At 43.1% G+C, this 144179-nt stretch overlaps 1 protein-coding gene across 2 annotated transcripts; it reads left to right on the forward strand.

Annotated features, from left to right (window-relative positions):
• The first annotated feature begins 5779 nt into the window (after positions 1-5779).
• sae1 (SUMO1 activating enzyme subunit 1) lies at positions 5780-116323 on the forward strand. 2 transcript variants are annotated; one of them, XM_060855931.1, is made up of 9 exons: positions 5781-5937; positions 11514-11625; positions 13272-13445; positions 31157-31299; positions 32266-32365; positions 62409-62514; positions 112596-112740; positions 113930-113999; positions 115976-116323. In XM_060855931.1, exons 1-9 carry the CDS (start codon positions 5846-5848, stop codon positions 116066-116068), a joined length of 1035 nt encoding a protein of 344 aa, XP_060711914.1. In that variant the 5' UTR covers positions 5781-5845; the 3' UTR covers positions 116069-116323. The 2 variants fall into 2 exon arrangements, with proteins under 2 accessions (XP_060711915.1, XP_060711914.1); XM_060855932.1 differs by lacking the exon at positions 113930-113999 and having other exon boundaries at positions 5780-5937.
• Positions 116324-144179: the final 27856 nt, after the last annotated feature.

A 144179-nucleotide genomic window follows, 5' to 3' on the forward strand; every position in this document is an offset into this window, starting at 1 on the left:
CAGGTTGGACCGAAGGGTCTGTTTCCATGCTGTACATCTCTATGACTCTATCCCTCCCTGATGTTTTCTAATCAACCTGTTCTAAGATGTTATGACACACCTCTGGAGCAGGTGGGACTTGAACCCGGGCCTCCTGACCCAGAGATATGGATGCTACCACTGCAACCAAAAGACAGTCGTTGTTAGATTTCTGACTCCTTCCAGCTGCCTCAATTCCACGTCCCTTCATACTCGCTCAAACAAACACCTGGCTATCTCATATTTCAATTATGAATTGACCCTCAAGCAGACACTTTTTCTATTAGGAGAGGGATTTTCCCACATCCATCACACTTTGTGTGGTAAAGTGTTTCCTTAATATCTCCCCCGAATAGGTCTGATTTTATACTAATGCCCCCTTGCCCTGGATTCCCTGTCGACTCTGTCAATTCCCTTCAAAATCAAACCCTCCCTTGACCGATTGTAGGGAATCCAAGCCTAGTCTTTGTAATCCATCCTCTTAATCTGAATTTTGTAGGCCTGGGATCATTCCCATCAAACTGGGCTGTGCTTTCTACAGACCATCTGTCTTTTCAAAATGTCAAAAATAACGCAATGGTTAGACATGATCAATCCCCGGGGCCTTGTACAGCTAGAGTATAGTTCCTTGCTCTTTGTAATATCGCTGTCCAGCTGTAAAGATTCCAGTGTAGTCTTATTGTTTTTTTTCTCATTGTTCCCGATCATGTTATTTTCATAGATTGTGGACACAGTTTGCTAAATCTGTTGCAGATTTACAGGACATTGGTGAGGCCACTTTTCTAATGCTGCGTTCAATTCTGCTCTCCCTGCTGTTGGAAGGATGTTGTGAAACTTGAAAGGGTTCAGAAAAGATCTACAAGGATGTTGCCAGGGTTGGAGGATTTGAGCTACAGGGAGAGGCTGAACAGGCTGGGGATGTTTTCCCTGGAGCGTCAGAGGCTGAGGGGTGACCTTACAGAGGTTTATAAAATCATGAGGGGCAGGAATAGGGGGTAAATAGTGAAGGTATTTTCCCCAGGGTAGGGAAGTCCAAAACTAGCTTAGGATGAGAGGGAAAAGATTTAAAAATGAACTGGGGGGGCAACATTTTCATGCAGAGGGTGGTACGTGTGTGGAATGAGCTGCCAGAGGAAGTGGTGCAGGCTGGTACAATTACAACATTTAAGAGGCATCTGGATGGGTATATGAACAGGAAGGGTTTCGAGGGATATGGACCAGGTGCTGGCAGGTGGGACTAGATTAGGTTAGAATATCTGGTCGGCATGGACAGGTTGGACTGAAGGGTCTGTTTCTGTGCTGTACATCTCTATGTCTCTATGCCTCAAGCAGTAATACTCTTCTAATCTTCTCTAGATCAGTAGTGATGCCAGAAGATTGGAAAATTGCAAATTTAACACCATTGTTCAAAAATGGTTGCACAGGTTGGCCCAGTAATTACAATCTAACAGGTCAGCAGCAACATCGATCCAAAATTGGCTGAGTGATCGGAAAGAGAGAGAAATGGTTCATGGATATTCTCAGGGAAGAGGAGTATTTGTGGTGAGGTTCCCCAGGAAGGATCCCCACTTTTCATGATACTGTATATGTTAATGATCTAGATCACAGTGTGCAGGAGACAATTCACAGGATGCTACAAAACCGGGAAACACAGCCTCCTGCGAGGAGAACAGTATAAACCTACAAAAGGCCATAAACAAGTTGGTGGAGTGGGCAGATAGGTGACAGACGAAATTCAACGCTGAGAGGTGTGAGGTGGAAAAAGCATGGAGACACAGTATAAACTAAAAGCACCTAAATAACATGCAGAAGCTGGGACACCTGGATGTATGTGTGAATTGAAGGTGGAGTGAGTAGCTTTTGTTTTCATTTACTCATGGGACGTAGGCATCGCTGGCTGGGCCAGCTTTTATTACTAGCCCCAGTTGCCCCTGACAAGGTGGTGACGAGCTGTATTCTTAAACCATTGTAATCTATGTGCCCTACTAGACCCACAATGTTCTTAGGGAGGGAGTTCCATGATTTAGACCCAGCGACAGTGAAGAAACGGTGATCTATTTCCAAGTCTGAATGGTGAGTGCCTTGGGGGGGAGCTTGCAGGGGGTGGTGTTCTCATCTATCTGTTGCCCTTGTCCTTCTGTGTGGAAATTGTGGGTTTGGAAGGTGCTGTCTGAGGATGTTTGATTAGATTAGATTCCCTACAGTATTGAAACAGTCCATTCGGCCCAACAAGTCCCCGCCATTCCTTCGAAGAGTAACCCACCCAGACCCATTCCCCTACCCTATATTTACCCCTGACTAATGCACCTTTCCTATGGGCAATCTAGCACAGCCAATTCACCTGACCTGCACATCTTTGGATTGTGGGAGGAAACCGGAGCACCCGGAGGAAACCCACGCAGACACGGGGAGAATGTGCAAACTCCACACAGACAGTCACCCGAGGCTGGAATCGAACCCAGGTCCCTGGTGTTGTGGGGCAGCAGTGCTAACCACTGAGCCACCGTGCTGCCCATGCCGGATGGATGAAGGGAGTGGATGCCTGCAGATGTGGTGCCAATCAAGTGGGTTGCTTTGGCCTGGATGGTGTCAAGTTTCTTGAGTGCTGTTGGAGCTGCAGTTATCATACAGTATCTGAACATTTATTAGTTGGGGTACTGAGTACTGGAACAAGGAGATTATACTGAACTTGTACAAAACATCCAAAAAGAAGGTTGTCATGATTTGGAGGAGCTGGTGTTGGACTGGGGTGGACAAAGTTAAAACTCACAGGACACGAGAATATAATCCAACAGGTTTATTTGGAAGCACTAGCTTTCGAAGCGCTGCTCCTTCATCAGGTGGTTGTGGAGGTTAAGATCATAAGACACAGAATTTACAGCAGAAGTTTACAGTGAGATGCCACTGAAGTTATAGACTGAAAAAGACCTGGATTGATAGTTAAGTCTTTCATCTTTTAGAATGACCATGTCGGTTTCAGTTCTTTCATGTGTAAATCCTAGAACATTTTTTAGAAGTTACATTCTCAACTGAACTTTAACAGTAGCTGCCATGTCAGCCCAAATTGAAGGTGTGAGGTGCCCTGTGTGAGGCTGTCTGTCCCCAATGTTCAGAGTGATTCTATTTCTAAAAAAGAGATTTACAGAATCTTATGTGGATTTAAGCAGCTTTTGAGCAAAATAAAAATGGAGGTCTTCAAAATCACCCCACAAAGTTATCTGTTTCTGTGTGGGGGTGATGGGGGGTATGAGTATCTGTGAGGTAGTTTGTGTATGAGTATATCTGTGAGTGTGAGTGTCAAGGGATATAAGTCTGTGAGAGGGTGTATGTGTGAGCGTATGAGAGAGAGCTTGTGTATGAGAGAGGGTCTGCATGAGTGTATAGGTCTGTAGGAGTCTGTGTGCGTGCATGTGCGTGCACTTGTGTGTGTGAGAAAGAGAGAGAGAGAGTGTGTATCACACAGTGGGGTCAGCTGTAATGTGACATGAACTCAACATCCTGAATGAGGCCATCCCCATGAGCCTCTGCTTGGCCACTTTGGTTGTTGCCTGTCCCACAGTCCACCTTGGAGGATGGACATCGAAGGTCAGAGGTCAAATGTCCCGGACTACTGAAGCGTTCCCCGACTGGGAGCAAACACTCCTGTTTGGTGATTGTTGTGCAGTGTCCATTCATCTGTTGCCATAGCCTCTGCTTGGTCTCGCCAATGTACCATGCCTCAGGGCATTCTTGCTTACAGTGTATGAGATAGACAACATTGGCTGAGTCACATACATGGTGGGTGGTGTCTCCACGTGTAATGGTGGTATCTATGTCTACACTCTGACACATCTTGTAGCATCCACCATGACAGGTCAGATGGTGTTCCCCTAAAGGCTGGGCAGTTTGCTGCGAACAATGATCTGTTTGAGGTTTGGTGGTTGTTTAAAGGTGAGAAGTGGAGGCAAAGGCAAGGTCTTGGCGAGGTCCTCATCCTTATCAATAATGTGTTGCAGGTCACGAAGAACATATTGTAGTTTTTCAGCTCCTGGGAAGGACTGGGCAATGAAGGGTACCCTGTCGGTTACATCTCCTGTCTGTCTCTTCGAGAGGTCATTACGGTTTCTCACTGTGGCACATCGGAACTGGCGGTTGATGAGTTAAGCATCGTATCCCGTTCTTATGAGGACATCCTTGAGTATTTCCAAGTGCCTGTTGCGTTCCTCCTCATCTGAACAGTGAGGTGCTGAGGTGTGCCTCCTTGATGGTGATGCATGTGTCCAAGACTAGAGAGTAGTCTATGGTGGGATGAAACTTGCTGCTATCACTGTGTAGTTCTTTCAGTGACTCCATGCCATGGGTCCAGACGAAGAAACTTTCGTCAATATACCTGGTCTATAGTGTTGTTTGGAGATCCTGTGTAGAGAAGAAGTCTTGTTCAAACCTGTGCATGAAAATGTTAGCATATTGTGGTGCAGATTTTGTCCCCATGGCTGTTCTGTGTGTCTGGATGAAGAACTGGTTGTCAAAGGTGAAAATGTTGTGGTCGAGGATGAAGCAGATGAATTGTAGAATGGTGCTCGGAAATTGGCAGTAGTTGGTATTGAGTAGAGGCTGTTGCCACAATACCATTGTCGTGGGGGATGCTGGCGTAAAGTATTGAAACGTCCATTGTGACAAGGAATGTTCCCGGTTCAACTTGTCTGTGGGTGCTGAGTTTCTGTAAGAAATCTGTAGCGTCACGACAGAAGCTGGGGGTCCCTTGTATAGTGTGTTTCAAGATCCCCTTGACATAGCCAGAGAGGTTCTCACACAGGTGAGAACCCTGGTGTATTGGGTTTGTGTATCTTTGGAAGGCGGTACATATGAAATTTACATATGAAAGAACTGAAACCAAAATCGCCATTCTAAAAGATGAGAGACTTAACAAATAATCCAGATCTTTTTCAATATATAATTTCAGTTGCATCACACTGTAATATTTTGCTATAAATTGTCTTACAATCTCATACTCCACAACCACCTGATGAAGCAGCAGCGCTCTGAAAGCTAGTGCTTCCAAATAACTTTTTGGATTATAACCTGATGTTGTGTGATTTTTAACCAAAAAGAATTAGTGGACTTGAAGCGTTAACTCTGTTTCTCTTGTCACAGATGTAACCAGATCGCCTGAGAATTTCTAGCACTTTGTTTTTATCTCAGCTCTGCAACATCTGCAGTAATTTGCTTTTATTTAAGACACTTAAATAGACCTCAATTGGAATATTGCATACAGTTCTAGGCATCACATTTTAGGAACAAAGCAAACTTATTGGAGGTAGCGCAGGCGAAGTTTATAAGAATTTTAAAATTAATCAATGAGATGTGGGCATTGCTAGCTACTTCAAATTTATTGCTCATCCCTAATGACCCAGGAAGCAGTTAAGAGCCAATCACATTGCTGTGGGTCTGGAGTCACATGTAACTCAGACCAGGTAAGAATTTCCTTCCCTCTAAAACATTTTGGTAAATCTGATGAGTTCTTAGGGCAATTTTGCAGCTGCTGGAATGTGAACAGAAAGCAAAAAATGCTGGAGATCACAGCAGGTCAGTGAGCATCTATGAAGTGTGTGCCCACCCAGATGGGCTGAGTGGCCTGTGTGTGAGGAATCAGGGAGCCCTCCCTGCCAGGGAGAAGGAGGAGAGGCACGTGATCTCGATGCTGTGTCCTCACCGCGCAGGGAGCGCGCGTTGCGATGACGTCACCGCGCAGGGAGCGCATGTTCCCAAACGTCAGCTCGCAAGGTGCGCAGGTTCCGGCGACGTGTTCGGGGGGAGTGCGCGCGTTCAAAGCCGGAGGGTGAGCGCCATGGTGGAGAAGGAAGAAGCGGTGATCAGTGAGGAGGAGGCCGCTCAGTATGACCGCCAGATCCGCCTCTGGGGCCTCGACGCCCAGAAACGGTAACCGCTGAGGCCGTCCCCACCCCCACCCTCCACTCCGAAGGGAGGCCGGGCAGAGGATCAGTGTCCCCGGGTAACAGCTATCAACAGACAGGGCAATTAAAGGGGCAGGCACCTTGGGGGAAGTGTGTCTGACTCTATATTGGAAATTAAAGGGGCAGGCACCTTGGGGGGTGGGAGTGTGCCAGACTCTATATTGGAAATTAAAGGGGCAGGCACCTTGGGGGGTGGGAGTGTGCCAGACTCTATATTGGAAATTAAAGGGGCAGGCACCTTGAGGGGAAGTGTGCCTGACTCTATATTGGAAATTAAAGGGGCAGGGACCTTGAGGGGATGTGTGCCAGACTCTATATTGGAAATTAAAGGGGCAGGGACCTTGGGGGGTGGGAGTGTGCCAGACTCTATATTGGAAATTAAAGGGGCAGGGACCTTGAGGGGAAGTGTGCCAGACTCTATATTGGAAATTAAAGGGGCAGGCACCTTGGGGGGTGGGAGTGTGCCAGACTCTATATTGGAAATTAAAGGGGCAGGCACCTTGAGGGGAAGTGTGCCTGACTCTATATTGGAAATTAAAGGGGCAGGGACCTTGAGGGGATGTGTGCCAGACTCTATATTGGAAATTAAAGGGGCAGGGACCTTGGGGGGGGAGTGTGCCTGACTTTATTTTTAAAAAACTTGTGGATGCTGGATATCAGAAACATAGGAGGAGAAAGTGAGGACTGCAGATGCTGGAGATCAGAGCTGAAGGTGTGTTGCTGGAAAAGCGCAGCAGGTCAGGCAGCATCCAAGGAGCAGGAGAATCGACATTTCGGGCCGAAGGGCTCATGCCCAAAATGTCAATTCTCCTGTTCTTTGGATGCTGCCTGACCTGCTGCGCTTTTCCAGCAACACATTTTCAGCTCGTATAACAAACATAGCCAAACTTTTCAGAAGGGTCACTGGACTTGAACCGTTGGTGGGTCAGTGGTTAGCACTGCTGCTGCAAAGTGCCAGGGACCTGGGTTTGATCCCACACTTGGGTGACTGTCTGTCTGTGTGGAGTTTGCACATTCTCCCCGTGTCTGTGGTTTCCTCCGGGATGTGTGAGTTAGGTAGATTGGCCATGCTAAGTTGTCCATTCTGTCCAGGGACGTGTAGGTTAGGTGCATTACCATGGGAAATGCAGGGTTACAGCGATAGGATAGGATTAATGGCTCTGGGTGGAATGCTGTATGGAGGGTCAGTGTGGGCTTGTTGGGTCAAATGGCCGCACTGTAGGGATTCTATGGTTAAATCTGCTTTTTCTTCACAAATGCTCCCTGACCTGCTGAGTTTTTCCAGCAATCTCTGTTGTCAGACTTTATATTGGAAATTAAAGGGACAGGCACTGGGACCCTTTTTTTCTTATTTTATTCATTGATCATTGCAGGACACCTTTTGATGGTTTACAGGGAATTAAGGGACAGGCAAAGGAACCTTGTCTGAACATTCATATTTTGAAATTAGAGGCCATTGCAGGAGCCTCTCAAGTTGCTGATATATGCATTGATAGTTGTCCTTTCTGCTTTATGATCAAGAAAGTTTCATTTTAAGGACATTAGACAATAGGTGCAGGAGTAGGCCATTCTGCCCTTCGAGCCTGCACCACCATTCATTATGATCATGGCTGATCATCCTCCAATCAGTATCCTGTTCCTGCCTTATCTCCATAACCCTTGATTCCACTATCCTTGAGAGCTCTATCCAACTCTTTCTTAAACGAATGCAGAGACTGGGCCTCCACTGCCCTCTGGGGCAGAGCATTCCACACAGCCACCACTCTCTGGGTGAAGAAGTTTCTCCTCATCCCTGTCTTAAATGGCCTACCCCTTATTTTTAAGCTGTGTCCTCTAGTGCAGGACTCACCCATCAGCAGAAACATGTTTCCTGCCTCCAGAGTGTCCAATGCTTTAATAATCTTATACGACTCAATCAGATCCCCTCTCAGTCTTCTAAACTCAAGGGTATACAAGCCCAGTCACTCCAATCTTTCAACATAGATAGTCCTGCCATTCCAGGAGTTGACCTCGTGAACCTATGCTGCACTCCCTCAATAACCAGAATGTCTTTCCTCAAATTTGGAGACCAGACCTGCACACAGTACTCCAGGTGTGGTCTCACGAGGGCTCTGTAGAGCTGCAGAAGAACCTCTTTGCTTCTATTCTCAATCCCTCTTGTTATGAAGGCCAGCATGCTATTAGCTTTCTTCACTACCTGCTGTACCTGCATGCTTGCCTTCATTGATTGGTGTACAAGAACACCCAGATCTCTCTGTACTGCCCCTTTACCTAACTTGACTCCATTTAGGTATAATCTGCCTTCCTGTTCTTGCCACCAAAGTGGATAACCAAACATTTATCCACATTAAACTGCATCTGCCATGCATCTGTCCATTAGAATTTATTGGGTTTTTGTTTTATCACATATTTTGGGATATTGGTGTTCACAAAATGACTCTTGATTCCTTCCACTTCAAATGTACTTTGAGATGCAAGTCTTTGTTGATCTTGAAGCATTTGCACGTGCACATGTAGACTGCCCATTAACCTTGTCCCATTATAAATGTTCCGGTTTATAAACCTAACTCGTCATCTTTGAAATATTGGTGTGGGATCTTTTCATGAGCCTGTGGAGGAGGGATAAGGCCTTGACTTTGTCGTGTGAAAGAAGTCCCCTCTAATAGTGCAGCTATGCTTGATCTTTTGTTCTGGTTTCTTTGAGTGTGATTTAAAATGGTGGGTCTGTTAATTTAGGTCAGTCTAAAATAAAAACATGATGGAATTTTTTAAAATCAAAAGTTGAGATAAAGAATGTATCTCTTGAAAGGGTAATGGAAGCAGAAAACATTTTCAGCCAAAATTTTAAATGTTTTGAAAGCCGAATGTTTGCATGGAAGGCTGGGGGGAGAGTGGGACTTGCTAAATGGTCTTTGATTGAGCTGGCACAGGCATAATGGGCTGAATAGTCTGTGATGTGTTCTGTAAAATTGCAACTTTCACCCAGGTTAATTATTTTAGAGCATACTTAGTCCAGTGAAGTTAATTCTATGATTTGTTCTTCCTTTGATCTGCACTTCAATATTTAAAAACAATCTTCTTGATTTTTCAGGATCTACAGTAGTCTTTTTGTGTTTTGTTTAAGGTTGAGAAATTAAATTTAGGAGGTGAAAATTTTATTTTATCCAGAGTTTTTAAAAATCTTACGATAGCGAGTTTTTAAAGTATGCAGCAAGTAAGTAATGGAGACCAGCAGATCCCTAAGGCGAGGGAAAATGTTTTCACATTGCTTTTCATGCAGTATTTAGAACATGGAAATTGGCCCCTCAGTCATAGAGTCAAAGAGATGTACAGCACAGAAGCTGACCCTTTAGTCCAACTCATCCATGTCAGCCAGATATCCGAAATTAATCTATTCCCATTTGCCAGCACTTAGCCCATATCTTATAGAGGTTTACAAAATTATGGGAGGCGTGGATAGGATAAATAGACAAAATCTTTTCCCTGGGGTTGGGGAATCCAGAACTGAAGCGTATAGGTTTAGAGTAAGAGGGGAAATATATAAAAGAGACCTGCGGGGTAACTTTTTCACACAGAGGGTGGTACGTGTATGGAATGAGCTGCCAGAGGAAGTGGTGGAGGCTGGTACAATTTGCAACATTTAAAAGGCATCTGGATGGGTATATGCATAGGAAGGATTTGGCGGGATATGGGCCGGGTGCTAACAAGTGGGACTAGATTGGGTTGGACTGAAGGGTCTGTTTCCATGCTGTACATCTCTGACTCTATTCATTTACCATCCAGATGCCTTTTTAAATGTTGTAATTGTACCCACCCCCACTACCTCCGGCAGCTCTCTCCAAATGCGCCCCACACACTGCATGAAAAGGTTGCCCCTTAGCCACTTTAATCTATTTCATCTAGATGTTACTTATACTCCACATAAATTTCCTCCCATATGTCCTATACACTGAGCTTTTTATTCCTTTCATTCTTCAGCTTCCCCTTAAATGCATCAATATTAATCCCTTCAGTTCCTGTAGTGGCACGTTCCACTTTGTCACCATGTTTTGGGTAGAAATGTTTTTCCTCAATTCCACGCTAGTCTTGTTAGTGAGTGAATTTTTTTATCATCCCTGGTTTTCATTTGGTCTGAAATTGGCAACATCTTCTCAACGTTGTTATGCCCCGATGCTGGTCAGGTTCCCCAGTTTGTTTATAGTTATTAGCATTCAGCTCCTGAGCAAGGAATGAATAATCTAAACTCTCCTTCACTTACCCTCTTGGTTGCAACAAAGTGAATTAAAAATGATCCCTTCCCTTGCAGCTGCCTTTGTCCACATCCAAATGAACTTTTAAGAGTAGTTCCAGGTAAGTTGGGTTTGTGGAAATAATTAAGAGTAAGTTTTTAAATTGCTAAATGCAAGATGAATGAGTAAAGCAACACATGCGTGCACATACACATGAAATGAGAGATGAGTCCAAAGAGGAGAACGTTTTAAAAACCTATGGTTCCGTCTCTGAATTCCTGTGGTTGTTGGAGTGGAGGTTGTTGATAGCATTGATATTGGTAGTTGAACTGTCATTTTCACAATCCTTAGTTTTGCAGATTGGCTGAGATTCAGTAGTTTTGATTCCTTTCAACCATGACTGAATTCCAGCATTTGGGGTGAGAATTTGTTGTTTTCTTTCCTTTTTTAACTGGTTTTCAGCACTGAGCGAGAGAAAGAATTACCTGCAAAACACACATAACTAGGAGGTTGACTGTGACATTCACATCAAGGTATGAGCTAACATTCAAACCCAGGCTTGGGTACACCAGTGTTCAGTCCCACTTATCCACTTCAGTAGCATTGAAACTCTACTTGTCCTTGTGTATTCTTCAAATGAAAAAGTACACCATGTCTGTGACTGGGGGCATAATCTGCAGGGGGTGATGTACGATAGCAAGTCTGATAGTAAGTCTGGTTTTAACATAGATTCCTATGTGTAAGACCCTACTTCTTGTAAAGAAAACGTATAATACCTTGTAAATTGAAACACTACATCGTAATTTAGAAAATTAGCAAAATAATTTTTAAAGTGTCAAACAGAAATCTAATTTTCTACTTGCACAGACTTTGCCATGACCCCATTTCTCCCCAGTACCATTCTGAATCTGCTTCTGTCTCTTACCAGCACCGCTCATATCCAACCCCCTGGCAAGGGTTGGGAAAGGCTTAAGTTGCAGGGCACATGCTCAGAAGGGCTATGTTTGGTAGAGTTAGAGAGCAGAGGAGATGATGGGGAAATGGCTTTTGTGATTCTCACTGCACCCAGATGAGATTCCAGCCCCAATTAATCACGCAACACTAAATAGAAATATCAAGTGGGGTGGCGTTAAATGAACACTTGCTGTATGCAGTTTTCACAGCATGATCTAAGCATTTTGATGGAACTGTTAAACTAGGTCAGAGGTCTGAAAAAAGCAATTGGCTTCATTTAGGTTTGTTGCTATGTGAGATGCTCTTGTTTGACTGCTGCTGCTGCTACAAGTAGTGAATGAATTACTGATGTTTGCAGGTTACGTGGCTCCCGAGTGCTGTTGGTGGGAATGAAGGGACTGGGAGCTGAAGTGGCGAAAAACCTTATTCTGGCTGGTGTCAAGGCCCTGACACTACTGGACCATCAGCAGGTATTCCAGTGACCTTCTGAAGCACAGTAATGGTGGTGCTTTTGGTTTTAGATTTTCTGTATATTAGATGCTGATCTCAAAACACTTTGAGTTTTTGACTGTACCTGTTGATTTTCCAAAATTCTCAAATTAATTCTGAGAAGTATTCAACAATTAATTCTGGCTGTCTTGGATTTTTCCTTTGTGGAAATCTACCATAAATGTGCAAGTCTCTTGCAACCATTTGATTTACTATGTATTATAACATGTAGCTTTGGTTCCAGTGTTTGAGTAAAAAATGAGGTCTGCAGATGCTGGAGATCACAGCTGAAAATGTGTTGCTTGTCAAAGCACAGCAGGCCAGGCAGCATCTCAGGAATAGGGAATTCGACGTTTCGAGCATAAGCCCTTCATCAGGAATGTTTTCTGATGAAGGGCTTATGCTCGAAACGTCGAATTCCCTATTCCTGAGATGCTGCCTGGCCTGCTGTGCTTTGACCAGCAACACATTTTCAGTTGGTTCCAGTGTTTGTTTGGATAGTACTGTCATAGTAACAACAGCAAATGGCATTTATGCAGCCTCTTTTAATATAGTGAAGCTTGCATTTGTGACCCATTATATTAAATTTCAACAGTCAGAATATGACATCTGTGCTGTGTACAAAAATGTTAATGGGCTGACAGCCTTTATAATTGAGAGTAAGAGGAGGGATTTTGCTGCAGATCAAAGGACAGTTGATGCTCAGTCAATTGTTAATTTTAATCCTTTTTTTTATGTTGACCAAAGTTAAAGTTAAGGAATAATGGGCAAAGCCGGATTTATTGATTAGATTAAATTTTAGCAAGTTTTGAGAAGATTTGTAGCTCGGCTTGAGGTTTTTGATGTAGGTTTGCTCGCTGAGCTGGAAGGTTCATTTCTAGATGTTTTGTCGCCTTACGAGGTAACATCTTCAGTGGGCCTCAGGCAAAGCATTACTGATGATTCCTAATGCACCTAACATTATGGGCAATTTAGCATGGCCAATTCACCTGACCTGCACATCTTTGGATTGTGGGAGGAAACCCATGCAGACACGGAAAGAATGTGCAAACCCAAGGGTGGAATTGAACCTGTGTTTTCTGGTGCTGTGAGGCAGCAGTGCTAACTGCTGACCCGTGCCACCCATACAAGGTTAGTATAACCTCGATCATGTTGAATGGCAGAACAGGCTTGAGTTGAGCCATCTACTCCTGCTCCTAGATAACAACAAAATAATCAGAAAGTTGGGCTGGCAGCATCTTGTGGAAAGCGAAACATATTGACGGTCTTCATCTCATGGATGAACATTAACACTACTCTCTCTCTCCCCAGATGCTGTCAGACCTGCTGAGTATTTCTGGTATTTTTCTGTTTTCATTTTAGATTTTAAGTATCCAATCTTGTATCCTCTTCCCTACATTAAGTACAAGTTTTCCAATAGTTTTGTTTGGACTCTGAAACAGTACTGTACTCATGGTATCCCAACCATTCAAACACAAAATCAGTATTTCCAGCATTTTCTGTTTTTATTTTGGCAAACATCATTTCATAGGATTTGAACAAGTTTTAATGAATTTCTGCAATTTTAGCTGTGACCTTTTTGTTTTAAATTCCTCTCTTTCTCTACTATTCCTGGATGCAATGTTAGGCAACACCAGAGGATTCGAGATCTCAGTTCCTCATTCCTACCAGCTCTTTGGGAAAAAATCGAGCGGAGGCATCTCTGGAGCGTGCACAGAACCTGAACCCCATGGTGGAAGTGAAAGTCGATACTGAGAACATTTCAAACAAGTCACAGGAGTTCCTTGCCCAATTTGATGCGGTGAGTATTCCACACCCCTTTGTGTGTAGCAGCATTATTCTTCAGCCAACGCTCTTGCAGAATTTTTTAACTCTTTTTTTAAGAATAGAATACAAGCCCTACAGTGTGGAAGCAATCATTCGATCCATTGAGTCCATACTGAATTTCTGAAGAACCTCCCAGCCAGACCCACACCCTTACCCTCTCCCCGTAACCCTGCATTTCCCACGTATAATCCACCTAGACCTGCACACTCCTGGACACTATGGGCAATTTAGCATGGCCAGTGCACCCTAACCTGAATATATTTCGACTGTGGGAGGAAACTGGAGCACCTGGAGGAAATCCACGCAGACATTGGGAGAATGTGCAAACTCCAAGCACCCGTAGGTAGAATCAAACCTGAGTCCCTGGCACTATGAGGCAACAGTGCTAATCACTGAGCTACTGCGCCTATTTAGATCTGTGATGAGAATCTAGCAGGTATCCCACATTTGGTTGCCATTTTGGCATTGTATTTCTTAACCGTCGAGACATATACTTTTCTCCCCGCACTTTACCTTTTATTGATCTTATTCTTTGCCACTCTTTCCCTGACTTCATTAAAATCTTGTTTGAACAGAGCTGCAAATCCCACCCTCGTGTCTTACCACCACTGGCGTTTCTTAATTCACAAACCTCCTCGGTGACTGGTGCTGTCTAATTCATCTACAGAAGCGTTGTACCTACGTCTGACCCAACCCTCATCACAAACTGTGTTCCCCCCTGAGGATCATTGTATAAAAATTGAGACTTGGCAGAGAGGGTGTTGGACTAAATAGTTTACCCTTTCAAAGCACCAGTACAGGCGCGATAGGGCAAATGGTTTCTTTTTGGGCTGTACCTGGAAAATCTGAGACCCATTGTAAAGCTTTACTACTGGTGTGTTAAACCAGCATATTTGAGGATGATAGGCTTTGGATTCAAAAATATTCAAACCTATCAGTCAGCTCAGTAATCAGTTTGTGTAAAACAAAATAATTATTTGGATTGAATGTGAGAAGAACAATATGAACCTGTTTCTCTTTTGTTGCCTCTTCGTTTTTTTTTCATAAAACAAGCAATGTTGCTTAAGTGCTGTGAATGCAAAATATTAAATGTTTGATTCCTGTGGTTGGAGCTTATGGGCAGCCTGAGGGTCCCAGTGGCATCACGCACCCAGAGTGCTTGAGATACTTGTCATACTGTCAGATGGTTTAACGGAGAGCAAGATGACACTCTCGTGCTGTCCCACCAAGAATCTATGAATGCAACATCTTTCTAACCTGCTGCTTCGTGTGTTTGCTGGCCATGCCAGTCATTCAGCCCCTCAAACCAACTCTATTCTGTCCTTCATTGAGATCATGAGTTGTATAGTCTACAAAACCAAGAGTTAAAATTGATTGGATCAAAATGTTGCAAGATGAGAATTTACAAGGTAGATGTCGATAAATTAGTAGGACTTAGAGCTGGTGCCCAAAAATTAGGAAATGAATATACTGAAGATGTCCAATTCTGGTTGCCCAGTTATAGGAAGGACATTATCCAGCTGGAGAGGGTTCAGAAGAGATTTGCCAGGATGTTGCCTGGTATGGAAGGTTTGAGTTATAAAGAAAGGCTGGAACTTTATTCACTGGAGCGTAGAAGGTTGAGAGGTGGCCTTATGGAAGTTTATAAAATAATGAGGGATTATAGATAGAGTTAATGGTGGTTGTCTTTTCTCTGGGATGGGGGATTTCAAGAGTAGGGGGCACATTTTTAAGGTGAGAGGAAAGAAATTTTAAAAAGACATGGGGGGGGGGATCTCTTTACACAGAGGAGTGAACTTCCTGAGGAAGTGGTGGATGTGGACATAATTTCAACATTTAAAAAATATTTCTATAAGTCCATGAACAGGAAAAGTTTGGAGGAATATGGACCAGGGGCAGGCAGGTGGGAGTAATTTAGTTTGGGATTGAGGTTAACATGGACTGGTTGGACCGAAGAGTTTGTTTCCGTTCTGTGTGGCTGTGAGAGAGGGATACTTTCTTTTTTAGATTTTAAGACCATTGAGAGGTATGGGATAAAGTGACAATAAGGCATGAAGATAGACCGAGGCTGTGATCATATTGAATGATGGAGCATGTTTGAAGGGCATACTCTTGTAGCTGGTTTCAGTGGCAGAGTCCTATGTGCATGATCATGTATAATTTTTTTTATTTTTACTTGTATGAAGTGATTCTTGATGAATGTTAAATGCTGCCCTGGCCATGTTTGTGAAACTTTCATGCAGAATTCACCTTTGTTCTGATGAAAATGAGTGGTTTACCATTTGTTAACTTGTGTTTTGCGGTATTTTGCATAAGTATTTGTATACCTCCAGTATGCACATCCTAATTGGGAAGAAGGGTAGTAGAATGCATCGTCTGTTTGGTGTCAGCATTGAAAAGAGTGGGTTTATGGATTCTGCTGCAGTCAAACTGTTGAAGGGTTTAGGACTTACACTAGATGGTGCAATTGCACCTTAGCTCAGTGGCATTCGGTGCCACAAAACATGTACTGTACGACATGGGAGTTATAGTAACACTAGTCATAGAGATGTACAGCACAGGCACAGACCCTTTGGTCCAACTCGTCCATGCTGACCAAATATCCCAACCCAATCTGGTTTCACCTGCCAGCACCCAGCCCATATCCCTCCAAACTCTTCCCATACATATACCCATCCAAATGCCTTTTAAATACTGTAATTGTACCAGCCTCCTCCACTTCCTCTGGCAGCTCATTCCATAAACGTACCACCCTCTGTGTGAAAAGGTTGCCCCTTAGGTCTTTTTTATTTCTTTCCCCGTTCACCTTAAACCTAGGTGAATTGGCCATGCTAAATTGCCCATAGTGTTATGTGAAGGGGTAAATATCGGGGAATGGGTCTGGGTGGGTTGCTCTTCAGAGGGTCAGTGTGAGCTTGTTTCTACACTAAGTAATCTATGCCCTCTAGTTCTGGACTCCCCCACCCCAGGGAAGAGACTTTATCTATTTATCCAATCCATGCATCTCATGATTTTATAAACCTCTATAAGGTCACCCCTCAGCCTCCACTCCAGGGAAAACAGCCCCAACCTGTTCAGCCTCTCCCTGTAGCTCAAATCCTCCAACCCTTGCAACATCCTTGTAAATCTTTTCTGAATCCTTTCAAGTTTCACAACATGCTTCTGAAAGGAAGGAGATCAGAATTGCACACAATATTCCAACAGTGGCCTAACCAATCCCCTGTACAGCCGCAACATGACCTTCCCACTCCTGTACCCACTACTCTGACCATTAGAGGAAAGCATACCAAACACCTTCATTATCCTATCTACCTACAACTGTACTTTCAAGGAGCTATGAGCCTGCATTCCAAAGTCTCTTTCTTCAGTAGCACTCCATCATTAGAAGCAGAGATTGGAATGTAACATCTATTTCTATCTGTTTTATTGCAGAGAGATAAAAACTAAATAAATTTTAATGTCATTCTCAAATCCTATTTGAAACTGTGGACAGGTTTGTTAAAATCTGAACAACATGCATGTATTGGCCATTAGGAAACAACATATTTATGACCTGATGTATCCAATAGAAAGACAAACCTAGCTCATTGTCTTAACTTTTCGTCAAATTGAAAACTTGCATTTTTGTCTAACCTTCAGTAACTGGATTACCTATTCTTAATGAAAGTGCTCCCTGCTAAACGCGTATGGACCTTTTGAAGTTGCAATGATTTGAGGGAATCTGTGTTTGCTGTGTTCTTCTTTTGACTTGCTCTGTAACGTATCCTTGTTAAACGTTCCAGTTGGATGTTATGATTCAAATGCTGGTGTTGTTTCTGTCCTGCAGCTCCCACAGCACACACCTGACTGCACCCTTGAAACTTCCAGCAGGGATGTTTAAGAGCAGGGAAACTCTCTGCTGGTGCAAATTTGTGCTTGGGTCAGAGATTTCTTTTTAGAAGTGGATTTTCTAGAAATATCATGACTTTGGTTGTGAAACTAATGTAGAAGATAGGGGTAGGCCATTCGACCCCTCAAGCCTGCTCTGCCATTCGATATCAATCCAGCTCAATACCCTAATCCCGTGCACCCTCCCCCATATGCCTTGATCCCTTCAGGCAGAAGAGTTATATCTATCACCTCCTTGAAAATGCACAATGTTTTGGCCTCACCCACTCTTTTTGGCCGTGAATTCCGCAGATTTGCCACTCTCTGGGTGAAGTTGTCCTCAACTCAGTTCTAAAAGCTTCACCCGTTTATTCTTTTCTGGGCTCCATGCCCATCAGGCGCATCTTTCTTACATCTAACCTGTCTGGATTTAGTAGTATTTTATAGGTTTCTCAAATCTCTTCCCGCTGCCACCACCAGCACCACATCAGTCCTACCATCCCTGCAATTAATTTAATTAACCTTTGCTGCGTTCCCTCTATAGCAAGAGTGGAGATCAAAACTGCGCACAATACTCCAGGTCTGGTGCCATCAGAGCTCTGTATGATTGCACCAGGACATCCTTGTTCCTGTACTCGCGTCCTCTCACAACAAAGGCCATCCTACAGTTTGCCTCCTTTACTGCCTGCTGCACCTGCACGCTTCCTCTCAGTGATTTGCTGCACAAGTACACCAGGTCTTGTTGAACATTCCTCTTTCTCAGATTATTGCCTTTTAAACAATAATCTGCCTTGCCGTTTTCTGCCAAAGAGAGTAACCTCATAACTATCCACATTACATTGCACCTGTCATGCACTTACCCACTCCCTCAGCCTGTCCAAATCACACCATAATATCTCTGGATCTTCCTCACAGCTCACCCTTCCACCCAGCTTTGTCTTCTGCAGATTTTGAGATATTACATTTAGTCCCCTTTCTAAATCGTTAACATAGCTACTGTGAATAGCTGGGGTGCTAATATTGATCCTTGTGGTAGCCCACTAGTCACTGTCTAACTTTGTTTCCTGTCTCCAAACAATTTTCTACAACTCCCAATCCCATACAATTCAATTTTACACATTAATCTCTTATCTGGGACTTTGTTGAAAGCCTTCTGAAATTCCAGATTAACCATGCCCCCTGATTCTCCCTGATCAAGCCTTCAAAGAATTCCAGTAGATTTGTCAGGCATGATTCCCCTCTTGTTAATCCAGACTGACTGTGTGTGATTTTACTTCATTTAATAGCACAACTCTTAGAAAACACTAGGGAGGAATGTGAGCACTGCAGATGCTGGAGATCAGAGTTGAAGAGTGTGGTGCTGGAAAAGCACAGCAGGCCAGGCAGCATCCCAGGTGCAGGAGAATCAATGTTTTGAGCATAAGCTCTTCATGAAGAACTTATGATCAAAACGTCGATCCCCCTGCTTCTCAGATGCTGTCAGACTGGCTGTGCTTTTCCAGCACCATACTCTTCAACTATTAAATTATCAGCCTTCCAACTCATCAACTTCTCCAACAGCATTTCTGTACTGGTACAGACTTGGTTTAGTTGCTCCCTTTCACAAAACCCTGTGTTCCCCATCATTTCTAGTGTTATTCATGTCCTTCTTTGAAGATAAATTTAGGAGTTAGTGTTTTAGTTGCTAGAATTTGAAAGATTGAGATGGATGGTGAGGAGACAAGATAATAAAGCTATATACAATAGCTATGTTAATGATTTAGAAAGGGAACTAAATGTAATCTCTCAAAATCTGCAGAAGACACAAAGCTGGGTGGAAGGGTGAGCTGTGAGAAGGATCCCGAGATTTAATATATTGACTCATCCAAACTTGTAAATTGAGGATCCTTTCTGAACAGCTGGTATTAGAAAAGTGATTCAGAACATCATCCTGAATGTAAATACAGACTTAATTACTGCATGACCTTTTGTAGCATTCAACTGAATTTGTTTTGTTTACGTCAGAATGAAAAATTAGTCATAGCTTGCTCTGGCATTTTTCAATCCTAATTATATTTGTACTCCAGCACTCTGTGCTGTATCTGAGGAAACACATTGGACAGTATAGCAAAGTTCTTTACTCTGATATCTTGGTTTTGAGGCACTTCTGGTTCGTTGCTGGAACTGGCTGTTGCTGTGAACCATTGACAGCTGAAAATGTGTTGCTGGTTAAAGCACAGCAGGTCAGGCAGCATCCAAGGAACAGGAAATTAGACGTTTCGGGCCAGAGCCCTTCATCAGGAATGAGGAGAGGGTGCCAGGCAGGCTAAGATAAAAGGTAGGGAGGAGGGACTTGGGGGAGGGGCGATGGAGATGTGATAGGTGGAAGGAGGTCAAGGTGAGGGTGATAGGCCGGAGTGGGGTGGGGGCGGAGAGGTCAGGAAGAGGATTGCAGGTTAGGAGGGCGGTGCTGAGTTCAAGAGTCCCTTGGATGCTGCCTGACCTGCTGTGCTTTAACCAGCAACACATTTTCAGCATTGGCCCATTGAGTCCACTAGAGGAAGTGATGGAGGCTGGTATAATTACAACATTTTAAAAGGCATCTGGATGGGTATATGAACAGGAAGGTTTCAGAGGAATATGGTTGAAGTGCTGGCAAGTGGGACTAAAATCAATTTAGGATACTGGTCAGCATGATGAGTTGGACCGTAGGGCCTGTTTTTGTACCAAATGACTCTGAAGAGCATCCTACCCAGACCCCCTCTCATCTCTGTAATCTTGTTGTTCAAATGGCTAATCCATCTTGCCTGCACATCCCTGGATACTATGGTCAATTTTCCATGGCCATGCCATCTAACCTGCAGATCTTTGGACTGTGGAAGAAACTGGAGTGCCCACACAGGGACAGGGAGAAAGGTGACTCTGTGTGGGCGCTCCAATGGGTGGTATTGAACCTGGGTCCCTGACGCTGTGAGGCAGCAGTGCTAACCACTGAGCTAGGTTAAAAACAAGGACTGCAGATGCTGGAAACCAGAGACTAGATTAGAGTGGTGCTGGGAAAGTACATCAGGTCAGCTGAGCTGCAATGCTGGCCCATTTTGGTGAAGGTTATAACATATTTGAAAACTTGTATTGTAAAGTAATGATGAATTTGTTTTGTGGAAGTGACCTTTTTTGAAAAGGTGTCATTTTGAATAGTGAATTTCTAACAGCACTTCCAAGAAAGCATATGATTTAAACTAAACAAGTTGATAATCGCCCAGCTGAGATGAAGAATTTACTACTTTCAGGAGGAGGGTCTAGAGGCCGCATGCAAGTTCAGCTCAGACAAGGGATCCAAACCTGCCACAGGGCGGTTAGGTTTTGGCAATCCCTTGGTCATTAGAGATGGAAAGAAGTGTTATGTTGTTATAGCAGTCCAAGTAGTGGCTGTTGGGAAAAGTACAGTGATTATCTAGAGTTCAATGAGTCAACCCGTGTCTGTGTGCAACTGGAAGAGACTGAGGGAATCCTATATAGTGGATGTATAGAAGGTTCCTGAAAGCAACACTTGCAACCTCGTCATTTGAATAAGAAATGTTAGAATAAACGTAGGAACAGTGCTTCACTGCGGTTTGCTCACTATAAAGGGTATTGCTGGGAAAAAGGCAATCTTTCTTTTTTTTACTGGATAGATGAGATCTTCTAAATTGTCTTATTTATATTTTTTAAATCTTTTTTTCCCTCTGTTCTCCTTTTTATCTAATTAAATTTATCCTTTTGTTAAAAGTACTTTGGCAGCCTAATGAGTGGTGGACAGGCAGGTAGTTGGGGAGATGGGAGGCTGCAGAAAGATTTAGACAGTTTAGGAGAGTGGTCCAAGAAATGGCTGACGTGGACTTGTTGGGCCGAAGGGCCTGTTTCCGCACTGTAAGGAAACTAATATAGTCTTAAAAAAAAATTCAATGTGAGCAAATGTGAGATCTTGCACTTTTGGAAAAAAGAATACAAGGGCGGACTATTTTCTAAATGGTAAGAAAATTCCTAAAGCTGAAGTACAAAGGGATCTGGGAGTGCTAGTCCAGGATTCTCTAAAGGTTGACTTGGAGGTTGAGTCCGTGATTATAAAAACAAATGTAATGTTGTCATTTATCTCAAGAAGGTTGGATTATAAAAACAGTGATGTGCTACTGAGACTTTATAAAGCTCTGGTTCGGCCCCATTTAGAATATGGTGTCCAGTTTTGGGCCCCACACCACAGGAAGGACATATCGCACTGGAGTGTGTCCAGTGGAAATTCACACGGATGATCCCTGGAATGGTAGGCCTAACATATGATGAATAGCTGAGGATCCTGGGATTGTATTCAATAGGGTTTAGAAGGTTGAGGGAAGATCTAATAGAAACTTACAAGGTAATGCATGGCTTAGAAAGGGTGGATGCTAGGAATTTGTTTCTGTCAGGCAGGAATACTAGGACCAGAATTAGAGACGGTCAACTTAAAACTGAAATGAGGCAACATTTCTTCAGCCAAAGAGTGGTGGGCCTCTGGAATTCACTACCACGGAGCTCAGTGGAGGCCGGGACGTTAAATGTCTTCAAGGCAGAGATTGATAAATTCTTGATCTCGCAAGGAATTAAGGGACACGGGGAGAGTGTGGGTAAGTGGCTTTGAAATGCCCATCAGCCATGATTAAATGGCAGAGTGGACTCAATGGGCCGAATCTCCTTCCTTCCACTCCTGTATCTTATGGTCTAGATTGTCTACTGCCATCTCCTGCGAAGCCACTGACTCCCGTAGCTACCTTCATTACAGGGCAGAGTGGGAACTTGTCGAAAGGTTGTGTGTGTGTGTGCTATTTTGAGAACCTCCTCTCCTCCTTTTTTTATATATATATACACACACACACACACACACACACACACCTGCAGCAGTCTTGCTGTTTGTGTCCAGTCTGGCTGCTGTCTCCATTGCGGGGGCAGGGAGTATTGCCCAGGATGCGGAGTGCAGCGGGGTGGGGGCGTGTTGCCCAGGATGTGTAGTGCGGGGTGGGGGGAGGGCGGTTGTTGCCCAGGATGTGTAGTGCAGCGGGCTGGGGGGTGTTGCAAAGTGTGCTGCTGTCTAGTCTCCTGGGCAGGGATCGGACATGGCAAGTGTCCATTCTGTCAATCCCATTGAAGTGAAGCAGCAGCAGGGTAAGGCTAGAGTAATGCTGCAGGTCTCTCGCACACAAGGGGGTGTCCGCCCAGAAACAAACCCGGAGACGGAAAGAGGGAGGAAGGGCAGTACAGCGAGGAAAAAGGAAACTTCAGAAAACTCAGAGTCCCAGAGGAGAGGCTTTGAATCAGTTAACCAAATAATCAATTATCTGAACAAAATACTGCCCACTCACCTCCTTCGGATAATCAAGGTTCCTCTGTACACATGTCTGTGTGTGTGTGTACACACCCCCCACATCTCTCCAGTGGGGCTGTCTGTTCCTTCACACGGGCAGTTAAACACGCCATTCCCACATTCTGGTCACTTAACCTGAACTATCAACCATCAATGTCCTTCTTTCCCCCCCCCCCCCCCCCCACTGCCACCACCACATACCACACCCCCTCCCCACTATTGCATAAATACTGTCCCCTCCACATTTCACATCAGCTCTCATGAAGAGTCATCTTTACTCAAACTGTTAGCTTGCTCTCTGTCCATGGATGCTGTCTGAGTCCCTGTGACCTCTAGCATTTGTTATTTTCTGTATTCTTGGAGCTGGCTAGAAGCGGTGACAACCCAGGTTGAAGGACAATCTGGTGATATCGTAGACCTCCCATGGACATAATTCCAAAACTTTCCCGTTACAGAAGAGTAATGAATAATATTGTCAGGTTAAGCTGCTTTGTAAAAATAAGTTATCATTTTATAAGTGAAACTAAAACTGCTCTGATTAAATATAAGGTTACAATTCTGTAGATATCACATCTCGCCAGCTGTTTTGGTAATGGATCTGGTATTAAACTGCTGGCCCCAATCTGTGCCCCTTGCTTGGCCAGCTGTCTGACCATTGTGGCCCTGGTGAAACTATTCCTATTTGTATTTGTTTTTAACTCTGCCGGTTTTGTGACCAGACTTAAAGGTCAATTTTCACTTTGCCTCACAAACCTGGTGAAAATGCACAATCTGTCTGCAATTTAAATTAGGAGCTAGTCTCTCCTGGAGAGTTTAATTGCTTTTCTGACCATATGAGCTAAATTTGAAACTAAAATATCTTGGGGGGGAGGCGGCAGCAGAGGTTAGGATTTGAAGTTATAATTGGCATTCTAAGCCAAAGTCAGTCTAATCTTTTATACCTCCTCATACTCTTAGATTTGCGTGTGTCGAACAGGGGATGTGACTGTTTACTGTTTCACTATTGTTTGGCATTTGAGCAGCCAGAGTGTTATAACCAACAATGTGTGACTAATTCCTTTGATCAAATTGAAACCTGACAAACCTGGAATGTGGAACAATGGTACTTTAACAGACACAAGTCTGAGAGCCACAGGTGATTCAAAAGCTCTAGTTTAGGAATGGTCTCTGTAGCTCTTGGCCTGCATTGCTTTTGGTAGCAGACTGCAACATGACAGTCATGCAGTTATTCCACTCACATCTACCTTGTTGAGAGATGCAGTTGTGTAATGTGGTCTTCCCTTTGCCTTGTGAGACTGTCTTCTCAGAGTTCTTTAGGTAAATGGTGCAAAAATAGGCTAAGTCTCTTTCCTGGGGTGGGGGAGTCCAGAACTAGAGGGCATTGGTTGAGAGTGAAAGGGGAAAGATAAAGACCTGAGGGGCAGTTTTTTCATGCAGAGGGTGGTACGTATATGGAACGAGCTGCCAGAGGGTGTGGTGGAGGCTGGTACAATTGCAACATTTAAAATGTATCTGGATGGATATATGAATAGGAAGGGTTCAGAGGATATGGGCCGGGTGCTGGCAGGTGGGACTAGATTGCTTTGGGATATCTGGTTGGCATGGACGAGTTGGACCGAAGGGTCTGTTTCTGTGCTGTACATCTGTGACCCTATGACTCTAAGCTGCATTTTAATGACATTTCAGTAATTAAGACAAGTAGAGGGGCATTATCTTTGGTTTTGCATTCAAGTAACATTGTTCTCCAGTCTGTCTTCTGTCAGTCTTCCTCAAGACTCTGTAATTGATTTTTCAAGTCTGCTTTTAACCTGAAATATTTTTAACTGACTGGAAATTGGTTCTCGTGCAGTTTACCCATCTTCAATTGAGTGGTATTGCAGTCTGTGATTCTGCATTGGAACTAAGGGAGTAGGTATGTCAGTCTGCATACCTTCACTTATCTTGTGGTTATCTATCCAGCCTAAAGGAGCACTTGCAGTGTTGACTTTGGGGAGATGGGAGATGGGTTCCCCTGCCAAAGAAATATCATTCCAATGTTATTCCGAACCAATGTGCTGTATACCACTAGGTGAATGTTGAGTACCTTTTTTACATCGTAAAGAACAATGAGAGCTATCTGTTGGCTAGGCCAACCTTTTGAAAAGGATCAGCATGCAATTTCCTTTTTTTTTATTTAGATGAAATGAACTGTCCTGAGAAAAAGGAGGAATGATGTTGCACCAGCTGACCACCCAGGTTTGTTGTGGAATGGGGAGAGGTTAATGAGGTTTCTAATTAACTTTGGAAACCAGGATTGAGAAGGTTGGCATGACCAACTAACCGCGGACATCTACAACAAGCCCACTGACACCCACAGCTACCTAGACTACACCACCTCCCACCCTACCACCTGTAAAAACGCCATCCCTTATTCCCAATTCCTCTGCCTCTGCCACATCTGTTCCCAGGATTACCAATTCCACTTTAGAAAATCCCAGATGGTGTCCTTCTTCCAAGATTGCAATTTCCCTTCCCATGTGTTTGAAGATGCCCTCCAGTGCATCTCCTCCACTTTCTCTCTGTCTCTCTCTGTCTCTCTCTCTCTGTCTGTCTCTCTCTCTGTGTCTGTCTCTCTCTCTGTGTCTGTCTGTCTCTCTCTCTCTCTCTGTCTGTCTCTGTCTGTCTCTCTCTCTGTGTCTCTCTTTCTTTCATTGAATTTTTTATTTTTGAATGTGATTTGAGGTCAGCAGGTGTCAGAATCTAATGAAGAACGGATTCAAGTTAGAGCTTTGTTTTCCCCAAGGGTAAATCAAAGAATTGATTGTTTTTAATCCTTGCATTGTGGCACTCCACTGCCTGAAGTCGCTGTCTGCCAGGAAATTTCTTTTCACTCATAACAGGAACTTTGAAATGCATTGACTAAAACAAAATCTGTTGGGCTTTTGATTGGGGGAAAGGAGAGAGAACTGCAATTTAGAGGTATCTCTCATCTGAGAACAATGCAGCTGAGGTGCTGGACATAAATGTTCAGCTTAATGACAGGATTGTTAACTGTCTGAGGGCATTGTCTCCGTGTGAATGGTGGGTCACCGTTCCATAACCTCTCGGGTTGTGCAGTACACAGATAAGACGTCAGTGGATCAGAGATGAAAAATAACAGCACTGGGTTTGTGCTGGTAAACTGATGCATTCATTCAGATCAAAAATAGCATGGCAGCTCCCAAACTGCAGAGTGAGTTCAGTGGAGCAGAGTTTGATTTTGTGCCTGATTCAGGGAATGGAGAAAAAAGCCAACTGCATCACTGGCATTAAGTCCCTATCTCAGAGTGTCTGGAGACTATGAATCTGAGTTATCTTGCAGTTCATAGCGGCAAAGGTGTTGAGTAAAGAGTTTCAATCCATGCTCCAGGCAAGTGTAGTGATATAAATTCCATTAAGAATGCTATGGTGTTGTAAAGTGATTTGGTTTTTAGAGATGCCCTCCTCAATGGGAGAGATTGAGGGATGGACTGTGGTGTGACAGTAAGTTCAGCAAGGTGTTCCAATTCATGTGACAGATGCCATTAGTAGAACCAGGAAAGAGGTTGTGCTCCACAGGGCAAATAAGATTATAGAGAACTTGGTGCATAGCTCAAACACTGAGGGAGAACTGGGTTCCAGTGTATTGGTCTTGGCCTCAATACTGAAAAAGTGAAATCTGCACCATTAGACTCGCCAACTTGAAGGGCATTTAAATGGTCATTGGATAAATGTATGGATGCTAATGGAATAGTGTAGGTTAGCTGAGCTTCAGATTGGTTCCATCAACATCAAGGGCTGAAGGGCCTGTACTCTGCTGTTATGTTCTAGTTGAAGTTGGTATGGTCCTGAACCATGCTGGAACTGTTGCTGTAGCCAGCTGGGTAACTAGGAGAGTCAGTCATTCTGCATGGAAACAGACCCAATGGTCCAACCAGTCCATGCCAACCATAATCCCAAACTTAACTTCAACATGACTTTCCAACTCCTTTACACAAAGGTTTGATAATGAGGGTAAGCGTGCCAACCTCCTTTTACCCCTATGTATATGACACAAACTTCAAGCAATTTTATACCTGAACCCCCAAGTCCCTCTCTTCTATAATACTACCCAAGGCCTACCATTAATTGTTACAAGACCTGCCCTTGTCTGTTTTACTTCATTGCAATACCTTGCATTTATCCAAATTGCACTCCATCTGCCATTTTTTCAACCCGTTGACTCATTTGATCAAGATCCCTTTGTAACCTTAGAAAACCCTCTTCATTGTTTACTATGTCACTAATTTTGGTGTCTTCCACAAACCTACTCACCATGTCTTCTATATTCTCATCCAAATCATTTTTATAAAATGACAAACAAAAGAGAACCCAGAATGAATCCCTGTGGAAGACTGCTGATGACAGGCAACTGTACACCACCACACTGTCTCTTGTCGTTAAGCTAATTTTGTATCCAATTGGCAAGATCGCCCTAAATCCCATGTGACCTAACTTAACTAATTATTATACTATGCAGAACCTTGTCAAAGGAATACTAAAATCTGAATAAACAATGTCTGTTGCTCTGCCTTCATCAATCATCAAATATCTCAATCAGGTTTGAGAGAAATATTTCCCTCGCGGGCTTTAAGCTAAAGTTTGGGTAGACGTAACCAATCAAAGGGAGAGGTGAGGTGGTAGGACGAAATAGTAATATGGGCAATAATAGAAAGAGGCAGATAAGGAAAAAGATAGTAAAAAAGAGGGGAGGGCATGGACATTCAATACATGTGTGGAGGAAAGGGAAGGGGTCTAGATAGGGAGTGAATAAATGGGAGGGAGTGGTTGTGTGTTGGGAAGGGAGGGACCACGTGAAAGTGGTGGGTAAGGAAAGGGCTGCACCAGAGGGGTTTATAGGAGAGTGGGCTGTGTGAGGGTGACAGGAACACACAGGAGAGGGGACACATGGGAGAGAAGGATGCAGGAGGAACTTGGAGTGGATTAAAAAGGGAGGGGCACGGATGGCAGGCGTGCGATTTTACAAAAAGGGGCGCAGGGAGGGAATGAAAATTTCTGTGACCAATCGGGTGACTGCTGCACCATTTAGTACTTCCATGTTTTAGCATAAAGGTGGACTGTAGTAATAATGGGATTGTCCACCCGGTCTGTACAGGCACTGGTTAGAATCCATCATTTTCATCACTATAAAAACACTCATTGAAAGCTTCATTGTGACTATTTTAACAAGGATTTCATGCTGCTCTCTATGAACACAATCTGAATGTGTCTGGTCTGATCCTTATCTGCACCGTGACAACATTTTGAGCTGCAGTTTAATCGATTGACTGCTGAGTTCATCAGAAGTTGGATGCTTTCCGATGTTCCGTCGCTGTGCTCCATCTGTTTCCTCTATGGTCTCAAATTCTCTTTATTTCACTCTAAGTTACAGACCTCGACAGACAGCATTTATTTCCCTTTTTTGCCTCCACCCCCTCAACCAACAAATAAGAGTTGAAATAAAAATAAACTGCGTCCCCAAAATTCTGTCAACAGTAAATGCATAAAAACATCCGTCAATTCTAAACTGAAGGACTTACACAAGTGTAAAACAGTTGTAATTTATCTATTTCTTTGTGTTTTTTGTGAGATTCTTAACTTTGACAAACTGATATAAAAAGAATTCCTGGACAAAGTAAAGCATAGGAAAGCAAACAGGACAAAATCCATTCACTGAAGGTGATCGCAATATTCAGATAAGAATGTTGATGCATTGAAAAGCCCCTGAATTCTTCTTCCCTTCTAGCACAGCATGTGTTTTTGGACATAATCAGTTTCATGCTATGTGCGCGCATAATGTGGGGGGTTAACGGAGGTTTGGGAAAGCAGAAGGTGGGGAGAGATGGATAACTAATACATACTTGTATACAAAGGCTGCTACGATTGGATAGAATGAGAAAATATATTTGCAGAAAATGCTGATTTGAAGCTCCATAGTTGCTTGCAATAGAAACACATTTCATTTAGTTGGATTACCTTGCACAATTTCATTCTCTGTTGGCCTTCCCCTTCCCTTCCCTTCCCCCTCCCCCACTCCCCGACAAGGAATGATTCTCCAGTTGACTGATTCTTAGAGAACTAAAGCAATATTTCACACTGTCAAGCTTCCTTTGTTTCTGAAGGTCCTGCAGAGTCCTGGAAATCCCCCTCTCTCTGAAATAGATGCAGCCTGTACTAAAACAGATGTTGGAGACTCAAACTTATTAAGTTTGAGACAGTTGGTCATCCAGGTTTTAATGTCATCCAGGAGGTGATATACGACTTTCCGATACCAGTTATATTCAGTAAGGTTTGACAGAAGGCAACATTTGACTGTCTGGAACGAGAACACACATTCCCACATTTACTGAAATCTGTTTGACAAGTGTCCAGTTATCTACCTTCAAAATCACCAGCTTTCCACATCATTGATCAAGCTAGACATGCATTATGCAAGGAGCTCCCTCCAAAAAATTCTCCCTCTCTCTCTTCCACCCCCCCCCGCCACTGCACCCCACCAAAAAAATCTAAAAATTTATAATTATAAATGTCAAACAAAGAATTATAGATGCTGCAAACCAGAAACGAAAACAGAAATTGCTGGAGATACTTGGTTGGTCTGGCAGCATCTGTGGAGGGAAAGCAGAGGTAATGCTGAGTCCAGTGCCCCCACCAGCTGAATATCTTGAGCAGTTTTTCTTTCTATGTATAATTATTAACTTTGGAAAGATTAAACTAAGTCTGATTCCATGTGTTATATTACCTTTTCATTCAGGTCAAGCATGTGACAACATTACCATTTTTTTCCTGCAATCCATTAGCCATGAAATTACTGAAAGGCATTATTCTCCCAGTTTTGTACATTAAAAATAATCACGCAACAGACGCTTGTATCTAAAAATGGGGATATTGAAGTGTGGAGTTATTTGGTGTGCATGGTTTTGAGTGGAAGCAGGTCATTGGGTCCAGGCAGGCCCTCCGAAGAGCATCCCATCCAGACCCATCCCTGTAACCGTGCATTTCCCATGGCTAACCCACCAAACCTACTCGTCCCTGAGCCTATGGATGTTTTAGCATGGCCAGTCCAACTGACCTGCACTACTTTGTACTGAGAAGCGAAACTGGAGCACCCAGAGGAAGCCCCCGCATCCTACAAACTCCACACACAGTTACCCCAGGGTGGAATCAAACCTAGGGTCTGTGAGGCAGCAGCGGTAACCATTGAACCACTGTGCCGTCCCAAACCGAGTTCTCTATTCTTTTCTAGAATCATAGAATCCTTAGTATGAAATTAGACCATTCGGCCAATTGAGTCTGTACCAACCTTCCAAAGATCATCCCATCCAAATCCAGCACTTTCACAACCCTACATTTTCCATGGCTAATTGGCCAAACCTGCACATCTTCGGACTGTGGTAGGAAACCAGAGCACTTGGTGGAAACGGAGAACGTGCAGACTCCACACAGCTAGTTGGCCAAGGTTGGAATCAAACCTGGATCCCTGGTGCTGTGAGACATCGGTGTTAACCACCGCGGCCCAAAAGGGTGGGTTCAGCACCGATTTGTTTTGGAAACAATTTCCTAATTGTTCTGCTGTTTAAAATCCCCACCATTCTACCTGGTGAGCTTCGTGCATTTTGGAAATTGGGAGTTTTGTGTGATTTCCCCTTTATTTGTGGAGTTATTGTAAATGTATTGGCCCATCTGAAATGGTGTAAAAACCAGCAAAGCGCACAGTACTTGCTGTAAGCATTAAATTAGTTGTAAGGAAGAAGTGGAGATAAGAGAAGAAAATCAACAGTTTAATCATGGTGAAAGACACATGGGTGAGATTTATTTTTCTTCAGACTGATAACTGGCCCATGCATCTCTGCAGCGTTTCCTCTTTGTCTTTCTAAATGACAGTGCAGCTTTTTTTTAATGAATGAAAATTAGTGCAGTGAGGGTGAAAGACAGCTTAGGTACATGGGTTTGTAGCTGTTTGAAGTCCTTGCATCTTAGCCTGTGCTGTGAGAAAGAGGTGCCTATACATGTACTGTAGTTGGATTTCTAGAATGTATTTGATAAGGTGCCACATCAAAGCAGAAAGTAGAGAAGCTATTGCAGTAATTGGTATTTTATTAGCATGGGTAGAAAGTTTGCTGCCTGACAGAAAATATATTTGCATAAGTGGATCTTTATCCGATTTGGAGCATCTGTGCTGGGGCTGCAACTTTTTACAATTGCTGCTGCTTTGCAAGTGATTGATAGACTGTCATTTATATGTTGAGATCTTTATTTAGTGTGATCTGTTGAGATATTGCACCATCATTTGCCTTTTCACTTCCACTGTTGCACATTTCTAATGTTCTTCTAGAGATACCAAACTTGGATCCTAAATTAGCATCCTAAATATATTGATCCATACTGATGCCTGTATGCTAATTAGTTTATAATATTCACTTTTACAGATCTGCCTGACTTGTTGCCCACGGGATGTGATGGTCCGAATCGATCAGTTCTGCCGATCGCACGGCATTAAATTCTTTGCTGGCGATGTCTTTGGTTACCACGGTTACATGTTTTCTGATTTGGGAGAGCACACGTTTGTAGAGTAAGTGTAAATAATTTAGTTTTTTTCCACAAACGCACCTTAACATAGTCTCAGAGGATTTTCTTGGTTTTAATACTTCCAGTGAAGTATTCTTTTCCTCTTCTCCATCTCCTGTACTCTGTGCAGCTAAGCTGATGGTGGGGAACTGTGTAACTGCTGTGGATTGCCACCCTGCTTTCTCTTCAATTCCACTGTGTGTGCTCTGACATGAAGGATAACCCCGCCATCCTCTAAAACCTCTCCTCCGTTGCCCAACTTCAGCTTTTCTGAGGAAGGGTCACTGGACCTGAAATGTTTGCTCTGATTTCTTTCCACCGATGCTGCCAGATATACTGAACTTTCCAACAATTTCGTTTTTTGTCACTGCAGCTGTCCTCTTGGTTCCACTCTACTCTTCCTGATCATCGTCAGAATATATTCAGCAATGACTTCCTTTTTTTTTTGTGATTTGGAGATGCCGGTGTTGGACTGGGGTGTACAAGGTTTAAAAATCTCACAACACCAGGTTATAGTCCAACAGGTTTAATTGGAAGTGTGCTTCCAGAAGAAGGGCTCATGCCCGAAACGTCAACTCTCCTGCTCCTTGGATGCTGCCTGACCTGCTGCGCTTTTCCAGCAACACATTTTCAGCTCGTGCTTCCAATTAAACCTGTTGGACTATAACCTGGTGTTGTGTGATTTTTTTTAACTTCCTTTTTTTTTGGTTCTTCTCCCACTCTTATCACCCTGACTAGAGCACTTAGGATGAATTTCAGTTGAGCTTGATTTTTGAAGTAGCTTCCATCAAGCATTATTCTCAAACTGCTGGCACGCCTGAGTCCAGCCTTTCTGTTATGGACGATATTTAATTGGTTTTGCACAGTGAAGCATCAGAGTGTCTTACAGAAGAAGTAAATATGTTACTGCAGGGAAGCATTGAAAATGTAACCAGCATCTGAATTTAATCTCCATTTGAATATTCTTCAGGGAAAAGCAGAAGGTGGTGAAAGTTGGATCAGGTGAAGAAGATGGACCAAAAGCTAAAAAAGTGAAGATTGATCCAAACGAAACTACGTTGATCAAAAAGGTAGGCAAATCAAGAGCATTTGTTGCTAAAGCAATGCTGTACTAAAAACTAAGAATGGGCCATTCAGCCCTTCGAGCCTGCTCTACCATTCAGTATGGTCATGACTAACCCACTATCTTAACCCCATATTCTCATTTTCTCTCCGTATAATTTGACACCTTTTTAATACCTAAAATGTTATCCATCTCTTGAATATACTCTGGTCTTAGCCTCCCAAATCTGCTATGGTAACGAATGGATGATGATATTTATTTTAACCCTTTGGATGTCCCTCCTGTCCTTTTATTCCAATTGTCTGCTTGATTTGAGTGGAATAGTGTTGAGGTGGTTCTGATTGTGTTGCTGGAAAAGCGCAGCAGGTCAGGCAGCATCCAAGGAGCAGGAAATTTGACATTTCGGGCATAAGCCCTTTTTCAGGAACAGGAAATAAGCCCTTCTTCAGACTTATGCCCGAAACGTCGATTCTCCTGCTCCTTGGATGCTGCCTGACCTGCTGCGCTTTTCCAGCAACACATTTTCAGCTCTGATCTCCACCATCTGCAGGCCTCACTTTCTCCTCGTGGTTCAGATTATGTTGTTTTATTCAGTTAAAATCTGGAGATGAATCTGTCACTTCAGAAATGTCACTCAAATTCTGTGCTGCACTCATTTGAAACATTAATTTCCAGCCTAAAGATAAACTCTCTAGGAGTTTTTCCCCCAATAGATTGGTTATTTCTATTGATGCAGTTCAGCTACAGAGCAGTTAAGTGACCTCTGAGGCACCACAGTTTAATTGTGACACCGCCTGTGGAGGCATAAGTCTGTGTACTGCTGCACTTTACCAGCAGAATAGATCGTTTTCTCTCTTCCTGACACTGAATATATGTAATTTTTTTTTAAGTTATTCTCTTAACCTGAGTGAAATACCAAACTGTTTGCCCATTGTCTAATTTGTCACCAGTATACACATGAGTTTGAAACAGACAAATTTGTAATGTAAAAGGAGAATGAATCCTTTTGAAAGTAGCTTGAGATGATGAATAAACATCTCTCATCACCCCTTTATCTGTTACTGCCTTGTTATAACAAGCCTCATGCAGCAACTTGCTGATCTCTCGATCAGTTAACATGACAGGAAGGACTGCTGATGTGCTTTGTTTCCTATGAGGTGACTTGTGACCAGTGCTGTCCCTGGTCTAATGTGAAGGAGGCTTCCTGTGAAGATTTGAAGACTAAAACGTTAGGTGTCCGTGGGAGTGCATTACAATATCTCCCACTGGGAAGGAGCTTGGGTGGAGTCTTCCTAAATGCCAGAAATATTGTACATTTTAAAACTAACCCATAGCCAAGCTGACAAATACGTGCATGTGCTTGCCTTCAGCTTTAGGGTCTGAGTACTTGTTGTGAGATTAAAATTTGCTAAAACTCGGAACAGTTAAGATGTTTTCACATAACATTCAATTTGCCTGTCCTGGAAATCACTGTACCTTTTACTTAAACCGGCTTACTGTTGTTGTTGCATCACCAAGTCTGTACCACTGTTAGGTTCTTATAGTCTCAGCTCCCACGTCTTTTTCAAACCAATACACTGTTTTCCATCCATAAGATAATTTACGTTGGAAAAGGGCAATGTTAGTGAGAGTATGGAGATGCAGGCTGCAAGATTAGATGCGATTGAGGTTAACAAAGAGGAGGTTTTAGCAATTTTGGAAGATCTGAAAATAGATACAACCCCTGGGCCAGATGGGAGTTATCCTCGGATTCTCTAGGAAGCCAGGGAGGAGAGAGCAGAGCCTTTGGCTTCAATATTTATGTCATCATTGTTGAGAGGCTTAGTGTCAGAAGACTGGAGGATAGCAAGTGTTGTTCCTTTGTTTAAGAGGAGGAGTTGTGACAACCCCAGTAATTATAGGCCAGTGAGCCTTACTTCAGTTGTGGGTAAGGTGTTGGAAAAGGTTGTAAGAGAGGATTTATAATCATCTGGAAAGGAATAATATGATTAGGGATAGTTAACACTGTTTTGTGATGGGTAGGTCATGCCTCATTAACCTTTTATTGAGTTCTTCAAGAAGATGATAAAACAAATGGAGGTAGGTAAGGCATGTGGATGTGGTGTATATGGACTTTAGTAAGGCATTTGATAAGGTTCTAGATGGTAGGCTATTGCACAAAATAAGGGGTTTTGGAATTGAAGGTGATTTAGCAGTTTGGATCAGAAATTGGCTAGCTGAAAGAAGACAGAGGATGGTGGTTGATGGGAAATGTTCATTCTGGAGCTCAGTTACTAGTGGTGTACCACAAAGATGTGTTTTGGGGTCAGTGCTATCTGTCACTTTTATAAATGATGCGGAGGTGGGCGTAGAAGGATGGGTTAGTAAATTTGCTGATGATACTAAAGTAGGCAGAGTTGTGGATAGTGCCGAAGGATGTTGTAGGTTACGAGGGACGTAGATACGATGCAGAGCTGGACTGAGAAGTGGCAAATGGAGTTTAATGTGGAAAAGTGTGAGGTAGTTCACTTTGGAAGAAGTAAAAGGAATGTAGAGTACTGGGCTAATGGTAAAATTCTTGGCAGTGTAGGTGAACAGACATCTTTTCTGTTCAGGTGCGTAAATCCCTAAAAATTGCCACCCAGGTTGATAGGGTTGTTAAGAAGGCATATGGTGTGTTGCCGTTTATTGGTAGAGGGATTGAGTTTCGGAACCACAAGGTCATGCTTCAGCTGTACAAGGCAGTGGTAAGACTGGACCTGGAGTGTCGCGTGCAGTTCTGGTCACCGTATCATAGGAAAGATATGGAAGCTTTAGAAAGGGTTCAGAGGACATTTACGAGGATGTTGCCTAGTATGGAAGGAAGGACTTACAAGGAAAGGCTAAGGGAACTGAAGCTGTTCTTGTTGGAGAGAAGAGGGTTGAGAGGTGACTTAATCGAGATGTATAAGATAAATAGAGGATTAGATAGGGTTGACAATGAGAACCTTTTTCCTCAGATGGTGAAGGCTAACACAAGGGGGCATAGCTTTAAATTGTAAATTCAATGGGCCAAATGGTTTCCTTCCACATTGTAGGGATTCTATGGTTTAAAATGGATATGAAGCATTGTGCATCCTTTTCTTTGACTGATCACTGAAATTAATCAAGCAGGATTTCATACCTGACATTGCATTTACTGATCACATTAGGACGAAAAGCGAGTCGGTTTGTCCAAAATTCTCTGTATGCGCTTACTGTATGCAGTTTTCATTATACAATCTCAACATGCTCTTTGAAATATTTATCAATGGTTATGACAAGTTATCAGATTGACTCTTTATTTGAGAACATTGTGTAGCTTTATTACTCATCAGGGTCATCACAGCATACTGCAGTCCTTGAATTTCTAAACCCTTACTTGATTATTGTAGTGGTGATGTAGCTTTATGGGTTTAGAGTTGGTCAGCATTTCTGCTAATTATTGTGCAATAGATTTCTAGGAAAGTAAGACTGCAACAACCCGATGCAGTTTCCACTGAAAAGAAACTGGAGGGCTGGAGTTAAACCACACCAACAGAGGGCAGCTTTGTTTTAACATTGATGTCTGGGTCAATATGTGTGCGATCTTCTGGGAGATCCTCTCCACTTTAAGCCGGCAGTTAGGGGTGTCGATAGTAGTCATGATTTGGAGATGCCGATGCTGGACTGGGGTATACAAAGTTAAACCTGGTGTTGTGATTTATTTTTTACTTTGTACACCTCAGTCCAATACCACATTTCCAAATCTTACTTTAACATTGTCTTTGATAGCATCAAGGGGCTGAGCTGATATGCTGCATCATTTTAGGAACCATTCTCCTGAATGTAGCTCTGAAAAGTTGCAAATTTAAATACCTATTTAGTAAATGCATGCCGTAATCTCACTGATTAGATTTGTATTTAACTGACCGAGCTGGAAAAAGGAGCAGGAAATATGATGTGTAGTTGTTTTCAACTTAATTGATCGTCTGAGGATCTCGTCAGTGTTGCTGTGCAAAATTGTATTTGTGACACTAATTCAGGCTATTGACTGCTCTCTCCTCTCCAACAAACTGCGTGTTGACAGGAGACTTGCGGCACTACCACAACATCAACAATTTGAGGATACTCACTCTGCAACTGCTATACAGAGACTTCTGATTTTTTTTGGTGTTGTTGGTGAAAGGACAATGTTGTCTCTTAAAGTAACTGCTCGTCATTGGGGCTGATGAGAAGTACTAGGCAACTGTGTTATTGGCATTGTTAAAGAGCCAGCATGCAAGCACTTGGGGTGGGGAGACAAGTCCCATCTCTTTGTGTAAATTAAATAGGATGGAGGAGGCCTGGTATCTTTGATCAGGGGCTTTGAATGCACTCTGGAATTCCCCTACTATTACCATACTGGTTGTCCTGTTCACTTAATAACAGCGGCTGAATGTAGATCTGTTGCAGCTGATGTACACCATTTGTGAGAATGCCCAAATTTTGTGAAACAGTGCTGAGGAGTTTTGACATCTTTTATCATTCATACTAGTGTCCAGAATTTTGGAGTTAGATGCAGTGTTATTGGCATTCTTCCCCAAGTCTCTCTCCCTCTGCAACTGGGTGCATCACGTCATCCAGTTGTGTGCTGGCATGCTGCTCGGTAAACCACAGTGTACCGCCTTTTTCTCAATTCAGTCAGTCTGTGAGATCGGTTTCACTTGTATTGCATCATGTAGTTGCTTCACACTGATGTGATGTTGCCAAACTGTCTGGGAGGTGCAATGCGTAAACAGTTGAGTGGCAACCTATAGTTTATATGTTTGATGGAGCTAGCTCACTATACTTGCTTTGAGTGAGTGTAGTCAATTAACTAAAACACAGTATGACAGCAAATCAAGGGTCCATTTCCCTTTGATCAGTAGGAAAATTCTGAATTGGTAATTTCTTCTTTATGCATTCATATCTCCCAGGTATCTAGTTCCTTTGTAACAGGATTTCTGTTGTTGAAGCAACATCTTGGCTCTAAAACTTACTGAATTCGATGACACCAGAAGGCCACTCTGTGCATCATGCCCATGCCAGCTCTCTGAAACTTGTGTCCACTTGAACCAGATCCTTTTGTGAATGATTTATTAACTTTCCTCCTGGGAGCTGTTCGGAATGTTGCTTGTATCACTGTTTCTGCTGGAGTATTTCATGGACTTCTAAAAGTGTAAACTGCTTCTAATGTTTCTCCCTTTCTCTTTCCCAGACAGGAGCCATGCTGTGGTGTTGGCTCCTCCTGTTAATAACAACAGTCATCTCTCCTCCCTTTTCAGAGTGAGAGATTTGCTGAGAGATAAGTTAGAACAACGTTGACTTATGGCCCCAGGCCTTAGTTGAGATTCTGCAGGGCTGTGGAGTAGAGGTTGGTGATTGGGACTAATTGGATAGTTCTTAGACCGAACAACTCCGATTCCTTCTGTGCTGTTTTGAAGGTCAGTTGTCATCAAATCAATCAGTCTGGAATAAATTTTTTGCGATGTTCTACTAATTGGTTCAGTTGATAGCTTTGTGTACATTTTCTCAATCCTTACAGTTTGAGGCCTTGGTTAAAAAGATCACTAATTCACTTTCTTTTACTAAAGCAGAACTCCGTCTCAAAATCCTTTCCATGGTTGACCTGTCTGGTCATGACCCGCGGCTCCACTTAACCTCAAAGGCTCGATGATGCCTTGCTTTGTCTGAATGAATGTCTTCAGTTCAGTGCCGTGGAATGATTCCCCAACCAATCTGTTTTACTTTCTTAGAGGAAAACAAAACATTTCATCTTTCCTGAAGGCGTTGACTTCTGGCAGGTCATGAACCCCAGGTCAGGGAGGGCACTGGTAACTGAATTAAGTAGAATTCTCCTTTTAATTGCATGGATTTTGTGGTTTGAGGAAAGCAGTATGTTCTTCATTCCCTGCAGTCTGCTTTCTCCCACCCGCCCTGGCCGTCAGCACCACCACCCAACCCCATAAATGAGATTGATCTGGCGAAGAAAATAAGCCCATTAGTTTCCAGTGACTGGATGTGATGACATTATGTTGTTGGAGAAATTGCATGAGCAATTAAAGTAACTTTGTTTGTTTGACCACGGTGAGGAGTGAGCCTAATCTTACACTCCCCTCCACCTGAAACTAGAAATCTGGCTGTTGCTTGGCTCATCCACACTTTCTTCTTCAACAAAGCATTATTGAAACCAGTTGGGCTTTCCTCATATTGACAGCTCAGGCTGATATGAGCTAAAACAGCACAGACTACAAATGTTGTCTGACATTTTCCAAGTCTGTGTCTCACTACATGGACAGAAGAACTTCCAGAGATGACATTGACTACCCTTGACATCAAGGCAACATTTTACCAAGTGTGGCATCAAGGAGCCCCAGGAAAACCAAAATCAGTGGAATTTGGGTGGGGAGAGACCCTCATCAGCACGTAGGAAGGTAGTTATGGTTGTTAGAGCTCAAGCGTCCCAGCCCCAGGACATCTCTGCAGGAGTTCCTCAAGGTAGTGTCCTAGATCCAACCAACTTCAGCTGCTTCATCAGTGACCTCTACCTTTTCATTCATAAGGTCAGAAATGGTGATGCTGACTAATTGTACAAAGTTCAGGAACTCTTCACATTGAAGCACCTTGTGTTCATCTGCAACAAGACCTGGGCAACACCCAGTTTTGACTTGATAATATCTGTACCCCAAAATTGCCAGGCAATGATTAACTCCTGCAAGAGGGAATCTAGCTACTCGCTCTTAATGTTCAATGGCTTTACTGTCATTGGGTTCACTGTTGACCAGAAACTGAACTAGATTAAGCATATAAATGGTTACAAGAGCAGTTCATATGCTGGGGATTTTAAGGAAAATAATTCACCCACCTGCCTCTCAAACCTTCCACAGTTTACAAGTCAAGTTAACACTCTGGTGGAATACTCTCCTCATGCCTAGGTGAGTGCAATTCAGTATCAGCAATGCATACCATCTACAAGGACATACTGTAGTAACTCAGCAAGACTCCTCTTGCAACATCGTCTGAGCCTGCAGCCACCTCCACACAGAGAACAGGGGCAAGAGGACAATGGAAACCCCATCCCCTGATCTGCAGACCATTCCTGACTTGGGGCTATGTTCTAATTCTTTCAATGCTGAGTCAAATCCTGGAACTCCCTCCCTAAAACACTGGGTGTAGCTACATCTCTAAAAGGGAAACTCATCGCTACTTCCTTCAGGATAATTTAGAGATGGCCAATATATTCTGATTTAGCCAGCAATATTCTATCTGAGGAATAAATTTTAAAGTAAAATCATTCCCTGAACAAACCAGATGGACCAAAAGTAATTATTAAAACCATGTCTGAATCTTTAACCATTACTTCAGCGAAGGATAGTTATTTTTATTAACTTGTTCTAATGCTCCTCTGGAGCAGGTGTGACTTGAGCCCAGACCTCCTGTCTCAGTGATAGGGACACTACCATACAATCTGCAATATCATTGACTGAATCTCATTTCCAAGCTGTGTTGCTTTACAGTAGAGCTCTGTGGATGAATTAGTAATTCAAAGGCCTGGGCTAATCTGTAAATAGAAGTGGAGTGATTTAGATTTGATTCCCTACAGTATGGAAATAGGCCCTTCAGCCCAACAAGTCCACACCGACCCTCCAAAGAGTATCCCACCCAGACCCATTCCCCTACCCTATATTTACCCCTGATTAATGCACCTAGTACTATGGGCAGTTTATCATGGACAGTTCATCGTGGACAGTTCACCTGATCTGCACGTCTTTGGACTGTGGGAGGAAACCAGAGCACCCGGAATAAACCCACGCAGAAACGGGGAGAATGTGCAAACTCCACACAGGCAGTTATCTGAGGCAGGAATTGAACCTGGGTCCCAGGTGCTGTGAGGCAGCAATGCTAACCACCATGCTGCCCACATTAACTTCTGATACCTGCTGCTTGAAGGTTGGTATTAGTCAAAAATGTGATCCTGAAACTGTCCAATTATTTGTTTTCTTGTCTGAAAGGCACCACCTCCAGCACTGCAGCATTCAGTATTGCACTGAGAAATTGGACTATACTACAGCAGTGTTTTGTGCATTAATTTAGAATGTATATAGTTTTGCACAAGAAGTCAAGTTCTCAAATCAGTTTTTCCAGTAGTTTATTAAACAATCTGTTGGCAATAATATGGTGATTCTCCGTTGGTTCTGCTGACTTGAGATGGTATTGAAGATATTGTATTTCAGTCTGGCTGCAATCTAAGGAGTGTGTTCATCTCCTGGCGCCTGCAAGCTTGAATTAACACATGGGACCTGTTCGACACTGCAGGATAAAAAGAGCTCTGTACCTTTTGTCAGATCAACGGAGTCCTTAGTGGAAGGCTAGCTGGAAATGAACAAAAGCACAGCAGAAAGGAATTATAATGTCCACTCATTATTCCTGCGCACCTCCCCCACCCCCACCCCCACCCCCAAACCCCTGAAGAAGAATCTAAATATAACCATTCAACAGAATCTTCTGCTCAGAAGGTGGTACCTGATGTAGTGAACCTGGAAGTACATTGCAGATAAGCTAAGCTGATGTTTGACTTGCTAAGCACAGTAGAAAATGACCTTTCGCTCATATTAGAGCATGGCTTTCGTACATTGGAATGTAACCACTGATAAAATGTGACTTGAGTTTCTTTCAAAGAGCAGATGATTTACTGACCGTTATGAATTTTAATTGTTACTGTATCTTCCACATTCTAAACTAGTCGGTCCATGAGACTGAGCTGAAAATGTGTTGCTGGTTAAAGCGCAGGTCAGGCAGCATCCAAGGAACAGGAAATTCGACGTTTCGGGCCAGAGCCCTTCATCAGGAAATATCGAATTTCCTGTTCCTTGGATGCTTTAACCAGCAACACATTTTCAGCTCTGATCTCCAGCATCTGCAGACCTCACTTTTTGGTCCATGAGACTGGCCAGGTTTTCAAAACATGTATCAAAGATTTCTGAACCTTTTAAATAAGTTTTGGTGTTGGTCGCTGTGGGCGCAGCTTAGCGCGAACGTCCATGTTGGGATAACGCGTTGGGAAGTAAGAGAACCCTGTCTGTTGTCCTGAGTGCTGCGGAATGTCTTCTACAGGAACCATTTGTATATGACCAGACCCTGCTGCTGTTGTGTTGTTAATGAAGACAATGTTCCTTTGGCCAAGAGATAAGGGGGGGGGGGGGGGGGGGGGGGGGGAGGTTTTTTTTTTAGGGTGGATTGATAAAGTCAGCTATTCAATTGTGCAGCCTCAATAGTTTACGCAGATCAGTTGCCTTCATTCACATAAACCTTGCAGAAGGAAAATTTATCGCAGAACCTAAGTGGGGATCAGCAGAAATGTTAAATAGTTATACTGTACATGAGAAATGTTCAGCCATCTTTATGCAAATTGCCGAAGGAACATAATCATCAGAGAGGAGAAGACCATTCCACCCATCAATGCGATAGTTCTGATATTTGTAACTTTTTCAGCAAGTTAATTGTGTTTTTCAGCTTAGTATATTTCGCAAGTCAGGTAATTTGTCGGGGAGGGTAATGAAGATGACTCAAAAAAAAGAGCTGCTGATGTCTGTATTTTTTTTAAATTTGTTCACAGTTCTCTGAACTTGATCCCATGTTTAGTTTCTGCAGTTATTGTCTGGTCTCATTCGTCTTTTGGAGTAAAGTCATGAGACTCAGCGAGCTAACAAAAGTCTTGTGTGGTTTAGATTATTTTTATTCTATAATCTATCCTCTATAGACCAATCAAAGGCATGCTGCAGTGTGGAGTGGAATATCTTGTGGTATTGGTGTACAGACCATTATTAAGTGTGTCCGCAAGTGGGTACATTTTCCAGGAAATGTGGTTTTTGTGGATCGTTCTCCTTTCGGAGAAGGCTGTGCTGCTTATCTGAAGATCTCAAGAACCATATCCTCCCTCTCCAGCAATTTTCATTTCATTTGCTTCATCTGTCCGAAGTAAACCTTTGTCAATGTTGTTTATTTGGGCTGATTTAGAAATAGATATATCGTATTAACAATTTCAGTGTTTTGGTAGCTATAAATAGAACCCGCTGGTAGCACTGTGGCTGAGTTCACAACTGCTCATGGTACTTGACGGAATTTGGGTAGGGTGTGGGTAGTAGCGCTCGAGCCCATTTCATTGCTGTAATTGGCTGCAAGGTTTAACGATGAGGAACAAGGCAATATGCTTTGGCCATTGCCAAAATTCACTAAAGTCTACATCAAATGCTTGTGGATGTTGTAGAGAAGGCTCAGGCATGAATGTCATCATCCCACAGTTCATTAAGGGTCACTTGTTTGTGGCTGGTTTAATCAGGTTCTCTGGCACTTTCAGAACTGTAGTATATCAGAAGACAGCAATTTGATAAAAGGGGTAACTAAGTGTGGGATGGATCAAGTTACTCAAACACTTACATGTAGGGATAATGGTTAAGAGAGTAGGCCAAACAACCAAAGAGTCTATTTCTGTGCTGTATGACTCTAATATCTGGAATGGGGTCCTATTTGGAGTTTATTAAGAAGCAGCTCAAACCAGTTCCTCATTAAATGTGGCAGCCGGGCTTTCTGTGTCAGAGTATATAAAACTAGCCAATTTAGTATGACTTACAATAAAATGCTTAATTAAAGGTGCTTAAAATGAGCAAAGGAGAAAGGAATGCTCTGTTGCTGTTGCCATTTCTACCTTTTTCCAGGAGCTGTTCCTTCCTCTCCTACATGAGAAGGAGCCTGTTACTTGGTAAGTGTCTGGTAAATGATTAACATTTATTCCATTCCTATGGTTCAGCATAATACAGCAGCTGAACCTAAAGTTAATTAAATAGGCAAAAACAAGTAAACATGCAATTAAGTAAATAATGAACTAGTTAATTATAGCACATGAAGGATGTCAAAACAGATGTGTTACAGTTGTACTATGTAGAAGTTCCTGGAGACCATTTTTGTCCATTGCAAATATATCTGCAGCAAGTGTTTGATGTTCAAGCAATTTCAGTTCACTTTGAGATGAAGATCAAATTTCAAGCTCTGATGCATCAGTGAGGGGGAGCCTTATGGATTTTTTTTTGTCCAAAGATGCAGTTAGTAGTTTAGTTAAAAATTTCACAACATCAGATTATAGTCCCAACAGTTTTATTTGGAAGCACTAGCTTTTGGAGTGCTGCTCCTTCATCAGGTGGTTGTGGAGGTTAAGATGCTCACACAATTTCTAGCCAAAGGCCTCCAGAGTCCTGGAGATGTGATACAGTAAACAATCTTGGGTAGAAACTTTCACCTTTTTTATAATGGGATATGCTGCTTTCTCTTCTTTTTACATGTAAATCCCAGAACTACTTTTAAGTGACAACATCATACAACCCTGTCACAGCAGCCGCTGCAAGACATGTCCGTGTCAGTGGGTCAAGGCCAATTATACCGAAATTAGGCAGCAGCTGGGAAATGTGGATTGGACACCGCTATTTGAAGGAAAGCCCACATTTGATATGTGGGAGGCTTTCGAAGATAGTGCAGGATAGGCATGTCCCGCTGAAAACCAGGGATAGGAAAGGCAAGATTCGTGAACAGTGGAGAAATCGTGTGACTAGCCAAGAGGACAAAGGGCAAGGCAGTTAAGAACAGAACGGATCTTGGAGGAATATCGGGAGAGTAGGACCAATCTTAAACAAGGAATCAAGCGGTCTAAAAAAGTCACTAATAACTTTAGTGAGCAGAATTAAGGGCTTTATTTTTATATCAGAAGCAAGAGGGTAATTAGAGAAAGGGTTGGTCCACTAAAGGATAAGGAAGGAAGGTTGTGTGTCAAATCTGGGAAAATGGGTGAGATTCTCAATGATTACTTTGCATCAGTGTTCACTGAGGAGATGGTCATGATGAATCTTGAGATTAGACATAGAAGTTGGTTTACTCTGAATCACGTTGACACAAGGAGCTAAGATGTGTAGGCTAAAGGATATTAAGGTGGACAAATCCCCAGGACCGGATCTGATTTATCCCAGGTTGCTGAGGGAGGTGAGAGAGGGAATAGCTGGGGCTCTGACAGATATTTTTGTAGCGTCCTTAAACACAGGTGAAGCGCCAGAGGACTGGCGGGTTTCTCATATTATCCGTCTATACAAGAAGAGTAGTAGGGATATTCCAGGTAACTACAGACCAGTGAATCTGGCGTCCGTGTTGGGAAAGTTGCTGGAGAAGGTACTGAGGGATAAAATCCATTCATATTTTGACTAAAATGGGCTTATCAGTTATAGGCAACATGGTTTTGTGCGGGGTAGATCCTGCCTTACCAACTTAATAGATTTCTTTTGAGAAAGTGACCAAGTTGATAGATGAAGGAAGAGCTGTAGATGTCATTTACATGGACTTCAGTAAGGTGTTTGATAAGATAAGTCATGTGTGCAGGGTGTTCTATGTAGGTGGATAAAGAACAGGAACAGAGTAGTAGTGTTTGAAGGGAGTTTCTCAAAGTGGAGAAAGGTGACCAGTGGTGTTCCAGGGATCAGTGCTGGGGCCACTGTTGTTTATGATCTCCATTAATGATCTGGAAGAGGGCACTGTTGGCCTGGTCTGTAAGTTTGCAGATGACACTAAGATTGGTGGAGTAGTAGAAAGCATAGGAGATTGTAAAAGAATACCGGAAGATAGAGATAGAATGGAGAATTGAATGGAGAAGTGGCAGATGGAGTTCAATCCTGGCAAATGTGAGGTGATGCATTTTGGGGCGTCTAATGCTAGAGCGAACTAAACTGTAAACAGAAGAGCCTTGGGAAAAATTGATGAGCAGAGAGATCTTTGAGTTCAGGTCCATTGTATCCTGAAGATGGCTGCACAGATGGATCGAGTGGCCAAGAAGGCATATGGTATGCTTGCCTTTATTGGACAGGGTATTGAGTATCAGAGCTGGCAGTCATGTTAAAATTGTACAAGGCATTGGTTCGGCCACATTTAGAATACTATGTACAGTTCTTGTCGCCACATTACCAAAAGAATGTGGACACTTTGGAGAGGGTGCAGAGAAGGTTTACAAGGATGTTGCCTGGTATGGAAGGTGCTAGCTATGAAGAGATGTTGAGTAAGGATCCTTTTCATTAGAGAAAAGGAGATTGAGGGGGGACCTGATTGAGGTCTACAAAATCCTGAAGGATTTGGACAGGGTAGATTGAGATAAGCTTTTTTCCTAGGGTGAGGGATTCAATAACAAGAGGTCATGCATTCAAGGTGAGAGATGAAAAGTTTAAGGGGGATATATGTGGCAAGTACTTTACACAGCTGGTGGTAGGTGCCTGGAATGTGTTGCCAGCAGAGGTGGGAGAGGCAGGCACGGTAGATTCATTTAAGATGCTTCTGGACAGATGCAAGAGTAGGTGGGGAGCAGAGGGATACAGATGCTTAGAAATTGGGCGATAGGTTTAGAGAGTGGATTTGGATCAGCTCAGGCTTGGATGGCCGAAGGGCCTGTTTCTGGGCTGTAAATTTTCTTTGTTCTTTGTCAACACTGGTAGCATCGTTGCACGTGGGGACACCTCCCACCATGTGTGTGACTTGGCCAATGTTGTCCATCTCATACTGCAGGCAAGGATGCCCTGAGACATGGTACATTGGCAAGAGCGAGCAGACCTATGACAACAGATGAGTGGACACCGCACAACAAATCACCAGGTAGGAGTGTTCCCCCCCAGTCGGGGAGCACCTCTGCAAGCCAGGGCATTCTGTCTCAGACCTTCGGGTGACCATACTCCAAGGCAGACTTTGGGACAGGCAACAATGGGAATGTACCCATGGGAACGGCCTCAACCAGGACCTTGGGTTCATGTCATGCTACAGGTGACCCCATTGCATGATTCTCTGTCTCTGTCTCTCTCCCTCTGTCCTTCTCGTTTTTCTTTTCTACTTGTGTGCTCTTCCTCTCTTTCTTTCTTTCTTTCTTTCTTTCTTCTCTCCTTCTCCCCCTCTCACACATACACACTTGACCAAGGTCTCTCACACTCGATCATGTGCACTCACACCCACACCCACACGCTCACATGTGCACTCCATCTTTCGCTCCTGCGTACACACACATTTAAGCTTATGGGGTGAATTTGTTTTTGCAGAATTACATTTTATTTTGCTCAAGAACTGCATGAATACATGTAAAGCTCTGTAAAACTGTACAGATGGTTTGTCAGTCTGGCATAGCACTGGGACACAGACAGACTTCCCACCTATTGTTTAAAAAGCTGAGCTATCTTGAGAATGTAATTTAAAAGGAGTTCTAGGATTTACATATCAAAGAACAGAAACCAGCATATCCCATTCTAAAAGATGAAAGTTTTAATCTAAGATTATTTACTGTATCACATCCCCATGACACTGGACTCCTTTGGCTATAGATTCTGTGACCATGATCTTAACCTCCACAACCACCTGATGAAGGATCAGTGCTCCGAAAGCTAGTGCTTCCAAATAAACCTGTTGGACTATAATCTGGTGTTGTGACTTTTTTTTTTAACTTTGTCCACCCCAGTCCAATACTGGCACCTCCAAGTCAGTAGTTTAGGATTAGGTCATTAGGTTTGGTCAGTGTTCAGGGACAGGAGAGTGAGAGTGAGGCTGGAGAGTGCCCAGATGGCTGGAGTCCCAGTATTTGTAATTGCCCAATGGATTTGGGGTTCTCCAGCGAAGAGCATTAGTTGAGACAACTGTGTTGCCAGCCTGGTGCCATGGTTTTGGAGGCTGCTCTCTTCTGGATAGGAAGTGGAAGGGGTAGGAGCCAGTTGTTGTGGTCTGTGTATGTGCTGCTGACAAAGGCAGGTCAAGGAAGGAGGTTATGTATAGTCAGTATGGGGATCCAGGTGCCAGTCTAAGAAGCAGAACCTCCAACCTCTGGATTATTACCCGAGCCATGTGCAAATTGGCGTAGGGAAGTCCGATTAGGGAGACAAATACATTGCTCAATGGTTAGTGTGGGAACAGTGTATTCTGACCAGTACTGTGGAATGTGGGGGCTATGCTGTTGGGATGGTCTCTATCTGAACTGTGCTGGGGTTAGTATCCCCGCCAACAAACTACAGAAGGAGAGACCATTTTAAACTAAATCATGGGAGGAAGGAATCCGATTTGGTAAGAGGTGTTAAATCAGAGTCAAGACCGAAGGGAAAGGAGTTAATAAGGTTAATGACTGTCACAGCAAAGGGTACAACACAAATCTGTAAAAAAAAATGTGTTGAGATTTTGGTTTTAGGCTGGCATCAAACAGCCAATGTTGCAACCGGAGTACAGATGTTAGGTAAGTGAGTGCCTCCTAAAAACAGGCTGAGGCTATCTCACAAACCAAGGAAGGTATCCACATGACTTGCAACTGATCCATGAGACTGACCAGGAACTTTACAAGCTGGCTGTGTGTATTGCTGTCAGACACAAACAGATGATGCAGGTTCTACTGTACTGGACAGCCGTATTGTAGCTGGCAAGAATGGAAAATGGTGGTACCCCCTGTGGGCTAGCTAGTAACACCATGATGATCAGTGGTGATAGCAGCTTGGTGCAGTGAGCACACTGCCGGGAATAGCAAGACATGTGCGGTGTTTGTGGCAGAATCAGTCGTCAGGATCTGAACTGTGGTTTGTTGGTTGCGTGTTAAGCACTTTGTGTCCCTGGAAGGATATTGTAACAAATGTATATTGACTGAATAATCTGTGTAATCAGCTGAGGGTGGTAGGGATTTCTTTTTAAAAGTAAAATCCATAACTGTGCAAATGATTTGGGTAACTGTGGCATTGACTGTGATATAGGGAAAGACTGACAGCACTTGGTAACCCTTGACTGCTGATGACAAACTCCCTATTCCCCTGATCAGCTTCTGGCACGCAATATTTATAAGCTGCTATCTTTGTTGTGATGCATCACAGTCATTTGAAGCACTTAGTTGAATTAAATTGCTTTGTGCATATTGTTATCAGTCTCTTCCTTTACATATTTTTTGTTTTGGAAAAGAACATTAAGCAGTTTGTTATAGATTTTAAAATAAAAAATGGGAAACTAATTCTATTGACCCAGCAGGGCAGTTGCAGAGTAATAAATAGAAACTTAATTCAAAGTGTCTGAGTACTTCAAAACTAAACTATGGATACTTGACCACTTGTGAAATCTTAGCAAACCTCCATTTTGCAAGTTTGAGATCTCCTTGTTTAGCAGGTTGTTAAAGCACTGTTTGGCAAGGATGATTTGGAGGTGCCATGTGTTGGACTGGGGTGGACAAAGTTAAAACTCTCACAACACCAGGTTATAGTCCAACAGGTTTATTTGGAAGCACTAGCTTTCGGAGCGCTGCTCCTTTTGATGAAGTAGCACCTGATGAAGGAGCAGCGCTCTGGAAGCTAGTGCTTCCAAACAAACCTGTTGGACTATAACCTGGTGTTGTGTGATTTCTTTTTAAACTTCGGCAAGGATGTTTATAATCTTTTTGTTGGAAGGTCTTAAAGAGGCCATTTCCACTCCAGTGAAAGTAATTTCACGTTTTTAAACAGGTGAGTTGGCCTCAAGTTGATTCACCAAGTCAAGTGGTAAACATTGCAGGTCTTGCTAACTCCTCTGGTCAAGCTTTTCACTGTTCACATGCTGGAAGTGTAAAAGAATGATTCGTCTTGTATGTATGCATGCTGTTTCTGTGGTGGATAAAGGTGTGAGATACTGTGGAAACTTGTATGTCGAAAGTGGATAGCATGGTTCCGGAGTGAGTCGTTTGAATGCCTCTCAGGCTGGGTTTTGTGTTAGGTAGGGGGCTCGTTTGATGTGGCCACCTGAAACTACACACTGCCTCCAGGGACTTTCTTACAAAAACAACAGCAGAGTGATTTGTGGAGGTATTCAGCAACATTAGCAGTAATATTGCCCTAGACAGCGTTCAAGTGAGACTTGTTCCCAGGATGGTGGGAAAGACCTGTGAAGAGCTATTGGGCAAACTTGGTCTGTATTTTCTAGAGATTTGAAGACTGAAGTGATGTAATTAAAAGTTATTAAATGTTGAAAGGTGTAGTCAGGCTAGGTGCAGGTAAAATGTCTCCCTTGCTCTCTGTCACTCTCCCTTTCTCTACAAACTACCACCACTAGCCCCCCTCCACCCCCAAAACATCAGGGCATTTAGAACAAGGGGATATTGTACAATTTAAAAATATGGGGGGGCTGCTACTTAGACCCAAGATGAGGAGAATTTCTTTCACGCTGTCATGGTGCTTTGGAATTCTTTGCTACGGAGGGCTATGGAAGCCCAGTCTTTGAATACTTTTAAGATAGAGATTGATAGATTTTTGATTACTATCTGCATGCAGGAATGTGTGGGGTGGGTAAAAGGCATTGGTGAAGTTGATTAGCAATGACCGTATTGAATGGTAGGACAAGCGCAATGGGATGAATGGCCGAAGTCCTGTTCCTATGTTCTTATTTCTCTTGTGAATGTTGATTCTGGATGGCACTTTATAAAAACATGCCATCCTGAATTGATACAGGAATGAAGGAAAGTATACAGGCAAAGCCAGTGCTAGCTCTTTGACAGAGCTATTCTACCAGTCTCACTCCCTTTATTGTTTTCTGCATGGCTCTGGGTACTTCTATGTGCTCAATAATTCTGTCAAAAGTTACTATTGAATCTGCTTCCACTGCTGTTCATATCTCCATTCGCTGCATTTTAAAAAGTATTTTTCTGTCGCTAAATATCTTCGGTCTTTGTCCCCTACTTTCTGACTCTTCCACCAATGAAATGTTTCTCCTTATTTGCTGTGTCAAACTTCTCCTGACTTTGACCACCTGCATTAAATCTCAACTTTCTCTGCTCCCTTCTTCCCGAAGGAGAATTGCAACTTCTTCAACAGTGGGAAGAGGCCATTCAGCCCCTTGAATATTCTATGCTATTCAGGAAGATCATGGCTGATCTACTTCTGTTTTGAATTCCTTACTCCCAGCTACACCTAAACCTTTAACTTCCCTTGCTTAACAAGAATCTATCTGTCTCTGCCTTAAAAAGAAATTAATGGCCCATTTCCAATACCACCTGAAGCAGATTGTTCAAAGTCTCTGAACCAGAAAGGAAATATCTTATTATCACAAACAAGATAAATTGCTGGAAAAACTCAGCAGGTCTGGCAGCATATATAGAAAGAAAGCCTTATTATCATGACTGGCTAGGGTAGTGAGCTGGAAAGTAAGCCCCACTATTCCCAGAGTAGTCATACATATGAAAACATTTAGCCAAGCTATCTAAATATGGGCGGCACGGTGGCTCAGTGGTCAGCACTACTGCCTCACAGCACCAGGGACCCAGGTTCGATTCCAACCTCTGGCAATTGTCTGTGTGGAGTTTGCACACACCCCGTGTCTGCATGGGTTTCCTCCCACAGTCACAAAGATGTGCAGGTCAGGTGAATTGGCTGTGCTAAATTGCCTGTTTTTCAGAGGGAAATGGGACTGGGTGGGTTACTCGTTGGAAGGTCAGTGTGGACTTGTTGGGCCGAAGGGCCTGTTTCTACACTGTAGGGAATCAAACCTAATCTAAAATCCCCAATTTAGCTGCCTAATAAACTCTGGTTAAAAGAACACCCTCACCAGATTAGTACACTTAATAAGAAAATAACTGTTTATTCTGAACAAATTATGTTTATCCAATGGCCAATTAGAAATGAGTTGCTAACTTATAACTTTTAGAATTTTAAATTCCTGTCTTAAATCCCTTCACAAGCACACAGGCAGAAAGACAGTCAAATCATGGATGTTAAGAGTGGAAAAAGATTTCAAAAATCTATGAAATGCTGTTCAAAGCATCAGTCTAGACCACAGGATTTAATTAGTAGTTACATTTTGGGTTCTTCCAATCTCTTTTTGCTCTTTGTTGATAAGAAGAGGCTTGCCCGTCAGTGATGTCTTTGATTCATTGGTTGAGAATTTACCACTTTGAGACTCTAAAGGTCATTTCCCTGTGTTTCTGTCAACAGGGAAATTTGCAGAGTGAGCAGTTTACAGAGAATGGTGATCGGAAGCTATTTGCCAGTTCTGGAAACTGTCCACATGAGAGAGAGAGAGATGTATAAACTTTGCTTCCCCTTTGCAGGTGATGTGCTTGCACTGCACTGGCCCCACGGAAGTGCTGGTCACCTGGTCAAGAATCAAATCAAGCATTAGTTTCAGTTCTGTTCTCTCTGCTTTTGCTCTCACTGTTCCTGGAAGATCCAATATTATTCACAACTCTGTGCACTCCAGTACCATGATTTCTCGAACTCGAGCCATCTTTGAGGGTGGTCACATCAGCCCTGATCTCACTGAATGGTAGAGCAAACTTTGATAGTCTGGATGGCCTAAATCTGCTCCAACGTTTTTATGGTCTCTTTATGCACTGTCTTGTTGGTGTAAAGTAGAACTTTCTTTTTAAAGTCCATAGTCCAAACAAAAAAAAGTAATAGGTGCTGACGACTCCTCCTCCTCTCTCTAACATCCCTTCCCTCGCTCTCTGTAACCCTCCTATACTCCCCTCAGTCTATAATAAACTCTTCCCTCTGTACCCACTCCTCACTTCCCCATGACTCAATAGCACACCCTGAGTCCCTCTGTCTAACTCATTCTGTATATCACTCCTCCCCTTAATCCACCCTCCCCCTCCCCCGGCAAACCTGGTGACTCCTTGCCATCTCTGTGCTTCCCCACTGTTCTCTTTTCAGTGTACTCTTTTCGTATTTGAGTAAAGGTAGTAGTACTTGCTATATTCATCTTAACACTTTAAAAATTAGAATATGCAGAGTTAATGGAGGAAGATTCCTGCACGGATCTGTTGGATTTTGGGAATGTTTCATTCCTGGGCATACTTTAGATTCATTTTTATTCTGCCACTAGTTGGTGCTGTTGTTTTGGAGCTTGTTTTGTACATTTTTGTGTATTAATCAAAGCAGTTTCATTTAAATCAAAGGTTTCAGTACTTTTGTGAGAAGTGGAGTATTTTATTATGAAAGACAGTTGATGTTGAATATTTCTAGATGTTTGTTGCTTAGGCCAGTTTTGGAATACTGCATTCAATTCTGGCCTCCCCATTGTAGGATAGATAGTGTGAAACTTGAAAGGATTCAGAAAAGATTGACAAGAATGTTGCCAGGGTTGGAGGGTTTGAGCTATGGGGAGAGGCTGGGACGGTTTTCCCTGGAGCGTCAGAGGCTGAGGAGTGACCTCCTAGAGGTTTGTAAACCCGTGAGGGGCATAGGTAGCGTGAATAGTCAAGGGCTTTTCCCTAACGTAGGGGGGTCCAAGACTAGAGGGGATAGATGTGGAGATGCCGGTGTTGGACTGGCTTGGACAAGATCAGCAATCACATGGCACCAGATTATAATCCAACAGGTTATTTGAAAACACTAACTTTCGAAGTGCTGCTCCTTCATCTCAGACACAAAATTTCTAAGGAAAAGATTAAAGGGTCAGACAACAAATTGACCACATAAGATGTTTCTTAAATCTTTATTCAGTTAGAATGGAGGTGCAAGTTTTGATTTAATATGCAAATCCCAAGATTTCTTTCAAGTCACTACCCTGAGACAATTGAAAGTGAAGACCATATGAAGGAGGTGACACCTCCAGTCAGACAATGTGAGGTCTATTCTAGGGTCTGTCTTGAGTCTTTTATTTCCAAAGTAGGAGTTTATAAAATGCCACATTGACTAACTGTCAATACTTTGTGTGCTGTTTGAACAAAATAGAATAGATTTTAAGTGAATGGAGAAAGATTACAATAAGGGACTGAAGTGGCAACTTTTTCCAGAGTGTGGTACAGGTATGGAATGAGCTGCCAGAGGAAGTGATGGAGACTGGTACAATTACAGCGTTTAAAAGGCATCTGAATGGGTATATGAAAAGGAAGGGTTTAGAGGGATATGAGCCAAATGCTGTTGAATGGGACTGGATTAATTTCGACTATCTGGTCAGCATGGATGAATTGGACCAAAGGGTCTGTTTCTGTGCTGTACAGCTCTAACACTCTATGGGCCTTCACTTGTGTCATCGTTGAGTTGAGGCAAACCTAAGAAACTTCACTTCATAAGAGGGTATGAATTGGAAATGGGAGTGGGTCATTAGGCCCCTCGAATTGCAGATTCCCATCTGCCCTTGATAACCAAAGGTTCTTATTAGACAGGGAAATCGGCCTTCCTTGGTAAGCTTGTTCTTTGGGTGGAAAGGTGCAGTTCAGGTCAGTTCCCCTTTGCACAATTCTCAAGTCCACGAATTTGTTGATCCTTTGTACTGAGTTAACAGAATCGCAGACTGGAGGCTATTCAGCCAATCATGTCTGTGCTGACTCTCCGAGAAGTTTGACCTGTTGCACTTCTCCTGCCCTTTCCTATAAGCCTACGCTTTGGATTTATTTAAATCATTATCTAATGCCGTCTTGAGCAGCTCAGTTGAATCTGTCCCATTGAATTTTCTTCATGACTAAGCACCCACAGCACCGTGGGATAAGTAATACCAAATATTCATAATGCTCATGAGTGCAACAATTGTGCCTCATTTCAGTCTGAGATTACCTTCTCACACTGGGACCACGTTTCTCATGGACTCTCGCCAGGAGAAATGATCTTTCAGCATCTACCCTATCAAATGATATTGAGGCTTGTATTGTTTCAGTATCATTGTGTAGTGCCTGTGAAGGGAAGGAATTTGTAGCTATTGAACATTTTTCACACTTTCTGGATTAGGGTAATTGACCGTCAATTGAGTACTTTTGAAGTGTGGTCAGTGCTGTCAACAGTGCTTCATATCCAGACATTCTTCCTCTTTGGATCAGCATTGATGTAGTAAAAGCAGAGTGTTGCTGGTAGTTCTCCACCAGCATGCTGTACGGAGAGAAACTGAACCTATCAGCTGATAACCAAGTCCCTCCTCCCTACCTTTTATCTTAGCCTGCATGGCACACTCTTCTCATTCCTGATGAAGGGCTTATGCCCGAAACGTTGAATTTCCTATTCTTGGATGCTGCCTAACCTGCTGTGCTTTAACCAGCAACACATTTTCAACCATTTCATCAGGTCAACAACCTGAAAACCTAATCTGCTTTTCTCGTCTACGCTCTGACCTTTTCTAGTGTTTTCTGTTTTTTTTATTTCAGATTTCCAACGGTCATGGTATTTTATTTTGGTAATCACTGCAGTTACTTAGTGTCTGTGACGTGTTGTGGCGTCTGTTGACAGGGCTGTGAAACGGCCAGCAGTTGTCTGTCTTGGAAAACAGTTGTCAATTCCAAGACAGGAATGTTCCTTTACTTTATTACAATAAGATGAGCGACTTAAGAGTTCAGTTCTTGAGGGATGGTGCTAGCTACAGGTGGTGTAGGTGTAAATCACAGGACCAAGTGATAAAGCCCACACAGTGTTCACTCTTGGGAACCTGATGCACTTTATTTTTTCCTGTCTCCTCCCCACTTCTCTTTGTCTACGTCTGTTCTATTTCTAACTCCCAATCCAGTGAAAACATCCATTGCAACTTGTTATTAGTCACCTCCTCCTAGCTTGTGCAATCAGTATAAAAAGTTTAAGTTCCTCTTACAAATGTTTTAAACTTGTGTATACTTCATCTCTTGAATCTTCATCCCCAGGACATCCTTTGAATTGCATTCCCATTCAGCTGCCACCCCTACACTCCCTGCCCTGCACTGGCTCCTGATTCAGAAATGGCTCAGTTTTAAGAGTTGCAGACTTGTTTTCAAATATTTCCCATGTCCTTACTTGTCTTTATCTCTGTAATCTGTTCCCATCCTAAAACCGTCCAAAGAAACCATGATCTCTCGTGTTGCTGTGACTTCAGTCGCTACACTATTGATGGCCTTCGGAAGCTTGGGGCCTGAGGTCTGGAGTTCCCTCTCTAAACTTCTCCACCATTTTTCCCTCCTTAAGAGGCTCCATAAAAGTTACCTGCGTTGACTGACTTCCTTCCTTGGTGTGCAGTTTAATTCCATCACTTCTGGGAAGTGTCTTCAAAAACCTGCGATGGGAATGCAGGCTGGTGCTGACATCGATGGAGAAGCCACTGTTTTCACACATCATTGTTTGTGAAATGTAATTGAACTTAGCAGCTTAGCTTCCACTTGCCAGAAATGTGGGTGCCCTTTCAGATTTAGTGGAGGTGGGAAGACGTTGCTCTCAGACCTTGCCGTATGTGATCCAACACTTACCTCTGTACAGCTGCATATTCAGGAGGTGTGTGTATTAGACCCGCACTTTACTACTCAATGCCAGTTTCCTGCCATAGCCCAGACAAATAGGACGAGTTCAATGTGGGAAACCTGGTCAGCATGGACCAGTTGAGCTGAAGGGTCTGTTTCCATGTTTGTATGACTCTATCAATTAATCAAATGCAGTGATTACCTTCCCAGTGTAATATAAGACATTTGACGTTGGATACAGCCTTTGCAAGTGCATTGTCCGTGTTAATAAAAAATGAGTCGTGATGGAATTCTGCAACAAAAACCGAAAACACTAACACTGTCTGCATTTGAGACTAAAGACGAAACACATATCAGAATTCACTAACACTGCACTTATACTCTCCATGTTTTCTTTGTTAAAAATTGAGAGTATTGAAAAACTCGATAGGACTCTAGGGTAAACTCCACAGCAAATATCTTTCCTGAATGTACTCCCAACTAGTACAGCACAGTTACAATTCCCACATAAAGCATATAATTACATTTACTTTCCTTTCAGTCTGTGCTGAGAAATTGGATTCCTTGGAATTTCAATATGCATGGGCTCTAGTTTGCTCAGAAGAAGCTTCCTCCATTATGAACCAACTTGTGTTCCATACTTGGGGTAATTTGCATATGGAAATTTGGTATTAAATGACTTTTTAAAGCAATGTTTGGAAGAAAATTAGCTCCAATGAAAACTAAAGGTCTACAGACTTGAAATAAAAGCTATGCTGTGATGTTTACAACACAACATCAGATTGAGAGATTAAAACGTTGACCTAAATAGCAAACACCAAAGCTCATAACAGCCATGTGAGCTCAGATTAGGTGACAGGCTTGTAGCCATTCCCTGATCTGTTTATCACAAGAGCTGACTTTAAATTTTGGAGGGAGTTCTATCCTTGTCTGATTTTTGAACCATCCGTGATAGTGCAGGTGTTACTTGCCCCTTTCTCCCATTTTTTAATCATCATCAAAAGTTAACACATTTCAGAGAGAGATTAGCGATCATTGCCATGAATATTGACTTCAGGTGATTACTGAATGTGCATTACCCAACTTCCAAGTTGGACAGAAAAATAAACAAACAATCTCATTGAGAGGTTCAGGTAATGTCCTAAGCACTCGAGAGAAGCTCAGGTTTCTGAGATTAGAGCCAGGAAATTAATCTGTGCATTTTCATTTTATTTTTTTTCCCTGCTGGCAATATTGCAGGAGCTGCCAGTAGCCTGTACTCCAGAATGAATGACCGAAAAGAATAGAGGTCAGGTAATTAATAGATTCATAGCAAATCAGTAGATAGAATGTTTAGGAGTGTCAAAGATTACAGCCCTGCTGAGAATGTCCGTCTGGGGAAGTTTTAAGATTATGTTTGTTGCTTTCCCCTTCAGAAGTGTTGGCCATCCATTTTAATTCTTGAATGGAATGTGACTGGTGTTGGTGAGGCTGCTGTTCCTCTTGTCCATCTCTGGTGGTCCTTGAGAGAGTGATGACGAGCCACTTTCTTCAGCCACAGCAGTCCATGTGGTATAGGTACTCCCAAGCTTTTAGAGAGGAAGTGTCAAGATTTTTGACCCAGTGAAATGAAGCATGTGTGACTGGGAGAGGTTCTTGCAGGTGGTGAGCTTCATGTATGTCTGCTGCCCCAGTTCTTGGTTATAAGCGTTATCAATCGCAACAGGCAAACCGTCCTTCATGCTGCAGCTGTACAAAACCCTGGTGCTGGCACACTGAGTATTGCGTACAGTTCTGGTCACTGCACTATAGTTGTGGAAGCTTTAGAAAAGGGTTCAGAGGAGATTTACTAGGATTTTGCCTGATATGGAGGGAAGGCCCTATGAGGAAAGGCTGAGACACTTCAGGCTGTTTTTGTTTGAGAGAAGCAGGTTGAGAAGTGACTTACTTGAGACGTATTAGTTACTCAGAGGGTTAGATAGGGAGGACAGTGAGAGCCTTTTTCCTCAAATGGTGATGGCTAGCACGAGGGAATATCACTTTAAATTGAGGAGTGATTGATATAGGACAGATGTCAGAGGTCTCTTTACTCAGATTAGTAGGTCCATGGAACACCCTGCCTGCAACAGTAGTAGTCTCGCCAAATTTAAGAGCATTTAAATGGTCTTTGGAATAACATATGGATGAAAATGGAAGTGTAGGATAGATGGGCTTCAGATTGGTTCCACAGGTCGGACAACTTCAAGGGCTGAAGGGCCTGTACTGTGCTAGAATGTTCTACGTTCATCTCTGTCGAGATCTGCAAACTCAACAAAAACCCACAGTGTTTCTACTCACTGCTGTTCAGTTATGAACCGAAGTTTTGAACCACTTTCCTTATGCGATGTAGGCTTTGAGATTTCCGTACAGTGGAAACAATGATAAGACTACACTGTGACTTCTGAATTGTAAATTTAACTCTAGGTCAAAACATTATTTCTCTTCAGTTGTGGAACCTTCTTTCCAGTGTACCTCAGTGAGAAGATGGAAGTGTCTCCTGGCACGCAGTGTTTGGGCGGCTCGGTGGTTAGCACTGCTACCTCTCAGCACCAGGGACCCAGGTTCAATTCCAGCCTCGGGCAACTGTCCGTGTGGAGTTTGCACATTCTCCCCATGTCTGCGTGGGTTTCCTCCCACAATCCAAAGATTTGCAGGTTAGGGTGGATTGGCCATGCTAAATTGCTATAGTGTTTCGGGATGTGTAGGGTAGGTGGTCAGGGGTAGATTTAGAGTAATGGAGGGGAATGGGTCTGGGTGGGTTACTCCTTCAGCGGGTCAGTGTAGACTTGTTGGGCCGGATGACCTGTTTCCACACTCTAGGGATTCTATGATGGGCATTGCTCGTAATTCATTACAACTTAGCGACAAATAATGTTACAAAATGTTTATACAGTAAAGGTCTGTCTATCTGCTCCTTAACTCCTTCCAGGGGGCAAGCCACTGAACTGACCAAATGATCCTAACAGTATGAATTGCAAAACAACTCCATTTTATGTAGCACCTGATGATCTCACAAGGTAATTGGTTGGAGTGTTTCTTGATCAGCTGCAGTCTGTGTGGTGTAGGTACACAGTGCTATGTGACAGGAAGTGCTGGATTTTGACTGAGCAACTGAGAAGAAATGGCAGGATAGTTCCAGATCGGGATCGTGAGGGCATGGATGGGAACTTGCAGGTGGTGGTGTTCCATTGTATCTGCTGCCCTTGCCCTTCTAAATGGCAGTGGCCACATGTTTGGTTAATTTTTTCAAAAGAGCTGTATCTGCAGTGCATCTTGTAGGTGATACCCAGTGCTGTGTTTATACAGGTAAAAGGAGTGAATGTTTAAGCTGGCGTAAGTCGTATCATTCCAATAGGCTACTTTTTTTTTCCTGGATATTGTCAAGCTTCTCGATTGTTGGAGCTGCTCCCATCCAAACAAATAGTGTATTCCATCACATTCCCGACCTGTGACTTGTAGATGGTGGGTAAAGTCACAGGTCACTGTAAACTTGCTGCACTGTAACGTGGTGTATGTGAAATCATAAGCGCTCCGAAAGCTTGTGATTTTAAACAAACCTGTTGGACTAATAACCTGGTGTAATGTGACTTTGTCCTCCCCAGTCCAGCACTGGCACCTCCACATTGTAGACGGACAAGCAATGGGGAGTACAGTTAATTGTTGCAGAATTCCAAGCCGCTGACTTGCTTGTGCAGCCACACTATTTATTGTACCTGATCCAATTCCGTTTCTGATCAGCAGTGAGCTGCAGAACATTGGTGGGGGATTCAGCAATGCTAATGCTATTGACTGCTATGTTTTAAATTCTTTACTAAAGTTTGTTAATACAACTTGTTTTGTTTCAGTGGCTGTCTGGGTGTGACTATGGGAAGGAAGGTGTTATATTTACAGTTCAGGTTCTGTTGAAGTTAAAGCATTGAACCTTTCTCTGAAATGCTGAATGATGTATTGCCTCTGTCCAACTTCTTAAAAGTTTGCTCGCTCTCATGTGTGCACGCTCTCTCTCTCGCTCTCTCTCTCGCTCTCGTGTGCACTTTCTCTCTTGTTGAAATTGTTACTGCAAGAACATTGCTGTTATCTTACAATTAAATTCCCTCCCTGAGTTGTTAAACTTTCTAACTAATCCAAGCAGATCAGATAACCATGAGGTAGTGATAACTTTAAAGACATTAGATAATGGCTTGCTATTTTCAACTTCCATTAAGGAATTTCCCAGCCAGAGATCGTGACATAACCACTCTAGTGGTTATAAATGTGGCACATGTTATGAATGTTAATAGATATTGTGGTAATTAGATTTGACAAAGAATATTTTAGTACTCTGATGGAAGGTTAATCAATGGTATAACAACTGACTCATATATAACATGAAGATAGCATGTTGTCAGGTGAACCAATCCCAGTTGCCATACCTCATTGGGGTAAGTGCTGGAAGTCAAACCCTGCTATTCTTGGAATTATCACAAAAGCTAAAGATGTTATCAGAATTACTCAATCTCCCAGATTCTCCTATCTCTCAAGACCCAGTTTAATAGCATGGACTGGGTTTTCGTACCTAGCAAGAACTTATATTTGTTACAAATGAAAGATTTTCGCTGCAGATAAACAGGTAGAAACTATTGACATATAACAAGGCGAGAGTTTTAACTGGTACAGTTATAAAACTTCCCCTACATGTACACAAACAAACACTACCAAAAATATTAGTGTTATGCATGAAGGAGAACTAGCAAGGCAGTTCAATGGTCACTATCTATACAGTTTGCAGAACTGATTCTATTGGCTTGTCAGGACTTGCTGCTCCTTGATCCCTCCTCATTAGCTACCTTCACTTGCTTTCAGGAGGCACAGAGTGGTGGATTCACAGCTTATAAAGTCTCTGACTTATTGTTTTGAAGCAGCAGCTGGTCAGGGAAAATAAGCTGCCTTTTTTCAGGCTTTAATTTCTTTAGAAGTGAAACACAGGTACCCCTTCCCTTTCCAGCAGTCCTAGGGCTTCTGGCTGTTTCTTTCACACCCATATACTGTTCAGCCACCTGGGAGCCAACCTCCATTTTTGACAGGTAAAGGGCCTTTGTCATCAACAATTGGTCACCTTTCCACAGACCAATCAGTTATTTGTTGCCAGTCAAACAAATATGTATACGCCCCTTGGCTCTAGCTCATCTGCAGTAACCTGCCCCCACTGCTTAACCAAGCAACGGTGTGAATAGAACTTACAATAAGTGTTGGCACAGAAACTGAAATTGCTGGAAAAGCTCCGCAGGTTTGGCAGCATCTGTGGACAGAAAGATCAGAGTTAACATTTCAGGTCAACTGACCCTTCCTCTCGAAACGTTAACACTGATTCTCTCCATACATGCTGTCAGACCTGCTGAGCTTTTCCAGCAATTTGTGTTTTTGTTTCTGATTTACAGCATTTGCAGTTCTTTTGGTTTTTAATAAGATTTAGCAACTTGCTTGTAAAAATTACAGCATCAATTCCACAGTACTTGTTTTTTTTTTAATTCAAACAGTTTTTCCCATTTCAGTCCATAATCAAAAATACAGAAAAATAAAAAAAAAATAGCCTTTACACAGTGAACAATTTTTGACAATTTACGTGATCTACTGCCTTTGTTGTCGAAATCCCTTGTTTCGGAAGGGCTAAAAAGTGACAGTTCTGATTCGCATTTGCATTTTTGGGCAAAGATTTCATCAAACTAGAGTCAAACAGTGAAAATAAAGCTAGTTGTCACAGTCAAATTAAACATTGATTTTTGTGAGATATGTTTTATTTCTTTCAAAGCATGAAGTCAATATAATTAGTTGATCCAGGTGTGGATATGATAGATGCTAAATAAATGCTCTGGCAATACTTAATGTGACTGCTTGAGCTCAAAGTCAACCGTCAGCTTCACAGATCTACATTGCTCTGTCCAAAGCCAGCGTTCCCAGGGTGACCTTGAAAATGTGTTTGAAAAGTTTGGGGCCTCCCACTTGTGTAAATCCAATCTTGCAGGTCATGCCCTATCTTCTTCTACAAGCAGGGAAACTAGTGTGTTGAAACATGACTGTTCTACCTCAACATAGGCATGTTGCCTGCTTGAACATTTAGATGGATGTTGCTTGTGTGAATCCCCTTGTAATAATTGTTGCCATGAGTGCAGCTTTGATTATCATGAGTGTTTAGCCCAAGTGTCTTTTCTTGCACTTTGGTCAGAATTACTGTAGCCCAATTTCTGATCACTGGGCAGAAAACTGATGATAAACTGATGATAAACTCCTGGTATTGGATGTGGGGAATGTCCAACAGAACGGCTGCTAGAGGCACACCATTGCTATGATTTTAAGAATGTTGACAGTAAAACACACTCTCCTGTCAAAAGCTGCTGATCCACTCAGAGCCTGACAGGTCACCTGTAGTACCAATGGGAATTAGAGTAGTGGCTTTTGGTGGGAATGTAGCCAACAGAGGCATGTGATTAATGTATTACTCACACCGATTTGTGTAAGCGTGCACACACACACACCGCGCGCCCCCCCCCACCAAAGATAAGGATGAGCTGGGGTTTGCAGGAAGGGCTAGGAGATAACAAGGGTTTCTCTCTCTCTCTCTCCCGCCCACCCTCCAATGCTAGGACCCTGGTGATTAATCCTTTCCCCCACAGAAGCCACTGGCATAACTCAGGCTTCACTGGAGAGCCTTCTGTGGGCTTAGGAATGACATTAGAGTCCCATTTCGCCTCAGAGGCACCATTTAAATTGGGGTGTATCCTGGGATAATGGGTATCAGTTGGCTTATTAATGAGAAAATTCAGTTTACTCATATTCATTTGAGTGCTAATTTTTATATTGCTTTTTTACCTCTGTCCAGACAGTGCATTTTTGCCACCTTAAGGAGGCACTGGAAGTAGATTGGAGCAGCGAAAAGGCAAAATCGTGTCTGAAACGCACCCCAAGTGATTATTTTCTTCTGCAAGGTAACAGAGCAACGCGTTGTGCACGTGCCCACGGTGTGGCTATTCGTTGGTTTTATATCAGAAGTGCTTTGAGTTTAGGATAATTTATGGAGAAAGTGAGCACTGCATATGCTGGACATCAGAGTCGAAAAGCACAGCAGGTCAGGCAGCATCCCAGGAGCAGGAGACTCGATGTTTCAAGCATATGCTCTTCATCAGGAATACTGTACACTACCCTGTACCCTCTCTATGTCTCTCATTGTGACTCCTGGCAATCCCTCTCTAACCTGCTCCAACTGTGATTTATCTTTATTTTTGTTCATTTTGGAGCTGCTGACAACCATGGATTAGCCATACTTGTTGCCCCAGTTATTCATTTTTGTTTAAGCAACTTGAGTGACTTGCTTGCCTGCTTCAAAGATCATGAATCAATTGCCCAATGTGGGTTAAATTCAGTGTAGGATGCATTGGTCTCCACTGACCCACTGCTTGGAGTTTTTATGCAACACTCTGGGGTGGGGCAGCATTAGGATCGGCTGTGACCTCCTTTGCAGTCCGTTCACCCACTCAGACTTAGACAATCTTGAATCTCGTGGTAATAAAGACATTGACAGTATCCAGTTTTTGCAGAACCTTGCATCAGAAAGAGTCAATGAGTTAGAAATAAGGGGTGGACAAAAATATACATTGTACACGTTCGACACTTAATTTTAAAACTAAGATGATCGTCCAGTTCCCTTAACTGTTTCATACTATCCGGAAAAGAAGTTGAGAATAAATCAAGCATAAAGCTCATTCTGCAGTTGCTGCTGGTTGATATTGAAGACTTATGGCATTATTTGCAAGGCTGTAGATGCTACATGATTGTAATATACTTTTAATTGGGAAAGCAGCCAAACTAATATCATTGAAAGTATATTTATCTGTCTATTACATTTTCTCAATCTTTCACTCTCTCTCCATCTTGCCTGTTCTCTTTCCAAATGTTTTCCCCACCCATGGCTTCTGGAATGAGCAGAAAGACACAACTACTGTTAAAATAACTGAGGGATGTCAGGTCATTAAAATGGATGCTGTCACCTTATTTCTCAGAGAGAGTGTTTTGCATCACTTAAATGTAAGACTTGAAATAGAGCAAGAGCAGCATTTTTTTCCTCTTTGCCACAAAAAGTCAAGGTATGACTGCCATTGGTAGTTGAAACAGAGATTACTTTGGCAATGAATATTTACCAGGTTATGTAGTAGGCAGTGGGCAGCGGGGTGGCACAGCGCCAGAGACCCGGGTTCAGTTCCCACCTCAGGCGACTGACTGTGTGGGGTTTGCACATTCTCCCCGTTTCTGCGTGGGTTTCCTCTGGGTGCTCCGATTTCCTCCCACAGTCCAAAGATGTGCAGGCCAGGTGAATTGGCCATGCTAAATTGCCCTTTGTGTTAGGTGCAGGGGTAAACGTAGGGGAATGGGTCTGGGTGGGTGCGCTTCGGTGGGTCGGTGTGGACTTGTTGGGCTGAAGGGCCTGTTTCCACACTAAACAATCTAATCTAATCTAATCAAAGTACTTTAGAGGTGGGAAGAGAGATTTAAGGATGATGTCTTATCTTTGTGAGGAAGACTCATCATCACAGACTTGGGACAAAGTGACCATTTTTCATGTTTGATGCTGGTACAGTGCTCCACTGAGGATCTGTGGCAGCTGGGAACACCACTTACACTGCAAGTTGTGAAACCTCCACTATTTAATGACCGTGTGAGAGCTTTGCAGGAATATGTAAGGGACCTGATGAACTTTCATTGATACCACTGCTGGAGTTATGCCTCATTTGAAATGGAAGCCAGGCAGAATGAGCTCCATTTGCTGCAGAAGCACTCAGTGCTGCATCACATCAGGATGAGTCTGGAGTTGTACAGTCACTATTGCATTGTATGGCTATCACCAAGAGATAGAAGGGTGAGAAAATCAATTAAGTCCATTGTGTCCAACCAGAGGTGCTGGTTGAGACCCGCAGTAGGGCATTTATGGATTTTTAACATACAAATTAGCAAGATTTCTCTGCATTGATGAGAGGCAAATGCTGGAATATGTGGTTGCTCAGACCTCATTACTGATGGCTCACAACTTTTCCCTTACAATCAAAAATATCCTCTTTTAGTGCTTGTCTCATAATATGTCAAATATGTGGCAGCTCTGGACTTGACATGTCCCTGAAACTAATTGAATTGTTTTTTGGAATAAATAGTTTCTCAACCTCTGACCAAGTTGTTCAGGCATTGTACAGGGGAGTTGCTCATGTAGTGGTGACACCCAGCATCTGCGCTATTCGTACAGCAGGGGGTGGGGGAAAAAAACATGCTACAACCAAGCCAACACCAATGACAGAGTTAACTTACGGCATCATTTATGGTTCCAAGATCATGGACTAAAAAATAAGACCTTTGGATTGAAAAGCACTCCTCACTTCCCTGGGGCATTTCTAAAGCAATCTCAGCTGAGGAAGTCATTTTGTAATGTCAGCAGTTTTCCCAGAAGATTATTACCTGGCAAATACTTGTTGACAGACTTTGTGTTTGTTTGTGTGTGTTATATCTATACTGGTCTCCAGCTACGTTTTTGTATGGAATGGGCGACAATCTGAACAGGCTAAGTCTAAGCACTCCAGATAAGGCTGACATAGGTAGATCCTTGATAAGAAAGGGAGAGAAGGTGGATAGACATGAGTTTGGAGTTGAGACCAGAATCCAATCAACCATGACCTTGTTGAATATCAGAGCAACTCAAGGGACTGAATGATTTGCTCTTCCTAATTCAAATATCTGCATACTTATCTGGGGGGGCAGAAACAAAGTCAAATTTGTGTAATTAAGCAGCCTCCTCACTTTGGCCTGCACAAATCTTTAAAATTAAATTGTATATTCGGAATGCAAAGAGAGGTTAAGATTTTTTTTAGCAGAAGGTTGAGGCAAAAAATGCTTTGTTACAGGAAGTGGTTCAAGTCGAGACAAGCCAGTGGGTCTTTAAGGGAAAATTAGCTCAATTTCATCGAAGCACGAAAGGCCACAAAGATATGGAGTGAGAATATCATTACTTGTATATTACTTTCACAAAGAGCCAGCACAGATTTAATGGGACAAATGGCCATATTCTACGATGCTCACCACCACCTTCTCAAGGGGAACCAGGGAGGGGGTCAACAAATGCTGGGCAGCCAGTGACCCCCATAGCGAATTTTTTTAAAAATAAGTTACTATATGCACCTTTTCTGCATCTGTCTTTCCCTACTTTTCTCTTGTCGAGTAATTGTGCCAGAAGTTTGTCCTTTTTGTTTTTAAGCACTATTTTGTTCAAAATGCAAAAATGCCTTAATTTTCAATTGGCTCTTTAAGAATCCACCATAAATAAACTGAGGCCCAATTTCCTGCTGCAACATTTTGTATTTCCTTTGTCCATGGTGCTTGGTTACTCAGCTGCTTCGAGGCTGCAGACAGTGTTCCCACTATCCCACCTGCTTCAGCATAACATCGTTGCTTCCTCTTGTACAAATACTTCGAAACCCTTCCAAGGCAACTCACCAAAGCACCACCTGTGCTAAAAATAAAAGGTCACTGAAGTTCTACCAAAACAGCATTTAACAAGACATCAGGTGCTTTTCTTCTTTTGTTGAGCTTGTACAGCTGCCTTCCTTGTTTTGACATTGGTGCAATGGTTGGTGCACATTGCCCTTTGCCCTTTGCTTGGGTGTATGCCTTTAATAAGTCTCACTGATTTGCGAAGAAACAGATTGCTTACTCCACCATGCACATAATAATCTATGTGACTCTGTGAACCACTTGTGAAATTGTGTTTTCTCTCGTCATCTAAGAATCATAGTAAGAGCATGAGAGAAGTGCAGGAGTAGATCATTTGACCCCCCTATTAAGGGCCATATGCATTAAGGCCATGGCTGATCTGATTGTGGCCTTTACTTTCCTGCCTGTCCCCTATAACCTTCAACTCCCTTGTTGAGTAAAATAAGATCAGTCTAATTCAGTTTTGAAAATAATCAATGACTGCTTTTACCAATTTCTGGGGAAGAGAATTCTGAAAATTACCAAACTAACAGGAGAAATTCTTCATCTCTTATCTTAAATGGGAGATCCCTTATTTTGAAACTGGCGCCTCATCCTAGATGCTCCTCAAGGGGCAACATCCCCATAGCATCTATTGTACCACTCCCTCTGTTTGAGCAGTAATTGAGAGGAAAATTTAATCTTAATTCAAATTGCAAGTGATTTTCAATATCAAGTATATTGATCTGAAATACTGCAAGTACCAACATTGCACAGAGTGCTCAGTCATCCATCAGGATTTTAATATTTTCAAAGTGGTCTTATTGCCAGTATCCTGACTGAATAAAGAGACTGAACAATGGTTCAGGCACACCAGGCTGTCACAAGGGTACTTGCCGAGGCATGTGAGGCGGGTAACCAGCCAGGACTGAGGAGATGGTAAGAGTACAAAAGACCAGATGGACAGATTATTGAAAGAGACTGTGTGTCATGATGTGGACAGAAGCAAAAGTAATGGCTTTGAGCCAAGCCACATGGGCAAGACTTCTATAGATAGCCTCCTCTCTCTTCTGTACATTTGTGACAGACGCTCCTTCACAAACTGCATAAAAACTGTAAGCACGAGGGCATGTTACAAGGACAACTTTAAATAGTTTGTTTAGAAAGGAAGGCATCAACAATGTAGGTTATGTTTCTAGATTGTAATTTTAAGAAAGTGGTTATTGTAATACCTTTCTCCAATTGCAGCACCAGAGTAGCATTGAGCCATGAAACCTAGAAGGTTGCAAGTTTGACTCTTGACTTATGCTGAGTTTGCAGGTATTTATTCAGGTCAGCAAATTGGTCCTGGATTAATTACCCTTGACTAGAAAATGCATGGCAAATAATGACCGAAGCAGGGTTTGTTTTGGTGCCTTTTCTAATCGATTAGCCTACTGACCCCTGCTGTCTCGGGTCGCAAGAAATATGAGCAGGTTACTAAAAACTGGTATGACTCTGCCTCAGGACAGAGGATTGTTTTAAATCCTGCATGATGTGAAAGATTCCATGTAAGTATGTGAGGGATTGCAGGGCTGTTCTTCCTAGTATTTTGGTCACTGTCGATTCATTAAATGATATCACTGAAAATAGATTTCTGATCATTTCCTTCATTGCTGCATGTAGAAACCTGTACAGGAATTGGCTCCTATGATGCTGATTGGGGAACATTGAAAACGTGACATGGAATCATTGATTAGATTCGTGATTGACTGTGGGGTATCAAGGGTTTGGGGATAATGTGGGGATATAGAACTGAAGTAGAGGATCAGCCATTGGATGATGCAGCAGGTTTTAAGGGCCAAATGGCCAACTCCAGCTTGTACTGTTTATGTTCCGTACTAGCGCAGTTCTTATTATTGAGGCACACGCCGCTATCGCCAGGTGGTTGAAGTGTCAGGGGTCAATGACCAGTGAGGAACTGTACCCTCATGAGGAATTGTTTTTGTGAAATAGTAACAAAGTGCTGGGGAAGTTTAGCAGGTCTGGCAGCATCTGGGGAGAGTGAATCAATTTCCATTAACGTTTCTACCTTTGGCCGGCTACAGTGTTCCAGTGAAGCTCGGTGCAAGTTGGAGGAACAAAAGCTTTGAAATAACTGCACAGGGGCTGGGATCCCGTCACCAAGTCACCCTTTATTTACACCCGCAGAGTACATGGACTCTGACCAGCTAGCTCAGAGCTGGTCCCTAGAGTGAGGACACTCTGGCAGTCCTGTTTATATCTATCAGCCAAAGCTCCCTGATTTCGACCCAGGTTAACAGCCTCAATCAGGGATCTCATAGTCAACAAGATCCTCCTGGCTAGCCTTGTTCCAATCGCTACAACCTTTCTTTTCTCTAAGGTGCTTACCTAAAACTCAGGGTTGGATTTCACTCCTTCAGAGTAGGATCTCGGTGTTCCATTATCCACTCTCACCACCCCCACCCGAACCCTCATCTGGCTGTGTCTTGTTGGCTTCACTCTGAGTGGATCCATTTCCTCCTTTTTACAGCCAACATTTACATCTATTGTACATCTCTATCCCTCCTTTATGCTGTTATTACTGTGTTTGTCTTTTGCTTTGGGCACCCTCGCAATCTGTTCCACTTATTACCCCTTTCCCTCTGTCTACAAACAGTATTTTCCAACTCCTTTCCGTCCTGAAGAAGTCAGCCTTGACTTGAAAGGTTAACTGTCTTTCTGTCATCGCACTTGCTGAGTTTTTCCAGCACTTAGTTTTGATTTCAGATTTCCAGCTTCCACAGTGTTTTGCTTGTCGTATTGTCTTTGTGTTTTGCCTGAAAACAAAGAGTAAATGATGTTGGTGTTTTGGAGGAGCAGGGACCAGTGCAGCGGAATGTATTCAGGCTAGTCTCTAGTCAAGCAGAAGATATTCAGAAGCCCCAAACTACCTGAGCTTTATTGTGATGGCCAATGTAAACTCTGGCCAAGGGGTGAAGTTGCTTTGCTAACTTGTTGTTTGTTGTGAACATGTGAAGCACTGGTGATAGCTGTGTTGATAACATCAGCACTATTATTAACAGTACTGAGTGAATAATAATGAAGTGCACTGCTGTGTGGAAGCTGCCGTGTGGAAAAAGCCGTGGGTGTTACAGCTAACAGCTTCAAGGTTGACGTGCACAGCCAGCGAGCAGCCTGCAGGAAACCAGTCTAGGGTAGGTGATGTAATTAGGAAGCTGATGAGGCAGAGAAATTGTGATTGGCATCTAAAGAGAGCTCTCTGGCACATGCCATTGTTCCATGATGTTGTTGTGTAACCCTTTGAGTGCCAAATGCCTGTATACATTGCGTCAGTAGAAAAGAGCAGAAGGGAATGTTGTGATTCTAGAGCATGTGTCTACTGCTGCCTCCTGATTTCACCCACAGGACAGGGAATTGGGTGAAATGCAAGTTATCCTGCATTGGATTCCCCAGCTGCAGCATCAGGAGAAACGCAAAGGAATTTTAGTCCTCTCTAGCTTCCATTCAAACCTTCTCTTAATGTTGCATCGCAGGCACCAAATAACACCTTGCACTTTTTAAACAGCGCTTTTAATCCAAGCTGTTTCAGAAATGTATAGGAAATAGGCAGCATATAGTCCATTCAGCATACCCTTGCATGGGGAAGGAATCAGCAGCATAAATTGTAACTTCTGCCTGGATTTATTACAAGATTTAATGTTGGAAGCAGTCTGACACAGCAGCAGCAACGTGTTTTAAAAGCGCTAAACTAATTGCATTGCAGATACTAAACCATGCTATTTAAGTGGTGCCAAAAAGCTTTTTATGAGCACTAAATTTAAAAAATGCTTGTCTTGCATTCTTTGGTTATATGCTAGAATTGCAAGAACATTTGTCATTTCAAGAGCGGAATGGAATCTACTAAAATTCATTTTCATCTTGCAAACAGACAAATAAGAAGCAGGAGTAGCCTGTTCGGCCCCTTTATCCCATTCTGTTGCTTTAACAAGGTCATGACTGAACTAACCTCCTTTTCTTACCAAAAATCATGCGTTCCTAGGAAAATGTAAGTAGCCTCCTACTGGTCCCCTGTATTTGAGCAATCTTCAAGTCATTTTATTCTTTCAAAGCAGTAAAACCCTGATTTAAATCCGAACTGTTATGATACATAAGGAGGCCATTCAGTCCATTGTGTCTGCAATGACACTGAACCAAATGGAGAAAGTGAGGACTGCAGATGCTAGAGCGATCAGAGTCCAAAAGTGTGGTATTGGAAAAGCAGAGTGTGTTTCAGAGAACATCTCCAGGAGGCGCACCAAACATCCCCACTGCCCTGTGGCCAAACACTTCAACTCCCCCTCTCACTCTGCCAAGGGCATGTGGGTCCTGGGCCATCTCCACCGCCAAATCCTAGTCACTCGATGACTGGAAGAAGAACACCTCATCGTCTGCCTTGGGACCCTCCGACCACATAGAATCAGTGTCGATTTCACCAGTTTCCTCATTCTCCTCATGACTTTGAAAATTTCTACCCTGGCCCTATTGAAGAAGAACATTCCTAACTTCAATCCTTTCTCATCCCTGCAAGTATTTAGGGATGGGAGAGGAGACTCCACTACAAACCTGCCTACCAGTTGCGGGCAAACCATTAGCCGTAACTTTGTTCCCTATCACTTGACCAATTTTGAATGTACATTTCTGCCCTCCCTTTTTTTTCCCATTGTGTTCTTTACAATGGCTACACAAGTGTGTATTTTCTTCAAATAATTAAAGAAATTGCGTCAACAGACATTGTTTATATGTATATTTTGAGTTTCTGTATATACGTGTGTTAAGGCCTTGAGCATGCACAATAGGGAAACCAGGTTCCTTCAATTCCAATATCCATTGCACTAATTGAAGCACTAAAATTCTGAGAGCGAGAGAGAAGGCTACTGCTGCTGCAAGGCTATTAACCCTGGCTGGAGAGCAAGGAACTGGTGGTTGTATTTGCAGGATAAAATGGTCGGTAGTGATTTATGGACCTTCAGAATTCTCTACCACAAAGAACAGCTGATACTTGGTCATTGAGATTATTCAAGGCTGAGATAGAATTGGCAATTCTAACAATTGAATCATGTTGCTCCTGGTAAGTGTGGAAAGCTGCATGTTCAGCCTTGGCTCGGTTCAGCTGTAGTGATGGCATGTGTGCTTCAGTTGGGTTTTTTTTGTATGCGTTTGGCTAGAGAGATGTATTTAGTGTACGCTCTGGAAATCTGTGGGGTTTGGATAGTGCAGCTTTGAAGAAGTGAGGGGTCACTGCATCCAATCACGAAGGAAAATTGGATTAGTCATGATCTAATTAAATGATGGAACAGGCTCGCAGGGCTGAATGGCCTGTTGTTCCTATGATTTGTTGTGAGGGTTGTAAGTCTGTAGGTGAACCACCTTTCAAAAGTTTGGAACAATTTATCACTAGAGATTTTATTCTGACTTGAATAAAATCCCCCCCCCCCCCCCCCCCCCCCCCCCCCCCCCCACCCACCCACAACACTGTCTGACTCCGGGGGCAGTTAAATCTCCCTATGATTTAACGAGATCTTAAAGTAATCTGCTTTGATGAATGAAAGTATAAAAGTAATCTCTTGTCATCTATCACGTGCAGTTCTGTGTACAAACAACACGTGATGCGTTTCGACTCTGACCCCTTTTTTAGGGCACTCAGACTGTGATTGAAATAACACTGAAGATTCTCGTGTTGGTTGGATTTGGTGCATTGTTGTCAAATTATAGATTTAAATCCCAGTCTGAGACGACACGTGAATGCACAGGCATGAGGAACCTTTCTTGAAAGCAGCTGAGTTAGTCCCATGAAAGCCCACGTTGTCAACAATCCTGAAACATAATACTATCTGTGCAGGCAATGGACAAATTCCTAATTTTTGCAGCTATGTTGACAGAGGGAAAATCATTGGGAAGTTGTCTGCTATAGCAGAGGTATACAAATAGTTCATCACCCATTTCCTAAAAAAGTGAGCATCAAATTATCTCATCAATAAAGTTGAATATGATATTCATTCCAATATTGATATGTTTTGCTCGGAGTAATGAGGAGGTCACCTGATCCTCGGAAATGGATCTGGACGTGGGATAGAGGCGCAGAAGGGTTTCCAGGTACAAATTTTCATCACCAAAAATAGCAAACCCATATTTTTATAAGTCCATATTTTGGAAAAAAACAAATAAAAACACTGGAGTTCATTCAAAGCAGAGTTGAAGAACAGAAATGTTTTGTTAAACTCTCTCTCTCTAAAATATATATATATAGGACCCAGATTATCTGAAGGACACAGGCAAGGAGTATTTGGTTTGGTTAATCGAATGCGGGATAATATAGTTAGACATAGGCACCTTGTGATCTTGTTTGGATATCCGAAATTCAGTTAATCAAATGCCAGATAATCGAGGTTCCTCTGTAGATTCTTTTGAAGGTGGTTTTTGGCAACGTTAAACAATACTAGTCTCCATATTGTAAAGTGCGGCAAAACCTAATACCAGAACTGAGGTTATATATGCAAGAAATTACTCAACAGGTTCAAGCATTGTTTCTCTCCACCTGGTAAAGGGAAGATGAAAAAATGACCTTATAGAGTTCTTTTAGATTCCTGAAAAGGTTTGTTTGGATAATATGCAGAAGATATTTGTAGAGTAGACAGGGAGCATAATTAAGACATATTCAATAATAAGTCAAATGTAGAATTCAGCAAAAACTTTGTTGCCAGAAAAGTGGTTAGAACATGAAGCTTGTGAACACAACAGGTTACATTTACAAATCACCTTTTCTGGTGCTGAACAAGATTATCAATAAATAACTCGAGACTGGAGAGGACAGGAGACTGAAAAGCTTAATCAGAGTCAGCTATTTACACTAATTGTAGTGGTGTTTTCATGTTTAATCATTAGGGTTTCCAGGAATGAGGGAATAGAGCATGGGGTTGAGCTAGAAAATCATCACATGAGAAAGCAGAGTTGGCTTAAGGAGGCATAAGCCCTTCTCCATCAATTTGTCTTAATCGAAGCACCTTTGCTTTAATCAATTATTTTACTGCCCCATATAACTATCAGTCACTAGATGTAGCTGTTAGTTCTGTAGTTTAGTGCAACTTCAAAGTTAGCTGCACTCTTCAATTGTTTAATTAACACTTCATGGGAGCAGCCTCCTATCCCCTCCCCTAACCCTTATTAACTATATAATAAACTTGCCAAAGCTATTTCCATGTTGGGTTTCCGTTGCAGGCGACTGCATTGTGTCTGCAAAGCCACTGGAAACATCAAAGTATATTTCTAATCCCCAGAAGCACCTTTTTTTCTCCATTTACTCTCTTCAGTGGGTAATCTTGGCAAATCCAGTTACTGCTAGCTGCGCAAAATTCAAATAGAGCAAGCAGATTAAGTGGAAAAAAAATCTTAGGGCTTGGGCTCAGGAAAGCAAAATTGCCAGTTAAAAATCTAATTGAATCAATCTAAGGTTTGAACTCATGGGTTCTCTAACTTGTTACTAATGTTGATAGGGAATGGTTTTGAGTGCCAGTGATTGGAAAGGGATGAGTAGCAAGTTGTAGTCTCCAAATACAAGTAAAGCAGCTTTTGCTTAGGATGGCAGGTAAGAGGATGAAAAGAAAACTTGGGCGGCACACTGCCTCATAGCGCCATGGACCTGGGTTCGATTCCAGCCTCGGGTGACTCTTGTCTGTGTGGAGTTTGCACTTTCTACTTGTCTGTATGGGTTTTCTCCCACAGTCCAGGGATATGTAGGTTAGGTGGATTGGCCATGCTAAATTACCCTGTAACATCCAGGGATGTGTAGGTTAGGTGGACTGACCATGCTATAAATTACCCTGTAACATCCAGGGATATGTAGGTTAGGTGAATTAGCCGTGTGGTAAGTGTGGTGGTGGGGACGGGTGGTTGGATGGGATACTGTTCAGACTCAATGGGCCAAATGGTCTGCTTCCACGCTGTAATGATTTTTAGTGACTTAAAAAAAGCAAAGAATTAAAAGTTTGAGGGATGTTAACAGGGCCTTAAAACGCACTGCATCTGTGTAAGGAATTAAAGTAGTGAGAAATTTTTGCACATTTCACAAGTTTTCAAAGTGTCTGACAGCCAACCTTTAGGATTGAGCCACTGTCACAATATAGGAAACATAGAGATCAAGTTGAATTCAGCAAGTCAGGCAGTGTCTGAGGAACAGGACAATCGACGTTTCAAGCATAAGCCCTTCACAAGGATTCCTGATGAAGGGCTTGTGCCCAAAATGTTGATTGTCCTGCTCCGTGGATGCTGCCTGACCTGCTGCGCTTTTCCAGCGCCACACGCGCTCTCCCGACTCTGACCTACAGCACTCACTTTCTTCTAATTTGAATTCAGCCAAAATCTAATGAACAGCTGATATTTTTGGAGATATTGTTCAGAGGTTGATATTGGCTCTAGATTGCTGGGGAGAGCTTCCAGGCTGTTCAGATAGGATGGTATGTGGCCACCAGGAAGGGTAGTTGATTTAATGTCTTACCCAACAAAACCCTCTGCCAGTGCAGCAATTTCTCCGCATTGCACGAGGAGTGTCCATCTAGATTTTGTGCTCTGAAGTGGGACTTGCTGACTGAGTGTGTGACCTACTGACAGCTCCAGATTACTTATAGTGTGGAAACAGGCCCTTCGGCCCAACAAGTCCACACCGACCGGCTGAAGCGCAGCCATCCAGATCCATTCCCCTAACTCTACAGGCAATTTTGGCATGGCCAATTCACTTAACCCGCACATTTTTAGACTGTGGGAGGAAACCAGAGGAAACCCACGCAGACGCAGTCAGTCGCCTGAGGCAGGAATTGAACCCAGGTCTCTGGCGCTGTGAGGCAGCAATGCTAACCACTGTCACCGTGCCACTCATGCTTGGAATGCTAATAAATTTCCTAATGAGCAACTCCCAATGATCATATTGGGACATAACCAGTGGCTATGCTTGGACAGAGCACTGTACCATTTACCATCCAGTTGTTAAAAGCAATTAGCAATTTCTTTTAGATAGGAGTTTCAGTTGGGAAGGAACTACTTTTATAAATGGACTGAGCAGATGCATCGTTGTGAATTTGAAATGACTAAATCCTGACTACAGCTTTTTAAAAAAAAAACTTTCAATATGTGCGACACCTAAACCCACACATCTTGTATCTGTGACTGATCTTGATTGGCTGATCTGCATCGTAGTCGTGTCTTGAAACCGCAGACATTGAGAAAGGAAGAACTTACATCCGAGCAGAGAGGAAAAAACAAGGATGACAAAGCAAGCTTTGGGTTTACAAAAACACACTTGTCCTCCTCACCTTCATCTCATTAACCTTGAAAAGTTCTGTTTTCTTTTACCCAGAGAGTGACACCTAACTTGGAAGGAATTAAAAATAGGATGGTATTTTAATCTGATTACTGATTCAAAATCTTAATGTTTGCCCATGATAACGATGTGGAAGCTGAACTTCACATTGATTGCAAACTCCTTGTTTAGTATTATTTATCTACAAATAGTTTACCTGATAGTGTGGAAACATTTTGAATAGGATAGTGACTGTACTAAATAGGTCTGACTTCCATTCTTTTCCTTTAGTAAAAGAAATTATTCAAGTGAACTCTCAAAGGATCATTTCCTATTTCTGTGTCATACCTTGTCAAAGTTTTGGGAAATCAGCTGTAAAACCAGTTGACAGACTGAGGGGCTTAATTCAAAACCAGTATATGTTGTAGATATAATGCAAATTCACTTGGTTTTTATTTCTTGCAATCCCAGGTATTTAGGAATATTTTGAAAATAGAATGTCTTGGTTAGAATAAATCAACATACAGAGATTACTACATAATCACATCCTGTAATTGGGACATTTTGGATTATTTTGAATTCATTAGTGAAGGTTATTTGTTAATGTTTGGGATTTTATCTGTTTGAAATTTGTTTAGTTGTTCTGTGAAAATCTGCATCCAGTTCACCTGGACTCCATTTCCTATGAACGTATGGGTTCAATAGAGACACTTGCTTATCTAAGACTCTCTCTATCTTTTCCCCCTTCATTTGTCACTGTCTATTTTGAGTGAAGTTATTACCAATATCACCTCATCTCTGCAGTTCTTGTAGCACAGCACAGTGATAATGTCCCTGCCTTTGAACCTCCAGTCCCACCTGCTCCAGAGGTGTGCAGTAATATCTCTGAATATGGAGTGATGCATTATAACATTTCTCTGTGAACACTGAGCTTTCACTTAACTGCAGTCCCATGCACTGCTTCCCCTTTTCATTTCCCAATAACTCTATGATGCAGCTCCTTAGCTTCCTATGCTACCTTCTACAGTTATCCTTCACTCTTTAACTTTCAAAACGCAAATTTGATGTCAACTACATCCCGATTTATCTTATTTTTGTTTGCAATACTTTTTGTGCCACATACTTTATTCCTTTGTTAGTGACAGACTGGCGTCCAGTCTGTGCTCCTGCCCAGATTTTATTTAATTGGCATCTCCGAAGAGGAAAGGAAATCTCTTCGAGTGAATTGGGATTTTGGTCTTTTATGCCATTTTGGACGGGGCAGTACAGGGATTGGACTCCGAAGGAAAAATTACAACATTTTGTATTCAACGTCTGCACAATGATGCAAGTGACCTGGTGGCTGTAACCTGAAGCATTTGTGATCTGTGAGTTGGAAAATAAGGCGCATTCGTAATCCGAGACTAAACAATGGTTTCGGATTCCAATGGTAGCTTGCTGAATTTATTCAAAATTAGAATTTTGTAGTTTTGTAAACCTGATTAAATCAAGAGCTAGCAGAAAGATTTCCAAACACTTCACGTAGCAGAGCTGAGCCACTGTCCCAGCTTCATACTGAAGGGAAATAATCTTTGCAGGTGCCCTCTATGGGTAAGTTTATTTTATCATCGTTTGAGAAGTGCTATAGGAGCCATTCCATCATAGAACTCTCCTGTGAGATCCGAGATAGTGGCAGTCTGAGAGGTTTGCTGTGCTAGGATCTGTGCCACGCCCCAGGCAAGGTGGACCTTTCACTGCCCCACCCTCCTCGCTAACCACCCTGAGGAGAAAATTGATAATATAGAGTTGATGAATATCTAGAGCTTCTAAAACTATGATTTGAAAGCTCTAAGATCAGGATGAGGTTGAATAAAGGAAAAGGGGCAAAAGGAGTAGCGCAGGCAGGGCACTCCTCTACTATGTCGGAGGTGCCCGCAGCTCTTGCTCAAACTCTCGTGGTGGCCCCTTGGTTTCAACAGGGCAGCAACATTTACTCAGAGTTTGCTAAACTCCCAAGAAAAACTCAAGGCAGCGCTGAAGCAGATGTCTACCAGGCTGAAGAAGCATGGGCAGGAGATCCAAACGCTGGGCCACTGAGTGGAAGTGGTCGAGCTGAGGACCGCAGCATCTGAGACCATGGCGGAGGACTCAGGAAGACTGATCTGAATGCTGGAAGGCCAAGTCCTTGGGTCCTTCAAGAGCAAGTGGACAACCTTTAAAAATAAAAGTAGAAGAAAAAACTTATGGCTTGTGGGTCTCCCAGAGCGCAAGCAATACGAGGATCTCGCTCGATTCCTGGAGAAGTGGCCCCTGAAGTACCTCGGGCTGGAGGTTAGAGTCGGGCTGGGTGAGTGTAGAGCGAGCCCACCGGATCGCGCTGTGCAGATCTGGGTCAGATCCACTCCCACGCCCATGCCCAGTTCTAATATGACTCCAGCATTATAAAGAAAAACAGTTAATGATTGAAACAGCAAGAAGAATGGGATAGGATTCACAGGCTTTAACATACAAAGGCTCAAGAATAATGTTCTTTCAAGACTTCTCTGGAGCCATAATTAAAAAGAGAAAAGCATTTGATGAAGTCACGAGGAAATTAAGGGACCAAATCATTCAATATTCCTTGAGGTACCCGGTGGTGTTGCATTACGCTTTTGATTCAGCAGAAAAGGCAAAGGACTTTGTGAACTCAACGAAATAAAGGACTCTAGTCGGGGGAGGGGGGGCTGCCAGGGTGGGGAGGGGAAGGGGCACCGTTACGGACAATGGTACAGTTTTTCTTTACTTTCTTTACCTCTTTTTTTTTCTCTCTCCCTTTTTGTAGTTATCGGTTTTACAAATTCTGTACTGCCTTGGTGTAAAACTGATTTCTCATTTCGATCAGTTGGTTATTATCTGGGAATTATTTTTGCTGTTCTTCTTTTCTAGATTAGGGGGTGGCTATATCTGTGGTTAAGATGTGTGTGGATGGGGGAGGGTGGGTGTCCATTGCTAACTCTCAGGAATGTTCTCCTTGTCTGTGAATTGCTTGGGTCTGGGGCGTGGCCTCAGCTGGAAGGAGCCAGAAGGATTGCGAGGATTGCCTCCTATGGGCCAGGGGGAGGGATCTCTCGCGAATTGGGGTTTATTTGGATGTTTATTTAAGTTGAATGTAATGGTTAGGTTTTTAGTTACAGTAGTTTTTATAGGAGTAGTTTTTAGATTTTATAGAGTTAATATTTTTTTGCTTGCTGCACCTCAGATAAGCTTCCTTCTCTTGGGAAACCATGGGCTACCCTGGACAACCATGGCTAGTGATCTGTTTAGATGGTGCACCTGGAGTGTAAAAGGGAACCATTCCCCCATTTAAAAGAAAAGTCTTTTCAAGCCTTAACAAGGGAAGGGTTGACGTTGCCCTGCTGCAGGAGACTCACTTAACTGATGAGGAATATCTGAAACTACAGCCAGGGATTATGGTAGGCCATTCTTCTCCTTTAGCTCTCAAAGTAGAGAAGTGGCTATACTGGTAAGAAGGAACCTCCCATTCTAGGTAACTGAGCAAATTAAGGACGAACATGGATGGTTCACCATTCTTAAAGCTCTAATACAAGGAGAAGAGTACGGCGTCCTGAGTTTTTAAGTCCCTCCGTGCACCATCTTAAATTTCTAATTGCAGTTGCTAAATTAATGAATCTGGGGTTGCGCTGTAAGATTATGGGAGGGGATTTTAACCGCCTAATGGATCTCTGGGTAGACAGGATGCCAAGTGGCCTGGCTGGTACACCCATGCAAACTAGACAGTTGGTGGACTTGTGTGGGGAGTTGGGATTGGTGGATGTGTACAGGTATCTTCACCCTAATGGAAGAGTCTTTACTTTCAGTTCCAACCTGCATAAGTGCCACATGTGAATTGACATGTTCTTTATGACATCGCTGAAAATGTGTTGCTGGAAAAGCGCAGCAGGTCAGGCAGCACCCAAGGAGCAGGAGAATCGACGTTTCGGGCATGAGCCCTCCTTCAGGAATTCCTGAAGAAGGGCTCACACCCGAAATGTCGATTCCCATGCTCCTTGGATGCTGCCTGACCTCCTGCGCTTTTTCAGCAACACATTTTCAGCTCTGATCTCCAGCATCTGCAGTCCTCACTTTCTCCTTTTATGCCATAGGTCTGTTTTGACAGAATATTGGCTTGCAAACTTGGAAATATAATATCTCGGACCACGCACCAGTGTATTTTAATGTTAAAATCCAGGCTGGCGGAATAAATGTATGGCGCTGGCGCATGGATCCATTCCTGTTAAGGGGTAGCAAATTTCTTGGTACAGCCAGTAATCTTTTGGTACTTTGGGAAACCACAAAGGCATATTTATGAGGCTTGACTATATCATATTCAACAACTAGTAAGAGGCAGAGAGGGGAGCAGCAACGGATGCTGGAGGCCTGGCTGAAGGTAGCTGGAGAAGTATGTTATAATACAACACCAGGTTGTAGTCCAACAGGTTTAATTGGAAGCACTAGCTTTCGGAGCGACGCTCCTTCATCAGGTTTCCACAACCACCTGATGAAGGAGTAGTGCTCTGAAAGCTAGTGTTTCCAGTTAAACCTGTTGGACTATAACCTGGCGTTGTGTGATTTTTAACTTTGTACAGCCCAGTCCAACACTGGCATCTCCAAATCATGTTATAATAGGTCTTCACTGGTTAAGTGGCAGCGGGTCACGGTTCTCTGGGCTGCTCTTGACTCTGTGCGCACAGGTGGCAAAGAAAGAGGTCTCCTTTGCTAAACAAAGGTCGTTTGAAATTAGAGATAACCAGGTAGATATCCAGCCTATCTGGCTAGGAAGAAAAGTGCCTTGCAATCCATTATATCTGTCAGATAGAGGGCTGGCACAGTTCCCAGGGTTGAAGAAATTAATGCTAGATTTCAGGAATACTTTGCAGAGTGATATCGGTCAAGAGTGCAGTCCTTTTTTGAGAACCTGGGCCTCCCCAGTGTAAACGCGGAACGGGCCTCCTTGTTAAATGCACCTATGACGATACAAGAGGTGCAGGAAGCAATAAAGCATCTCCAGGATGGCAAAACACCGAGGTCAGATCAATTCCCGAGTGAGTTTTATAAGGAATTCGTAAAAGTGTTGGCGGAGCCACTTTTGAGGATGTGCAGTCATTCATATACTCAGGCTTGTCTGCTGCCCCCTCTCAGGAAGGCTGATGTCTCCCTCATTTTAAAGAAGGGAAAAGACCCTGAAGAATGTGCTTCATACAGGCCAACTTCATTGTCGAGTGTGGATTTTAAAATTCTGTCAAAGTGCTATCCCTGAAGTTGGAAAAGGTATTGCCTGATATTATAAAAGATGATCAGACTGGTTTTATCAAGGGCCATAGCGCTTGCAAAAGTATCAATAGGGTATTGAACATAGTGTAGATATGCCAGCAAAGATTGATCCTGGGTTTGGTGGTGTCCCTAGATGCAGAAAAGACGTTTGACTGGATAGAATGGCCGTACATGTTTGGGGGTCCTAGGGCGCTTTGTCTAGGGGGAGCCTTTGCTAGGTGGGTGGCGGTGTTGTAAAGTGATCCTAAGGTGGCAACCATTACAAATGGTACTTAGGCGGATAACTTTAGTATTGGGAGAGCCAGGTGACAGGAACGTCCTTTCTCACCGCTGTTATGCACCTTGGTAATTGAGTTGTTAGCCAAGGCTATCAGGAGGGATCCTGAAGTAGGAGCACCAAGGGTGGGGAATGGGGGAGCATAAGATCGCTCTATACGCTGACCATGGCCTTTTGTTTTTGGTCAATTTGGAGAAATCCATTCCTTAATTGATACAAAAAATTAATTTATTTGGCAGTTTTTCAAGGTACAACATCAGCTTCACAAAATCACAAGCCATGCTGGTGTGGGGGGAACGAGTGGAGGTGCCTGATCTGAAGGATGGAATGTAGTTTCCGTTTAGATGGTTGTCAAAAGTTTTTTTGTATTTGGGAATTTTTATTACCCTTGCCTTCCACCAGCTGGATACAACTAACTGTGTACAATTACTGGAGAGGATAAAACAGGGTTTGCAGCGGTGGGGAGGGGTTGCTGCTATCATGGTTGGGCCAAATAGCCCTGATTAAAATGAATGTTCTTCCTCTCCTGTTGTACCTCATGTGAATGCTACCTAGATGTGTTACAAAGGCTCAGTGCTTGGCTAGGGTCCTTTATTTGGTGTCGCAGGTCCCCCCCAAATTAAATTTACTAAATTGCAGCTCCCACAGGGTGAGGGACAGGTTGACCTTCTGGACTTGAAGAGATATCATATCAGTGACCTGTTAGCATATGTGGGTGACTGGGTCCGGGGGCGGGATTCAGAGTTGATTTGGCTTGACATTGAAGCCTCTCAGTTGCAATGGCCCCTAGTTAGTCTGTTATTCGTAGAGAAGATGAAATCCGTGACTGAGCAGTGTAAGACCCCAATCATTTTGAATACGATGAAAGCTTGGAGGATAATGAGGCAAGACTAGGGTAGTCGGCTTAAGACTTCCCCGTTTACCTCATTGGTGGGAGCACAAGGATTTAAACCTGGAGCAGTGGACTCCGGCTTTAAGTTATGGGAGAAAAAGGGAATCTCTTGTTTGGGAGATATATTCGAGGGGAGGTCTTGATGTTGTTTAGTCAACTAAGTCAGAAATATAGATTGTATGATAGGGACCTCTTCCGGTACTTTCAGAGAAAGGATTATGTACAGAGGAAGACCACGCTCCTGGCTTAGCCAAACAGTCAGACAGGGAGAAAAGAGTGCTCCAGTGCTCTTTTGGTTAGTACTTTGTATCACTTACAGAAAGGGCATGCCTTAGGAGATATGGAGAGACTCTGCGGGACTTGGAATCGGGATCTATGAGAAGGTATTTAATTGGAAAAATGAGAAGATTGATGGGAAAACGTAAAGCAAATCTCAATATGTAGGAAATCGCAGTCATGCAATTGAAGATTTTACATAGGGCTCTTATGGCACCAGAGAGGCTAGCTAAATTCAAGAGAGGAGTGTCTCCAGGATGTCCCAAATGTAAAATTAGTATAGGCACTCTTACACAGTGCTTTTGGTCATGTTGCAAGATCCGGAGATACTGGAGTGCCATAGTAAGGGAGCTGAAGGAAATCCTGGGAATTGAAGTCAAGGTGGAGCTAATATTTCTTCTCCTGCTGGGATTGCCAAACTTGCTTTCTCTGGGGGACCATAGAAAGAGATTATGTAACATTCATACGCACTGTGCGAGGAAGAACATTCTCTAATGAATTGGACATCGGAAAAACTCCCAGGTCTTATGGGATGGCGCAGGCAGGTGATGGAACATCTCTCCTAAGACTAGCTTACAAATATGGTGTACCACAAAACAGAGCAGTTTTAGAAGACGTGGCAGCCCTTTCTAAATTACTCAGACTCAGACTGATCGGCAATATTAACCAGGGCCATGGTACAGCCGCGGGAGTCAGATTGGGCAGATACTAATACAATGATTAGTAGCAATGGTGCTCCCAGGACTGAGAGCTTCAGCGGAGTGTGGTGAGTCAGACAGAATAAACTAAGGTGATGTGATTTAACTTGAATTCAACTTAATTTAACTTTTATTTAATTTGATTGTAGTTTAGTTTACATTAAGTAAATATGTTTGTTCTGGTAAAAACGTAGGTTGTTTCTTATTAATTTGTAATATGACACTCTTGTACTACCTCTTCTTTTATGTTCTGGTCATTTTTAAAATATACATAGTTGTTTTTGGAAAAGACTTGAAAAAGTGTTTAACAAAAAAAATACAAACTCCCATGTAACTCCAGGAACACAGTGTACCAGGGTTGTACTTCACCAGACTTGAGTTGTAAAGTTGCAATGTGATAACAAAGGATTGGGTAAATACATTTGAATGTCCTGTTTTTATTGTGGTGATAACAGATATTTGTGACATATTACTTAATAGGTCGTACTTTGCTCTGTTTTTTAGATAAAGCATTGTGTTGACCTGTTTGGTGGATCATTATCTAATCTTGCTGAATAAGTAGAACGTAAAGCCAGTCTCTGTGTATGAGTTGGAAATGCCAGTGTTGGACTGGAGTGTATAAAATTAAAAATCAAACACCAACAGGTTTAATTGGAAGCACTGGCTTTCAGAGTGCCACTCCTTCATCAGGTGGTTGTGGAGTACACAATTGTAAGACACACGATTTATAACAAAGTTAAAAATCACACAACACCAGGTTATAGTCCAACAGGTTTAATTGGAAGCACACTAGCTTTCGGAGTGACACTCTGAAATCACCTGATGAAGGAGCATCGCTCCGAAAGCTAGTGTGCTTCCAATTAAACCTGTTGGACTATAACCTTGTGTGATTTTTAACTTTGTACACCCCAGTCCAACACCGGCATCTCCAAATCATGGTTTATAGCAAAAGTTTACAGTGTGATGTAACTGAAATTATACTTTGAAAAATACCTTGATTGTTTGTTGAGTCTCTCGTCTGTTAGAATGACCATGATCGTTTCACTTCTTTCATATTTAAATCACAAAACTTTTTTAAAAAGTTACATTCTCAGGTTAACTGTAACAATTGGTGTCAGCTAACAGAACACAGGGGACTAACACCTTCAACATCTTATCTGGCTGACACCAATTATTACAGTTAATCTGAGGATGTAACTTGTTCAAAAAAAGTTTTGTGATTTACACATTGAAAGAAGGAAAATGATCATGGTCATTCTAAACAGATGAGAGACCCAACAAACAATCAAGGTATTTTTCAATGTATAATTTCAGTTACATCACACTAAACTTTTTTGCTATAAATTCTGTGTCTTACAATTGTGTATTCCACAACCACCTGATGAAGGAGCGTCGCTCCGAAAGCTTGTGCTTCCAATTAAACCTGTTGGACTATAACTTGGTGTGGTGATTTTTAACTAAGTCTCTGTTTAGACTTTCTCGCAAATACAAGTTCATCCTTTCCCACTCCCTTTATTTCTATTTTATATTAGTGCACCATTTGTCAAATGGGTCATGACCAGTATTGAGTTGATAAATATCTCAACAGTAGGAATGAGTCATTCCTTGCAAAGACTAAATAAACATAGAAAATGCTGGAACACTCAACAGGCTAGAAAATCTGTTCGGAGCACAATGTATTAATGCTTCCAGCTGATGAATGACCTTTCATTAGAGCTGATAACTCCCTTGACTTCACTTTGCTCCACTCTGCCTCTTGTTAAGGGCACAGTAATTCTCTCAGTCCTGCTGAATGTGTCATGAGAACAGATGGAGCAGTCTTCCATGCTAATGCTTCCAATACCTTTTTCCTCCAGGATTCTCCCCATGGCTAACAAAGTCCCTTGATTGTCATTGTTCCAATTCCTGCACTTTCTGCTCTCTCTCCCCTTTTCCTTGCACATCCTCTTGTTGACCCCTTCCACACTATCAGCTTCCATATTTAGTGTATCGACCTCTGCCAATTCCACCATCTGCAAACATTCAGATCATTCTCCTACCCTCCGACTTTCTGCATTCTAAAAGGACCATTCCATCTGAACAGCCTGGATCATTGTTTTAACGCCATCTCCCCTTTCCATTAGCACCTCACTATTGCAAGTGCAGGAGATGCAGCACTCCTTTTTAACCTCTTCCCTTTGTTACGTTTCCATCTCCTCAAATATGTCTTCTGTGTGAATCAGTGATTGACTGAGCTTTGATTTAGTACTGTGTCTCTGCTCTTAATGCAAACTTGGGGCAGCAAATGTAGATTGTGGAAGACTCCTTTGCAGAACAATCCCATTTCATCCATAAGCCTTTGGGTTGCCTGTTGGTTAAATTCTATGCCACATTCCCCATCTAATCTCTGTTACTGACCTTTGACACTGTTCCAATGCAATGCAACTGAATACCATTTTGGCATGTAGCTGAGTGCTCATTGAGAGATCACAATTGAGATCTTATTTTTATTTCCTTGCTGAGTTAACCCAAGTATCTGATTCTGGATCAGTGGTGCTGGAAGAGCACAGCAGTTCAGGCAGCATCCAAAGTGCAGCGAAATCGACATTTCGGGCAAAAGCCCTTCATCAGGAATAAAGGCAGTGAAGCGTGGAGAGATAAGCTAGAGGAGGGTGGGAGTGGGGAGAAAGTAGCATAGAGTACAGTGGGTGAGTGGGAGAGGGGATGAAGGTGATAGGTCAGGGAGGAGACGGTGGAGTGGATAGGCAGGTAGGACAAGTCTGGACAAGTCATGGGGACAGTGCTGAGCTGGAAGTTTGGAACTAGGGTGAGGTGGGGGGGAAGGGGAAATGAGGAAACTGTTGAAGTCCACATTGATGCCCTGGGGTTGAAATGTTCTGAGGCGGAAGATGAGGCATTCTTCCTCCAGGCGTCTGGTGGTGAGGGAACGGCAGTGAAGGAGGCCCAGGACCTCCATATCCTCGGCAGAGTGGGAGGGGGAGTTGAAATGTTGGGCCACGGGGCGATGTGGTTGATTGGTGCGGGTGTCCCGGAGATGTTCCCTAAAGCGCTCTGCTAGGAGGCGCCCAGTCTTCCCAATGTAGAGGAGACTGCATCGGGAGCAATGGATACAATAAATGATATTAGTGGATGTGCAGGTAAAACTGTGATGGATGTGGATTCCCAGCTGTGGAAGCCCCTATCAGCAAATGGGATGGTGACTCCAGCTTTGCAAATACAGAGATGTTCACTACTGTGCTGAAGCAGTCTCACTCCAGCTTGAAGAACAGCAGTTCTACAGTCAGGAAGGAATTAAAGATATTCCACACTCAAAAGGATTAGTAACCAGGAAACCGGGATCTAAGATATTTGGCAAGAAATCCAGAGCAAAATGAGTTTTTTTTTAAAACACAAGTTTTTGTGATTTGAAACATTCTGCCCATAAGGACAGTGAAAACAAAGTCAGCAGTAGTGAGTTTCAGAGCTGACGAAGAAAGCTTTGAGGGGTTGTGGGGAAAGTGGGACTAATTGGAGGAGTTATCAATTTGGCTGAATGGTGTCCTAAATGATATCCGTATTTCCTGTTAATGTCTTCATTATGTTAATATCATGTCTTTAAATGTTTTTTCAAAAAAAACCCAGTCCTTTGGCTGTTTATAATAGGACAGTACTAAACCTCCCCAGTTTGCAAAACCCAATATTAACCTTCAAGTGGGATTCTATAGTTGGACTTGCTGAACAATCGCGAGTGTACAATTAACTACACTGATAAATTTTAAATGATCAGTTGAGCTGAAAGCAAGACTTATTTGGGCCTGCTTAAAAAAAAGGTCATTGATTCAAATATCATTGTTCTTGCATAAGGAAAGTGCTAAGTTTGAGCCTGGTGCCTTTTTTTGAATCACCTGAGATCAAGTTGCTTTTTCAGTAGTTTGTAATCTTGCCAGTCCCAATATGAATAGTTTAAAATTTAGTACAGTTGTGTTTGCCCTGATGCGTTAAGACAGAAGGTTTTGGTAACGTCTGTCTTTTGAACAGTACTCAAGTTTTGTGCCATCAGGACATTATTGATAAAAGGTTTTGTAGGTGGCAAGGAGCTCACTGTTATTGAGAGCATCCTACAGCTATTTTGTCCTTTACTCACCAACCCAAACGCTTTTCCGACCCCAAGTCTTCCCCAAATTCTTCCTTACCCTAGCACTAACTTAAGCTCTTCCTTTTCAATTACTAATTTTTGTTGTTGCATCCCTTTTTCCCAAGAAAGATCTGAATGATTCCAATTTAAGTTCTGCATTCCTCAACAAACATAAAGTACAAATTAGTCTACATTCAGCCTGCCTCCTCCCAATAGTTTTCCACTGCAACCTCCTCAAATGTGTTGTCATCTTCCAAATCTCTCCCCATTTTTCACACTGCCCCATATGTGAACTTCCCTTTATGATCCTGAGTCTGCCCACTTCACCACATTATTTTCCTACGTTGGATCCGTCATTCCCAGCATGGCCTCTGTTTCTTTTGCTGTTTCTCTCTTTGACTACTCTCACTCAACTAACCCCCTCCAGCCACCCTACCCAATATTCCTGATTGCTAGCCCAACCTGTCCTACCACTCTTGCTTGTTCTCTCTATCCAGATCCACTTGTGTCTACCCTAGTTTCTTGCCATCTTTCAATCTGTCCTGGCTGTGTGCTGCTTATAGTCAAATAGCCAGCTGATCTTCACTCTCTGGGTTTAGTTACCATTTGAGCAGAATGCTTCATCATGTCCACAACACTCTGGCTGTCAAGGTACATTCGCTGCCTTGAGAAATTAGATTAGATTACTTACAGTGTGGAAACAGGCCCTTCGGCCCAACAAGTCCACACCCGACCCACCGAAGCGCAACCCACCCATGCCCCTACATTTGCCCCTTACCTAACACCACGGGCAATTTAGCATGGCCAATTCACCTGACCCGCACATCTTTGGACTGTGGGAGGAAACCGGAGCACCCGGAGGAAACCCACGCAGACACAGGGAGAATGTGCAAACTCCACACAGTCAGTCGCCTGAGGCGGGAATTGAACCCAGGTCTCTGGCGCTGTGAGGCAGCAGTGTTAACCACTGTGCCACCGTGCTGAAGAGATGTAACAAGGAAAAGCCCATTACAAATACTTTTGGGCAGCAGTGGAGTTAGGTTTGTGTTAGTGGAGTCGTTTGTTTCAAATTTCTGATTCAACATTTTATTGCAATCATTTCTTGAGTATGTATAACAACACACTCAGCATACACACCATGAAGGATATGCATTCAGTGTGGGCTAGGAGCCAAGGCTGTATTGAAGCACTCCTAAACTATCTTGTGATTTTTCTGACATGGTAGTGGATTTGCAATGGATTTTATACATAAGCAGTGTGATGGAAATTAGCTGTGTTGTGAAGGAAAAGTTTAAAAAAAGCAAAAGACAATGAAAATGTGTCCATCTGTTGACCAGCTAATAATGAAGCACAACCTGTAGAATTATTTCATGCTCATGCCCAGGAACCTATTTCTGGCCATCCTTCCACAGTCCAATGTGCAAACTGCACACAAACAGTAGGCCAAAGCTGGACTCATCAGTGAGTAATCCCCCCACTTCCCCCTGACTTCCTTTCATAAGTGGAGGAGGTGTCCATTCATCCCTCAGTCTGCATTGACATTCAGTCTGATCATGGCTAAACTGTTTAATCACATTAGACAATAAGAATTGGTCTCCAGTCTTTGCCAGAGGGAATTCCGGATTTGTGTGATCTTTGGTGTGGAAGACCCGTGTCCAAATGTTTTTGCTCCTGGATGTCTCAAGTATAATTGGAAGATTATATCTCTGATTGCTTGCCAGAGATTATTGTTTTTCTCTACTTGTCTTATTGAATGTAGTTTTTAAAAAAGCCTCAATCTGATACTATTTATTCAAGGGAATGCATGTCGAATTTATGCAGCCTTACCTCATATTTTTATGCCTTATGACTGTTGTACAATTCTGACAAAGTTGTGCTGCAGCCTGTCCAAGGCCAATAAATAACAATAAAAAGAGAAAATGCTGAAAAGAATTCTGGTTAGGCATCATCCATGTAGAGAGAGAGAGAGAGAGAGAGTGGGTGTTTAATCTGCAACTTTTTATTAGAACTGGGAAAGGTTAGACATACAATAGGTTTTGAGCAAGGGAGGGGTACGACATGGGAAGAAGGAAGATCTTTGGCTCTGTCTCTCCCATTATTCATCTATCAAAGAGAATGGAGTTGGGACAAGAAAGGAAGCAAAACATGCCAAAGAGGGTGCACTGCCAATTGAAAGGAAATAATCCGAAACAGCAGGAAGGTGAGGGTAACTACCACTGACGTCAAGGCTGCATTTGATAGTGTGGGGCATCAAGGAGCCCTACCAAAATCAGAGGCCTTGGAAATTGGTGGAGGAAGTTGGTTGTAGTTGTTGGAGGTCAGTCATCTCAGCTGCAGGACTTCTCTGCAGGGTCTCCTCAGAGTAGTGTCCTCGGCCCAATGATGGTTAGCTGCTTCATCTTTCCTTCTCTTTAAAATCTGAAGTGGGCATGAACATTGCACAATTACCAATGTTTGTGCTCCTCCCGATACTGAAGCAGTCCATGCACGAAAATAGCAAGACAGGGAAGAGAGCATTATGGTCAGAATTTGTTGAATTCAGTGAGTCCAGGAGGGTGTGAAGATGAAAGATTGGGTACTGTTCTTGAAGCTTGCATTGATCCTCACTGGGAACGTGCAGTAAGCAGAAGAGGCAAACATCAATATGAGAAGGCTGAGATCTAAAGTGACCTACCAGCCCCATAGTATCTATTGAGGTATGCTGACCAAAACCTAAATGGTACTCTACTGTCTGACTACGGCTGTGTTTACAAAGGAACCTTGATTATCCGAACGAGATGGGTGGACACTATTTCATTCGTATAATTCGGTTAATTGATTCAATGCCTTTCCTCTGGGGCTCGGAGTTTTCTATTAAGTTGGCTCCCTGTTCAGGAGACTGCAGCACACTGCATGCAGGCTCCCCCATTCCCTGTCCACCTCCAACACTGCCTGCCCCAAGCGTGTGTGTACACACTCGTACACACGCTCACTTGTACACACGCTCATTCCCCTCTCCGGGGTAGCCAGACTAGACACCAAAAACAAGACTGCTGCTGCCTTTTGGAGGACGAGCCTCCACATTATCTGGGAAAAGGGAGGGTTTAGGCTACATGCGTGTGTAGAACTCCAGAGAAAGTGTGGGAAGAGACAGGGCGGGAGGTCAGTCATTTAGAGACCATGCCTGCTGTCCCATCAGGACTGTTCTTGGCAGCACTTTTAATCAGTGTAAACAAAAGATGCGATCAGTGTTGGACACACATCTTTGATATTATGTTTCTGTCGGGACCTCGCAATCTCCTTCGGATAATCCGATTTTCAAATAAATAGTATTCGGATAATTCAGGTTCCTCTGTAATTGAATCCATACTTCCACTTAATCTAATTCTTGAGGTAAAGAACAACCATTTTTAAAAATCATTTATTGTACCAGTCTGCTGGTTCCAAACGATTTAAAGGGACGGTCAAATCTTTGACCTTTACAATTCCTAGTTTATTGCCAGCCAGAAGATATTCCATTTTCTATTTTGGTTCCAAAGTAAATAACACAATAAGAATTGATCTCTGTTTTGAAACTTTCAAAATTGATTCTGGTATCTGCAATCTTTGCCAGAGAGAATTCTGGATTTCTGCAATCTTGCCAGCATCTTGTGTAGTGACACTACTCCACCTCTGGGCCAGAAAACCTGGGTTCATATTCCACTCTCACTCCAAGTGTTTCATGACTTGTCCAAACAACTTGATTTAAAAATGTCTTTTAAGCTGTGTGCCATAGTTTTGTTCACTTACTTAATCTACTTCTGCTAACTTGAAAAGGTTCTAAAAGTCTGCAGAGAATTTCCTGTTTTTAAACTCCATTGTTTTCCAGTTACTTGGAGAGGGGAGAAGCACAGATATGCATAGTGGAAACGATAACCATGACACCGCTTAGATGCTGGACGTGTTTTGTATATGATGCAATAGTAGGAAGTGAACTTAATTGCCATACAAAACACTGCCCCTGTCCTAACCTGTTCACCCATTATCATTGCGCTTGATGATCAACATAGGCTAATGGTTAAGCAATGTCTTGATTTTAAAATTCTCATCCTTGTCTTCAAATCCCTTGACACTCATTATCTCTATAATCTCACCCAGCCTCTCAATTCATAAAAATTCTAGCGTGTTGAACACACTGGTTTTGATAGCGTCTGCATCGCTGCTATGCCCTCAGACTCTGGTCGTATGCCTTGGAATTCCCTTCCTTAACTTTTCTTAAGTCATTTGGTGAGCGTGTCACAGTCTAGCTCACCATTTATTGCCTATCTCTAATTAAGAGTCATCCACATTGCTGAGAGTTTGGACTCTCATGTAGGCCAGACCAGGTAAAGATGACCAATTCCCTCCATAATGGGCATTAGTAGGCCAGATGTGACAATTGTCAATGGATTCATGGACGTCATTAGATTCTTTTAATTCCAGATTTTTATTGAATTCAAATTCCACCATCTCCCCTGGTCTCCACTTCCCTGGTCACCAGAACATCTCCTGGGTCTCTGAATCAATAGTCTAGCAATAATATCACTAGGCTGTTAGCTCCCCATCTCTCACCTCCTTTAAGACCCTCCTTAAAACATAACTCATTGCTTGAGATTTTGGACAGCTTTCCAAATGTCACCTTAAGGAGCTCAGCATTTCCTTTAGAGCGCTTTTCCAAGGTACTTTGGGGCATTTTATTATGTAAAAGGTACTTTATAAATACAAACGGTTAAAGTCTACCATGAAAGATTGAGCAGAGAGATCCCAGTGACTGCAATCTCTGCTTGAAGGTTAAAGATGCTTTCTGCAGTTGGGGTAGGCAAAGGAGTGATTAGCCACTTTTCACGGTCAAGGTCCAATAACTTGTCCTGAGATGCCCACTATTATGTGGTTTACCTGTATCACCACTGACTAGGGGAGACAGGAAGAAAGCGAGGTGAGTTGAATATTGCCATAGTTCCAGTTGCTTTGGAGAGAGGCAACTGGTGGTCACCAGGCCTCCAGCGAGAAGCAAGGTTGAGAAGGCAAGGTCGAGAAGGCAAGGTCTTCAGAGTGACCGCAGCCAGTCCGCGGAATTTAACCCAAGCTGTTCTCTCTGTTTACATTGCAGAAGAGTGGCTGAACTACCATGAGGATTGTAAAGACTCATGGAATCATACCTCAGCATAAATGAAGGATTTGGAACTAGATGGACAATGTTACTTGGGTGAGAGTCATTCCCCAGCAAGGGACTAATACCATCAGAGGAAGGAGGAGAAACTTTGATTCCCCACAACTCTCTGTTTTAGCTTTCCCATCCATATAACAAAAACTTACTGATGAACAGTCAGTCAATGTGATGTGGAGTAGTAATCTCAAACAATATATAATTGTTTTGTGATAGTGGGGTTGAACAATGCACTAATTCTATTTTTCCCCGAACCAGATTTTTTCAGTTCTTATTTACATTGCAAATAAGCAATTAAGATACACATGAGACTGTGGCTGTCATTTACACGTGATTATATTCCACAGACAGAACTGTTCCTTTTTAAAAAAAAACGTAACAATTGACAATTAGTCCACCCTTCCTCCCACAAAAAGCAAATCTTCCCTTTTGCTGTTTGTATTTTACAAAGATCACAGTTTTAAATATCCTGCCACTGTTCTTCACAAGAACGTTTTTTTATTTCAAAAATATACTTACTCATTAAGAATTTCTTTGTGTATATACGTTGTCACAAATGTAGTTCGGTTCTGTACAGTTGCATATCAAGTAAATAAACAAAACATTGGACTTTGGCTCTATCCAAAAAACCAAAGACCTGATTTACACATACAGTACTAATATTTACATATGTTTGAGGTACTGGATGGGCCCACATTTACTTTCAGCAGGAGTACCTCAGACAGTGATCTTTCCCTGCGGCCCCTTGGCAGGAGCTGCCCCAGGCTTTATTATGTCCCTCAGCACGTAGTCCTGGACCTTGGAATGTGCCAGTCTCCAACACCCGGTTAGAGTCAGCTCCTTGTTCTGGAAGACCAACCAGTTTGCACTGAGTTGATGGTCCTCCACATGCAGTTGATTGTCTCAGTGTGCGTCCTGGGTGCTGAAGAAGCTGAATTTAGCACCATCTTAGGTACAGTGGTATCTGTAAGTGGCAACTTATAAACTTTTCACTGTACTCAAATGGTACATAGGACAATAAAGCTAATTCAGTTCAATTCAGTGCAGGATTATTTGTTGGATTTTTGCAGTATGCAGAGCCACTAGCTTGAATTTCTTTCAAAATTGCAGTTTGGCCAAATTCCCACCCTGATCTGTTTCATCATTTGTGGAACCCTTAACACCAAGCGTGTTCAAGCCATTCTACCTCATTAGGTAGGATTATTCAGCACAGAAAGAGCCCATTCAGTCCATCATGCCTCTGCCACACTTGTGATAATTGCTGCATTACTTTTCTAAAATAGCATAGAGGTCCAGTGCAACCTTGAAAAGACCACATTATCAGTTTGAGACGACAACATTCTTGCCATAGTGAGGGAGAGGAGAGAGTTTTAATTCATTTGTGTGGTTGGCTGTTGTTGCCAGTCTTTACTCCAAACTTGTCCTTTTGAATCTGTACTGTAAATGAGCTATATTCAGCAATATGGGATCTGGGTTACATGATGGAACTACTGAAACCGAATGTTCCATAAGTTGCTGCATAATCTTGACTTTGACTGGCACAGACAGACCTGTATATTTTCAGCTGTTTCAGTTGTTATACTGAAATCCTGCACTTTCTGGATCTTTATAGAAGACCAGTAACCTTTTAAAATCCATCATTTTCACCACTTGGCCAAGTGGTGATCTTCTGGTTCTGCAAATTTAAATTACAGAGGAACCTCAATTCTCCGAACAAGATCTCAAGGTCCCAATGCTTGGTAAACTGTATCATCCAAACCTTCCATTATCCAAACAAAATACTTTCCTGCCTGTGTCATTCGGATAACCGAGGTTCCTCTGTTTATGCAATTTCCACCGAGTTAAATTGGGGATAAAATGGAATATCCTTTGTCATTTTTATTCAATATAGAAATAACAGTGAAAAGTACATACTGTCACCTTAAGTGCCATTCACATTAAATTAAAATAAAAGTTTTAAAAAGGCAGCTTGAAGAGAGCCCAACTTTTCCTTCTGCACTGCCACAACGTGCTGCTGTCAGCATTGTGCACCGAACCCCCTCCGCCCATGCCACGCCACTGGGAGTACCCTACGGGCAAGAGGTGAGATACAGAGGAGACTGGGAGAAAATTGGATTCAGTCTGGATTGGAAGGCTTCATAAACACCCGATATAGGCCACAAGGTCCAGATTAGAAACACCCTTCCGGCATTTGCAGCAAACAGGCAAATGGCTGCAGGGCCTTGGGTTATGACAATGACAGCAGCATCCAGGCCATCCTGGAGCCTGCAGCATTCTTGTTCAGGCCTCGAACTTCCAAGAAGGTTTGTGTTGGTGCAGACTATGCTATAAAATAACGTATGTTTAACAGCTGCAATCATTCACTTTTCTTTTACCGATCTTATCCCATGGAGCAGTGCTCCCCAAATTTCCCACTAACTCCATTCCAAGGCTTCGAAACTGGTGTGACCCTTTAGTGAGTGTTGGGAGGGGGAAGAGAAGACCTGTTGAGGGTGGTCAGCTGTTGCTGCTTTTGAGTCTGCAACTCCACTTAGGTCCTCACCCCCTTCTCCCCCCACCTCCCCAGCAACAGGTTGGGAGCCCTGCACTCTAGCCAATTGCTTTATAAGAATGCGTTCCATTTTTGAACTTCATACCACTTTAATTGGAATCACTATATCTCTTGCTTCGACTGGATTTGAGATTAAAGTTGTGACTTGGAATATATAATTTGAGCATACTGAACTATATCACTGAATTTCCTCTTCCAGCCTTCCTTGGAAGCAGTTGTCAAAGACAGATTGTGCAATAAAAGTCACCTTTTATGAATTTGAGGCATGGCTGTAAAATCACTTCGCCACCAGCCGTAGACTTGGTTCTTAATAGACAAACTAAAGTTTACAGAACCTGCCCTTGGAAGGTGATTAAATACAAAGATTAAATATTTACTTAACATTGGCCAGCATAATTGTTTGCTTTAATGTGATTCACTCCTGCAGAGCGCTTGCCTTTCTCAGCTTATTTATTTGCAACTGGTGTACTGTATTTTTAATACCCCTTTATGATTGGGCACTGTGCTAGATCTAGCCAGAAGGGCTGAGGTTCACTCCATTGTTTGAGCATGCTTGGTGTTCAGCTCCACAATCGATGAAGAAAGAAATCATTCCGCATTCCCTTTTTTGATTGGTTTCTGTATTCCCTCCTGGAGAAAACATGAATGAATCTTTAGGAGTGACTGATTCTTGAATGTTAAAAGCTATAAATGGAATGTTAGAGCACAGAAAGAGAGAGACTATTTGATTCACTGTGGTACCTCCTTGAAAGAGCTGTCAAATTGATCCAACTTCCACCATCGATGCTCAGTAGGTGCTCCAGACAGCACCTTGCAAACCCATGACTACTTCAATCTAGAAGGACAACAACAACAGATACATGGGAACACCTACCCCCTGCAGGTTCCCCTCCAAGCCACTCACCATCCTGACTTGAACGTATATTACTATTTCTTCACTTATTGCTGGTCATAATCCTGGAACTTCCTCCCTAAGGGCATTGTGGGTCAATCCACAGCGCATGGACTGCAGCAGGTCAAGAAGTGGTCATGCGAGAGCCTATGGTTTTACCAACGAAGTTGAATCTCTTGTCAAGAGGAAGAAGAAGGCTTTTGTTAGGATGAGATGGGGAGGCTCCGTTAGGGCACTTGACAGTTACAAGTTACCCAGGAAAGACCTAGAGAGAGTGCTAAGAAGAGCCAGAAGGGGACATGAGAATTCGTTGGCAGATAGGATCAAAGAAAACCCTAAAGCTTTCTTTAGGTATGTCAGGAATAAAAGAATGATGAGAGTAAGATTAGGGCCAATCAAAAACAGTAGTGGGAAGTTGTGCATGGAGTCTGAGGAGATGGGGAAGTGCTAAATGAATATTTTTCATCAGTATCCACACTGGAAAAGGACAATGTTGTTGGAAAATACTGAGTTACACACTGCTAGACTAGACGGGATTCAGGTTCATGAGGAGGAGGTGTTAGCAATTTTGGAAAATGTGAAAATAGAGAAGTCCTCTGGGCCAGATTAGATTTAACCTAGAATTCTCTGGGAAGTCAGGGAGGAGATTACAGAGCCTCTGGCTTTGATCTTTGTCATCATTTTCTCCAGGAATAGTGCCAGAAGACTGGAGGATAGCAAATGTTGTCCCCTTGTTCCAGAAGAGGAATAGAGATAACCCTGGTAATTGTAGACCTGTGAGCCTGACTTCGGTCATGAGTAAAGTATTGGAAAAGGTTATAAGAGAGAGGACTTATAATCATCTAGAGAGGAATAAGTTGATTATGGATAGTCAACACGGTTTTGTGAAGGGTAGGTTGTGCCTCACAAATCTAATTGAGTTCTTTGAGTTGGTGACCTAACAGGTGTATGAGGGTAAAGTGGTTGATGTGGTGTATATGGATCTCAGTAAGGCATTTGTTAAAGTTCCCCACAATAGGCTATTGCCCAAAATACGGTGGCATGAGATCGAGGGTGATTTAGCGGTTTGGATCAGACATTGGCTAGCTGAAAGAAGACAGAGGTGGTGGTTGATGGGAAATATTCATCCTGGAGTTCAGTTAGTAGTGGGGAACCGCAAGATCTGTTTTGGGGCCACTGCTGTTTGTAATTTTTATAAATGACCTGGCATAGAACGATGGGTTAGTTCATTTGCAGATGACACTAAGGTTAGTGGAGTTGTGGATAGTGCTGGAGGATATTGCAGGTTACAGAGAGAAATAGATAAGTTGCAGAGCTGGGCTGAGAGGTGGTAAATGGAGTTTAATGTGGAAAAGTGTGAGGTGATCCACTTCAGGAGCAACAGGGATAAAAAGTACTGGGCCAAAGGTAAGATTCTTGGGAGTGTAGATGAGCAGAGGGATCTCGGTGTCCATGTACATAGATCCCTGAAAGGTGCCACCCAGGTTGATTAGGGTTGTTAAGAAGGCATCACCGTGTGTTAGCTTTTATTGGTAGAGGAATAGAGTTTCTGAGCCACGAGGTCATGTTGCAACTGTACAAAATTCTGCTGTGGCTGCACTTGGAGTATTGCATACAGTTCTGTTAACTGCAGTACAGGAAGGATGTGGAAGTGTTGGAAAGGGTTCAGAGGAGATTTACTGGGATGTTGCCAGGTATGGAGAGAAAGTCTTATGAGGAAAGGCTGAGGGACTTGAGTCTGTTTTTGTTAGAGAGAAGGTTGAGAGGTGACTTAATTGAGACATATGATAATCCAGAGGGTTAGGTAGGGTGGACAGTGAGAGCCTTTTTCCTCAGATGGTGATGCCTAGTACAAGGGGACATAGCTTTAAATTGAGGAATGATAAAGGACAGATGTCAGAAGTAGTTTCTTTGAGAGTAGTAGGGACGTGGAACGCCCTGCCTGCAACAGTAGTGGATCCTGAGCTTTTCCAGCAACACCTTTTTAAACAGTAGTAGATCCGCCAACTTTAAGGGCATTTAAATGGTCGTTGGATAAACATATGGATGTACATGGCATGATATAGGATAGATGGGCTTCAGATTGGTTCCACAGGTCGGCACAACATCGAGGGCTGTAATGTTCTATATAAGGCAGTTCACCATCACCTCCTTACGGGCAGCTAGGGCCCAGCCAGCAACACCCATGTCCAAAACTTAATTTAATAAATGCTCTTTTCTGAGTAGCCTAGCCGTTTGGTTAATACTTGCAGAAGGTGATCATCCTTTGCACATTATGATTAAATCTGCTTCGAGCCCACTCTCTGGTATCGTATTTCATGTAATCAGAACTCCTGTGTTTTGTCCTCCTCAGCTATTCCTCTCTGATTCTTTTGCTAATGACATTAAATCTGTCATCCCTGTTTGCTGACCTGAAACTGGAAACACTCTTTCATTTTTCATCCCATCGGAAGTCGTCTTCATGTTGAACCCATTAAACCTCCCCCCTTTTATCTGCTGGAGGTAGAACAATTCCAGCTGCTCTGCACAACAGAAATGCCCTATCCTTGGTTTGCCATTAAATTTCCTCAGCTATTTCTGTCAGGCCTTGATTGAATTGGACACTGAACTCCAGGTGGGTTTGAACTTGTGTTCTATAAAGTTTTGGGGCCTCTGGTTTCAGATTTGAAATCCATTTGGGGTCTGTTACATCCATGTATAGATCCAAAATGTATTCTTAAAAAAACACCAAGGATCATTTCAAAATGTTAAAGGGGCTAGATGAATTAAAATGTTAGTGTGAAAAGCCAGAGTAATAGGACTTTAGTTATGACTGGATCTGTTCTGACTCAGCTGGACTGAAGGGCAGCTTCAATTAACCTCGAGTTCTATTCAGTAATCCTGCTGGAAGTGCACACACGCAGCCCTGAACTCCTTGAAAGACACTAAGATGACCAACAGTAATGGAGTTTGCAAAGACACTGAAGAGCTGGTTTCAGATGTAAAACAGAAAAAAGCTGCTGGAAAAGCTCAGCAGGTCTGGCAACGTCTGTGGAGAGAGATCAGATTTAGTGCTTCAGGTCGAATGACCTTTCCTCAAGAGATCTGGACCCGAAACGTTAACTCTGATTTCTCTCCAGAGATGCAGCCAGACCTGCTGAACTTTTCCAGCAAATTCATTTTTGTTTCTGATATACAGCATCCACAATTCTTTTGGTGTTTATTCAAATTTAAAATCTGTTTCAGTGCCCATCATCAGTTAATAGACTGTTCCCAGAATGGGGAGTTATTAGGTGGTAACATCATTGAGGGGTTGAGATGATAATCACCATAAATGTGACTTCTAAATATTTCTAGCCTGAAGTGCAAGTTTCTTCAATAGTATCATTAATACAATCAGTATATTGAAAGTTAATGTTTGGGTGAGAGTGTTTGAGTGCCCCTGATTCTCGTGAATTTTAATACCTGTGAGGTAGATTTTCTGAACTTTCCTTTGCATGTTTTGTTTGTAAGGATTAAAATTATACTCTGAAATCACTGATCTTTTTAGCTCTGCAGACGTCTCCCTGTCACGTGACCTTTAACAGTCAGTAAAGGTCAATGTTTGCAGAAGTAGCTTAGCTTCAAGGGCTTAGATCTGCTTAATCTGCAGAATAGACTAGCATAATAAAGACTGAACTAATTCAGCTGGAAACGTTGAAAATAGTTTTCCATTCTGCGTAATGCTTGTCAGTTGGTGGTTCAGCAATCACAGACAAAATCACTGCATTGTACAAATTATCAACTGCATCACAACAATTATTGTAGCTCTTTTGGAAGAGAATTTTTGAAGATCGTAAATGGTGATTTTTATGTTTGATGCAGAGAGGAGCTGGGACAAATAGGTGACACTTTCATGTTCCTCCTTGAACACCCATTCTTCCCCACTGTTAACTTTTGGAATCGTGGGTCTCTGATTTCCCATAAACTCCTGTGACCCACTGAGGTGTGGGTAATTCTCTCCAGTGACCTGTGAATTACCGTACTCTTTGCATTCATTAATCTTGCTTCCATCCTATAACTTCTCAAAATCCAAACCTGATCCTATGAAGTAATTCCTTATTTACCTCATCACCTTTACTGTTAACTGAAAGCAGTAAAAATATTATGCTCCATACATGTTGGCTTTTTTCTGGAGCACTTTATACATTTTTAAAAACTTGCATTTTTAATTAGTTAGCCACTCACGTTTGTGGATGTGGAAGAATGGCCATTCTGTAATCCCATCTTCAGTGAGGGTGGAAAATGACTGCCAGCTCTGAAGAACAGTCGTACTAGGCTCAAAACATTTCCTCATTTCTCTCAATACATATATTGCCAGACCTGCTGAGTTTATCCTGCATTCTATGTTTGATCAAGGACATTAGCCTGGGTTTCTGGATTACTAGTCTAGTGATTTTATTATGATTCCACCATCTTCCAGCTGACATGTAGACTCGTACTACACACCACTTTTAATGGAATGTATAAGTATCAGAATAAATAAAATGCAGAATTAGCACGGTGCTAACTTTAACTGGAACACAGCTGCAAAGGCATGAGCAGTGAAGAGATGAAGATCATTGCAAACAGCTGAGGGGTAATGAGAGCCAAAGAGGGATGAGATGAGGGAAGAATCCATAGACTTCCATGGAAGGTAAATATAAGCTATTGGTAATTACCTCTAACTGTCAACGCTGGCTCTATCAAATACTCCAGTGTAGGAGTGTGGGCTACAGAAGGAAAATAGGTGTCTTGGGTGATGGGACTTCAGCTGGTGACTGGCCAAAGTTAAAGTCGAGCCTCTCAGTGAAAAGGTACAACTGGGGAAAGGCATCATTCCCAGAATAAAGGTGCTTTATTACAGATGTGAGATTGGCGATGGTACAGAATCAATCCTTATGGATAATTTATATTCTGAAAATTAGTAGTGACACGTTCTGTATTCTCAACTACCTACAATCTTTGGTCAGGGAAACATGTTGCATAGAATCCCTACAATGCCAAAGTAGGCCGTTCGGCCCATTGAGTCCACACCAACCCTCCGAAGACCATCCGACCTGGACCAGTAACCCTGCATTTCCCATGGCCAAGCCACCCTGACCTGCACATCTGTGAACTGCGGGAGAAACTGGAGCAAATCAATGCAGACAGGTGGTAAATATGCAAACTTCACACAGTTGCCCAAGGCAGGTGTCAAACCCAAGTCCCTGAAGCTGTGAGGCAGAAGTACTAACCACTGAGCAACTGTGCCATCCCAGATCGGCAGTGAGGGGCAGACATTGGAGGCGGTACGACTTCCAAGAGTTGTGCAGAGCTTGATGTCTGTTTGTGTATTGCATTAAAATCCTACTGTCAATTTTATTCCTTGCAGCCACAAAAAAAAATTATAGTTCATATAGTGGAAAATATTTTTGCTATTTACCACATCACTAAGATAGTTTGAACTCCTGTCTGCCAAAAAGGTCATACATTAACCAGAGGAAATCAAATAAATGCATATTTGGTGTTATTAGGAACTTGAATCAGTGGATTGAGCAAAACTGCACAGGCCACAACATACAGTAAATAGATGAAACAACAGCTTGGCGTTTAATATGCTGGTAACCTAAAGAATGTCCCAGGGCACTTCACAGAATGGAGACCAAAGTGACATTTTAGCAATAAAGGATGTGAAAATGTTAGCCAGGGATAAATGAGGCTTGGGAGAACAGGTGGAATTTCAAAAGACTTTTTAAGTAGTAGAGTTGTGATCCAGGATCTGGATATTGGTGGGCCAGAGGGAAGATGGGAGTAGAGGGGCTAGAATCAGGCCCATGCTTGGTACAGGAAGATCATTAGACCTGAAGACGATCTGAAAAGTGAAGTGGAGCAAGGTTGGGAGCACGCTTGCGGTTCAACTCCCTCTAAATAAACAGTGAGCTGGTACAACTCATAACAATGAGAAAGTGAAGCAAAAGACGGGTTTGGCCTGGGGTAGGATGTAAACTGTTGCGATTGGATTACCTTGCAGCTTATGAAGCCTCGGTTAAGTAAACCCAATGTGGAAAATGTTTGGGATAATAGAAGAAGAACATAAACTGAAAACAAAACCTCTTTTTGTACAGATGTTGCCTAACCTGCTGAATATTGCAAGCATTTTCTGTTTTGTTATAAAGTTGTAGTATTCTCAGTATCTTGCTTCTGCATTGAGCTAACCAAGACTGAACATGACAAAAATAAGGATAAGATTTTTGCCTTTCATAATGCAGATGTGGCCAGTTGGTACAGAGATGGAGAAAAGTGCACTTGCTGGAGAGATTCAGGAGTTTAGGACTTTCTAATTCTGATGAAGGATCACAGGAATCAAATCATTGACTCTCCTTTCTCGCTGAAGGTGCTGCCAGACCTGCTGAGTTTCTCCAGCAATTTGTTTTTATTTGTTTCAGATCTCCAACATCCCAGATCTTTGTTTTATTTTGTATGGTTTGGTTGAACTTGCTAGAGGCTGTTGAGATGAATACTTTCTAAACTATACGAGCTCGAACTATGGAAGTGCCGTTATGGTTTGTTCCTGCAGTATAGCTGAACAAAATATAACTCAACCATTACAACAACAACATAGCTATGTGAGGTTGAGATCAAAGTGTGTAATTGGGTGTTGTCAGTATATGTATGGAATCTGAAACCCTTATGCGATGCCACCAATAGTAGGTACTTTTCCTCATGTAAAAACCTAGGGTGTAGAAATTGCAGGTGCTCTGGTGACATCCAAAATAGGAGAGGGAGCAGCAACTTTGCTGGGGAAACTGAGGACAACAGAATTGGTCTAATCAATTGTATCAACGTTGATAGAAAAATCATGGGGTCAGTGACCGCAGGTAGAACATGTGCTGCAACTGTGTGAGAGGGCTGTCAACACTGAGGAGAATGTTGTGTGGTTGATGTCCTTTTAATGCTCCAATATTTGTTTATCACTGATAAATCAAAATGCGACGATGGATCTAAATGGATGTTTAGATTAAGAAAAGGCAGTGAGTCAGTAGGCTGATTGCTCAGGGTGTGGCTGAGCTTTGGTGGGAATTTTGTCATTGTGTTGATACTTAAAGAGCTCTGACACTGCATGATGTTGTGAATACGTCAGTAAGACCCAAGTATTGCTGCAAACCTCTCAAACTGTGGTCATTCAAATGTCATGGTGTGTAATTTATGTTCATGCATACGATGGAAGCCTAATGACTCGTCAGCAATATTTTGACAGGATAAATAACCACAAATCTGGGCACTTCTTGAGCCAGCCGAACAGCAGTCTGTGGTTACTAATCCATTTCAGTAGTTTAACCAGATGAAAGGGTAATTGGGCTAATTTTGGGTTCCTGTATTAGATGTTATTTCACACCTTTTTTTTGCAAAGCTGGGGCTTGATCATATTTATGCCTGTCCATAAGTTGGTGTTTTATAAACTGAGTTTTCCCCTAGTACTGAAATTAATTTTCTTCATATTTAAATTGCTTGAGTTTATATTAGCTTACTTCTACCAAAAGTAATCAGGCCATTTTGGTAGTTTTGATGATTTAATTGTGTCTTGAAACTGCAAGAGATTGCGAGTGCCATGACACTTTGACTTTAAGGTGCAGTTCACTGACTATCTCTTCTTGTTCAAGACGCAGTTATATAGCCATTAAATATTTTCAAAATAGACAGCAATTTATTTGAACTCCTGCTGGCCTGTTGGGACCTCTTAGTAACCAATGCAATAAAAACGTCCTTCTAGATTCATAGCCATACATTAGGGAAACACACCCTTTAATCCAGCCAGTCCATACCATCCATAGTCCCAAACTAAACTAGTCCCACTTGCCTGTGCTTGGCCCAAATCCTGCCAAACATTTCTTATCCACGTACTTATCTACATGGCTTTTAAATGTTGCACTGTACCCTCATCCACAATTTCCTCTGGAAGTTCATTCCATGCACAAACCATCATGTGTAAAAACAAAAATTGCTATCATGTCTTTTTTTAAAATCTTTCCCCTCTTCACCTTAAAAATGTTTCCCCTAGTCTTGAAATTCCCCAGCGCTGGGGAAAAGACACCTGCCATAGACTTATCCATACCCCTCATTATTGTATAAACCTCTATAAGGTCACCTCCCAACCTCCTACATTCCAGTGAAGAAAGTCCCAGCCTATCCAGCCTCTCCTTATAACACTACTTCAATCTGCAGTGTTATAAGGAGAGGCTGGATATTCCTGACAATGTCCTGGCAAATCTCTTCCGTACCCCCTCCAGCTTAATAACATCCTTCTGATTACAGGGTGACCAGGACTGGAGGCAGTACTCCAGAAGAGGCCTGACCACTGTCCAGTACAACCTTAACTTAATATCCCAACTCCTGTACTCAAAGGTCTGAGCAATGAAGTGTAGTTTTAATTCCAGTCCTCGATGACTGCTGCCAATGATTGCACCAGCAAATTCAGCTGCCTTATCACAGCCTTATCTACAGTCCTCACTTTCTGCTGCCTTATCACAGCACCAGGTTGATGAGCTCCTGGTTAGTTGATGCTCTGGCCTGTCCCCAGGATAATGTTGCTGAATTAGCTGGTGTGAAGATAGGAAAGCTAGCTCACCTAACGATCCAGACCGCAGCGGTGCTGATGGAAGAGATGATGTTATAGTCGGTCTATCCTATCAATATAATTTCCTTCCCCATCAGTGGAGCTATCTTGCATATGACCAGAGAGTACGTTAGTTGAGCTATTGGCAGCTTATAGTTATGGTTGTGTTGGAGAGACGTTAAAGATGGAAAGTATTAATGTTTCAGTGATTTGTGGCTTCAATCTGTAGTGTCCCTCCAAGGAAACCTTACTCCATTAATAGCCTTCTATGGAAATGGCATTGCTGGTAAATGGAAAAAGCATCAACAAAGGACCGACACAAGTCACGATGAGAACAGCTCCTTCTGATTGGTGTGGCAGAATAGGCATTGAATAATCTGTACAGGAAATGAATTAAGACAGTCCTGTTTGAAACTTTCCTAAACCTTGCTGCTGATTCAATTGATATTAATTATGGGGGAAAAAACGTATTTTGTTAAGTGAGAAAAAAGATTAACCAACAAAGTAACAGGAAATGGTTGCAGCATACAAAATTGTCAAAATTGTGTACTGGGGCTGCTTTCATGCTGACCAGAGCTGGTTGGTTACACACCTACCAGAGCTGAGACTGATCATATCTTTGTAATCATGATTTGTTGCTAGGAAACAGTGGTAAATAAAGACAGGTTTGTGGGCCAGTAGATTTTTTTTTGCAGGACAATTTTGATGTGCATTGATGTGAAAAGTTATGCAAGGCTGACTGATGTAGGCAAATGGATCAAATGGAGAATTCCCCATTCTGTCTTCAGTGAGCTGATTTAGTGCTGGTCACATCATTTCTTAATTCATTCATGTGAAGTGGGCTTCGCTGGCTGCACTAGTGTTTGGTGCCTGTCCTTAGTTGCCACTAAAGAGCTGCCTCCTTGAACTGCTGCAATCCATGTGTTGTAGGTACACCCATGATGCCATTCGGAGGGAGTTCCAGGATTTTGACCCTTGTGACAATGAAGGGCAGTGATATATAATGTTGCATGGCACATTATATAGGTCTGCCAAATATTTGCCCACTCGGGTAACCTGTCTATCTGTCTGTAGACTCTGTGTCATCCTCATACTTGCCTTCCCATCTCTGCCATGTTGAGATTTGAACCCAGCTCTCTGGATTACATCGCTTCCCCCATCACTTACCTTCAACACTTGGAGAGACAAAGTGGTCAAAGATCTTACATTGATGGGTCTGCAATGATCTCTGCTGCAATTGATGGGTGAAATTCAAACTTTGCTTATTTGCACCTTAGCTCCACTTGCTTGATTTGACACTACTTCTAAGCTGAAAGTCTAGCACTTTGACAAAGGTGAAGAAGTATTCATAGGATTCTTCTAACCAAGTGGGACTGGGGGTAATTATAGAAATCTGACTTTTTTGTTTTCTAAGATCAATGTTCAAACTTTTCGCACAATCTTTAGGATCCTAAGCAAGAAAACGCACGACCTGATCACCATAGTTGCCTTCTGCCTTGTATGTGGACTGGTGAGGAGAGCAACATTTGAAGTAGGATTGTTCTCACGTGTTGTTTATGTCGGATGACAGGAAGCGTCTAGGTCAATCAGTGGGGGAGTGGAGTAAAGAAAGATTAAAACTCTGTTCCAAAGAGCTCTTTACTAACAAAGTATCCGAGGCTTCGGTCCCAATGAAAGAGGAAAAAAGGGGTTGGCTATAAAAAGAGGCATTGAAACCCATCATTAGTCATTCCTGGGGAAGAAATTGTTGCTTTTCCCACCTTTTTAACCCCAGCAAGCTTCAAATTGTGAAATGTGTCAAGATTCTTGGCACTAGTCAGCAGTCACTGTAGATGACTCAGCCCTGACTCAGAATGGCTGGAGTCATTCTGTTGGTCTAAACCCACAGGAATGTTTGCAGGTGTGGTAGTCTAAAGCATATTCCCTTCATGTGACCCACTGCAGAGTAGTCATGAGGATGCAGTTTTGGTGGCATGATGGCTCAGTGGTTAGTATTGCTGCCTCACAGCACCAGGAACCCAGGTTGATTCCTGCCTCTGGTGACTGTGTGGAGTTTGCACATTCTCCCCATGTCTGCGTGGGTTTCCTCCGGGTGCTCTAGTTTCTTCCCACAATCCAAAGATGTGCAGGTCAGGTGGATTGGCCATGCTAAATTGCCCGTAGTGTTAGATGCATCAGTCAGGGGTAACTGTAGGGGAATGGGTCTGGGTGGGTTACTCTTCAGAGGGTCAATGTGGACTTGTTGGGCCGTACTGTAGGTAATCCAATCTAATTAGTTTTGGTGGCTGGTGGAATTTGAACTATCTTCAGCAATTGTGACCATGAAACCATCAGTGTTAAAGTTCAAACCCCATCTGGTTCACTGATATCCATGAGGAAAGGGAATCTGCCATCCTTACATAGTCCAGCCAACATGTGACTCCAGACCCACAGTAGTGTGGTTGGATCTTAATTATACTCTGAGATGACCTAGCAAGCCCCTCAGTCCAAGGGCACTTGGGGATGTGCACCAAACTCTGGCCTTGTCAGTGATACTCACGTTCTGTGGAAGACTAGTTTTTTAAAAAAAGGTTATGGCATGTCAGGAGTTTAGAAGGGGCAGAAGTGCTGGCATTGAAACGTGTATAATTCTGAGCAACACTGATACGCTGTTTCCTTTGCCTGGAGAGATTACAGTGAAAATGATATGAAGGCAACCTTATGTTTATATAATCACTGGATTTCTCAAAGGTTACACAGCCAATGTATTGTGGGCAGACAGTAAATCAATGTGAGAATGACTCGCGATAATGTATTTGTGATTATGTTGATAGATAATTATTATCTAGGACATTGGGCACGGCTCCCGGGCTCTAAACGGTGCCATGGAATCTTTTGCATCCACCAGACAGGGACTGAGTCTAACATCCCATTGGAAATATGACATCTCCAGCAATGCAGCAGGCCCTCACTACTGCACTGGAACATCAGTCTTTGTTATTCTGTGCTGAAGTCCATTTAGAACTAGAACTAGAATACTCACATGAATGTGGTAAAAAGTTTACAAAGTCACTGCTTCTGGCACCATTTTAGGTGTAAATGTTAACTTGGTATTTGCTTCTTCAATTACATACATTTGAGGTGCCTCTGCACTTCATAAATGCAGTTAACTACTTGAGGTCATACTGCATTGACTGCTATTTTGCATTTTTAAGTCAAGTCCCTTGTCTATTTGATAATGTATCTGTTTTAAAATGCTAATTGAATACTATTTTTCAGCATTAATCTCTGATCAACTACTGTGGTGATGGTGATTTATATTCAGTAATAAATATGTTGACATAATAACAGTCTCCTAGAAGTATTCAATTCTCAAACATCCAGTTTAATGCAAAGTGAACTCTTAAAATGAGATATCTGTCTGCAAATTGTTCCTTGGTATGTTATGGTGGATTGAACTTGTTTAGTTTTAATTCTTTGCTGTTACATTCAGCAGCCCATGTCTGCCATCTCATGCAGTTGGTGCATAATGAAAAACTTGCTGAAGGATTAACTCTGTGGAATGATGAGTATCTGACATGTATTGTCTCTGTAATCTGAACACTCAGAAACCTCAATAGAGATTAATCTTTTGTTGTGCTACCACAAAGGTGACCTTGGGTAGTTTCATCGTTCGGGTAAAAATGATGAAGGGCTTATGCCCGAAACGTCGAATTTCCTATTCCTTGGATGCTGCCTAACCTGCTGTGCTTTAGCCAGCAACACATTTTCAGCTAGTTTCATCATTCTTTCTCCTCCTGATTATTGGTGTGAAATAGTGTAATGGCCAATGTTAGTTCAGCCAGCATGCCAACGGGCAGCTTGCAATAATCTCAACCCTCGGTTTTGTGAGGAGCGACATTGGCTCGAGTTTGTGATCCTGACCAGAAGCTGGTAATTTTGCTGGAAGGTTAAGCGAAGATGAGATCAAGCATAGCATTGCACTTCATGCTTTTTCTCCTCTGTTTTTCCAACTTTGTTGAGACCAATAGGATGCCAGCATTCTGCAAAGATATATCAAACAGACATCAAAGCAGCTGGACCCCACACAGCTGAATCACATAATGAAATGGCATGTGGGAGAGAGGAGGGAAGTGGGACAGACTGATGTATTGAAGGTGTTTTTATGTTTTGTTTCTTAAGGCGATGGGCACACTCAGGAAGCTTTTTGTTGGTTTTGAACTAAATGTTAGCTTTTCTTAATTCATTCATCGGGTATGGGAGTCATTGGCTGGAGCTATTGCCAGTGCCTAGTTGTGGTGATGGTGAGCTGCTGCTGTCAGTCTCTGGTCGGTGGACCCATAGTGCTGTTGGAGAGGAAATTCCAGGAATTTGACCCAGCAACATTGCCTGGTATTATGTGGCATGAATGTTACTTGCCACCTGTCAATCCAATTCTAGATATTGTGCATTTGGACATGGATTGCTTCATTGTCTGAGGAATTGCAAATGGTGCTGAACATTATACAATAGTCAGTGAAGGTCCCCGCTTATAATGGAAGGGAGATGATTGATAAAGCAGCTGACAATCGTTGGGCCAAGGACACGCCTTTGAAATTCTTGTAGATGTGTCCTGGAGCTGAGACGACAGGTGTCCCATAACCACAACTATCTACCTGCGTTTGTGCTAGGTATGATTCAGTTGGAGAATTTTCCTTCTACCTCCTTTTGATTCTAGATTTGCTGGGACTTCTAGATGGCATATTGTGGAAGTAACCTTGACGTCAAGGGCTGTCACTCTCACTTCACCTCTAGGATTCAGCTCTTTTGTCTGTTATTCAACCATGGCTAGAATGAGGTCGGGAGATGATGGCCCTGGTGAAACCCCAATGTAATTGATCGTGTTATTGCGAAGCAAGTGCTGCTTGATATTACTATTGATAAGCCTTTCTATCACTTTACTGATAATTGAGAGTAGAGTAACTGGGTTGGATTTTTTATTTGCTTTTTCTGTCCAGGACATATCTGAGTAAATTCCACATTGCCAAGTAAGTGCCAATGTTGTAATTGTACTGGAAGAGCTTGACTAAGAGCATGGAAATTTGTGGAACACAAGTCTTCAGTACTATTGCAGAGTATTGTCAGAGCCCAAAGTCTTTTGCAGTGTCCAGAGCCTCCAGCTGTTTCTAGGTAATGCGTGGAGTGAATCAAATTGGCTGAAGACTGGAATCTGTGATGCTCAGGACCACTGGAGTGTTTGGAGGTCGCTCAACCACTCAGCGCTTCTGCTAACTATTGTTGCAAATGTACCAACCTTATATTTTGCACTTCTGTGCTGGGTTTCCTTATCATTGTGGTTGGAGATGTTTGTGGAGCGTCCCCCTCCAGTGAGTTGCTTAATTGTCCACCGTCGTTCAGAATTGGGTGTGGTAGCTCTGCAAAGCAGTTGGTCCATTTGGTTTTATTCCTTTTGTGAGACTTATCAACTTGATACGATGGGGTAGCTGGCTAAACTATTTCAGAGGTTAAGTAAGAGTCAACCACATTGCAGTGGGTCTGGAGTCATGTAGGTCAGGCTGGGTAAGGATAGCAGACTTCCTTCCCAAAAGGATGCTTGTGAACCAGATGGAGTTTTACAATAATTGACAGTATCATAACTAGATTTTTCACTGTAGCTATTCCTTATTTAAATGCCACCATCTAAAGTGATGGATATCAAATCCTGGTCCTGATAACTAGCCTAGAACAATACCACTACACCATCACTTCCCCATTATCTAGCGAGTGATATTCGCATCCAATTAATAAACATCTTTTTTTTAAAAAAAACTATTTGATGCACTCAAGTTGCCACAGCAACGATTACCGGTTAGTTTTTTTTAATGGTTTGTGGTTGAGTGATTGTTATGGGCTAGGACTTCTGGGATAGCTGCCTTGCTGTATCTCCAGATGTGTGTTGTGGGGGTGGTTTCTCACCCACCTGAGAGGATAGGTAGTGCTTCTATTTAGCATCACATCCGAAAGATAGCACAACATCCTCACAGGCAATCAGCCAAGATTTGGAGCTTAAAGAGCTCAGAGCCGCAAATACCCAGAAACGAGTGACCCTCACCTTGAGCTATGACTATCATCCTTGCTTCTACTGGAACATTGTACAGGTATTAGCGAGTTTTGAGAAGATTTGTAGCTCAGGTTGAGATTCAGGATGTAAGTTTTGCTTGCTGAGCTGGAAGGTTTGTTTTCCGACGTTTCATCACCATACTAGGTAACAAGATCAGTGAGCCTCCAGGTGAAACATTAGTGGTACTGCCCGCTTTCTATTTGCGTGTTTAGGTTTCCTTGGGGTGAGGACGTCATTTCCGGTGGTGACGTCATTTCCTGTTTTTTTTTCCTCCGGGGGTGATAAATGGGATCCAAGTCTATGTGTTTGTTGATATAATTCCTCGGAGCAAGGTATTCCAACCGGAATTCTATCAACAAACACATAGACTTGGATCCCATTTACCACTCCCTGAGGAAAACTACAGAAAATGACCACCACAGGAAATGACATCATCACCCCAAGGAAATCTAAGCACATAAATAGAAAGCAGGCCATACCACCAGAGTTTCATCTGGAGGCTCACTGATGATGTTACGTAGTATGGTGACAAAACATCGTAAAACGAACTTTTCAGCTCAGCGAGCAAACCGACATCCATTGTACAGGTATCTCACTAGAGTCTTTTATCCCTTAACATGTGCAGGTAAATTCTTCCCAGCAAGGACCACCAGGTCACAATTATTCTGTTTCTCTTTAACCACCACTGAGGTGAGCGAATTCAGCACAAATTAGACTTGGAAGCTGGATCTGCAGATTGAAGAGAGTTGGTATTTAACTCAGCTTACATTTACACAAGTGCTTCCACATACCAATGGCACCATTCTGCAAAACATTAATTAGTGTGTTTCAATCTTATTGAAGACATTGGAAGTTAATTAATGTTAGATTTGCAAAGTCCATAATTGAATCTTTCAGTATAATTGATCAAAAGTACTGCACTGTCATTATGTCTGTTCAGTTATATTTACCTTTTTTAAAATTGCCCCTCAACAGTCAGACAAATATGGTGCCAGTCTTTTCGTGCCTGAAATAAGCTCACGCTCCATTGCCTCAGGTGACTTGACTCCCACAGAATGGGGAAGATGGAGTGCCTAGATAACTAGCTGTTGAACCGCTGCCAGTGAGAGACTGTCACTTTTTCATATTGTTTACACACCCTTATCAAATGGCTGTCCAAGTGTCAGCAACAGAGCAACCACCTCCTACACATGTGTTGTGTACTTGGAGTGTTGGAGATTATTTTTAACATTTAACAGTCAAACAAAGATCTGAAGAGGAAGTAACAGTCCTGTGAGCGTTACAAAGACTGTTATGGATCACAAGCTGCAGATATTATTGGCCTTGCACAGAGTTTGTTAACCCATCGGCCCTAAAGCTGGGACCCTGCATTTCATAACAAAATGAAGAATGAGAACTCTTTTGCCCATAGGACCTATGTTAGGATGTTTTGGTTTGGGGATAGAGACACAAGGAGAAAGTGAGGTCTGCAGATGCTGGAGTATCAGAGCTGAAAATGTGTTGCTGGATAGAGACAGACTTCATTCCAGGATTGTTGTTGCTTTCCCCTCATTTTAAAACAAAACTAACCATTTTTCAGACCAATGATTTGAAATGTGCTGCCCGAAAGTGTGATAGAAATCAGAAGTCACATGACACCAGGTTATAGTCCACAGGTTTATTTGCAGTCACAAGCTTTTTGAGTGCTCTCCGAGATTTCAGATAACCTGTTGGACTATAACCAGGTGTCGTGTGGCTTCTGACTTTGTCCAACACTGGCACCTCCACATGAATATGTGATCGAGGCAGGTTCAGTCAAGGCATTCAAAAGAGAATTGGGTTCTTACCTGAAAAGGAAGAGTGTATCTGGTAATGGGGAGTAGGCAGGAGAGTGACACTGGGCGATTGGTTATTCAAAGAGCCAGCACAAGCATAATGGGTTGAATGTCTGCGATCTGAACTGTATCATTTCTGCAATTCTGAGAGTTTTATTCCTGGAATTGTCACTTAGCAAGCAGAAGGATTCTAATTGCCACACTGGTCACTGACCTTTTTGTTTTTCCACAATGGAAAACCTCTACTAGTCTGAAATGAGCTTTATTATTAAGTATACATTTTCATTTGGTTACAACCTGTTGATCCTCCAAGTGCGACGATGGTGAGTGAACTTTGCTTAGTGTGTGAGGTGGTAGGTGAATAGGAATGGTGGTCCCAAGAATTTCCGCCACTTCTTACAGGCGATGATTCCTGATCATTGTGACTCTCAGGATAAGTTAAATTCTTCACATCTGTACCCCCCACCCCCAGTTGTTTTTATATGCCTGAAATGTGCCAGTGATCATGTATCTTGAGTTACCCTTTTTAAGAGGTGATGAATCGTGACTTTTTCCTTTGCCTTTCACGTTTCTGTTATTTTATTTGGGCAGTTCTGTTGAAATTCCGAAGTGCCAAGGCTCGAGATCCGTTGCCGGAGAAGTATGACGAAGATTCGGAGCTACTGCTACAGTTGAAGAGCAAGGTGTTGGATTCTTTGGGGGTGAAGAGTGACCTGCTTACAGATGAGTTTGTCAGGTAAACCTTCTCGCTCTCGCTCTCTCTCGCTCTCTTTCATCTGAATAAAAACCAAAGTCCTGTTTATACCGGTTTCTCTGGATTTCCCTTTCTCTTCCAGAGGACAGCTCCAAACCTCCGTTTTGGTACCTTTCGGGAAAGTTCTCACACAGTTCTCTTGCTTGTTGAAGTTGAGTCCGTCAGTTTGTGATGGAAGCAGGAGGACATTCAGCCCATCATGTCAATGCCTTGCCCTCTGAAGGAGTTAACCAGTGAATCGTACTCACCCCTTTTCCTTGCCCTTGCAAATTTTTACCTCTTTGAATATGTGTCCAGTTCTATTCCTAAAACTCTATCTTCTCTACCCTTCACAACAATACCTAGACTCTGTAACCATGAGGGAGGCAGAGATCAGGCTTGGTCCTGTCCTCCAGCACCAGCAACCTCTTGTATTCACCTACCTCCCAACAAACCAGTCAGAATAGCACTGTACAGACTGACATAAAAAATGGCTTTCCCTGCTGGAGAATAAGAGATTAACAGAAAGGAATACTTGTGTATCAAGAGGGTTTGACAGATGGTAAGTTAAAACCAAGGAGGAAACCATTTTGGGCAGGTATCTGTTTAATATTGCTGGTGGTTAAGGGCGCCCATTTTCCCCTAACTTATTGAACAGTCCAAATCATTGTACAAAATATTCAAACTGTGCAAAGCTTTCACTTTCTTGACTGTACTTTAGGTTTTTTTTAATTGTTTAGTCGTGTTCAAATTAGGAATGGAATTTTAGTTTTGCACCACATATTGCAACAATTGGCAGGGTTACTCTTGAAGTTGTGTGGCCAGGTCAGAGGAAGGGAAGAGCGTGCAATGTTTGTAATGCCATTTGCTACACTGTCGTCACTCCTGTATGTGTGGCCTCTGTACAAAATGGAAAGCCAGGCTCAGCTGTGGTATTCATCCCACTTCCAATCCCTTTCTAGGGAAAGCCACCCAAATCTGTGACCAGGCCCCTAAGTGAATAAAGATTATTAAGTTGAATTGCTTTTGGATCCAGATCCCATGTATTCTTGGGAGATCATGAGCAAAGAAAATTCATGCAAAAAAAAAGTAAGATAATTTCAAGGTATTTGAATCTAGTTGTGTATTCCGTATGGTAAAGCCAAAGGTCTAATCTGTAAAGATTACAAACTCTGTCTTTTCCTTCCCTCAGCTCATGTTTTTCAGAGTTAGCACCAGTGTGTGCTGTTGTGGGTGGAGTGCTCAGTCAGGAAATTGTGAAGGTAAGATCATTGTTGAAAGTGTCTGTGAATATTGAACATATTCAGCACATGCACAGATCCCGTCAGGTATGTCCGAGTGTGGTCCACAGGAACTGTTCATGTCCGACCCCCTCTTAAATCTGTGGCATAACACACTTTTTCAGTCGCTTAAAGCTGCTTCACTCTAGATGAAAAATGTTGTTCAGAAGCAAGTTTATGTTTCCACATTAAATTGTAAGCGTGCAGAGCAACAGGTACGATCGAAGTATCTTAGTTCAATTCGTAAAATCTCTTTGAATCATGATAGAATGAAGAAAGTGCAACACCCACCATTTAATTGCAGAACTTTATAACAACCTCAGCTTGATCTTGCTGACAGAACCGACTGACTTCGAAAAGCAATTCACTCGATTGATTTCTGGGGCTGGGGTTTGATGAGGTGGGTTTTCAGGCATTGTTCCCCCTCATGGAGGAGTCTAGCATTAGGTAGCACAGTTTCAAAGTAAGGGCTCTCTCCTTTTAAAATGGTGATGTGGAGGACTTTCTCCTCTCAGTGGAGGCTGGGTCATTATTCAAGGTTGAGTTAGATTTTGATTGACAAGTGAGTCAAAGGTTTTGGGGCACAGACAGGAAAATGGAGTTAAGACCACAACTAGATCAGACTTGGTCCTTATTGAATGACACAGCAAGCTTACTCCTGCTCCTGTTCTTTTCTTTTTGATCTTAAGACTTGTCTATCACCTTTTTTGCCGGCACTTAGATTGAAGTTTTTTTTTAGTTTTATTGCTAGTTGCTACTGTTGTGAGTACCTCCTTTGGGTTGTCCCTTATTGGTATTCCGATTTCAACATTGATTTCCTACCAAAGCCATGCTGTACCGCTGGTGTTAATGTGAAGTAAGGTGCACAGTGTAGCTTTATTAAAGTAGTTAAATGTCTGGGTACCGATGGTGAAGCCATTTTAATGTTGCTGAGTGACGCTGTGAAGAAGTAATTCAACAAATTATTTTCTTTGTCAGGACCCTGTGTGTAATTATCACTTTGAGCACTGTCACTTGCAACATCAAATTTCATTTAACAGACTAGTTTTGGCAACATGCTATCAGAAGGCTATATTCTGCCAACTGATTCAACAGGATCTTAGGATAGCACAGAGCAGTGGGGAGGCCATTCAGCCCATTGAGTACAACCCATTATTTTTGAAGAGCATCTCATTGGTCCTGCTTTGTCCACATTCTTACAACTGTTTCTCCTTCAGGTATATGTCCAATTCCCTTTTGGACCTACAGTTGAGGCTATATGCACCATCCTAACGGGCAGTGCATTCCAAAACCTAGCCACTCAATACATGAAAATATATCTCTGCACGTCAGTCCTCTTGTCAACTTTTCAACTATTGGAAAGGATTTCTCTTCCTTTAGTTGATCCAAACCCTTCGTGTCTTCTTGGCCTCTTCTATGTAAAACAAACCAAGCCAAACTATCCCCATCTATCCAAGACCCCTCATGTCTGGGGCATTCCATTAAATTTGCTGTGCGCTCTTTCTGTCTAGCCTCAACGTCCTTTCTTCAGTGTGCAACCTAGAATAGGGCACACACCTCCAGCTGGTGTTTTATATCTGCTGCAATTGGTCACATTGCCTTGGAAAAAGAAGGGTAAAAATCAGGAAGGGTTTCATTTCCCACCTGGCGATCAGCCTGAAAAGTGAAACCACAGGAGAAGGACTGGAACAGGCTTGGCTGTGAAGGTCAACACAGTCAAATAAACTCACCCTATTCTCATTCTAAAGTTAAAGGTGAAGAGTGGATGTGTAAGTGATGTAATGGAAAGAGTCTGTGGGCCCACAAAACAACAAGAATTAGCGCCATCAAAAGGAGGTGCTGGCAGAAAGTACCGGGCCGTGCTGTTGCTATCTGCTGCAGTTTTGTGAATAACTTTAAGAATGGACTGGCTAGTGCTGATGTCGTGTGAGGTATGACTTTCTGTGCATTTTTCACAGGCCTTGTCACAACGAGATCTTCCGCACAATAACTTCTTCTTCTTTGATGGATTGAAAAGTAATGGAATCGTCGACTGCATTGGACCGAAATGAGGAAAGTCTTCATAAGATCAGCAAGGGTTATAGAGTCTTGAAGGTGTTCCGACCCGGCCACCCCTGCAGCCTTTAGCAGAAAGATCATCATTGAGCAGCAAGACTTTTTTTTTAAAAACCTGGACAAAGTTACTTAGATAATGCAAGATTATTTTATATGAAACTGGAGGAATTGAAATTGACAAGATAAATGAGTGGCAACTGAAGAAGTCGCTGTTGGAAGCCTCCACATTGCAAATAAAGCCACTGACAAAACTCTGTTTCACTTTGAGTAATATTGATGTTATCATGCACATCTGATTATTAGCAGTTGATCCTGCCCAGATATATCCAGCTGGGATGTCTGTACAATTCACAGTTGGCCAAGGCTGTTTTTGCTAATGGCTGTGTTCTTTTGCCACACAATTTCTGTGTGCGTACGTGCACTCAGCCACGTCACTTGAAATTTTACAGGCAGGTCTAACATTCCACTCAGTTTGACAAACACTAATATTACTATTTCTGTTAATCAAAATACTGTTATTATAACAGACCAGCTATGGAATTATACTATCAATACTGAAGGGGAAGTAAACAGTCAAAACCTTCAAGCGTCTTCTTGTCCAGTGTTCCTCTGTCCTTAGCTCTTGCTTTCTGTCCATTTCTCACTGATCTCTCATCTGTCTGGCTTCTGGTTCCCACAGGCTGAATAGAGTCATAGTTGTATAGACGTACAGAGCGGAAACAGACCCTTCGGTCCGACTCATCCATGCCAACGGGATATCCTAACCTAATCTAGTCCCACCTACCAGCACCCGGCCTATATTCCTCAATCCTTCCTATTCATATACCCATCCAGATGCCTCTTAAATGTTGCAATTGTACCAGCCTCCACCACTTCCTCTGGCAGCTTATTCCATACACGCACCACCCTCTGCATGAAAGACTTGCCCCTTAGGACCTTTTTATATCTTTCTCCTTTCACCCTAAATCTACGCCCTCTAGTTCAAGACTCACCCACCCCAGAGAAAAGACTTTGTCTATTTACCCTATCTATGCCCCTCATGATTTTATAAACTTCTATTAGGTCACCCCCTCAGCCTCCGCGTTCCAGGGAAAACAGCCCCAGCCTGTTCAGCCTCTCCCTGTTGCTCAGATCCTCCAACCCTGGCAACATCCTTGTAAATCTTTTCTGAACCCTTTCAAGTTTCACAACATCTTTCCGATAGGAAGGAGACCAGATTTGCACGCAATATTCCAACAGTGGCCTAATCAATGTCCTGTACAGCCTCAACATGACCTCCCAATTCCTATACTCAATACTCTGACCAATAAAGGAAAGCATACTAAACACCTTCACTATCCTATCTACCTGCAACTTCACTTTCAATGATCTATGAACCTGCACTCTAAGGTCTCTTTGTTCAGCAACACTCCCTAGACCTTACCATTAAGTGTATAAGCTCTGCTCTGATTTGCTTTCCCAAAATGCAGCACCTCACATTTATCTGAATTAAACTCCATCTGCCACTTCTCAGCCCATTGGCCCATCTGATCAAGATCCTGCTGTAATCTGAGGTAACCTCCTTCACTGTCTGCTACATCTCAATTTTGGTGTTATCTGCAAACTTATTAACTGTCCCTCCTATGTTCCCATCCAAATCCTATCCAAAAGTAGAGAACCCAGCACTGATCCTTGTGACATTCCACTGGTCACAGGCCTCCAGTCTGAAAAGCAACCTTTCACCACCACTCTCTGTCTTCTACCTTTGAGCCAGTTCTGTATCCAAATGGCTAATTCTCCCTGTATTCCATGAGGTCTAACATTGCTAACCAGTCTCCTATGAGGAACTTTGTCAAATGTCTTACTGAAGTCCATATAGATCACGTCCACTGCTCTGCCGTCATCAATCTTCTTTGTTACTTCTTCAAAAACTCAGCAAGTTTGTGAGACATGGTGTTCCCTGCACAAAGCTATGTTGACTATCCCTAATCAGTCCTTGCCTTTCCAAATACATGTAAATCCTGTCCCTCCGAATTCCCTCCAACAACTTCCCACCACTGACGTCAGGCTCACCGGTCTATAGTTCCCTGGCTTGTCCTTACCACCCTTCTTAAACAGTGGCACCACATTTGCCAACCTCCAGTCTTCTGGCACCGCACCTGTGACTATCAATGATACAAATATCTCAGCAAGAGGCCCAGAAATCACTTCCCTAGCTTTCCACAGAGTTCTTGGGTACACCTGATCAGGTCCTGGGGATTTATCCACTTTTATGCATTTCAAGACATCCAGCACCACCACCTCTAATATTTTTCAATATGTCACCATCTATTTCCCTACAGTCTATATCTTCCATGTCCTTTTCAACAGTAAACACTAATGTAAAATACTCTTTTAGTATCCCCCCCATCACCTGTGGCTCCACACAAAGACTGCCTTGCTGATCTTTGAGGGGCCCTATTCTGTTACTACTTACCTTTTGTCCTTAATGTATTTATAAACACTCTTTGGATTCTCCCTAACCCTATTTGTCAAAGCTATCTCATGTCCCCTTTTTGCCCTCCTGATTTCCCTCTCAAGTATACTCCTGCTGCCTTTATATTCTTCTAAGGATTCATTCGATCTCTCCTGTCTATACCTGACATATGGTTCCTTCTTTTTCTTAACCAAACCCTCAATTTCTGTAGTCATCCATCATTTCCTGCATCTACCAGCCTTTCCTTTCACCCTGACAGGAATATACTTACTTTCTCTGGATTCTTGTTATCTCATTTCTGAAGGCTTCCCATTTTCCAGCCGTCCCTTTACCTGTGAACATCTGCAAGACCTTTTGAAAGTTCTTGCCTAATACCATCAAAATTGGCCTTTCTCCAGTTTAGAACTTCAACTTTTAGATGTGGTCTATCCTTTTCCATCACTATTTTAAAACTAATAGAATTATGGTCACTGGCCCCAAAGTGCTCCCCCACTGACACCTCAGTCACCTGCCCTGCCTTATTTCCCAAGAGCAGGTCAAGTTTTGCACCTTCTCTAGTAGGTGCATCAACATACTGAATCAGAAAATTTTCATGTACACACTTAACAAATATCAGCTCTAAGTATCTAGAAATGAGGTGTTCAAAATGTGAAGATCAGCATGGATAAATACATTTCAACCTTTTCCTGAAGCAAGGCTGCCCCATCTATGAACTGATCCTGTTGATGAACAAGGAACCTCTGAAGATTCTTGAGTTTTTTTCTGTTATCCATTGGATTAGTAACCCCTGTTTCCCTTTACATCTACCTGTACGGACTGCAGCCCATCCTAAGGATGGTACCTGTTGACTCTCCCACTCCCATGGTAACCGACTTGGCTTTTGGTAGCGACATACTTGGGGATTGGTTAGCCCAGTTGACTGAGCGACTGATTTGTGTTGTCGAGTGATGCTAATAGCTTAGGTTCAATTCCTGCACCAGCTGAGGTTACCATGCAGGACTGAGCAACAACAGCTTGGAATTTGCATCGTACATTTAACATTGCAAAGCATCAGCAGAATATTATCAAATGGGTGGCTCAGTGGTTAGCACTGCTGCCTGACAGCACCACAGATCCATGTTCGATTCTATCCTCATGTGTGTAAAGTTTGCACACATTCTCCCAGTGTCTGAGTGGGTTTCCTCCTACAGTCCAAAGATGTCCAAAGTGCCTTGGCTATGCTAAATTGCCCATAGCGTGAAGGGATATATAGGTTAGTTGGGTTAACCATGGGAAATGCAGGTTTACAGGGATAGATTAAATTAGATTTCGTATAGTATGGAAACAGCTCCTCTGGCCCAACAAGTTCACACCAACCCTCTGAAGAGTAACCTACCCAGATCTTTTGCCCTAACCTGTATTTACCCCTGTCTAATGCGCCTAACACCATGGGCAATTTAGCATAGCCAATTCACCTGGCCTGCACATTTTTTTTTTGGATTGTGGGAGGAAACCAGAGTATCCGGAGGAAACCCACGCAGGTACGGGGAGAATGTGTAAACGCCACCCAGACAGTTGTCCAAACTCAGGTCCCTGGTGCTGTGAGGCAGCAGTGCTAACCACTGTGCCACCGTGCTGCACTGGGTGGGATGCTGTTTGAAGGGTCAGTATGGGCTGAATGACCTGCTTCCACTCTGTAGGGATTCTAATCTATTCATTAAACTAGCTCTTTATTCCAAGCTTTTTGCATGAAATTCAAATTTCACCATCTGTCCTGGTGGGATTAAATAATTGGGATTAAGTAATTAGTAGTGACATTATCAGTATGCCACCACCTCCACTTTGTACAATTCTTCCTCACGTGTTGCACATGCCCTCTCCTCCCAAAACTGTCCAATTCCCTTTGAAATGCCTCCATTGAAACTGCCTTCACCTCACTGCCAGGAGTGGGTTCTTGGCTTTAACCACTGGCTCCATGTAAAGGATTTCCCCTGCATCACGTGACTGCTTCTTTTACGAATGAGTTGAATGTTTTGATGTGAAGCGAATTCTGCACCCAGTACTGTACAATCGTGGTGATTTTGTGTTTCTAGATTTCAACATTGAAGTGCTTGTAATGACTGTTCAGAATGCCATTATGCAAGCAATTCACAGTCTCTGCTCTTTAATTAACACTTTAATTCCACTTGGGTTGATGCATCACAGAGGGCTTTGATAAGTCAATACTCATCCAATAATTTAATTTTGTGACTTTTCAGATTTGTATTCATTTTATCTTGAAGTGGTTGATTGTAGGCTACATGTGTTCTTTACTTTTTGTCTCAATAAGTGTCAGAGTGGCTCAGTGGTTAGCACTGCTGCCTTACGGTGCCAGGGGACCTGGGTTTAATTCCACCCTCGGGTGACTGTATGAGAAGTTTGTACATTCTCCCCGTGTCTGTGTGGATTTCTTCCCAAAGATGAGCAGGTGAGGGTGGATTGGCTTTACTGAGTTGCCCCATGGTGTCAAAGGATGTGTAGGTTAGGTGGATTAGCCATGGGAAGTGCAGGATTATAAGGTAGGGGGGGATGGGTTTGGATGGGATGCTGTTCGGAGAATCGTTGTGGACTTGTTGGACTGAGTGGCCTGTTTCCACACTGTAGGGAATCTATGAAGCAATTAAAGTTCATTATGTCCTTTCAAATTATACACATGTCGAAACCATGGTGGAGATAATGTTACATCAGTGTGCCTGAATTACAGTGTCAGGGATCAGTTTGAGAAGGGTTCCCGAGTGACCGTCAATTCTTAACCACCACGGCATTCTTTTCCCAGAGAAGGTCCTCCTTTGGATGCTTTAGATTTATTTCAGTTACAATCTTGTGTAAACCTGATCATATTTTACACTGTTTCTTCACAAGGTTTTACAACTTGTCTATAAAACTGTTCTGTTTTTACAATTAAGCACACATCTTATCTGTGAGCAATGTTTCCTCAAACGTAACTGAAGAGGTTGAGAAGCGCGGTGATGAATCACTCTCACATGGTAATCTTAGATTCATCTTCCCTCGGAGCACCTTTTAGGGATTTAATGAGCCACTTCGGTCATGAACAAAGATCACATGTTTCCAACCTGCTGACAAATAGAGTTGCTGAGAGTGGGGAAATTTAAACCCAATCAAACTTGCTTAGATCTATTAATAGTCATACAGCACGGAAACAGGCTCTTCGGTCCAACCTTGTCTCAGTCGGTTTCCTCTAACTCAGCACCGCCCTCCTAATCTGCAATCCTCTTCCTGACCTCTCCGCCCCCACCCCACTCCGGCCTATCACCCTCACCTTGACCTCCTTCCACCTATCCCACCTCCATCGCCCCTCCCCCTAGTCCCTCCTCCCTACCTGCTTGGCTCTCTCTCTCTTATTCCTGATGAAGGGCTTATGCTCGAAACGTCGAATTCTCTATTCCTGAGATGCTGCCTGGCCTGCTGTGCTTTGACCAGCAACACATTTGCAGCTTCGGTCCAACCAATCCATGCCAACCATAATCCCAAACTACACTAGTCCCATCTGCCTATGTTTGTCCCTATCCAAATTCCTTTTAAACATAATTGTATCCACATCTGCCACACCCCCCCAAAGGCAAGATGGCGGCAGAGTACTCAGCACCTGGGCTTGTCCTCTTCATCTGCATTTTCTTTATCCTTTTCCTTTCTTTCCCCTTCTTCTTTTCTCAGTTTTATTGAATTTTCACTCAAACTGACCTGATAAAGTTAAAAATCACACATCACCAGGCACATCCACAAATATCATTTATTGTATCTGTTGCTCCCGATGCGGTCTCCTCTACATTGGGGAGACCGGGCGCCTCCAGCAGAGCGCTTTAGGGAACATCTCCGAGACACCCGCACCAATCAACCACACCGCCCTGTGGCCCAACATTTCAACTCCCCCTCCCACTCTGCCGAGGACATGGAGGTCCTGGGCCTCCTTCACCGCCGCTCCCTCATCACCAGACGCCTGGAGGAAGAACGCCTCATCTTCCGTTTCGGAGCACTTCAACCCCAGGGCATCAATGTGGACTTCAACAATTTCCTCATTTCCCCTTCCCCTACCTCACCCTAGTTCCAAACTTCCAGCTCAGCACTGTCCCCATGACTTGTCTGGACTTGTCCTACCTGCCTATCTCCTTTTCCATCTATCCACTCCACCCTCTCCTCCCTGACCTATCACCTTCATCCCCTCTCCCACTCACCCATTGTACTCTATGCTACTCTCTCCCCACCCCCACCCTCCTCTAGCTTATCTCTCCACCCTTCAGGCTCTCTGCCTTTATTCCTGATGAAGGGCTTTTGCCCGAAACGTCGATTTTGCTGCTCGTTGGATACTGCCTGAACTGCTGTGCCCTTCCAGCACCACTGACCCAGAATCTGGTTTCCAGCATCTGCAGTCATTGTTTTTACCACGTCAGTGACTAAGTGGCAACCTGATAGGAAGAGTTAAAATTGAGGGCTGTGGATAAGCTGGATAGTTGGAATCTTTTTTCCCAGGGTAGAAATGTCAAATATTAGGGAGCATAGGTTTACGGTGAGAGGGGAAAGTTTAAAGGAGGTGTGTGAGAAGATGAAGGAACATGCTGCCAGGGGAAGTACTAGAAGCAGGTGTGATAGCAGTGTTTAAGAATCATTTAGACAGGCACGTTAACTAGTAGGGAATATAGGGATACAGACCATATGCAGGTAGATGAAATTTAGAATGGCTTCATGGTCAGCGCAGACATGATGGGCTGAAGGGTCTGATCCTATTCTATGTTCTCTCTGTCCTCATCACTGAACTTCTGGCTTCGAGATATCACCATGCTTCAAGACCTCTGTCACTGCCAGAACTGTCCTCTTTCAGTGGCGACATGAAACTAGAACCTTGTCTGCTCTCTGGTGGGTGTAAAGGCTCCCACGGTACTATTGGAAAAACAGGGAGCTCCCCTCCGGCTCATAGGCATCAGGAATAGTGGTGTTACTGCTAATTTACCCTCAAATCTGTAACAGTGAAGTGGTTTATCTGACTGGATTTTGTTGCTGGTTGTGTACATATGGGAATGCTTTCCCAACAAGACAGCACTGATTTTGTTAGCTACAGAGAGATCCCCAAGTTTAAATGCAAGTCTTTTATGCTTTGACAAGATTCAACTGTCTTGTGTTCATGAAATTAAAAATCACACAACACTGGGTTATAGTCCAGCAGGTTTATTTGGAAAGCACTAGCTTTCGGAGCGACGCTCCTTCATCAGGTGGTTGTGGCCTATAAGTTCATAGGACACAGAATTTATAGCAAAAGTTTACAGCGTTATGTAACTGAAATTATATATTGAAAAAGACCTGGATTGTTGGTTAAGGCTCTCATCTTTTAGAAACCAACATGGTCATTCTAAAAGATGAGAGTCTTAACCAACAATCCAGGTCTTTTTCAATATATCATTTCATTTACATCACTGTAAACATTTGGTACAAGTTCTGCATCCTACGATCTTACACTATACAACCACCTGAAGGAGCAGCGCTCCGAAAACTAGCGCTTCCAAATAAAACCTGTTGGGCTATAACCTGTTGTTGTGTGATTTTTAACTTTGTACACCCCAGTCCAACACCAGCTCCTCCACATCATGTGTTCATGAAGGAGCACAACCTGTTTTATTTTCACCCCACAGCGAACTTCCTGGTAAGAATGATTTTTTTTCCCCAATTGGTTTTGGGGTTTTTTTTGCTGTTCTTCCCCCACCACCAACCACGCTGTTTTATGTCTCCAAAGCCTCAGCTGATAGCTGTTGGCGTGAGACTGGCCCCACATAAATGGCATCGCGCCATATCACGTCACCGACTGGTATGCAGCCCATCAACAGCACAAACAATTTTCAGAAATATAAAAGATAAAGTGGTACCTTCCCTGAAACCTGGCTTGCGTCAGTCAGTTTACTGAGCATCCGTGGAGCTGTTGTGTGTTTTCACAGCAACCACTGCGTTAACCCTTTCCTGCCACTTTAGCTTCACCAGTCATAATATCTTGCAACAAGGTTTCAGAAGCGTCTGTGCTGTTTCATCACCACTATTGCTTCTTTGTGTGAAACTGAAACTCTCCATTCACCTGCCTTGTCACTTTCTATCTGCAAAAAAAGTGTTGGGTCGTCTATCGTGGTGGGAGGAAAAACGCTGCTCCTTAATTGTTTACAAACGCAACACGCCATTGATGCCAGATATCTGAAATAAACAGATAATATTGGAAATGCCCAGCTGACTATCCACTGTCTGCTTCGATGGAGAGAGAAACAACAGGGTCAACCTTTCAGTTCGATGGCCTTTTGTTAGAACTAGTCATTATCACATTGCTGTTTGTGGGAGTTTCCTGTATCCAAATTAGTTTGCCAATATGCGGCACGGTGGCACAGTGGTTAGCACTGCTGCCTCACAGCGCCTGTAGACCCGGGTTCAATTCCCGACTCAGGCGACTGACTGCGTGGAGTTTGCACGTTCTCCCCGTGTCTGCGTGGGTTTCCTCCGGGTGCTCCGGTTTCCTCCCACAGTCACAAAGATGTGCGGGTCAGGTGAATTGGCCAAGCTAAATTGCCCGTAGTGTTAGGTAAGGGGTAAAAGGGGTGTATGGGTGGGTTGCGCTTCGGCGGGTCGGTGTGGACTTGTTGGGCCGAAGGGCCTGTTTCCACACTGTAAGTCTAATCTAATCTAATCTATTCCTACTTTAAAACAGCAGACTACACGTTGAAAAGTAGGCACTGTAGCACCAACAGCAGCCAACTTGTGCACAGCAAGTGCCCACAAAAGACAATGTGGGCATCTGTTCAGTGATATTGCCTGAGGGATAAACATTGGCCAAGACACTGAACGAGGTCCCCTTTCTGTTTGTAATAGACCCATAAGACCCTTTGTATCCACTTCTGTTCACCTAAAAAGCAGCACCTCCAACAGTGCAGCACTCAGTCAGTGCAGGGCATCGTGTCAGTCAGTCTTGAATTTTCTTCTTGACTTAGATCGTAGAATTCTTACAGTGTAGGAGCAGGCCATTCAGCCCATTGAGCCCATGCTCCAAAGAGCATCCTAGCCCAGACTTGCCCCCTCCCCCAAATCCTAACCCTGCATTCCCCATGACTAACCCACCTAGCCTGTACGTCCCTGGACACCGTAGGCAATTTAGCACGGCCAATCCATCCTAATCTGCACACCTTTGGATTGTGGGAGGAAAACCACACAGACATAGGGAGAATGTGCAAACTCCACACAGTCACCCAAGAATGGAATCGAACCCAGGTCGCAGGTGCTGTGAGGTAGCAGTGCTAACCACTGAGTCATTGTGCTACCCATGAACCTACAACCGTCCAACCCACCAACTGATACAGAAATAAAGCCCAATCAATGGGCAATCAAAGACTAGAGCCTAAACAGGAATCACTGGCAAAGCTCCGCAGTTCTGGCAGCATCTGTGAAGAGAAATCAGAGTTAACGTTCCAGGTCGAGTGACCCTTCCTCAGAACCTTCAAGTTGTGCAGCACAAAATGAGGAGGTTCATTTCATGAACGTTTTCTAACCTTACCCCATCATTCTTCTGGGGAACCTTTAAGAAAGGGGCGATGAGCTTGATGTGAATTTTCACATCCTCCCAACAGCCTCAAGTCCTCCCTAGCCCAGGTTTTGAAATGCAGTTGCCATTTTTAGTACAAAGTTTGTGAGAAAATTGGAATTCAGGTGCTCGTTGTTGTGATTCTGTTCGCATAGCTGGGAATTTGTGTTGCAGGGGACGAAACGTCTGCAACACAAATTCCCAGCTCGGTGAACAGAACCACAATAATTTTGAGTACAGTCAGGTCATGAAATTAATGACCAGATTCTCTGTTGTAACGGTGTTGATTGAGGAGCAGATATTAACCAGAAGGCTGGAGATCTCTGGCAATGTTTTCACAAGTACTTTTGAAGATATTTTCTAATGGCCTGTTCAGAGATGTTATGAGCTGGAGCTGATAGAATTTGAACCTTGTCTCCTGGGTTTAGAGCTAGGGACACTACCAACTGTGCCACAATGGGCGCTTTTCCAGCCACCTCGACGACAGAGAGGGTATTAATAATGTCTCATCTGACAACAGTGCTGCATTGAAGCAGGATCTGCATATATTGTGTTTTGAAATCCCTGCTGTAGTCAAAAGAAGCTCAGGAAATATTGAGTAAAGGTAGTCAAAATTAGGAGGGCTCTTGACAGGGTACTGGCAGAAGATTTGGCAAAACACAGTTTTAAAATAAGTGGTGAAATAATCAGGAGCAGTGATGTGGGAAGGTGTTGCCCCAGTGGAATTATCATTTGGATTGTTGATCCAGAGACACAGGCATTGTCCTGGGGACCTGGGGTTCACCTCCTGACACAGCAGGTGGTGAAATTTGAATTTGATAAAAATCTGAAATTAAGAACCAACTGATGACCAGGAATCTGTTGTTGATTATCAGGAAAACCCCATCAGGGTCACTAAAACCTTTCACAGAAGGAAGCTATCATCCTGGTCTGGTCTGCATGTGACTCCAGGCCCACAGCAGTGGGGTTGACTCTGGGCAATTAGGGATGGGGCAATAAATGCTGGTCCAGCCAGTGACGCCCCTGTCCTGTGAATGAATTAAGATAAAAGGTTTGCTCAGTGAGTTGGTCTCGTCTGAAAGGACAGCTGAACCATGTTTAATGAGAGCTTTTAAAAAGGAATTGAATAAAACTTGATAAGGAAAGCTTTGAAGACCTTTAGAATAAAAGCTGCTTATCGCAAAGGGCTGGAACAGGCATGATGGGCCTAGTGGCCCCAAGCTGCTGATTCCTGGCAAGAGATAGCGAGGAAGGAGGCTGCTGTAAAGAGGCTTAAACTCACATGAACAACTCCTTGGCTGTGAATCAACCCCTTTAAATCACAATGATGTATCAGGTGAAAGAATATTACAAAAGGATCTCTGTACAAAGCCTTGAGACATCCTCATCCAGTCCTGAGGGTTCTTGGCAAATGTATTTGTTGTCATGCCCAGGTATTGGTTTCCGGCCATGCTGAATAGAGGTTTTTTTGGCACAGTTTTTATACCATGTAAGCAGTTATGAGTGCAGGATTAAGCAGAGGAAATAATGGGATAATTGCCATCCAATGCTATATCCCACCTGTGCTTTTGGACTGAAGTGCCTTTTCTCTCACATTCTCGCTTTGGCAGCAAAGCACAACAGAAACTCTTTTTAATTCTGCTGGACCTACATAAAAGCATGGCCCTAGCCCCACTCATACCCCTGTCCCCACCGACCCCCAACTCCATCCCCACTCCCAGTTACTGTTAACTGTACGGTTTCCATTTCATCCAAAGAAGGGCTGGAGTTTTCTCTTGCTTCTGGCAAGCTCAGGACATCTCAGTGTGCTGTAAGGCCTGTACAGCAGGGCGTGCTCCTGGGGAGAGGATGGCCTTATGGTATTATTCTGGATCAGTGGTGCTGGAAGAGCACAGCAGTTCAGGCAGCATCCAATGAGCAGCGAATTCGACGTTTCAGGCAAAAAGCCCTTCATCAGGAATAAAGGCAGTGAGCCTGAAGCGTGGAGAGATAAGCTAGAGGAGGGTGGGGGGGGGGGTAGAGAGTAGCATAGAGTACAATGGGTGAGTGGGGGAGGGGGTGAAGGTGATAGGTCAGGGAGGAGAAGGTGGAGTGGATAGATGGGAAAGGAGATAGGCAGGTAGGACAAGTCATGGGGACAGTGCTGAGCTGGCACTGGGCTGTTAATCCAGAGGCCCAGGTGGGGTTCAAATCCCACCACGGCAGATGATGGAATTTGAATTTGATAAATATCTAGAATTATGAATCTATTGTTGATTCTCCGGGGAAATGCCATCTGATTCACTAATGCCCTTTAGGGAAGGAAATTGCCATCCTTACCTGGTCTGGCCTACACGTGACTCCAGACAGCAATGAGGTTGATTCTTAACTGTCCTCTGGGCAATAATTACTGATCTGGCCTGTAACACCCACAACCCTAGGAATGAATTTTAAAAACAACAATTCAAACAAAGGAGTACAAGGGTAGGTATTAGCCAAGACCCCTGAAGAAAGGCCCCTGTTTGCATTTCAATAGCGTCATAGGATCTTTTACGTTCACTCAGGCAGGTATGTCTCACCTTTCATCCCAAGAACATTCCTAAGGACTCGAGGAGAAAGTGAGGTCTGCAGATGCTGGAGATCAGAGCTGAAAATGTGTTGCTGGAAAAGCGCAGCAGGTCAGGCAGCATCCAAGGAGCAGGAGATTCGACGTTTCGGGCATAAGCCCTTCTTCAGGAAAGGACTGACATTCCTAAGGACTGACAGTGTAGAGTTTACACAGACACCCCGTGTCTGCATAAGTTTCCTCCGGGTGCACCAGTTTCCTTCAACTATCCAAAGCTGTGCAGATTATGATGGATTGGCCATGGGAATTTGCACCATTGTGACCAGGACTGTGCAGACTTAAATGGTTTAGCCACATGGGGTCACAGGAACGGAGTGGGGGAGTGGGTGGGATGCTCTTTGGAGAGTCAATGCAGACTCGATAGGCCGAATGGCCTCTTTCTGCACTGTAGGGATTCTATGATTCTAAGATTCTGTGATGTTTGGAGTGTATGAGGCTCCAATCTCTGGCCTAGAGTATCAGACAGCCACACAGAGCTGAGATACAAACTGATTGGTAAAATAGGCTGAAGGAGCTGAATTGCCGGCCTCTGTTCTTGGATTCCTTGTGGAAAAAGACAGGAGTGGGGTTTCATAGTTTCAGATGAAGAGTGGACATGATGGGCCAAATGGAGTGTAGGGCGAGAGGGCTGTAAATCTAAAGCCACGTACAAACCAAGCAAGGGTGACATGGGGAAAAGTAAATAGTTAGGGTTTGGAATGCCCAGTCTGGAAATGTGATGGTGGTACGTCCAACTGAGACCTTCAAGAGGATATTGGATGGTTATTTGGATGGCAATGATGTACAGGGATATGGGGAAAAGGCAGGAGATTGGCTCGAGGGCAGAGGACAATGGGACAAATGGTCAACTTCTGCACTGTAACAATTTTATAAATCGTTTCAGTTCAGGGGAAGGCCATTCAATCCATTGTGTCAGTGCTGGCCCTCTTAAGCAGCAGTTCCCATACTGCTCTGCTTCCCACACCCCTGGACATTCCTCCTTTCCAGATATTTAGAAACTGGAGAAAGTGCATGACTCAGATGGAGGCCATTCTGCCCAACATGTAGGAGCTAGTAAAGAAAAGAGCCATCAGCCTAATCCCATCCACTTCATCCAGGCCAGCCTCCAACCTTGTAAACCTGGATCAAACCTCCCCTCGACCTCCTCCGTGCAAGGAAACTGTCCTATCCCCAAAATTGCCATTTCTCTTCAGTGAACACATTGTTCCACTTTGTAACTGAATAGATTGAAGAACTGGTTTGGATAGCCTCAAGAAACCTCCCAGCTCACAACAGATGATTGATCCATTCCTGCTGGTGAATGGATGATTCACCTGCTCATTTCCGACCACATTGGGAAATATAATCTGGGATTCCTTTCACAACAATGCGTCCACACCTCTTTATGAACCTTTTTAAAAGTTCATCCTTTTTATCTGCTTTTTTTCCTCTTGTTGTCTCTCAAGGTGTTTGATTCCTGGCTGGGCACAGTTCCCTGAGATCAGAAGACCATAAGAAACAGAAATAGGAGGAGGCCATTCAGCCCCTCGAGCCTACTCCATCGTTCAATAGGATCATGGCCAACATTCAGATGGCCATGGACTTTACTTCAGCCACCACAGAATTCTGAAAGATATAACCAGCACGGAAACAGACCCTTCGGTCTAACTCATTGAACCCAACCAGATGCCATCCCAAATAAGTCTAGTTCCATTTGCCAGTATTTGGCCCATATTCCTCTAAACTCTTCCTATTCATATACCCATCCAGATACCTTTTAAATGTTATAATTATACCTGCCTCTACCATTTCCTCTGGCAACTCAGTCCATACACTCACCAACCTCTGCGTGAAAAAGTTGCCCCTTATGAGATATTAAAGAGTTAATTTGGTCCATTGACCTGCAAGAAATTCAATGTCCTGTGGTGTGTCTTTGTCTTATAGCTGGAATGTGGGAGGTTTACATGGCCATTTCCTTGCCATTCAGGGATGATTTACATTTTCATTCAGAAATCAATAAGAACATTACCTTTGGCTACTTGGGAATTTGGCTACTCCCCTATAGTTACAAATAATGATTTGCAACAGATTTGACCATTAAGGGATGATTTGCATTACATTGTTTATGGAGGTGGGGTGGTCTCTGCATTGTATCTCAAGTGGTATGTGACTGTGAGGGGATGGCTGGGGGCTTGTCTTGTGGACATTACTAACTGTGATGGAAAGATTTTCATATATCATGGAGTCATACAGCACGGAAACAGACCCTTCAGTTCAACCAGTCGACCATGTTCCCAAACTAACCTAGTCCCACCTCCCTGCACTTGGCCCATATCCTTCCAAAACGTTCCTATTCATGAATTTATCCAAATGTCTTTTAAACATTGTAACTGTACCTGCATCCACCACTTCCTCTGCAAGTTCATTCCACACATTGTGTAAAAAAGTTGCCCCTCATGTCCTTTTTAAAATTTCCTCCTCTCACGTTAAAAATATATCCCCTAGTTTTGAAATCCCCTATCGTAGGGAAAAGATGCTTGTCACTCACCTTATCTATGCCCCTCATGATTTTATAAACCTCTATAACGTCACCCCTCAACGTCCTCCTCTCTAGTGAAAGAAATTCCCAGTCTATCCAGCCTCTCCCTATAACTCAAACCCTCCATTCTTGGCAACTTCCTGGTAAATCTTTTCTGAACCCTCTCCATTTTGGTAGTATCCTTTCTATAACAGGGACACCAGAACTGGACACAGTACTCCAACATTCTGTACAAACTCAACATGACCTTCAAGATTTGTAGCTGGGGAGGGTTAATGCTGCAGTCGTGGTTAGGTTCGCCGGGCTGGGACTTGACGTGCAGACGTTTCGTCCCCTGTCCAAGTGGTATCTTCAGCGCTTTGGAGCCTCCTGTGAAGTGGTGCTGTACTATATCTTCTGGAATTTATGTGGTTCCGTTCTTGCTGCTTCCAGTTGCCGGTTCCGGTAGCTCATTACAATGGTCGGTATGGGTATAGCAATTCGCATCCATGAACACCAACTCGCCACTAAACGCCACAACCAGCTGTTCCTAGTAGCCATACACACAGATGACAAGGACCACAAATTTCACTGGGACAATACATCGTAGGACAAGCAGAATACAGGACAACCAGAGAATTTCATGAAGCCATGGACTCCCATCAACAAGCACATTAACCTAGATCCAATATACCGGCCACCACAACGAACAACTGGAAGCAGCAGAAAGAGAACCAAGTAAATTCCAGAAGAGACTGTGCAGCAGCAGTTCGCAGGAGGCTCCAAAGCTCTGAAGATGTCACCCAGACAGGGGACGAAACTTCTGAAAATCAACTTCCCAGCTTGGTGAACTCCCTAAATCTCTCTGGCTCTATCGCCTTTCAAGATTCCTTAAAACCTACCTCTTTGGCCGGAATTTCGATGATCCTTATATCTGCCTTTTGTGCATCACTGTCAAACCTTGTCCAATCACGTGTCTGTCAAGCACTTTTATGCTGACTATCGCTGAATGATCTGTTCAGATGTAGGTGGAGGTGGATGGTTTCCTGTTAGTCAGGGATCAAGGGTTATTAAAAATAATTGAGGATGTGGAATTTGAAACATAAACCGAACAGCCATGATCTTACTGATTGATGGCAGAGGATGAGGGGCCTGAATGGCCTTTCTCCGCTCCGATATCCTCATAAATGCCATCTTGTATTTTGATGATGTGGAGGTGCTGGTGTTGGACTGGAGTGGACAAAGAGAGAAGTCACACAATACAAGGTTATAGTCCAACAGGTTTATTTGAAATAGGGGTCTAGATTAGAGTGGTGCTGGAAAAGCACAGCCGGTCAGGCAGCATCCAAGGAGCAGGAAAATCAACGTTTCAGACAAAAGCCCTTCATCAGGACAGGTTAATTTGAAATCACAAGCTTTTGGATCCTCGCTCCTTCATCGGGTGACGAAGGGTTGCACTCCCAAAGCTTATGATTTTGAATAAACCTGTTGGACTATACCCTGGTATTTTTATGAGCTGGAGGTCTTCTTTGGTGGATGACTCTGTTGTATTGGCTATTTGTAGGTCACTGTTTGCGATACATCTTCTTAATATCTAATGTGCTTTACAAAATAGCTGGCTGCCACATCAACAAGGGCAGGTTAATTCTTGACACTGCCTCTGACTCCTGAATATTGCTCAAGGATAACTTGACAACGTTCTACATTTTTATGTACAATTTCACACACCCTCAGGACTGTCTTTACACCCAGTGAAGTCCTGCTGTGATATAGGAAGCAAAGCAGTCAATTTATGCGGAGCAAACTCCTCCCATGTCAATACGGTAATGGTCAGGTCATCTGTTCCTTTGCTGAGATTGGATAAGGCTTTGAAACAATGCCAAGCAATGTGCAGACAAGATCCCATCCTAAGGACAGTACCTCTGCCAGTCCACTCTGCTCACCCAGAGGCTCTGCCATGCTTAGGGGGGCCCGAGCAGGCTTTGAAATCACAATCTCCTGGCTCAGGGGCTACTGAGTCACAGCTGCCCCCATGCAAACTGAGCAACGGGGAAGTAGAATTAGATTTTATTATCACATTTGGTCAGGCCACTGTTGGAATATTGAGTGCAATTCTGGTCTCCTTCCTATTGGAAAGATGTTGTGAAACTTGAAAGGGTTCAGAAAAGATGTTGCCAGAGTTGGAGGGTCTGAGCTACAGGGAGAGGCTGAACAGCTGGGGCTGTTTTCCCTGGAGCATCGGAGGCTGAGGGGTGACCTTATAGAGGTTTACAAAATTATGAGGGGCATGGATAGGATAAATAGGCAAAGCCTTTTCCTGGGGTTGGGGAGTCCAGAACTAGAGGTTTAGGGTGAGAGGGGAAAGATATAAAAGAGACCTACGGGGGAACTTTTTCACACAGAGAGTGGTACGTGTATGGAATGAGCTGCCAGAGGAAGTGGTGGAGGTTGGTATAATTGCAGCATTTAAGAGGAATCTGGATGGGTATATGAATAGGAAGGGTTTGGAGGGATGTGGACCCGGTGCTGACAGGTGGGACTAGACTGGGTTGGGATATCTGGTCGGCATGGACAAGTTGGACTGAAGGGTCTGTTTCCGTGCTGTACATCTCTATGACTCTATGTTGCCGTTTGCAAATGTGTCCTGACAGAAAAGAGGCAATGAGTTTAGGAAAAAGAGGAACCAGCAGAATTATTTTTTACACTGTGTTTCCCATATTGGACACTAATTGAGCTGAAATCGACTCTATTATCTGGTTAATGATGTAACATCTGGTAATGCTAAACCACAGCACCTCTGATGACAATGGCTGTCTGGCGCCTATTGGCAATTTTGAGGTATTTAAACAGAGATAGTTTTCCAGATGATAGAGTTTGATAAGCACTGCCTTGCACCTCTCAGGGCTGAGTGAATGTGTAATCTCATTTATATGTCAATAAACAAGGTCTGGACTGTTACTGTTGCTAGGAGGTTTCACCCTATCTCCAATAAACACATTTAACAGTAAGCATGTGATTTAAAAGTGGGAGCATGTGTGTGTAAAGCAGGACTTGTATTTGTAATCTGCAGCTCGCTGTTGGTGAGTGAATAAGGCGCCAAGCGAGTGGAGACCGTGAAATACAACAACAACAGGGTCTTCCAGCTGCAGGTGGCACTGCCCTGGGACTGAGGAGGATTACAGGTGGCCCTGAGTCTGCAGGCTTCCTCCCAGCCTAGAATCAGCCAGGATTCCGTTCTAATCATTAAACACCATTCTGCACTCAATGTGAAAGTTTGTCACAAAACGACCTTCATAGCAAGCCCTTGATCTGCTCCAAAGGCAGGTGCCTGAACTGTTTGTCTTCCTGTGCAGATTGTTCGGGGCCGAGGTGCAGTTGAAGTCCAGTCCCATTGTAGCACTGTTCAAAACAACACATTGTAAAGCAGAGCTTTGCTGCATGCTTTCTTTCTCACTCTTCCAACACTTTGCCCATTTTGCTGTCTCCCAACTTCTGACTTCCATCTGTTTCCAGCCCCTCTCTCCCTCCAGACTTTCGCTCTCTCTCTGTTCACCTCTGTTCCTCAGTTCTTAACCATCTCACTTGCCTGTTCTCTCCTCCATGACCCCCAACCCCTCTCCCTTCCCATTCCATGCCCCTCCCTCTCCCCCAACCTCCTGTCTCTGACACCTACATCTCCAACTCCCTGTCCCTCTTTGTCCTCCCTCCCCTTCCCCATTTCCCCTCCACTTCACCCACTGCTCCTCTGACCCTTCTGGTCCCTCTGTGTCCCTTCCCTCTCTGATTCCTTTTCCCCACTAACCCCTTGTGCCCCCCCCATCTCTCTCTATCCTCACCACTCCCCTCCCCCCACTCCCCCTCCCAACATCTTCATCTCCTCCCCGACTCTGGGGACTGAGGCCAACAAAAGTCCCTCAGTGCTCTGCCCAGTCGAACACAAGTTAACCAGGAGAGAGCAGCTTTCACCCTCGAGCAGGAAAATCCCAGATTAAACCTTGTGGGGACACCACTAAAGGCTGCACGTTTTAACTAAGTTCCTGTCCTTGCCCAGATGACGCTGGGTAGCCCCTTACCAGACCAGTTTGACCCATGCTCGGTACTGATGTGAGCATTTTGTAGTAGCTGGGATTTATCGAACTGTACATGGAACAAGCCCACAGTGCTGCTGATTGCAATAAGCTGAACCCTGTCATTTGGCCTCTCCATTAACATAACAGATGCTTTCTTGTCCTTAGCACAGCTTCTAGAATTTTCCAGCGCTGCAACAGGTCATGGCCCTACTGGTCAGTATTGGTGCTTGCTTCCCCAAGTCAGACCATATCCAACTTCATCAGCGTAACCTTCCATTCCACTCTCCCTTGTGTGTTTATCCAATCACCTCTCATACGTGTCGATATTATTCCCTGTCTTAGTCATTTTCACAGTCTGAGTAAAGAGGCCGCTGTTTAATTTTCTGTCTGCCTCAGATTGACAGACTCAAGTCTTAACTGGACACAGTTATGTCCAGAGAGTGCAGAGAAGGTTCGTCAGGATGTTGCCTGGTCTCACAGGCACTGGCTGTGAGGAAAGGTTAAAAAGACTAGGATTGTTTTCACTGGAAAGGCTGAGGGGAGACCTGATGGAGATCTGCAAAATTATGAGAGGCATTGATCGGGTGGATAGTCAGAGGCTTTCTTCCTAGGGTTGAAGTTTCAATTATAAGGGAGCGCAGGTTCAAGATGACAAGGGGGGGAAAGTTTAAGGGAGGATGTGCAAGGAAGGTTTTTCATGCAGAGAGTGGTAGGACCCTGGAATGCATTGCCAGCAAGGTGGTGGAAGCAGGCACATTGGCATTTAAGAAGCATCTGGATGGTTATATGAATAGGAAGGGAATAGAGGGATACGGACCGAATGAGGACAGAGGTTTGTTTTTTAGTTTAGTTTGGGCATGATAATCGGCTCAGGCTTGTTCCTGGGCTGCAGTTCTCTGTTGTTCTTTAAATCATTTTCTCTGTACGGCACGGTGGCACAGTGGCAAGCACTGCTGCCTCACTGTGCCAGAGACCTGGGTTCAATTCCCGACTCAGGCGACTGACTGTGTGGAGTTTGCACATTCTCCCCGTGTCTGCGTGGGTTTCCTCCGGGTGCTCCAGTTTCCTCCCACAGTCCAAAGATGTGCAGGTTAGGTGAATTGGCCATGCTAAATTGCCCATAGTCTTAGGTTAGGGGTATGGGTGGGTTGCGGGTCGGTGTGGACTTGTTGGGCCGAAGGGCCTGTTTCCACACTGTAAGTAATCTAATCTAATGTATTGAACCTCTTTGGAATTTTAAAGGTCTCAAACAGGACAGCTCTGTTCTTTCTCAGATATTGAGCCTTTCGTTTTGGACAGAAAGCTCTTTTGAAGTTCTCCAGAGGTGACACAAGAGTGACTGCCCTTAACTTCAAGGTCACATTTGACAATGCGACATCAAGGACCTGTACAAAACTGGCAACATTTGAAATCGGAGGGAAAAGATTCTGATGCCTAGAGGTTCAATGAGAAGGATAAACCAATCACGGCTAACTAGGGTAGGAAAGGAGCGTGTTAAGTTGAAAGAGGCCAATGTCAGTGATGGCTCCAAAGACTGGGATAAATTCAGAATCCAGCAAAACGGGACAGAAAAGTTAATAAAGACAGAGAACATAAACTCCAAGGGCAAACTCGCGAGCAATGTAAAAACTAACAGTAAGAGCTTCTTTAAATATATAAAAAGGAAGAGAGAGGTCAAAGTGGATTTCGATAACTTATAAAATGAACTTGAGGAACTCGGAAATATCAAAGGAGTTGTTTTACCAGTTGGCCCATCCTGAATTTCCAAAGAGCATCATACCTCTCTGCCCTGTATTTCTTCTTGAAGGCCTGCATAATTAAGCATAGCCCAATCCATCTTTGCACTGTTGGAGGAAACCCATACGGACACAGTGAGAAAGTGCAAACCCCACACAGACAGTCACTCAAGGCTGGAATTGAACCTGGGTCCCTGGTGCTGTGAGGTAGCAGTGCTAACCACTGAGCCACCATGCCATCCTAGTGTTAAAGAAGTAGTACTGACAGATGAGTCCCCTGGCCCTGAGGGATTGCATCTTAGCATTCTAAAAGATGTAACTACAGCGATAGTGGATGTGTTGGTTATAAATTTCCAAAAATTATCAGATTCTGAAGAAGTACCACAGGATTTTACCAGGATGCTGCCTGGACTGGAGGGCATATCTTGTGAAGAAATGTTGAGGGAGCGAGGGTTATTCTCATTGGAGTGATGAAGGATGAGAGGTGATTTGATAGAAGTGTACAAGATGATGAGAGACATGGATAGAGTGGACATCCAGAGAGTTTTTTCCCAGGGTGGAAATGGCTATCACAAGGGGACATAATTTTATGGTGATTGGAGGAAGGTTGGAGATGTCAGAGGTAGGTTCTTTACACAGAGAGTGGTGGGTGTGTGGAGTCCACTGCCAGCGGTGGGAGTAGGGTCAGATCCATCAGGGACATTGAAGCAACTCTTGGATAGGCACATGAACGATAGTCTAATGAAGGGCATGTAGGTTAGTTTGACCTTCGAGTAGGATAAAAGGCCAGCACAACATTGAGGTCCAAAGAGACAAAATGCTGGAAAATCTCAGCAAGTCTGGCAGCATCTGTAAGGAGAGAAAAGAGCTGACGTTTCGAGTCTAACTGACCCTTTGTCAAAGCTTTTATTGAGGTCCAAAGGGCTGGTATTGTGCTGTACAATGTTCTAAAACTACTAATGTGATATCATTTTCAAAAAAGGGAGGTAAATATAGACCATTAAGCCTAACAGCTATTTTTTGGGAAGTATTAGAATCAATTATCAAGAAAGTAATAGCAGAACATTTGGAAAATTATAATCTAATCAAGTAGAGTCATCATGACTTCAAGGAATGGGAAATCATCTCTGACTAATTTATTAGTTTTTCGAGGAAGTCTCAACCACACTGGATGGAGCAGAGCCAGTAGATTTGTTGTATTCCAGAAGATATTTAGTCAGGTACCACACAAAAGGTTAAATCATATGATAAGAGCCCATGGTGTTGGAGGCAGTATATTAGCATAGATAGAGAGTTGGCTAATGGCAGGAAACAGTGAGTGGGATAAGGAATTCTCCATCAGGTTGGCAATCCATGATCAGTGGGATTCCACAGGGATCAGTGCTGCAACCACAACTGTTTACAATATATATTACTGACTTGGAGGAAGGAACTGAATGTACTGTAGCCAGACTTGCAGACAACCACAAAACTAAATGGAAAGGCAGGTTGTGGGAGGGATACCAACAGTTTACAGAGAGATATTGATAGGTTAAGTAAGTGGGCATAGAGTTAGCAAGTGGAGTAATGTGTGGGAAAATATGAACTTGTTCATTTTGGAAGGGACAACAGAAGGACAAAATATTATTTAAATGGAGAAAACTGCAGAAAGTTGAAACACGAAGGGACTTGGGGGTGGGGTGGGGGTTGGGGTTGGATTTAGAGTCATAGAGATGTACAGCCCAGAAACAGAGCCTTCGGCCCAACGCGTCCATGCCAACCAGATATCCTAAATTAATCTACTCCCATTTGCCAGCACTTCGCCCATATCCCTCTAAACCCTTCCTGTTCATATACCCATCCAGATGCCTTTTAAACTGGACCAGCCTCCACCACTTCATCTGGCAGCTAAATCCACACACACACCACCCTCTGTGTGAAGAAGGTGCCTCTTAGGTCCCTTTTAATTTTTTTTCCCTTTGAACCTAAACCTATACCCTCCAGTTCTGCACTCCCCCACCCCAGGAAAAAGACCTTGTCTATTTACCCTATCCATGCCCCTCATAATTTTATAAATCTCTATATGGTGCATGAAACATAGAAAGCCAGCACACATGGACCTTGTGGTAAACAGGAAGGGCCTTATTTCAAGAGGGTCAGAGTATAAGAGGAGGGAAATCTTACTGTAACTGTACAAGGGGCTGGGGAGACCACAGCTGGAGCACTGTGAGCAGTTTTAGTTCCTGTTATTTAAGGAAAGATATCATTTCATTGGAAGCAGTTCAGAGAAGGATCACTTGGATGGTCCCTGGGACGGAGGGATTGTCTCATGAGCAAAGGTTAAACAGGTTGGGGGCTCTACTCCCTGGAGTTTAGAAGAATGAGAGGTGATCTCGTTGAAATATTTTGAATTCTTAAGGAGCTTTAAGACGTAAATGCTGAGAGCATGTTTCTCCTCATGGGAAGGTCGAGGACAAGGGGGTATAGTCCCAGAGTAAAGGGATACCAATTTAAGACTGAAATGAGGAGGAATTTCTTCTCTGAGGGTTGTGAGTCTTTGGAATTCCTTGCCACAGACTTCTGTGGGGGCAGAGACCATATGTATATTTAAGGTAAGATAGATAGATTCTTGATCAGTCGAAGAATCAAGGGTTAGAGGGTAAGGGCAGGAAACTGGCTGTGAGGAATGTGGGTTCAGTTGTGATCCGGTTGAATGGCAGAGCAGACTCGAGGGGCTGAATGGCCTACTCCTGTTTCTATTTTTATGGTTTTATGATGTTCTGGTCTAGCACGCAGGAAGATGATGTGGTTGATGGAGGTCAGTAACTCAGCTCCAGGAGATCTCTGCAGAGGCTCCTCAGGGTAGTGTCCTCGACCCAACCATCTTCAGCTGCTTCATCAATGACCTTCCCTCCATCATAAAGTCAGAGGTGGGTATGTTCGCCGATGACTGCACAGTGTTCAGCACCATTAGTGACTCCTCAGACACTGAAACAGTCCGCGTTCAAATGCAGCAAGATCTGGACAATATCCAGGCTTGGGCTGACAAGTGGCAAGTAACATTCACGCCGCACAAATGTCAGACAATGACCATCACCAACATGAGACAATCAAATCACTATCCTCTTGGCATTCAATCCCATTGCCATCACTGAATCCCCTACTATCAACATCCTGGGGATTATCATTGACCAGAAACTGAACCATATATAATACTGTGGCTACTGGAGCAGGTCAGAGAGTCGAATAATGTGAAAAGTAATTGTCTCCCCAAAGCCTGTGTACCATCTCCAAGGCACAAGTCAGGAGTGTGACGGAATACTCCCCACTTGCCCTGGATGGGGACAGCCCCAACAACACTCAAGAAGCTTAACACCATCCAGGACAAAGCAGCCCCCACTTGATTGGCCCCACATCCACAAACACCCCCTCCCTCCCCCACCGACGCTCAGTAGCAGCAGTGTGGACCAGCTACAAGAAACACTACAGAAATTCACCAAGGTTCCTCAGACATAGTCTTCCAACCTATGACTACTTCCATTGAGAAGGACAAGGGCAGCAGATACATGGGAACACCACCCCCTGCAAGTTCCCCTCCGAGCCCCTCACCATTCCGACTTGGAAATATATCGCCATTCCTTCAGTGTCGCTGGGTCAGAATCCTAGAACTCCCTCCCTAGTAGCACTGTGGGTGTCCCTGTGCAGACAGACTGCAGCGGTTCAAGAAGGCACCACCTTCTCAAGGGGCAGTTAGGGATGGGTAATAAATGCTGGCCCAGCAGCCAGCAATGCTCACATCTGTGAACAGATAAAAATAAAGCGATTGGATCCATGCGGGATTTGGATGTAGATTTGCTCGCTGAGGTAACTAGGTAACATCTTCAGTGAGCCTCTGGATGAGGCACTGCTGATGATTCCTGCTTTCTATTTACATGTTTGGGTATCTTTGGGATTGGTGATGTAATTTCCTGTGATGTAATTCCTGTTCTTTTTTTCAGGGAGGTGGTAAATGGGGTCCAAGTCCATGTGATTGTTGATGCACTGTGATCACTGGATAAAATCATGTTTTCCATTGTCCCATTAGCTGCATCTCTGTAACACAAGGGCCCTGAGACTGAGGGACTCACTGTTCCCCGGACTGAGACTATCTCATATGTTGACTGATGCAGTTCATACACAAGAGGTCAGTGAGGAGATAACCCTGCTTTTAACTGGGCGGGTGGATGAGTTTTGAACATCCCTCCATCTAGCCCTCCCTCTCCTCCTCTTTCCTGTAGCGTCCTCCCACCTTTCTCCTGACAGCCTCAGTATTCCCCATTCTCTTCTCCCACCCTTTTCACTAACAGCACCCTCCCACCTCCACTTTCCATCAGTTACCTCTTCCCCCACCCCCACTCCCCCTCCCCACAGCCTGGGCCCACATGGCGGAACGGAGGGGAGGGGCTATCCTTTCACAATGCAACCATTTAATTAACCACCTCCCAAAAAAGCAAAGTTCTGTAAGTGACTTACCCCTCAGTATTTTTTTACACTCGGACTAAAGAAGACATAGACAATAAAAGGAATGGGAGAGATCTTGCCTCTCAACACTTTTAATTCAATCCGCAACTCCCCCACACAAAAACAACTTTATGACCTTGCCCAATCCCAGTAACTTCACCCATAAATGTAGGAGACAATAGGCCAGTGTTTAAAGAGCTGGTTTCCATAGAAAGTCCCGAACCTTGCCAATTTTTGTTTTAATCACGGTTTTGTGCCTTCCTGAACCAGGTCAGGGTTGTTCAGTGAAGGAGAACAGGCTCGCTAGTGACATCAGCAGTTTTGGGAAGTCTGTCTGTGGGTCACACCTACCTTGGTCATGACCATGAAGTCACTGACAGCACATCTGCCCCCGAAATGGTTTATTTCGGACTAGGAGGAGACTTTTAATCTTGATGTTCTTTCCGCTTGGCTGTGTTTTGGTTCTTTCCAAATCAGAAGGTTGCTTCGATGATAGACTCTTGTTGTGTCAGCATGTTTACATTACTATGAGCCGCAGGGTCAGTTCTGTTCTGATTCAGGTCACAGGCTCATTGGGGTCAGAAATTGCGTGTGACACCCCAGTGCAGTACTGAGGCAGTGCTGTACTGTCAGGATGTTAAACTGAATCTCCATCTGCTCCCCGCAGTCCATGAAGACCAAGAAGGTTAAAGGGTGATCTAATCAATATCTTCAGTCTATTAACAGGGAAAGACAGAGTAGATAAAGGTAATCTATCTTCACTGGTTGAAGAGTGTAAAACGAAGGGCACAGTCTAAGAATTAGCATCAGGCCATTCAGGATGGATGTTAGAAAGCTCTTCCACACATAATGAGTATCAAGAGGTTTGGAACTCTCTTCTGCAAATGGCTATCGATGGTAATTCAATTGTTAAAATTAAATTTGAGACTGACAATTTTTTATTTAGCAAGTGTATGTCCTAAGGCAAGCATATGGGGTTAGGCCACAGATCAGTCATGTCATATTGAATGGTGGAGCAGATTTAAGGGGCTGAATGGCCTACTCCTGTTCTTGTGTTCCTAAAACAAGCAGCAAAGTACTTCCTGGGGTCATGGCCAATATTTGCCCTTTGATTGACATCAATAAATAGATTTGCCGGTCATAATCACATTGTGAAGGGCACTGCTTGTCACTGGCCACTCGGGTGTTTCCTTTCTTCCTGATGGTGGAAATTGAATAAAGATTCGTACACGCTGTGTCTTTCACTGTGTCTCACACCTGCACACACACACCATGGGTGCTGGGGAAAAAATAAGCACTATCGCAGTTAGGTGGTAGGGTGGGGGTTAAAAAAAGAAAAAGAATAATAATCCCATTGTTTATGTGGGCTTGCTGTGTACAAATTGGCTGCCTTGGTTCTTGATTAGACTTTAAAAGTACTTCATAAAGCAGTTTGGGACATCATGAACGGTGCTATACGAATGTAACTTCAATGATGTCCTTTTCTCAAACATGTGACAAATGCAGATCAACTTCATCGTATCTCTATTTGCACATTATAAAGAAGATATCAAGAACATCATTAAAAAGTTTCCCAATAAACAGCAGCATTTAATCTGCCCTCCTGCCAATAATAAGCTATGAAATCACAGCTCTATCCAACTCAGCTTCCTACCCCAGATCACAGTGTTCCCTCAGTTAGAAACAGACAGAGCTTATTATTAAACTTTGTACTTTGCACTGGTCTGGTTCAGAAATAGCTGACAATTCCTGAGAAGGTTTTGTGGCAGTTTCGAACACATGTTGGATCTTTTTCTGAAAGCTATAATTTGCTGGAGCAATGACCTCGTAATCACTGGGAGGATTTCACTTGCTACTGCATTCGGTGACATGGTTAGTGACTGTAGGGAAGTGTGTTTGTTTCACTGACAGTCCAGATCACAAGGTCACAGCCTCTAATTGGACGTAGCATTTTTAGTGTTGACTTTCACTGGAGCTGCTAAATACCCTTCCTCAGGGTATTAAAATATCCCAGTTTGCTGTTCAAAATAACAGCTTGTCTTTCTACCTGGGATTTCACAGCTTCCGTGCTCATTCCTGAAGGGAAATGATGCAGTCACTTTCTTCAAAGCAAGATCCCCTAAGGAATTCTGATAAATAGAAGGGAGTAGGACGGTAATGCCGCTGGGTGACCTGGCTAATGGGTTCAAATCCCACCAGGCATTGTGGAATTTAAATCACATTAGTTAACAAACATGAATAATGGTACTGACTATGACACTGTCATTGTCATAAAAACTGAGGAAAATCTGCCATCCTTACCCAGTGTGACCTACGGGTAGGGTTGGGAGGTCATGTTGCGGCTCTACAGGTCATTGGTTCGGGCCACTTTTGGAATAGCGCATGCAATTCTGGTCACCTTCCTACAGAAAGGATGGTGTGAAACTTGAAAGGGTTCAGAAAAGATTTACAAGGATGTTGCCAGGGTTGGAACTGTAGGGAGAGGCTAAATGGATTAGATTCCCTACAGTGTGGAAACAGGTCCTTCGGCACACGTCCACACCGACCCGCTGAAGAGCAATCCACCCAGACCGATTCCACTCAACTAAGGTACCTAACACTATGGGCAATTTAGCATGGCCAATTCACCTAACGTGCACATCTTTGGACTGTGGGAGGAAACCGGAGCACCTGGAGGAAACCCACA

This window comes from Hemiscyllium ocellatum, chromosome 47 (assembly GCF_020745735.1).
Source record: "Hemiscyllium ocellatum isolate sHemOce1 chromosome 47, sHemOce1.pat.X.cur, whole genome shotgun sequence".
In the NCBI taxonomy this organism is placed as follows: Eukaryota; Metazoa; Chordata; class Chondrichthyes; order Orectolobiformes; family Hemiscylliidae; genus Hemiscyllium; species Hemiscyllium ocellatum.

Bases quoted from the DNA above. Each gene is read 5' to 3' on its own strand.
- sae1 (XM_060855931.1), top strand. From the start codon at position 5,846: ATGGTGGAGAAGGAAGAAGCGGTGATCAGTGAGGAGGAGGCCGCTCAG. The intron at 5,938-11,513 runs GTAACCGCTGAG...TGATGTTTGCAG, and splicing joins GGCCTCGACGCCCAGAAACG to GTTACGTGGCTCCCGAGTGC. The intron at 13,446-31,156 runs GTGAGTATTCCA...TCACTTTTACAG, and splicing joins TCCTTGCCCAATTTGATGCG to ATCTGCCTGACTTGTTGCCC.